The 105,337-nt window shown below is 33.9% G+C and overlaps 11 protein-coding genes and 1 long non-coding RNA gene across 16 annotated transcripts; 4 read left to right on the top strand and 8 right to left on the bottom strand.

Moving 5' to 3' along the window:
• The first annotated feature begins 21,839 nt into the window (after positions 1–21,839).
• On the top strand, positions 21,840–25,893 carry LOC108454060 (uncharacterized). 3 transcript variants are annotated; one of them, XM_017752367.2, is made up of 4 exons: positions 21,840–22,128; positions 22,960–23,399; positions 23,900–23,931; positions 24,060–25,893. In XM_017752367.2, the coding sequence occupies exons 2-4, from the start codon at positions 23,063–23,065 to the stop codon at positions 25,005–25,007; spliced, it is 1,317 nt and encodes a 438-aa protein (XP_017607856.1). In that variant the 5' UTR covers positions 21,840–22,128; positions 22,960–23,062; the 3' UTR covers positions 25,008–25,893. The 3 variants fall into 3 exon arrangements, with proteins under 3 accessions (XP_017607856.1, XP_052885009.1, XP_052885010.1); XM_053029049.1 differs by having other exon boundaries at positions 21,840–22,542; XM_053029050.1 differs by lacking the exon at positions 21,840–22,128 and adding an exon at positions 22,641–22,704.
• Positions 25,894–30,187: 4,294 nt separating this feature from the next.
• Positions 30,188–31,850, top strand: LOC108457184 (uncharacterized). Of its 2 annotated transcripts, none has more exons than XM_017756090.2 (5): positions 30,188–30,740; positions 30,847–30,987; positions 31,110–31,229; positions 31,348–31,443; positions 31,556–31,850. In XM_017756090.2, the coding sequence occupies exons 1-5, from the start codon at positions 30,516–30,518 to the stop codon at positions 31,565–31,567; spliced, it is 594 nt and encodes a 197-aa protein (XP_017611579.1). In that variant the 5' UTR covers positions 30,188–30,515; the 3' UTR covers positions 31,568–31,850. The 2 variants fall into 2 exon arrangements, with proteins under 2 accessions (XP_017611579.1, XP_017611578.1); XM_017756089.2 differs by having other exon boundaries at positions 30,203–30,740; positions 31,543–31,850.
• Positions 31,851–32,130: 280 nt separating this feature from the next.
• LOC108457183 (26S proteasome regulatory subunit S10B homolog B-like) lies at positions 32,131–35,476 on the bottom strand. Its single transcript, XM_017756088.2, has 10 exons — positions 35,199–35,476; positions 34,523–34,642; positions 34,209–34,345; positions 33,953–34,114; positions 33,725–33,811; positions 33,548–33,634; positions 33,325–33,462; positions 32,730–32,921; positions 32,550–32,648; positions 32,131–32,377 (listed from the first exon to the last, which is right to left on the bottom strand). The coding sequence occupies exons 1-10, from the start codon at positions 35,296–35,298 to the stop codon at positions 32,303–32,305; spliced, it is 1,197 nt and encodes a 398-aa protein (XP_017611577.1). The 5' UTR covers positions 35,299–35,476; the 3' UTR covers positions 32,131–32,302.
• A 649-nt stretch (positions 35,477–36,125) lies between these two features.
• Positions 36,126–39,394, bottom strand: LOC108454388 (uncharacterized). The gene is made up of 6 exons (XM_017752835.2): positions 38,680–39,394; positions 38,309–38,580; positions 37,814–37,968; positions 37,045–37,307; positions 36,808–36,870; positions 36,126–36,675 (listed from the first exon to the last, which is right to left on the bottom strand). The coding sequence occupies exons 1-6, from the start codon at positions 39,118–39,120 to the stop codon at positions 36,415–36,417; spliced, it is 1,455 nt and encodes a 484-aa protein (XP_017608324.1). The 5' UTR covers positions 39,121–39,394; the 3' UTR covers positions 36,126–36,414.
• Positions 39,395–39,921: 527 nt separating this feature from the next.
• On the bottom strand, positions 39,922–41,526 carry LOC108455729 (peroxidase 9). Its single transcript, XM_017754267.2, has 4 exons — positions 41,192–41,526; positions 40,874–41,065; positions 40,614–40,779; positions 39,922–40,510 (listed from the first exon to the last, which is right to left on the bottom strand). Exons 1-4 carry the CDS (start codon positions 41,468–41,470, stop codon positions 40,098–40,100), a joined length of 1,050 nt encoding a protein of 349 aa, XP_017609756.1. The 5' UTR covers positions 41,471–41,526; the 3' UTR covers positions 39,922–40,097.
• A 1,614-nt stretch (positions 41,527–43,140) lies between these two features.
• On the bottom strand, positions 43,141–47,400 carry LOC108454500 (uncharacterized). Its single transcript, XM_017752981.2, has 13 exons — positions 46,910–47,400; positions 46,682–46,824; positions 46,484–46,600; positions 46,194–46,308; positions 45,938–46,075; positions 45,712–45,807; positions 45,499–45,612; positions 44,999–45,067; positions 44,726–44,796; positions 44,558–44,651; positions 43,886–44,014; positions 43,684–43,773; positions 43,141–43,585 (listed from the first exon to the last, which is right to left on the bottom strand). The coding sequence occupies exons 1-13, from the start codon at positions 47,285–47,287 to the stop codon at positions 43,493–43,495; spliced, it is 1,647 nt and encodes a 548-aa protein (XP_017608470.1). The 5' UTR covers positions 47,288–47,400; the 3' UTR covers positions 43,141–43,492.
• A 1,685-nt stretch (positions 47,401–49,085) lies between these two features.
• On the bottom strand, positions 49,086–49,635 carry LOC128292914 (uncharacterized). Its single transcript, XR_008282905.1, has 2 exons — positions 49,535–49,635; positions 49,086–49,415 (listed from the first exon to the last, which is right to left on the bottom strand). It is a non-coding gene; the product is annotated as an uncharacterized LOC128292914 (long non-coding RNA).
• A 224-nt stretch (positions 49,636–49,859) lies between these two features.
• LOC108454772 (BEL1-like homeodomain protein 11) lies at positions 49,860–52,684 on the top strand. 2 transcript variants are annotated; one of them, XM_017753341.2, is made up of 5 exons: positions 49,860–49,985; positions 50,658–51,513; positions 51,615–51,997; positions 52,087–52,147; positions 52,244–52,684. In XM_017753341.2, exons 2-5 carry the CDS (start codon positions 50,737–50,739, stop codon positions 52,400–52,402), a joined length of 1,380 nt encoding a protein of 459 aa, XP_017608830.1. In that variant the 5' UTR covers positions 49,860–49,985; positions 50,658–50,736; the 3' UTR covers positions 52,403–52,684. The 2 variants fall into 2 exon arrangements, with proteins under 2 accessions (XP_017608830.1, XP_017608831.1); XM_017753342.2 differs by having other exon boundaries at positions 49,893–49,985; positions 50,692–51,513.
• Positions 52,685–54,572: 1,888 nt separating this feature from the next.
• Positions 54,573–57,713, top strand: LOC108454520 (probable ubiquitin-conjugating enzyme E2 18). The gene is made up of 6 exons (XM_017753006.2): positions 54,573–54,834; positions 54,985–55,088; positions 55,185–55,287; positions 55,454–55,517; positions 57,035–57,123; positions 57,227–57,713. The coding sequence occupies exons 1-6, from the start codon at positions 54,805–54,807 to the stop codon at positions 57,320–57,322; spliced, it is 486 nt and encodes a 161-aa protein (XP_017608495.1). The 5' UTR covers positions 54,573–54,804; the 3' UTR covers positions 57,323–57,713.
• Positions 57,714–60,719: 3,006 nt separating this feature from the next.
• LOC108457453 (cytokinin dehydrogenase 5-like) lies at positions 60,720–65,681 on the bottom strand. Its single transcript, XM_017756527.2, has 5 exons — positions 64,556–65,681; positions 64,037–64,164; positions 63,432–63,707; positions 62,598–62,860; positions 60,720–61,562 (listed from the first exon to the last, which is right to left on the bottom strand). The coding sequence occupies exons 1-5, from the start codon at positions 65,154–65,156 to the stop codon at positions 61,235–61,237; spliced, it is 1,596 nt and encodes a 531-aa protein (XP_017612016.1). The 5' UTR covers positions 65,157–65,681; the 3' UTR covers positions 60,720–61,234.
• Positions 65,682–72,771: 7,090 nt separating this feature from the next.
• On the bottom strand, positions 72,772–75,845 carry LOC108457079 (jacalin-related lectin 3-like). Its single transcript, XM_053028198.1, is given in 8 exon segments — positions 72,772–73,284; positions 73,374–73,592; positions 73,682–74,050; positions 74,131–74,322; positions 74,324–74,367; positions 74,466–74,910; positions 75,315–75,524; positions 75,614–75,845. Coding segments are annotated over 8 exon segments (1,779 nt in total). The 5' UTR covers positions 75,617–75,845; the 3' UTR covers positions 72,772–72,987.
• An 872-nt stretch (positions 75,846–76,717) lies between these two features.
• LOC108457078 (pentatricopeptide repeat-containing protein At1g19720) lies at positions 76,718–80,701 on the bottom strand. The gene is made up of 3 exons (XM_017755900.2): positions 77,632–80,701; positions 77,334–77,501; positions 76,718–77,196 (listed from the first exon to the last, which is right to left on the bottom strand). The coding sequence occupies exon 1, from the start codon at positions 80,415–80,417 to the stop codon at positions 77,745–77,747; it is 2,673 nt and encodes an 890-aa protein (XP_017611389.1). The 5' UTR covers positions 80,418–80,701; the 3' UTR covers positions 76,718–77,196; positions 77,334–77,501; positions 77,632–77,744.
• Between the last annotated feature and the right edge of the window lie 24,636 nt (positions 80,702–105,337).

The raw sequence follows: 105,337 nt of genomic DNA, 5'->3' as shown, positions 1-105,337 counted from the left end.
TACGAGGTATTAACAAATTATAGTATATACTATTAAATAAAACCCAACAAAAATATGGCGTGCAATTTGATCATGGATCATTATAACATATGCCATTAACAATACAAACCAATTTCAAAAGCTTCGTACAAAATGATTAGTTTGATACTATAAGTAGTAATTTAAACCTAGGAAATTATGACACGTAACAAAATGACTAAGTCTGCTATACATGCCATATTTCAAAATGTTGAGTTCAGATACCAAGAGTATTGATAGTGCGGGCGGATCTTCTACGATCTCTAACTCCTATGCTAGTTGGATGACACTATAAGACAAATGAGAGAAAAAAAAGTAAGCTTATAGCTTAGTAAGTAAGTATATAAATAACAAATAAGGAATCTAATATGTTTACAACATAACTCAATTATATCATATTTTAATTTTACTTTTTACTCCAATTTGATCAAGCTGTCCCTCCTACGTCATGATCACTAAATAAATCATAACTCGAGTTATGAAACTCAAAATTCAAATCCGTAAAATTTCCCTAAATCTAGACTCATAAAAATTATTACAAATTTTTTTCTAGAATTTTTTGGTTCAGCCAATTAGTACAGTTTATTAGTTAAAGTTTCCCCTGTTACACAGCTCAACTGATCTGACCTCTATTCACTACGAATTGAATTTCTCTCAGTAAAAAATTCGAATAATCATGAAACCTGTTTCATTTAAAACTAGACTCAATAAGGACTTTAGGAATATAAACTATATTTATTAATTTGTTTTGTAAAATTTTTAATGATTTTTCAAAGTTGGAATAGGGGATCACATAGTCATCCTGAGCAAGTCACACACAATTGTAAATATCTCAAAATATAGAATTCCTTTGCTTGCTCTATTTCTTTTATATGAAAATAGACTCATTAAGCTTTAATTTCACATCTCATTCAACCTCTAATTAAATTCCTTATATTTTTGGTAAATTTTCAAAATCACGTCACTACTACTGTCCAAAACAGTTTTAATGCTAATTTCACTCTTTCACACATTCTTTATACTAACCTCATTTTAACTTACATATGTATATACCACAAATCATTTTCACCACATTTCATACATCACAAGTGTAGGTTCATGACTACAATGTCACCACAAAACCATCTCGTTGAACAATTTGGATTAGTCCTCGATACTTGATGGTTTCAGCACACAGCCCCACCATCATATTTCATTTAGTTCAGCTCTCTTCTACACATGGTGAACACTTAGTACCACTCATGCGACCTAGCCGATTTGTCTTGTAGCTCTCTTGTCTACATGGTGTTCTTCACTTGGAATCACGCATGCGACCTAGCTACATTTATCTCTCACGTAGCTCTCTTGTCTACATGGGATACATCCTGTATCACACATGTGACCTAGCTACTACATAGTATCTTGTAGCTTTCTTGTACACATGATGTGCACTCGGCACCATACATGTGACCTAGCTACGCTCCCTCTATTTTATTCGATCTTTTAGAATGTTCAACCGGGATCTCTCTCTCTATTACTTATTTCCATTCTTCCAATAGTCGATTTATACTTCAACATCAATTAGTATATATATATAATAGGCTGAAATATAAGAATGTAAATGAAATTAATGTATTATTTACATACAAACTTACCTCGGTGCAAAATATGGGAATTTTGCAATTTAGTCAAAAACTTTCTCCTTCCCCCGTTCGAGGTCAATTCCACGTCTTTCTTGACCTATAACAACATATTTAGCTCATTTAACACTCGAACTATTTATTTTAATCCAAAAATCACATTATACAAAAATTACATTTTTGCCCCCTAACTTTTACAAAATTATGATTTTGCCCTAAGGCTCAGAAATTTAATTTCAGCCCTTATCCTTATGTTTAATGACCTACTGATCATTTTTATCTTCTATGGCAACATCAAATTCTCACTCTAACACATAGTTATGAACAATAGGTATTTTTATCGATTATGCCGTTTTGCTCGTTTTTGTTAAAAATCGCTTAGAAAAGATCGTTCACCTAACTTTAAACATTCATATTCTACCATCAAACAACAAAATACATGCCTATCATTCATGGGTAAATTTTTAAACATAAACCCTAACTCGAAATAATGGTAGAAATAAGTAAACCGAAAGCTACGAGGATTTCAAAATGTGAAGAACATTAAAAGCGGGCTTGAAATCACTTACTATGAAGCTTGAAAGTTGAAGAAACCCTAGCTATGGAGGAGAGCAATTTTCGGCAGCAACTAATGAAGATGATAACCAATTTTGTGTTATTTTTCCCATTTTATTTCATTTAATATACAAATGACCAAAATGCCCTTACTACTAAACTTTCAAAAAAATTCCCTCCATGTCCAACTTTTGTCCATAACTTAAGAATGGGTCAAATTGCTATTTAAGACCTCCTAGTTAATATCTCAAAGCAATTTCATAATAAAAACTTCTAAAACACGAGTTTTACAATTTATTCGATTTAGTCCCTAATCTCAACTTAAGCGCGCAATGCACAGAATTTCATCACGAAATTTTCACGAAATCATGAAATCATATCATAAACCCAAAAATAATTATAAAACAATTATTTCTATCTCAGATTTATGGTCACGAAATACTATTCTAATTAGGCCCTAATTCGGGTTGTCACACGAATGATGTTCTCATTTGTTTCTATTGAAAATAGACTCATTCAGAATTCTACACATATAAATTTAAGCCCCTAATTATTTTATCTAATTTATTATGATTTTACAAAGTCAGAACAGGGGAACTTGAAATCATTCTGACCCTATCTCACAAAATTCATCATATCTCATGATTTACAATTCCATTGCTTACATCATTTCTTCTATAAGAAACTATACTTAATAAGATTTAATTTCATATTTTATTCATCCCATAATTAGATTTCTACAATTTTTGATGATTTTTCAATGTTAGACTACCGCTGCTGTCCAAAACTATTTTAGTACAAGATATTAATTACCATGTTATAAAACCCTTATTTTCTTTTTCTAAACCATTTCTCATCACTTTCTCTTATTTTCTCTTCACTAACATATCAAGAACATAGGACCTTATGTAAGAAAACTCTACTATAACATTATTTCCATGCCTTGTCAATAATAACAAACTTAAAAATATATTGAAATCTTGATATACTTACCTTGTTCTATTGATACTAATCTTTAACTTGATTTTCTCTCTCCTCCAACTTCTATTTCTTGAATCCAACTTGATATTCTAACTCCCCATGGTCTCCGTAACATTTTTCTCTCTTAGTAGCTATGAAAATTCTTTTGATTTCTAGGTGAAAATGGTGATTTTTTTGTGGAAAGACCAAATTGTAAAGAAAAGAAAATTTCTTTCTTTTCCTTCTCTTCTAACGTTGGTTGCATGCATGGAAAGATAATGAAAATTCATCATCTTTCCTTCCTTTTATACTAAATAATTAATAATAAAATAATAATGAAATAATAATAAAATAATAAATATCTCATTAAAATAATATATATCTAATTAAATAATCATAAAATATCATCAACATCATCATTACTTTCTAGATTTCTCTCTCTTCCAGTTGACCATTTTTCCCTTTATTATCTTTTAAAATTCCATCCTTGAGTCATCATTTAATTTGGTAAAATTACAATTTAGTCCCTCATAGTTCTTCACCTATTCAATTTGGTCCTAATTCATCCATTCTCCTTAGTTTCTAGATCATTCCACTCTTAAAATATTTACACTATTGGTCCTTCAAATTTTTCATATTTACACTTTAACCCCTTAAATTTTGAGTATTTACTCTTGTGCAACAAAACTTTTCTCACTTTTACAATTTAGTCCTTTCTTGAATTAATATATCATAATATACTTCTCAATATTGACATAACTCAAAATTTCCCTTTTGTCACTTTATTTTCTTATTTTACTATATCAAGGATAATATCTTACTGTAAAAATTTTCAAGGTATTACATTTACATTCAAAATATAAAACATTTACAAGTGACAAACACCAAACCTAGTACATGCCACATTCCTAAAAGATAGATGCATCACCAAAATTGAACTGAGGTCGGGATTGACTCGAATGCTTGACTGAACTTCAACTCTACCTAACCTGCGTACGGGAAACAACCGTACGCTGAGTATTGGAAATACTTAGTGGTATTATCATAATTCAAATTATAACAACAACAAATTATCATAACATACATACATAATTAGCAAATCATACATACAAATCATATATATAAATTCATACCAAACCATCATATAAGTACAATTAATTAGCATAAGTACAATTAATTAAAAACACACATATTTTATATAAAATAATAACTTTTCATGCAACTTTTACCTAAATCCGAAATTTGTCCTAACCATTTTCATCTTTTTCCTTTTTACAATTCACATCATTTTCTTATTTAATTTCCATCAAAACTTCAATATAACCATCAAATTTTCATCATTTTACCATAATTTTAAACTTCTTTCAATTTAGCCCATAAACTCAAAACTTATAGCCTAGTTTAAAATTTAATCCTTTAATCAATTTAAATCAAAATTTCTATCAATTAAACCCCTAATTTCATCATTAGTTCAACATAAACCCTACTTAAAAGTCTATCATCTTTCAATATTTTCACACAAATTCAAAAGTATTCAACTCTAGAACTTTAAAAACATCAAAATCACTAAGAAATGGACTTAATTGACTTACCAATTTAACTTCCAAGCTTTCAAACTCTAATTTATCCTTTTTCTTTTCTTTTCTTTTCTTCTTTCTTTCTTTCTATTTCGTTTCTTCTCTGTAACTATTTCTCTTTTCTTTTGTTTCTTTATTTTATTTATTCTTTATTTACTTAATTAATAACTAATTATAAAATATTCCTAATTAATACAAATAAAAATACTACATGTGTATTCATACACACAGTACACATGTAATATTTCATCACCATACATTTGTCATTATCTCAATTAGTTGATAAAATAATAATAATAATAATAATAATAATAATAATAATAATAATAATAAGAAGTAAATATCTTTTACTTAATTTATAAGTAAATTTATATATTATATACATTTGTACTAATAATTTAAATAAAAACGTATTTATTTTCTAACTTACACATGTCACTAATTTAGTTTAATTACTAATTTAATCCTTTATCCTTTCTCTATTGTATTATTTAGCTTTTATGCTCTATTCAACTTAATCCTTTCATCTAATTACTTCTAATTAAACTAAATTCATCTAATCAAAATCTAATTCAACCCATAACTAACTTCGTAAATATTTTTAATAAATATTTACAGACTCGTTTTCCTAAGAAGGAGGCCCTAAATTCACTTTTCCGGTGCCCGTGAAATATGGGTCGTTACATTTATACTTAGATATTAACAAATTAATGAATAGTAGTATTCAATATACCTTCACTAGAATGTTTTAACTCCATAACTAGAGTTTAAATACTATCTTATGTTAACTCTTTACTCTCTTTTTTCTAACACTAATTTTTTTTACATCTTAAATAAGACGTACCATTTTTTTGAATATTTTGATTTAGCCACTCTTTAAAGCAAATAATCTAGAAACAAACACTAAATTAAAGCTTAAACTAAGATACGATATATAACAACTTGAAAGTAAGTAGAATCGAAAATGATGGTTTCAAATTTTTTTTTCCGATGATAGAGCCAGTGAATATTATTTATTACTATTTACGAGGGTATTACAGTATTATACTGTAACGCCCCCTACCCGAGACTGTCGCCGGATTCGAACACGAAGTGTTAACAGACTTAATTCATTACTTAAACAGTTCAAACAATTTATTTTTAAAATTTTCAGTCAAGCTAGCAATCTGCATCACAGTCGCTTAAAAATTCATATCTCGATTTCCAAAACTCGAAATCCAATTCCGTAAATTTTTCCTAAAACTAGACTCATATATCTATCTATTAATTTTTTTATAGAATTTTTTGTCAGGCCAATTAGTACAGTTTATTAGTTAAAGTCTCCCCTGTTTCAGGGTTCGACTACTCTGACCTCTGTGTATTACGAATCAGATATCTCCCTGTACAGAGCTTCAATGACTATGCCGTTTGTCTCTAATAAAACTAGACTCAATAATGAATCTGTAAATATAAAGTATGACTTCTAATTATCTTTTTAAAATTTATGGTGAATTTCCAAAGTAAGAACAGGGGATCCAGAAATCGCTCTGGCCCTGTTTCACAAAAATTTAAGAATCTAATAAAATATAGCTCATATACCTATTTTGCTTCTTCCATATAAAAATAGACTTATCAAGGTTCGATTCCATAACTTATTCATTATTTAATTCCATTTCTACTAATTTTAGTGATTTTTCAAATTCACGTCACTACTGCTGTCTGAATCTATTTTATGGTAAATTTTACCTATTTCATGGTTTCCATGGATTAGCTAGTAATTTGACATACATAACACCAAATATGATCATGATTAGCCATTCCAATGGCTAATCAATACCAAGCATTTCCATACCACTCAATGACCATATATACAAAATGATTATAATGCTATACATGCCATACTCAAAATATACAAGCCATTATGCCAAGATGGTATACGGATAGTGTGAGCGAGCCTCCGACCGTTCCCGATTTCCGAGCTGGCTTGTCAAAACTACAAGGAATGAAAAGAAGGGAGTAAACATAAATGCTTAATAAGTTCACATGAAAATAGCAAGTAACATAACCATATAAGCAAACATAAAACATCATTTGCATAATCATCACCAAGACATTCATATCACATTTTCATTTATCATCTTACCATATTGTTGTTATATCGATTTTTCAACCCGAGGGTTAAGTACATACCTGTTCAAAGTACCCATTTCACAACACTTACCAATACGTCCCTTTCATCTTGAGTATTCCTCCATTTCAGTAGAACTTTACCCGTTGAACACATCGGAATATAATTCGGATACATGGAAAGTTTGCACATAAGTGCCACATATGTAGCCAAGCTACCATGTAACCCGCCCATAAGCGAACTCGGACTCAACTCAACGAGCTTGGGCATTCGCATCCATAAGTGAACTCGGACTCAACTCAACGAGCTCGGATGCCTAGTTACATCTCACGAACTCGGACTCAACTCAACGAGTTCGGACGTCGCATCCATAAGTGAACTCGGACTCAACTCAACGAGTTCGGATGCCCAAATATCCCAGTGACATGTCACTTGTATCCTAATCCATTCCTAAGGTTCAACGGGACATTTTTCCCAATCATATGTCTCAACCATCTTCTATGGAATGTCGATATCGATACTCGGTAGTATTTCACATTTTCCAAGTATATCACATAATTTGACATATTATCAAACAATTGTCACAAGTATGATATTTCATAATAATTATCATATCATTTAAATAACATTAAAACATTTAAAACAATAACTATGTTACCAACATTTTACATATGAACTTACCTCTGTAATGTAAAATGGCTACTTTTACCATTTCGTCCACAACTTGGTGTTTTCCCATTTTAGCCCGAATTTCGTTTTCCTTGCTAATCGAGCTTGGAAGCTTGAAAACCCTATCCATGGTTTCTCCTTGCTATATTCGCCATGGGGTTGAAGATGAGCAAAATTGGCTTTTAATTTTGTATTTTAATTCATTTTACCCTTAAATGACCAAAATGCCCTTACTACTAAACTTTCCAAAATTCCATCCATGTCCAATTTTTGTCCATAGACTTAGAAATTGGTAAAATTCTATTTAAGACCTCCTAATTAATATTTCAAAACAATTTCATACTAGAAACTTCTAGAATGCAAGTTTTGCAAATTATTCGATTTAGTCCCTAATTTCAATTTAAGCACTTTATGCATAAAATTTCTTCACGAAATTTTCACACAATCATGAAATCATATCATAGACCTTAAAATAATCATAAAATAATTATTTTTATCTCGGATTTTGTGGTCACGAAACCACTATTCCGACTAGGCGCAAAATCAGGATATTACATATACTGAAGTTTGGTCTAATAATTTTAGTTATTTGGAAAGTTTGACAAGTACAAGTGTATCGGTTCTAAAGTTAGTGATTTTGAAAATTGAGGGATTGAGACCTCATTTTTGTAAATCAGACTCACAAATATTATTATTAAATATTTATGGAGTTATTTTAGAACTGAATTAAATTTCGGTCGAGTAATTTTATTGAATTAAAAGCTTAGTTAATGTACAAAAACTAAATCGCTTAAGTGATAAAAGTGTAAATTATTAAAATTTATAATTAGAACTTAGTATAAAAGACTTAAATGAAAAATAAACCTTAAACATAAGAATATATGGAGGGTTAACTTAGTATAGTACATGTTTTTATTATAAAACATTAGTCAATAATTAAAATAAAAAGCCATTAGAATAAAATACAGTTAATAGGCAAGAAACAAAACATTTTCAACCATTCTCTCATGTAAACACCGAATATTAAGGGGAAAAATAAGATCTGACGGCTAGCGCTTCAATTTTTCAAGTTTAATTTAGTTTTTTTTTTGTAATTTTTTTTGTTTTCAGAAACTTAGAAGCATAAGCTAGTCGACCCATATGGTAGTTTTCGGTACTGTTAAAGATTGAGAATGTTACCATTATTGAATAGTTGGAGATTTAAGGACTAATTTGATAAATTTTAAGGTTAGAATTGGAAAATGACTAAATTATAAAATCAATTGATTTTGTGCAATAGGGATTAAATTACACAAATTTTGAATTTTGTGGTGGGAAATGTAGGTATAAATTAGGCTTAGAGTGAAATCGGTATAAAAATTGGAGGTTACTTGTGAAAGTTATACTAGTATCAATTTTAGGGACTAAATTGAATAAAATGCTAAATTCACATAAATTAGAAATTGAATGTGAAAATGATTGTGTATTGATGATTTGGTGTATTTATGTTAATCTCTATCTAACGTCGACTCAGATTTCTCAAAATAGAAAGGAAAAGATAAAGTCATCGACAAATAGCTCGTAGTTACGGTTTGTATTTCTATAACCCAAACCTTTTCAATTGTTGAAATTTTGAATTGCATTGCATAGTAATACTATATGCTAAGCTGAAAATGATTGAACAAGCTTAATTGAATCGATTTTAATTAGTTGGCTGTGATAATGACTAAATTGAATAGATTTGAAAATATAATTTATCGTTATAATTGTACAATTGAATTCAATTGGTGCTGAATTATGCTATCGCATATGTGATTTGATGATTGGTTGATGAAATTATGTTGTGGAATTGAGAAATAAAGTATAATTGTAATTAAAATAAGGGTGGATAGTGGATATCAGTTTATAAGCTTGAAATTATGGATTTGACATTGTAAGATTTAATCAATTCGATTGAGATAGGGAAAAATGTATATATTGCAACTATGATAGCTTGATTTAATATATGTAAATAGGTTTAATATTTAGATGATGTATTAGGACTTGTAGATTGACATGTTAAAATGCATTATAACCTTTATAGTATATTTTAATGTTCGATTATAGAACTACCACTGAGTTATACTCAGCATATGGTTTTATTTTTCGTACGTAGGTTAGGTATCTAAAGATTCGATCGTCGAACCAGCATCTAGCAACAATACTAAAGTCAAGTGTGGTCATGTGTCCATTTTGATCTTAACATGTACCTAGGATATCTTATGGTTATAATTTTTGGTTTTGAACTCTTGTTGGTATTTTAAGGTTCATATTTATAAATGTAAATATTTGTATTGAGAATGGTCATGTCGATTTTATCTTGTTAAGGTAGTTATTACTATATTCATAATGGTGTAATGATTGAGAAAATAACATGATTGGAAATGTGTTTTGGTTGCTATAATAACTATGGGAATGATGGATGATGTGCTTATGTTATGATCGAAATGTTTGGTAGGTTTGATATGTATATCATAGGGTTAAATTTAGGCAAATATGAGATTGTTTGAATGATTATTTTGAAGCATAGCTAGTTGAAACTTGAGCTGCCAATGAAGGCTTATTTGAAATGGTACTTATATATGATATTTGGTTGGTTTTGAATTGTGAATTGAGGTGCCAATTGTGGCATATTGGTTAGGCACTTAGATTGGATGTTATTAATGATGATTTTGGTATGATTTTGGTGCTTTTGAATTGGTATGAATGTGGTATGAATGGTTGCTTGTTGCTTAAGTGAAGTTAGATTGAATGGCTTAACTTGAAAGGAAATTCCAAGTACACACGGCTTGAGACACGGCCTGGTGTACGACAGTACACCATACAAGTGCATATGGCAGGCCGTTGTAACAGCTTATTTTCTAGTGGTGTAAAAAATAGTAGATTCATGATCACAAATCCGACAAGCGAGTTTGTAAATATTATTATTTAATATTTACGAGTCAATGATAATATTATATTGGATTTTTAGTTTAATAATTTTTGCAAATTGAGCAAATAGTTAAGTTCAAGTGGTTGTCCCTAAAGTCAAGTGGTTTTGAAAAATGAGGTTTCAGAATCTAGTTTCCATAAACCAAGCCCATAAATATTAATATTAAATATTTTATGGAGTGATTATACAGGTTTATTGAAATTTGGTCCAAAAATTTTGATGTTTAGATAGTTAATTAAGTAAAAATGACTAAATCATAAAAATTGTAAAACTTAATCGCTATTAGTTTATATGTGCTTAATGGTTATGAAATCATGTTTAGATGGTTTTATGAGGCAACTTGACCATGTTGGAATATAATGGCCAGTTACTATACAAATTTGGTGTAATATTATGTTAATATAAAATTGCTTAATAATTTAAAAATGATTAAAACATAAAAACAAAATACAACCATTTTATTTTTCATTTTCTTCTACCTTCTTTCGCAAAACACCATTGATGGAAAACACAAGGTTCGACGAAGCCTATTTTGATTGCATTTAATGTTTTCTTTACCTATTTTTAGTGATCTTTATGTTTTTGAGATCGTTGTAGCTTAATCTAGCTAACCCTGACACTAATTTGTAAAAGTGTTAAATATTTTGAATTATTACATGGATGAATTTGTGATGTTTTTGAAGTTTGATGATGGATTATTAAGCTTAATAGTTAAATAGGACTATTTTATAAAGTGATTTTGGTTAGTTTTAAGTTTAAGGACTAAATTGATAAAATAATAAACTTGGCATGAAACTATTGTGATATTTTAATAATTATGGACTGTAATGGCATAAGGAAAATACAACTAGCATGAAATTGATGAAATTGTGGTAGATTTGAAAGTTTCGGGTTTATGGATTAAATTGAATAAAAGGTAAAAGTTTAGGGTAAAGGTAAAAATATTGATTAAATGGTCAATTATGTGAATTTTAGTATTTAAAAGTATTTTAATTAAATAATTGAATGAAATTATTATTATATATAGATCAATAAATGGATCAATCAATAGACAAATGCGGATAAAGAAAAATTATTGATTAGTCCTTGGAGTTGTGTTTGCTGCAGAATCAGTTTTGGTAAGTTCGTATAGCGTATAAATTGAGTTAATTGTTGTTTATGTAGTATAATATCATTTGTGTATGCATGTGATTGAATTAATGGTGTTATGATTTTAAAGCATTGAATGGTTCAAATTGAAATGAAATTATAATTGAGGTCATGGTTTAAATTAGAGGAAATATATAGTTGAACTCATTTGACAAAGAAATACTTAATCATTTATATGGCATGGATGTGAATCACAACCCGTATGAATCTTGTGAATGCTTAAGATACAAATGAGATGTCATTATAGTATTTATCGTTTAGAGTGCTGATCTTGGATGTCCTACCAATGGCTGAGATCTTGCATTTGTTGCGGATTATCCATAGCTCGTGTGAGCAGTATCGTGTAACCTAACATCCGGACCCATAGCTCGTGTGAGCAGGCCTATTTCATAGCTCGTGTGAGCATTTATCGTCATAGTTTGTGTGAGCATTGTTCTCGTGTACCCAATGTTATTTCATTATGGTTCATCGAGTGAAAAATGAGTAAACGGAAATGGTAATATGAAATGGTACAAAATGTTTATATGGAAATAGATATATGAAATGGCTATATGAAGTGTTTATACAAAATATTTATATGAATATAGATATGTGAAAAGGGACATTTAAAACAAGTTCTTGAAATAAAGATGTTAAGTTTTAAATGAATATGTGATGGTTGGTTTATGTACTAAATGTGTTTTTGGGTATGTGTTTGGTAACATGATAAAGTTACATGTTTTATATATGAACTCACTAACCTTGTGAGACTTGTGATGTGTATAGGTAATTAATGAATTCATGACCAGGATATTGAATTATCTTGTAAAATGTTTAAATTATATCATTTACGGTAAGTTAAAGTTAAAATTTACTACAAACTTACTAAGTTTTACACAAGCTTACCTCATTTTGGTTTTTCTTCCTTGTAGATAATAGATTCCAAGCTGTAGACTGGATTACTTTTGGAGATCACACTATTCGGCTACTTGTTCGGTAATTAATTGTTCACTTTGGTTTGGTTATAAGTGTCATGTAAATAAGTTTTGATATTTATATGATAAAAGTATTTGATTATGTTTTGAGCCTTTTGGTATATGAACCAATGTAAAAATGGTAAGTTTTAATGATTGTGTTGATAAATATAATGGTGTAAATCTATTTGGTGTTGTTCATGGTATATAAGTAAAGAATTGTGTATAAGTTTTGGTTATTTGGTGAACTTAGTTTATGAATATGAACAAGATATTATGACAATAAATTTGGTAGTTGAATTAGTAAGGAATGACTGTTTTGTATGCTTATCTTGTGCTTTAGTGATGAAAGGATCATTTTGCTTTAGGTAACTTACTGAACTTTGGATGATATTATGTTAACAATGTGGGCAATGGTGTTATGTGTTTAGTTGGGTATTAAATTCATGAAATGGAAGGTATGGTTAACTAATGGTTGATGTTTGAATGATCTATGATTAAACGTTTGAATTGTGGTGCCAATGAGGGCATATTGGTTAGGCACTTAGGTTGAATGTTTTTGGTATGTTTAAATGTGTTTTGAATAGGTAGAAATGGATGGAAATGGTTTGGCTTGATATCTAAGAAATGGTTGTTGAAATGACTTATTTTTGAAGTTATTTTAGGTGCACATGGCCTAGGACACTGTTTACCACACGGCGTATGCCGCACACAGTCACTTCACACGATCGTGTGTCTTATTGATTTTTGGTACAAGTTTGTCCACAAGATCTCAAAGAGTTACACAGCCTGACAACACAGCCGTATGACCCTAAGTTACACGGTTTGGCCACACGGCATGTCTTTGAGCCACACAATTTGGGCTCTATCACACGACCATGTGAACCTTATTTTCAGTTTTTTTCTATATTTTTCTGTTTTATTTCAAATTAGTCCATATTTGTTTCTAAACTGATTTTAGGGTTCCAAATACTCGATTTAAGTCTCGTTTCTAAATGTATGCTATGAATGATGATTGTTATTTAATTTACGATGTTTAAATTAATTTGAGTTGTGTTAGTGTATTATCGATCTTGTTAATTGTCGTAATATCCCGTAACCTTAATCCGGCAATGAAGACGAGTTAGAGGTGTTACAGTAGTGTGGTCTGTCAGTTTTTAAGCGATTTTGGTGCACACGTAATAGTTTGTTACACAACCCAATGATATAGTCGTGTGACCCATCTCACACAGTCAGGGGACACGATTGTGTGACCCCTGTTTTCAAATTTTTCTCAATTTTTTGTTTAAGTTTCAAATTGATCCCTGTAACACCCCTAACCTGTATCCATCACCGGAACAGAGTTTCGGAGCGTTACCGAAACATTCATAACATTTTAAAATTAATTCATGCAAGTCACTATTCATTAATCAAAATTATTCAAACGTCCCTTAATTGGACCCTCGAGGTCCAATACGAGCATTAGAGTCGAGTCGGGGCTTAATCGGAAACTCTAAGAATTTTTCACCAATTTTTAAAATTTTACCAAGGTGCAGGGCTCACATGCCTGTATGGTCCAAGGGACACGCCTGTGCCAGAGGCCGTGTTCAACCTTGTGTAACTCTCTGACTTGCGCACATAGCTGTGTACTAGGCCGTGTAGCACACACGGCTGAGACACACGCCCGTGTGCTTAATTCTGAGCATTTTGTTTCTCAAAATTAAGGTGTAGGGGGTCTAAACACACACCCATGTGGACAAAATAAAGCCATTCCTAGCTCCATTTCTCACCCCAATCTTTGCCATAATCCTACACTACATATTGCATTCATAACCCAACAAATCCAAGCATTTTATTCAAGTTAATTCTATCATTTAACATGATATATCATCACATACAATTACTAACCATTTCAAGCATTCTAATCAAGCATGATCCATCAATCATCATGGCATAACATTTTATGCATACATGTTTACAATCTTACCTTAGTTATGTTCTCATGTTAGATATAATTTTATCACTACTTAACATATATGTGGTTAACATAATATGACATTACAAGTATATCAAAACAATCATTACTAGCCATTCCAATGGCTAGTTTACAGGCATCATTTACATTTACATGCCAATATGGCCAATATATCCTATATATGCCATTACAACTGCAATTGAATTACCATACTATACCGACATGGGCCGATGGATAGTGTGAGTGATCTCCACCAAGCTTCCAACCCAACGAGCTTCCGATTACTCTAAAACAGGGGAAAATAAATAGAGTAAGCATAAAATACTTAGTAAGTTCGGGTAACACGGTACTTAACTTACCATTCATCCTATTTGAGGTAACTAAGTAATGTATAATCAACCACTTTGATCTCAAGCCCTACACATATCCTCATTGCCCTAGTTAGTCATATATTCCATAGTAATATCAAGACATGTATGGGCTCAACAATAATCAAGTTTCCAAGCACATATGTTTTCCACATCATGTATTCATTCAACATACATAATTCTTCTCATTATTTTGAGTATAATTTCATAATAGTTCATTTTAAGATCAAATCATTTCGCGTCAGAACTTTACACATATTACTCAGAATATCAAAGTCATGATTAGTACACTCTAGGTGTACAAGTCTATAATCAAGAATATACAAGTCTATAATCAAGAATGAACATTCTCATCAAATAGTTTCAATGTACAAATATCATTATGTCATATTTCATATATCACTTGTCATGTATCATTTTTTTCTTACATTTCATTTAATATTCTTTCATGTCATATTTCCATATCATATACACCACTCCATGTCAATTTGTCTTAAATTTATATTTTCCCCTATCAGAACCTTGCCCGTTGAATTTATTTGAATTATCGATGGATACATAAGAAGTACACTCGAGGCGTACGAATCAGGATCTGTCAATTCATATTCAATGGTACCCATAAGGTACTATTTCAGAGAGTACACTCTAGAGATACTACAGGATTACCAGTCCAGGCTAAATCCTTTTTATGACATATGCTCTAAAGAGCTTGATCTAGATTACCCGTCCGGGCTAAATCCAATCCATAATATATGCTTGAGAGGACTTATATCAGGATTACCTGTCCGGGCTAAATCCTATTAGAATTGAGGTCGAAGGATTACTCATCTAAGCTAAATCCTATCTGCAACAAATGCACGACCTCTTTTGTTTCGGGAAATCACATATCTATCGATTTTCCATTTATTCAACCGGGGTTTAAATATTTTTCAAGCATTATAGATAATTTGATTATTTCATACCTCCGTAACATTTATGTAATTCGAGTAAAACACATTCCACATTCATGTTAAGCATACAAGTAACATTTTATTCATTTACCATTTTATCGAGCATTTTCATTTATCAGGCTATATCGAGTAGGTGATCATTTCACATATTTATGACATTAATAAAATTCACAAACACAACATTTAAATCAAGCATAAAAATATATATAATTTAGTTACACGAACTTACCTCGACAAAGGTTTGTGCACGTGAACTCTACTAATCCGACATTTTCCTCATTCTTCATTCTAACTCCGAATTTGGTCTATCCAGATCTATACTAGTAAATTTAACATCAATTTATCACATTCTATATCCAAGTAGACTAAATTTTCATCCTAGGAAAAATTACCATTTTGCCCTTAACTTTTCCTTAAATTACCATTTTGTCCTTAGGCTCGGAAAATGAAATTTATGAAATACGACCCTCTGCCCAAGCCTAGCCGAATTAAACACACAACTTTTACAGCACATACATTTCACAATTTTCAGCATTTTCCATGGATTTTCACCATTTTTCATTTTAGTCCCTAAATCAAGTTTTCATGAAAAATTACTTTGTAAAAGTTGTTTATCTTTCATCAATATTTCATTTTCTACTATAAATTTCAAATTTCCAGCATATACATCCTTGACCCAATTTTTTTACCATGATAACTTTTCAAATTGATCCCCCAAATAGATAGTTTAGGCTATCTCGATTTAAAAAATATCAAAATTACTAAAAACGGGACAAGAAAACTTGCCCAATTTGGCCATGAAAGTCTCTTCTCTCTCTCTCCTAGGGTTTCCATGTTTATTTCGGGGAAGAAGCTGAGAAAATATGATTTTTTATTTTCTTTTCATCTTTTTAATTAATTAATATTTTCACTTTCTAATTTAGTCCCTAGCCTTTTTCTCATTTTCCATGGATGAATCATCCAAAAATATCTATATACTTTTTATTAATGGTCTAATTACCATACAAGAACCTTAAGTTTTGAATTTCATAGCTATTTGATCCTTCTAGCTACTAGAATCTAACTTTTGCATTTTATGCGATTTGGTTTTCTAGTAATTAAGCACGTAATCGGTAAAATTTTATTTTCAAAATTTTCGCACGAAATTTCTAATATAATATGAATCATATAATAAAATAAAAATAAATTTTATTTATTTTTTCTTTCGGCTCGAATTTGTAGTCCCGAGACCACTGTTCCGATTTCACCGAAATTGGGCTATTACAATCCCTGTATGTTACCAAGTTGATTTTAAATTTTCATAAGCTCAATATTAATCTGAAATCGATTGAAACATGTGTTAATTTGATTATTTATGAGTTGTATGATTAATTATTGAGGTTTTGAATTATAATATGCTTGTAAATGTTTCATAATTACCGGTAACACCTTATTGCTCGGGTCCGACAATCGAACCAGGTAAGGGGTGTTACATGGTGCACCATAACATCATTGGCATCAACCATCAAAACATGAGAAAGTTCATAAAGTGATTTATTATAAATTCACAAAAAGTTCCTAATAAAATCAAATTTGAGTAAGACGACAAGTGAGAATTGCTTCCTTTCATACCATGACATTCTCTCCATGATTAGCCTCCCTATATATATAATAAGCTTCAATGTCAATTGCTGGAAACAATATTGGAGAGTCATGCAACCATCAATTAAAGTTTGCAACAAATGCTTAACATGTCAAGAATTTTCAATGAAGCTAATAACAATAGATGCATCAATTTCTACTTAATTTTTAGCAAGTTTGTTGATATATGATATTATAACCGTAACGTAAAGCCTACAATTCCACTTCTACACTTGAAACTCTTAGAATGTGCCTAAACAATCCAAGCACAAGCATTCCATCGTGATCTCTAATAATTGATCCAACTTCACTATGCCCTAGACTTCCCAATGTTAAGCCATTGGTATTAATTTTAACAAATCCAAGTTTCAAATTTTTCCATCTCATAGGGACGCATAAGGGCTCACTGATTTTCTTTAATTTGACAAAAAATGCAAAGTATTTTGTTTCTTTTTCCATGAGCTTAGCGAACATGTGATAAGGTTTGGGATTCTTTTGAAAGAGAATGGCATTTTTTAATAGCAAAATTTTTTAGCCAGTGGATTTTGGGTTTGAGAAACCATTTATTTGCATTAATGTTTGAATCCAACTATACTACCACTAATTTCTAGAAAAATGGCTTTTACGGAGAATGCATTTTATTGTTTCGAGTTGGTTTTTATAAAAAAAAAGTGAAATCCCTTGTATCTTGTAGTTTGAAGCTATGATGAATAAAGAAATCTTTGGTTGGGAGTATCTTCTTGAAGCATTCCTAGATGAACATTTGGATTTTGTATGAGAATTTATTGTTATTCTAAATTATCTAGGGGTAGTGACTGAGTTAATTGGCTATCGACTAACTCATATACACTTGCTAGTGAAAATTTACCTGATTTAGTAAAATTCCAACAAAGTTCATCATGACCTCCATCTATAAGAAAAGTTTTAAAGTTTCTAGGATTATTTTTAAGGTTTCGAGTGATGTGAATTCTAATTCTTTTAACTCTTATTCCCTCTTTATATCTGTCACACTTGGATATCCCAAATACTCGAACTCGAGGAAGATTTAAGGATTTTATTAAATAGGAGTAGAAAATTCATGGACACTAATAAGGCACTTAGAAACTTAAGTGGCTGGTTAAGGAAGAGTTGACTCTCAAAACTAGTTTTGTTGGATTAGAACCGACTGGTTCCATAGTGGAAGACAAAATAATTAGGATTGAGTGGTAACGAAGGTATGTGGAGATCGTGCCAAAGAGGTACAAATTGGACTAGTTGGAAACATAATTATTTATAATTCTGTTCACCATCTTCTCCTCCTCTGAACCAAGTATCTTCGACCTTAGAAAGATGAGGTAGTTATGGAAGGATTTACATGTCGTTACCATCGTGAGGAGCCAAGTCTGACATTAGAGGAATAAGGAACTGTAGCCAGGATGAAGGAAAACTCTGGCAAAATGACAAGCTGAGCTACCAAGAATAAGAAAGTGAGGTGAGATTCTAATCTCCAATTTGGCTAGTTTGATTCATAATGGGATTGTATGACATGTATGCATGGTAGTATGAGTAATCGTCGTTGCATGTTAAAATGCATCAATTAGTCATGATATGATTTGAGGGTTCGTTGTATTCTATGTTATTATGTTCGATGACAATATGTGCATGTTCTACATGATAACTGTGGGGAAGAAACCTTAAGGGGTTAGATGAAAATGTTAAGTTGGCATGAAAAAGGTACCAAAAAGTAAGTTTTTGATATTTTTGACATAAAGGTATCGATACCCTAAAAAAGGGTATCGGTACATTGGTGATTTTCCTTAGATTTTCAAACATCAAACTTAAAACAGAGATAATGTATCAATACATTTGTTTTCATTTAAATTTTTCTAAAACATCGAAGGCTAAAATGGTATTAGTACCTTTATAGGGTATCAATATCTAATTTGAAAACTTTGAAAATATTACAATTTGGTTATTTTTTAAGATTGTGTTAGTAAATGAGCTTTTGTAAGCTCGAATAAGTCTCGAAAAAGATCGCATAATGTAATTATGAGACGACTTGAATATGAATGCATGTATTATAGAGTAAATTGATTATCAAATGTTCATAGTTGCTCCGACAACGACAGTAGCATCTTATAACTTGGACTTGACGATTGGATCGGGTGAAGGGTGTTATAAGGGAGATCAACAAGGGGCAATGATTTGATCTTGATCGAGGAAGTTGAGTCATAGATGCTTCATTGTAGAATAATTTCCATTGTTAAACCCATATATAATGAGATTTCATTCATTATATAATGAGATAAGTTTACTCATTTCCCTTAAATTGGACCATGTGATCTAGGTCATTTGAAACCCATATATAATGAGATTTCGTTCATTTAGGTAGTTATGAAATTATGTCATTCTTCTATGTGATGGTGGTTAAGCTCCCCATTTATCCTTCAAAGTTAGAATTTCATTAAAATCTCTAATGACTAACCAAGGCATGCTATGGTGTCTAGCTACATTTTAAAGATTTTCCTAAAGAAGTTTATGTTTTCCAATTCTAAGGCTTGCATATATGGCAAATAAAAACCAATAAAAGTTGGTAGGATGCACCTTGATGGTTGCATGTAACTCTTGTTTGATCGTGCAAAGTTCGACAATTATGAAGACAATCTAAGTGATACAATAACCATATTTGGTTTCAAAGTAGCCATCAAATTAAAGTCAATCCAAAATGTCAAGCACTTTTGAGGTTTGGACTCTAGTTTTGATAATGATTAAAATTTGTGGGTTGTGAATTTGAACCATTTCCTGCACTGTTCAAACAAAATCATAGTACTATGCACCTCTACAATGTCATGCAATGATCGTCATAAGTCCTTTGAAGGGTGGTGAAGTCAAATCCCTTGTGAACCTATTCAGTTCCCATTCCCTCATGTGTTCCTTGTTTGGATTCAATTCTATCTTGTGAAGCACTATGTACTTACCAGCAACAGGGAATTGAGACAAAATACGAAGCTTATAGATTGAATCCTTCACTTTTATTAAGGTGGCTATCAACTAAAGTTTTTGTAGTGCATTTCCATCAACCTGTACTTTAGGATATTCATCGGGGGTGATTCTCATTCTAGTTTGTCTAGTTATTTATTGATATGTATCCATTAGGTTAGAGGGTGATGAGTTTAGTAGAGGAATGATAATGCGTTTAGAATTATAAGGGTTAATAGATGAACAACCTGTGTAGCTAGGCAACTAGTCGCTTCCTCCTCTTCATGGGGTTTTTGTTCTTTATTTCCTTAGATGGAATTGAATCTACCGCCTGGGAAACAATTGTGGCTTCTGGCGACGATCTTGTTGAGGTACCATCATCATCATCAGAGTGGTTGAGGAAAGTGCATCTAGTGGATTTTATGGCCTGGGCAATTGGTCTCTCTCCCTCTTGCTTTATTGCTTATTTTTCGTTCTCTGGCTTGACTTTTTCGTTCTCTTCTCTACTCATCACAATCGTATGTCTTCCTTCTCTGATGGTTAGAGCGTTTGATTTGGGAGCAAAGCTAAAAGAAGGGATAACAATTCCACCACCTGTACGTGAGTTTTTCGAAGTAGTAGGGGATTTTTAAAAGATGGTAAAATTATACTTTTACTCTTTAATGAGAGGATTTCAAATTTTGATATATCCAATGCAAGGGTATGCTATCTTAAGGTTTTATTAGAGATTTTTGGTTTGCACATGAAACTATTCCCATGCAATTCCTTGAAAGTTGCATGCCTTTTTTTGTGTCAATATCCTTTTTGTCTGTGTTTAGCGAAATAAACTTGTAGAGTTTAAAAACTTTACTAATAGATGATAAAATAATTTGTATTACATAAATTTTGGAATATGAATTTATTTATGTTATTATACATCCTAAATTACTAAAAACACCCGTTACGCTTTGCGGAGAAATGATACTTCACCAGAAGGAAAGGGAAGAGGATTGAAAATGTGCAAGTGAAAGTGAGTCAAAGGTCGGTATCAACTTTCATTTACAAAAGCTCACAATGTCTCGGACCCACCAGAGGGGATGATAGGAAATAGTGGTCAGCAACTCTTGTTCAATTATTCATCTTCATGCTTCATTTCTTTTATTAATATATATTTCATATAAATCGTAAATAGTAGGAAAAGAAAGCATGTGGCTATATGAATAATTTGATACAAGAAAAACATGTGACTATAATTCTAGCTAAAAGCTATTTTTTAAAATTAACGACTATTAAAGAATAAGAAAATCCAAATTTGGTATTATCCAACATATATAAAAACCTTAAAATATAAAATATAATGGAAATATAATTATACAAAAAAAAGTAACCGTAAAATAAAAAAATGCTGCAGCATATTTATATTAATTCTTATTTGTCGTTTTATAGTGGGAAATAAAATTTAAGGAGAATTAATTAAGAAAAGGAAAACAAAAAGGAAAAGTAAACTAAAAAAAGAGAGGGGGAGCGGAAAAAGAAGCAGCACTACATTCAGACGAGACACAATTCCCCATACGTTCCCCCTTGACTCTCTCACTTTCTTTTTCACGCATCAATTTCTTTTCCCTCGTTCCCGTCGCGACCGTCGTCTTCCTCTCCAACCGCCGTTTTGAAATATTCGACGCCGTTCGAATCTCTTATTTTTCTTTTTTCTTCAGCTCCATGCTTCTCTAATTATTCAATTCGTGAGTTTTCTTCCCTTTTTTTCAAAAAAAGAAAAGAAAATTAATGTTATTATTTTTGTTTGTGTGGATGATATTGTTGGGACGTTGAAAGCTTGAAATCAGTTCTGAGAATGGAGTAGAAAATGATATCGTTTTCTCGCCCTTATTTGAGCTTCTTTTAATTTTTTTCCCTGGATTTTCAATAACTTGTGAGCGATTTTTTTTTTAGTACGACAGTAAATGTTCCGAACCAATGATTCTTTATTTTTACTGTTTTGAGTTTATGCCTTTTTCTTTGTGAAAAAAATAAAATAGAACTATGCGTTCGAGTTGTGAACTTTGAGAATTTAATTCTGCAAATATTCGTTACTTAAATGTTTTAGTTTACATTATTCTTATTCTTGTTTCGGGGAAAGCCAGTTAGTGCTTAATTAAGTAAGATGCTTTCCACTGTCTGGAAATTTTCGCTACTGTTTTACTTTACTCAACTCTGCTATCTGCTATTAATAATTAAAAAAAAAAATTATTTATTTTTGTTCTTGATCTCCAAAATCACTTCAAACTGAGAATATACAATAACCTGTATATTACTCCCAAGTAATGTACTCTTATAAACTGCTTATTTATTTTTCTTAAAACTGATGTTCATGGGATTCTTTTTATCAAATAATTTTTATCCTAGGTTTTGATCTTGGAGTTTAGAGAGAAATGAAATAAAGCAGAAAAAATGCTCTTAGAAAACGAAATTTAGTATCTTTTAAGTTTGTTAAGTTAGTTTAAGCTGTCTGTTGAATCGATCTTTGCAATTTTTAATTGTGAAGTTTAAACTTTGCGCTTTTTTTTTTTTAACAGGAAATATCCTCTTTTATCATCTATGCGGTATTTGCCTTGAGTTCGTAGCTTGAATCGGTGTTGCAAATTCGGAATAAATTCTCTTTTGGGTATTTGTGTGACCATGGGGTCCGCTTGTTGTGTTGCTGCAAGGGACAGAACCATTGCAAACAGAACAGGAGGTGAGACTTCGCATAGAAATTTGAGGTGTTCACCATCATGGAGCTTCTGCCGAGATAATCGAAGGCGTGTAGCTGGTGAAATTGATGAGCCTTCTTATCAGGTATCTAATGGAACTAGCCGAAATGTTAGCATGGAGATAAAAGGGACATTAGGCTCTGATAGAGGTAATTTTTCTGATCAAGGAAGTCCTCTTGAGATTGAGACCTATGGAACACCCACCTCTCAAAAATCACCAGTCCATGAAGAAATGGGTGGGAATATGATGACCCCTCCTTCAGGTAAATCACATGTTAATTGAAAGAGCCTAAAAGGATAGCTTTTTGTATCACCATCTTGACTATACATGGGGGGTTTAGGAAATTTTTCTAGAATTCTGTTCTATGTTATTATTATAGCTACTAGTCTGGAAATGCAAAAGGTTCTAATGGTCTTCTTATCTCATTTACTGCTAACAGCTAGGCGACTGATAATGCCTAACCTTTAACGTGCAGAGTAGCATGTTAGAATCTAAATAAAACAGCATGTTTTTATATATTCAAGTTGCAGGCATTACCTTATTGTCTACTTCTATCCTTTTTTTCCCAATATTGTTTTGAGTAATATAGCTACTAGTCTGTTCCCTCTATCTTGTAATTATGTTTGTGTTGTGTTTGACATTGTTTTATGTTGATCCTTTTTTTCCCAATACTGTTTTGAGTAATATAGCTACTAGTCTGTTCCCTCTATCTTGTAATTATGTTTGTGTTGTGTTTGACATTGTTTTATGTTGTTGGTGCAGACATATCAAGAGGAAGCAATTATTCGGTTGATGTAAGTTTGATTTAGTTGATACTGACTTTAGTTGAATAGCCTTCTCTGCTTGTTTATTTTCTGTATCTTTGGGTAATACACTAGCCTCTTCTACTGATGTTTAATATACCTTTCTGATTATATTTCAGATAAAGAATTTGGTAGAATTGCCCGATATCATTGATTCATCTACACCAAAGCTTTCATTTTGCATGCCTTCATCTTTCTCACCACCAGTAACAGACACGTTCTCTAGCCATGTTCATTTGCTTCCTCCAAACTCAACCTCATCACGACGGGCTCACCGTTCACCTGGGCAACGGCTATTGAGGCAGGTTTCTGATAGTCGAATCCTAGGATTGAAGTCGCCAAATAATTATTCAATGTCTGAAGCAAGGTCCTCTTTTGTCCTTTCCCGATGTAGCAATGACTTAACAGTTGGATCTCATGGTGGTTCTTCTGATGGTTGGTCCATGCGCACATTTTCAGAGCTTGTGGCCTCTTCTCAAAGAGAAAGGTGGTCTTTTGACAGCGAACATTTAGGTTCTGGTTATGGCAAGATAAGTGGATGTAGCAGCAGATTCTCATACTCTCCTTCCATAGATGCACGAACTTGTGGTGCTTGCTCGAAGCTTTTAGCTGAGAGATCCTCATGGAGTAGCAATGAGATTTCAGTGGTTTCTGTGCTTGTCTGTGGACATGTTTATCATGCTGAATGCTTGGAGTTGATGACACCGGAGGCTGACAGATTTGACCCAGCCTGCCCAATTTGTATGGTTGGAGAAAAGCAGGTCTCAAAGATGTGCAGAAAAGCTTTAAAAGCTGAAGCAGAGTTGAAAGCAAAACATCTTAAGTTGTTAAAGAATAGAGTTATAGATAATTCTGTTGATGGTAGTTGTAGTGATATTGAACACCTAGAAAACACCAAACGAGAAGGAAAAACTCCAAAGTTGGAACCCAGTTCAAGCCGGAGAAGCTCCTTGGCAAAGCCTTTCTTGAAACGCCACTTCTCAATTGGGTCTAGGTGGGGTAGATTGCTATCAGAGAACGACTCTGCTAGGAAGAAGGGGTTTTGGGTAAGATATCGAAAAGATTGAATTCCCTCTTCTACTGGCATCAGGTGAGGAGCCTGTCTGTTTCATCATGAAAGTTCATTACTGTCAGTAAATATGTGTTTGTTCCCCTTACTTCAAAGGGTTTGTACGAGTCAGGCTTCCAAGGTTTAATGCAACCTAGTCTCAGCTTATTAAGTCAGAGGTTTTCCCTTTCCAAGCTAATACCATCAACAAGATAGGCAGAAAATTTCCGATAACAACCCACCTTATAACTCTAGCCCTTTTACTTCTGTTTGCCCATTTGCTTTGGGGTGGGTAGGGCATGAGTGTGATGAACTTTGAGTTGGATCAAATTTAAACGCTTAGTTTTGGAATTCAGTAGGAACCAAGATATCCGATGGGGTGGGAGTTTGGGAGTTCATATTTCTCAAGAAATGAAAGTTATTTTTCTTGATTTCCGGATAGCAAGTATGGTTGTTCTTTGTAGGTTTTACATCCCATTACGAATGACTGATACTGAGGAACTTAGACCTTCAGGCATCTGTCCTCAATGAAGCATTGAATTGATTAGGAAAAGTGACTTACTAAGAACTTCACTGTGTTTTACCTTTTTAACTCTTCTTTGCTGTAATTTATGACACAGTAAATTGTGCTCATGTCGCGTGTTGTGTCTGTCGGGTGGAGTTTATGGAGGGTGCGGGACCTTAATGTCTTCAAAAGAGCACCGTTAGTTTCTCGATTTTCAGAACCTAAGGTTCGCATTGCTGCATTCAGCATTTGGTCAATTATGCTCTGTAATTTGGATTTATAACTAGGATAAAGAAGCTGCATTACTGCATTAGAAACTCGTTTCTCAGAATTAACAATTTAATCGATTTTATTTTTACGTTCTTAAATAAGATGAATGGTTAAAGAGTTGAGAACAAAACGAAGTTACTTGTTGCAGCATACTGGGATAAATGGTTACAATAAGGTGCAAACAACACATTTGTGCCCATAAATTATTCTTCTTGCGAATCGAAATGCTAGAATTCAACTTAAATCGTTGTTGTTGAGACGAGTTTCAGCTTTTGAGATTCGGCTATCATAATCCTTTGCTCGGTTTGTTACGAGCTTGATGAAGTGTTTTTATTGTAATTATTTTAATTAGTATTGAACAAATGTTTAAGCTCAAGTACAAATAATTGAGTATGAAATTATAGGACTTGATTTTTTTTTTTAATTTAGTAACCAAACCCAATTGAGCTTCCCTCAATGTTAGATTTTTATTACTTAATTTTGGACTCGAGATTACACTTTAATTAAGTCTAGAGTTTCAATTTGGACAACTCAAATTTTCTCCCTTTTGTAGAAAAAGGAAGGGTAGGTTACATTAAGGGTCATTCAACTGTTTGTCACCCGTCCGTTAACTGTTGTTAATCCATTAGCAAAATGATGATGTAATTTGTTATATATAGGGTTAACACTTAATTTGACCCCTAAACTATACTTAAATATCAATATGATATTGTTGTATTCTTTACAAGGAATCCAAAAGTTATAAAATATAATATTTGGTCCTTTATAATTCTAAAAATTTTAATTTTCAGATTTTTATAAAAAAGAGATATTTTTATATTTTTGGGTTCATTTTATATAATTATAAAAGAATCAAATTAACATTTTAGCTATAATTTAGCAGCTAAATTAATTATTAACTATATATAAAATATGTCATATCTCCAGTCAAGTGGTTAATGGCATTTAAAGGATGATTGATGAAAACTTTATGAATAGATAGATTTAATGATTATTTTATAATTTTCTATGATTTGATTATCAAAACAATAATTTTATTCATAGCTGAGTAGTAGATTGTAAAAAGAATAAGGTTAAAACAAGTTTACTGTGTTATATGTCATACCAAGAGAAGCGGTTAGGAGTTAGGAACAAAGCAAATTATGTGTGGAATTATCAAATTCTAAACGTTAAAATAATTTTAAAAAATCCTCAAACTGATTCGATAAATCTTATTAACATCAAATAGGTTATTGAGCTTTAATTTTATTAGAATCTAAAGCTAGTAATCTTTTGATTGAGCTTTAATTTTTATTAGCATCTAAACCTAGTAAACTTTTGTTTGAGCTTTAATTTTATTACCATCTAAAGCTAGTAATCTTTTGTTTGAAATAAAAACTTATTTAAAATAATTAAAAGGCTTAATATTTTAGCTGTTATAAAGTTGATGGCTAGCTCTATAAATAGGAACAATATAAGCCGTGTTTCTCAAGTCAGAAAATTTGGTTTTGTAATTTTATTTTCTCAAAAAAAAAAATGTAAAATCTGTTACAAAATACTTAAAATTACCAAAGCTCCTCCCTAATCTATATATATAGGAGTATAATGCGCTTCAACGTATTTAAACCCACATTTTCTGTATTGACAACAATACCAATGAAATAAATAAAATAGAAATAGATAAATAATATAAAAATAATATTAATATAATATTCTAATATATTATAAATAAAATATATAAATAAATTCTAATACTAATATATATTAGAATATATATAATAGATTAGATAAATATATAATAGAATTAATATTCTAACATCTAATAGAAATTATATATTATATATTATAAGCTCAATAATAAGAAATAAGAAATTTACCCTTGACAGTAATATATGTTATATATGTAAATCCTAGATGTGAAAATAAGCGTAATTCGAACCTAAAATGAAAAGAAAAAAAAAGAATATAGATGGAAAAAAAGGAGAGAGGTCGGATGTAAAGTAAAAAAAAAAAAATCGATATGCTAAAATAAAATACGAAATAAAATTGAAACAAGAGTAATGAGATAGAAATAAAGAATCATAAGTAGAGTTTGAGTTCGAATCTCATAGATAATATGGATGGTGTTGCCTATAATGATGGATAAATAAAAGTCTCTCCCACAATTTTTATTTATCCACTTCTTATTTTGAAAATAGGTTGGTTGAACTTAAAAATTTCTTCATTGAATAAAGAAATATCAATCAAACTAATACTCAATCAATTCATTTTTTCTTTATTTAATTCACTTTACATTGGCAAATAAATTATTTACAACCTGTAATGTTCAAACCTTATAACTAACATAATTGCCTGCTAAGTAATGTCTAAATTTTTTGTTAAATAAAAAAAAAGAGATAACAACAACTTGAATTCTCTCCCTAAGGACATGCTAAATTATCCAATATTCGTCGAATCAATACTAAATTTAATACCCCAAATAGTCATCTTGAATAACATTAACTGCCTTCAAACAATTTGTTTAAATTAAAGCTTTAACATACCCCTTATATTGTAATTACTTTCTTTTAAACCTCCTCTTTCAAATATCATTCTTTTTTATTATACACCCTCTAACTGATATATATTTGCAATTGCTGCCGAAATGGGGCAACTGCAAAATGAAATTCAAGAGCACCGTAGAGTGCTAAACTTCCTTTTGAGAAGTGTTAGAACAATGGATCCTGCAAGGAAAGAAGCGCGCATTCGCGCTACCAGAGAGCGCATAGAGGGTTTGGAGGAGAGGCAGCAAGCGCTGCGGGCGGAGCAGCAAGCGCTCATTGTTCATGGAGCACTCGGTCGCCTGGGAGACTAGAAGAAATTATTACACAATGTTACTGCACAGTAAGAAACCAACTTCTTCAACACTTATGATTTCAGTATTATACTTTCATTTGCTTATATGTTAATCTAATTTCTTAATTTTGTTTCAGGCATGACAGAAAGCATCCTCGGATTCATGATATTGAAGAAAAGAAATAATCTTCTTACTCGACAGTGAAAGAAATGAACCTCAATAAGTTTCCATGAATAATGAAGTTTCACTGGTTTCATCCTTGGAAAATCTCGCACTGTGACCACGGAAATGTACATAGAAACTTGGGATAGCTCATGTTTCAAAATGATAGAAAAAAGGAGAGTAAATTCCAAAGCTTATATTTATGAATACATATCTTCTGCAGCAGTCAAAGTTGCAAAATTTCTTAGACTTGGATTCAAAGTACAGTGTATAGCTTTGAATTTCTTAGCCACGGTCTAGTTTAGATTAAATTGAAGGCTTTCTACGGCGTTATAATTAAGTAAAGATTGATTCACTAAATACAAAGTGAGAAGAATATTTTGCAGAAAGGAAAAAGGGTTAAAAAGAAAAATATATGAGAAATATAAGTTAAGCTTCTCTCTTTCACTCCCTCTCTCTATATATATATTTAACATTTTCAATTTTTAATTATACAAAGCAATGAATGAATATTTATTTAAATTTTTTTATGAAGTACACAACGGAAAGAATTATTTATTATTTCTCTTACTTTTTAAATTTTTATCTTTTCGATTATCTTCTTGCGAAGCCTAAATTAGACTTTTTGTTTTATTTTTGAGACTAATTTGTAATTTAAACTTTTGTTTGGTGAAAGTAGGGAATAGCGAATACAGTTGGGGTATTTAATTATGTACAATTCATGAAAATGGCATGGAATGCTAGTTAAGATTTTACTTTAAATATACAAAACCCTTTAATTTAGCTTTACAAAATTGACCAAAATTTCTCACTCTTCTTAATTATTATATTTTTAAATTTATATTTGATTTATTAATGATATATAATTTGATAACATCAGTGTATCTATATCATAAAAAAATTAAAATTTATATATCGAATATTAACTAGTGTACAATAGATTATAATGATGTGATAAGAATTTAAATAATTTAAAATTTAAAATTAATATCAATTCATAAAATAAAAATCTAAAATTCAAAATTCAAATTTCGAAATCATTAACCTATGCCCTGTCTAAGAACACATTGCATCGTCTATCTTACAAAAAAGTTTCACTAGTATCCTATTTATCTTGACTTAGGTCTCATTTTCATTTATTTAGAGAGAGATGTTGTTGATTTAATAAGTTTGACCTTAATTCCGAAAAATAAAGGTGTTTATTTCTTATCTGCTGGTAATGTTATTACGAAGAGAGAAGAAATGAGTCATACACTTAATCCTACACAAATTATTGCCATTCAGCCACCGGTTAGTTGATCATTAATGTTGTTTTGATGATGACTTATACGGTCTTATGAAAACTATTTCTTAAGTTTTCTTTTTTCCTTTTTATAAGTCAAAAGATATTAAATGATTATCCCCTAAAATAAATATAAAAATCGGAATATTCGAACCAAATGATGTTCACTTTGAACCATATATATAAATTATTAAGCTATAAACCAAATAGAGTTTGGGATGTTCTGCCAACTAAAACCCAGAAGATGCCATGAGCTAGTCAATGTTCACTCGGAAAGTACTGGCATCATTTATGGCATTTAAATGGAGAGAAACGGTTGGTGACTGTTAACTTCCCTTCCGCTTTCAATATAAATTAGAACAGATCAGAGATTGGTCCAATTCATTTTGCATCTATTCTTGGGGCTTGGGTTCTTTATTGACTCAGGTTTTCAAAAAGCTTTCTTTGGCTTCATTATTCAGTTTTGTTGGGTTATTAGCTTTGAGATTTGAACATGGGGGAGGAATACGATATTGTGAATTTGATTGTGTTGGGAGTGATCTCATGGACGACAGTTTTTCTACTTGTCCGAAAAATCTTCTCCGACCGCTCCTTTGAACTTTGCAACCGCATTGTTTCTACAATCCATGGGATTTTGGCTGTGATTTTAGCCTCGCTCTCTGTTGAAGATTGGAGCTGCCCTGTTTGTCCTTTGGCTTCGGCTTCTACGCCTAAGCAGGTATGTACCAAGCAAAAGCAACTTGTTCATGTCTTTTCCTTTTGTTTATTTATAGCAGAGCTTAAACATAATGGTGGAAGGAATTAATATTGTGAATGGCTGACAGAGGCAAGTTTTGGCTGTTACCGTAGCTTATCTTATATATGACCTCATCTGCTGCCTCTTTGACGTCAAATTCACTCTTGACAACACAGTTCATCACTTGGTCAGCATCGTTGGTCTTGCAGCTGGCCTTGCCTTTCAATTGGTATTCACCTTTATGTTTGTTTTTTCCCCCTTGGGCGGATTTTCTTTGGGCATGGTTTTACAGGAGTAATCTGTGTTAGCCCATGCATCCTTTGTACATGATTAGATTTAGTTATGATGCAGTGTGGATCAGAACAAGTTGCTGCCATATTCATAACGGAGATCTCAAGCCCTTTCCTCCACGCCAGGGAACTGCTTAAAGAATTCGGTTACAGGGACACCGATCTCAATTTAGCAGCTGATGTTAGTTTCCAATTTCCTCGTGATGCCTGCAGCTATCATTTAATTATGTTCTGTGAGGTTTTCAAATTGTATTAAAATATATTTGTGTAGTCATGTACGTTATTGTTTACTTGAACAGGTCCTATTTGCTGTAATATTCTCAGTAGCAAGGATGGTGGGTGGACCTTATGTGACTTTCGTTACTCTGACAGCTAATAACCCGCTACTTATCAAGGTATTACTTGCGACTTACCCCCTTCTTCCCAACTCTATTATATAAATAGATAAATTAATATCAAGAAATGGACAACTCGTATCCGTGTTGTTACTCAAGGCAATGGCTGTAGGACTTCAGTTAGTGAGTACTTTCTGGTTCTACAAGATTGTAAAGATGGTGAAGTACAAGCTTACTAAAAGAAGGAAGCAGGTGGGCATGCCTGGAAAATTGGACTGAAGCTGTGTTACATACTAGTGAACTAGGCTGCATAAAATATTCAGTATCTAATTCACTTCAAGTATCCACACAGCTGATAGTTTATTAAGGGTTGAAAATTGAAATATACTGCGTAAACATGCAGGATTCTATGTAAGACTTAAAAAAAAAAAAAATCAAATCATGAATTATTCGGTTGTACTTGTAAATTTGATGGGCTGTTTTTACTTGTGAACAATATGCACATTTTGTTTGATTCATTCATCAATATGTACCATCAAGGAAAGTTTTCCTTAGTATACCAGAGAAGGAAAAACTACATAAATGCGGATTGAAGTTAAAAAAACTACATGCACCATAAGTTGGTTGTGGATAGCATAATCATAGAATAATCAATGCAACGACCTAACTTTATGCACGAAAAGAACCCACCATTTCATCCTGAAACCCGCAACTGTCAATAATAAAGAGACTGGTGGTGGTTGAAAATTTTGAGATTGAAATATAAATTCATTTAAGAGCCCAAACTAAATCACTCCAGAATGAAAATAAGTCAATTTCCTGAAACATGCAGAAACATGCAGAAGGGGTCCATGATACAAATATGACTAGAGGGCTGTAATTATGACAACATTATAATGCACTGTCCAACAGAAAACCTCTAGTCTTTCCCAAAATCGGTACTGTAATGTGCACTTGATTCCAGTTTCTTAGCTTCGTTCAATTTTCTTACTGCCTGCAATTTAACCAAATAGAAGAAAGCCCATCATTGACATAAGCAGTTGTCCAATTTTTCATAACGCCAGTATACTGGGAATTGGAAAATTCTCCATTCCACAGAGTTCTAGACTAGTGCACATAAGCCACAAATGAAAACGCATTCTTTCAAGTTTCATGGTTATATATACCTTCATGAAATCTTCATGGATGACATAATCACGCTCTGCACGGATTGCTGACATTCCAGCCTCCGTGCAAACATTTCGTAGATCAGCACCATTAAAGCCCTAAAGTAATAAGGACGAAAAACAATCTTAGTGATGAGTATTACAGCCATGAAACAGAAACAAGCCACACCTTTGACTAACCTCAGCAAGTTTAACAACAGCCTCATAATCGATTTCACCATGCTTGGCAATGCCAGCAGCATGAATCTTGAGGATCTCCATTCTTGATTGCTCATTTGGCAATGGAATCTCTATCTTTCGGTCTAGCCGCCCAGGACGAAGAAGTGCAGGATCTAAAACATCAGGTCTGTTTGTGGCCATGATCATTTTAACCTACACGAAACAATTTAAGTTCAATAATGATTTCGGGAACATAAAAACAAACCAATGTACCGGGGAGCAATTAGGGGTGCATTGAGAGAACTTTCAGCTCCAAACAATAAACGCAATAAAATAAAAATATATATAATTAAATCCACCATCCATGCACTTGTAGATGTTAATAAGTATATCTGTTTTTCAAGGACCATAAAGAAGAAGTTATGATCCTGCCGTACTAGAGTGGAATATGCAGGCACTTGGAAGTTTACAGAGACACGATACCAGAACACTCCCCCCCCCCCCCCTTTTAGCCACTTTGTGAGGAAAGCATTCAAAATATAAGTTTACAAACTATAGCATATAGAATATCTGTTCAAATCACAACTTGTACCATGCTCATGACCAAATTATGTACCTTCCCAAGCTGATCAAATCCGTCAAGCTGATTAAGTAACTCCATCAACGTTCTCTGTATTTCACGATCAGCACTCGTTCCCTCACTGAAACGGCGTCCACCAATGGCATCAATCTCATCCATAAAGATGATGCAAGGCTGAACACAAAGAAGCAAATATAAGAATGGCATTAATGGATACAAAGAAGCACAAAAGCAAACATTCATAACTCCAGGTTCTCACTTGGTGATCACGTGCATATCCAAACATTTCTCGTATCAATCTTGCACTTTCTCCAATGTATTTGTCAATTATTGCACTTGAAACGACCTGGTCTCAGATGAGAAAAAGTTAGATTCATTCATTCAAGGACGGGATGAGAAAACCACAAAGGTAAGACATAGATTCAAAAATACTAACCTTTAAGAAGTTAGCATCAATATTACTTGCTATTGCTCTAGCTAGCAATGTCTTGCCTGTACCAGGAGGTCCATAGAGGAGCACACCCTGCAAGGGAGACAAGAAATTTCAGGATTGTCAACCATATATCACTCCACTGTAGCATGCTTCAACCATCAACATATACAAAAGCACACCCATTGAAATTCAGGAATTGACAGAGAGAGGAAAACTGGAAGTAATAATCACCTTGGGAGGTTTGATCCCAACTCTAAGGAAAAGCTCAGGATTCATGAGAGGGAGCTCAATAGATTCCCTTAGCTCTCGAATTTGATCAGATAAACCACCGACAGCTGAGTAGCTAACATTACCAGGATCTTCATGCAGCATGTTGTAAACAACTGGATCAACCTGTCATCAAAAGATGTACTGGGCTTTGAAATATCTGCAGAGAAAACTTGCTTTTATATCATAAATAAAAATGAACTAGTTAGTATGGTAATACCTCACGTGGAAGAGCCCGCATTATTGTCAGTGTTGTCATATCAAGAACTACTCTAGTTCCTGAAGTTAGCTTCTCCTTATCAACTTTGCTGCGGCAACCAACCACATAGCGAGGGCCACTGCTTGCTTTAACAATCACTGAAATGTCATATAGACATCCAAATTTATAGTTACAATATATTCTAAAAAAAATGAACCAATAAACAGCCAAAACTTCAAATGCGACTATGCAGATGTCAGACTAAGCAATTTTACAAATAAGAACACAAAAACGAACTTTATATTAAAAAGAGGGAGGGGATAAATAGTAGTTACAGCGTTCATTATCAAGAGGCCTGAGAACTTCTCCAATGATCTGTCCAACACTCTGAAGAGACTTTAAATCATCTTCTGTTTTGTTAAACTCCTTCTTCGCAGCTCTCAAATTCTCCCTACCTTAACATTCAAGAGCGAAATAGCAAGTCAAAAACTATGTTAGGTATGCACTATATTAAGAAGAAAGATAAAGATTTGGTCTTCAAACAACTAATACAACAAGCTGTAGCCAAAGCTACAAACATCCTTTTCTTTTGTTTCTTCTTAACTACTTTATTTTACCAGAAAGCCAAAATTTCAACTTCATCAACAACATAAACAAGATCCAATCGTCAACCCAAGTCGAAGACATTGAAAAACAAAATTTCAGTTGAAAACAAAGACGTTATCTATCGCAGCAACCAAGGCTTAAGACTTTCTCGCCAAATTTTACCTACTCAAGCTGCCTCTACAATTAACAGGAAAAAAGGATCTAACTTCCGAAGCAGAAATATTTGTAAAACAACGAAGCAGCTGATATAACCGATAGTGGAAGCAAAACCCTAAATCCTAAATCGTAAATGGGCAAACCGCAAAAAAAAAAAAAACAACAATTTAAATGCAAAACGCGGAAAAGAGAAAAGTGACCCCAATTAGGGGTAAGAGGGTGAGGATTATGGGAAGAGGTGGGGAACACCTGCTCGAACTCTTGATTCATACTCTTTGTGTTGAAGCAGTTTCTTCCGGTACTCCGCAATAGCATTACGGCGTCGTACAGCGTCTTCTCCGTCGCTCATTGTCACAATCTATGATCGAAATGGTCCGACTTTGAAGAAAGCTTGGTGTCTGGGCTTTCCCAAGGTTCCTTGAGCAAGGGGTTGTGCAAGATTGGGGCTATTTGTATTTTGTAAACTCTGCCAGGTATGTATCTATATGTATTCTAAAAGCGGCCTGGGCTAAAATTTCCCTTTTAGATTTTATAAGGTTAAAATATGCCCTACAACTCTTTATAAATTTGGAATTTAGTTACATTTAGTCTATTTACTTTTTAAATTTTACAATTTAAGTTTAATTGTTAAGAATATTAATTTTTTATTAAATTGATTGGTATGACATTTTGAAATAAATAAATAATTCTTACTTGATAGCAAGCAATGTAACTAAAAAATGACGATGCAATAAACCTAAATTTAACAAAATAATTTTAGTTTCAATAATTTGACCTAAACTTTAAATTTTGAAAAGTAGAGAGAGATTAAATTCTTAAAAAGAATAAAGAGACTAAATCCCAAATTTACAAAGAATACAAGAACATATGGCATAATTTAACCGTATTAAAAATAAGTATATTTAAATTTATTTCTTTTGGGCGACAAGTATTTTATAATTTTAAATTGAATTTATAGTAAATAGATTTTACCTATTTGCTATTTGTAAAAACGAAGTTATACAAACAAGTAAAAAAGAAAACTTGTTGCAAAAAGGAAGAGGAAACTATACTTAATTAATCCACCATTACTCATTTTATTCATAAGTAGAGAAAAGGCTTAGGCGACATGGGATGATGCACTTAAACAAAATCTAAAAATCTCCAATCTTTAAACTTAAATCCTCAATTAAACCATTTCAAGGGGAAATATATCAACCATTGCACTGGGAATCTTGAATCCAACCAATTTAAGAATCACAATTTTTCTGTCTCTAGATTTACGTATAAAAGAATAAATTTAAACGTAAAAAAGAATGAAAAATGGGTATCATAACATGATTATCTACAGTTTTCCCCCCACTTGCTACATAATATACAAATAGATTTTACCCTCAAGTTTATTATTCATCAGATGCCTGACAAAAACAGCAGAGAGCAACTTTAGTACCGGATGATGAAGGCACTGAACAGTGAAGCAAAGTTTTCAAGACTCAGAGTGGCGCTTTGCCTTGTGCAGCAGTATTTCCTTCAGAACCTTGGCAATTCTTTCGGACATGTGATGCTCTAAAAATCTCTCTTTCACCCTTTCATATCCTTTCTTCCCCATCGTCAGCCTCTTCTCTACATTTGTAGCTAGTTTCACGATGTTATTTGAGAGGGGCATCACGCCTTCTTTGCCAGCAGGATGCAACAAGCCTGTTGTCCCGTTTACCACTATCTCCATGGTGCCACCGGCAGCTGTGCCCTGAATAATAAATGCAATCAACAATAGCACCCAAAAAAGAAAAAAGTGGTTACATTGCTTTGTTAAAATGAAAAGAGATAGAGAATAGGTAGATTGCGAAGAAGAATTTCTGTTAGATATTACAGGACATACCAGGACAGGAAGCTGAAAGGCCATAGCTTCTATTGTTATCCTTCCAAAACACTCTCCCCGGGCCTAAATGTGACAACAACTTGTAAGCTTTGCCAGCAAAGCAAAAGCAAATCATACTTGATAGATATTTCATGAAATGGAACACGAATGAAAGCTATAGTATATACTATGAGTTGATGGTACTGCAATTAGTACTACTTACAACACTAATAAACAACATAGTTATTCAGAGAATACCTGAGAATTTTGAACAAGAACATCAATAGAAGCCAGATAAGGAGCTACAGTTAGGGTTTTATTAACAAAGTGAACTCGACCCTGCATATTATTCTGTGATACAAAGTTACGCAGCTCTGTTTCAAACTTTGTCTGAGCATTCATGTCACTTCCCACTATCACCGCATGAATTGGTGGCACCTTTAGTTTGCTCTCCTGGATCAACTTCAAACTTTCATGAAATGAACGTAGAAATAGGTCCTGACCCTTCCCTCGGGAAACACCTGAAACAGCACAGGGATCGGTGCTCAAAAGATGATAAACCAGTACAGTAGGCTCGAATCATATAACATATTCCAACATTCTGCAATAATTTAGCCGTTCAGAGTTGTGAAAGAACACAAGGTGTTTGCAAGAACACAAACAAAAAACAAAAGGAGATATGCTACCAAGGAAAATGGAGGAAGAAATTGGCAATTGACCAAAGCTCTAAAATATAACCATAATCCGATCAAGAATAATTTTATTCATGCAACAATGCCTGTGGGGAACCTCATTGAGAATAAAAAATTTCCCAGGCCTGCAATGCAAACTGAATCATGGAATAATTAAGAGGCTGTTGACTCAAGGAACCAAAGCTGCTAGCAGGAGTATTACTAAAATCATCCATGCAATCAATTCTCAGAAAGGCAACAATAACTATGAACCACAAAATCAAACTAGGATTTCAACCACTAAGGATCCACTGTAAGCATGTGTTTTATTAATAATACATCCAAAGCATACATACTATTTATAAGAGCAAAGACTAGATCTTCATTTTTCACGCCAAGAGATTCACGAACATGCTCACGGAGAACCAGTTTGGCAACTCTATTTTCAGCCACTTCCATTAGTTCCTTGCTGTTTCCTAAGTGCACAACGTATGTTTCAGGCATTTTAATCCTGTAAAATAAACTGTAAAATTAAGACAAACAACCAAAAACAGCAAAAAAAAAAGAAGAAGGGTGAAACATATATTTAAATCATAGAGTCAATAGCTGTATCAATTAAGACAAATAACCAAAAACAGCAACAAAAAAAAAAGAAAAAAAAAAAAGAAGGGGTGAAACATATATTTAAATCATAGAGTCAATAGGTGTATCTGAATCCTATAATCCAAATATGACAATAACATCCACCAGCATCGTAACCGTACTCCAAAGCCTCTTCAATCTTCATATATATTAGCATTAGCAGACAATAAAATCCTAAAACTTATAGCAGATAGTACAAAAACCATTACCCTAATCGTTCCCGAGTCCGGTTTTTCCAGTAATTTGCTGTGGTGTGTGAATCAATCATGGCACCTCCAACTAAAGGGAGGTGCTTAACATATTCTAGCTTGAAGTAATGTCCTCGCATTTCATGAATCCACCAGAGAACCTTTGGAAGAACATCAGCAACATGTTCTTTAAGAACAGCATCCAGCCACTTCCCAGCAACCGCAGTGTTCAAAACTACCAAATCAGCCTTTAGAGCAGTATCTATAGCTTCTTGACCTTTGGCAGAGAAAACCTTGATAAAAGTTGGAAAAAACCCAATGTGTTAAAATTTAGAAACAACATTTGCATTGAAGACAGAAGAAAACAAAGAAACCAAGAAATTAAGAATTACCTGAACCCCTCGATTCAACATCTTATGTTCTAAACTGTAAATGATGTCATCAGATTCGGTTTGTTTCTGGTTAGTTACCAAGACAACGTCAGCGCCAACTTCTCTTAGCAGACATGCAAGTTCCATTAACAATAAAGGCCCACCGGAAAGGGAGAGTTCGTGAGAGACTAAGAGAACGAGTTTTGACTTCATGAAATCGAGAGGATTTGGAGTTGGTGCTTCGTCATTGTGGTTAACTTGATGGTGGGTACCCCCTTTTTCTTCTGCTTGTCCTTCTCGGATGAAATTGCCGACATTGTTACTAGAACCGTTGCTGCAAGAATCGAAGGTGGATCTGATGAGGAAGGCCATGAGTGTTGATAGAGAAAGGAGTAATAGAATCATCAGTGGCCATCTCTTTTTCTGCTGGGTTGTAATCCATGCGCTGGGTTGCTTACCCATTCTTTCAAATATTGCTTAGCTTCGCTAATTTACTACTGCTTTGCTCTCGATCTACAAATGAATATCAGCAGTGAATTACCTGAACTACTTGAGAATTCACGTTTCGATTCGAGGATCTACGATTTGCTTGTTTGCTTCACTGGTTGAAGAAGCAATTCGACCAAAAGCACGAGCCCAGCTCAGTCTCGTTGTCGCTGGACGTGAAATTTTGCGGGCTTTCATTTGGGATTTTACCCTTTGTAATATCCAGCTTTATTGGGCTATTAGATCAATATCCGACTGCTAGTGTGCTGGATGCTTTCAACCCAAATCTTGATCCATATAATAAACTAACTCCTCTTAACTCTAATGAAATTTTGAGGCCTAAACCTAGACAATTATTCGTTTAAATTTTTTTATTTAAATCAGTATTTAGTAATTATTTTCATATAGAGACTTGAGTTTTTTTTGTCAAATTAACTTTTAATATTTTTTGAGAAAAAGACAAAAATTCAGTCATAGTTAAAAACAATTGTTAAGTTTAAGAGTTAACTTGAAAAAAAAAAAGTTTAAGGTTCAATGTAAGAACAATTACTTACTTCAAGTCTTAATGTGAAAATAATTATTAAGTTTTGATTGGATCAGAAAAATTCTAACCCCATGTGAGATCAGATCTTAAAATGTATATTAACTCAATGTATGAATGAGCACTTATTAGAATTCCTAAATAAGATAAAAAAATACTTTAAAATGTTTAAATTAACGTCCTTCAGTATTGATAACAATAATATCTTAAGATTTAGTGGATATAACTCTACTTAATTTATGATAATAATAAACTTTGATTCATTCGTTAAACATTAAAAACCTTACATCCTCAACAACATTTTCCCCCTTATTTCTAAATGAAATTAAGGATGTTACTCAACAACGCTTACCATTGCAAAACAACATAATTTGCTGTCAGACATGACTCACCAGATACCATAATTCATATCCTAGTTAACTAAGCGACAATTCTTCCTTACTTCCCCATTAAAAGCAGTTAGAGGACTAATGTTGCCCATCTTAATCATGGACTTGGCAAATTGTTTAAAGAAGAGATTCTCATCCTTTGCGTAAGCTTTGACCAACTCCATTGTATTTCCAACATTCCCTGTCAAAAGCACTTCATCCGAATTGAGCAGTCCTTTTCCCCACAAAATAAGCTTGAAATAAAGGTTGTCGAATTTTACAGGGGACCCGAAATCCAAAGGTGAAATGTTGTTGTCACCGCCAGACTTGGGACACACAGATTTCAAGCCATAGTAGTAGGTTCTTTCTAGTGTTTGGTCTGGCAGGTTGTTTCCGTTTTGGTTGTAGAGTCTCTGCTTGAAGGTCGCACACCTGGCTACACCAATGGTATGTCCTCCTGAAACATTAGTACATGTTCAAAATGAGTAAGCCATTATAAGGTCAAAGACGGTTTTTAATTATGTTATGGTCTGACTGAAAACGTGGGACAATGGGTTGACCTGAGAGAGCAACGAGGTCTACTTCATCAAGACCTTGACGTTGGAAAAGTGTTATGAGGTTCTGAAGAGTGGAGTTTGGTGGTGGGATGTTGTTGTTTGAAGTGCTGAGGCTCGCTGTCTTTGAATCCCTTCTTCCAAGTGGAAGCTCCCAAGATGGTCCGCCGCTCTGTTATGGCATTAATTGTGGTTAGCAAAAAAAATGTAATGCTGAATTGGCCTTACGAGTACCGTGGAGCTTTTTTTGCATGCTTTATGCTTACCAAGACAGTGGAACCACGAGCAGCCATTGCGAGTATGTCAGCACAAGAAACAGTTTGGGGACATGCTTCTTCTAGTTTAGCTTTGATCTCATCAATCACTTCAAAGCCTCTAACGGAGTTCCTGTTTGGTAGTGAATTCTTTTCACTAACGATGGTCGCACTGTTGTCCAACAATATGGATGCATCACAGCCCTATCAGATGAAAAAGAGGGTGGAAACTTTATATACTTTTACGAGTTACAGTAACGAAATCGAACCAAGTTATTTAAGCAATTGTTTGCGTCTGCATTAAATGAAAAAGTGGAAGAAGCAAGTAACCTGCACGAAACAATCGTGGAAATGAAGCCTTAGCAAAGAGGCAGCCATCCTAGGCTCTTTTGCTATGGCCTTCTCTAGAACTGAAATGACGATGTCCTCAGCTTGAGGGCATGAAAACTGATAGAACTGTGGGAAAAGGCCATATGAAGGTGCACCAGATTGACCACCTGGCGCACCAACACCTCCCCAGCCGAAACCCAAACCAGGGTGAGCCAGAGAAACTGTGGCTGACAGGAAAGCTGTTACTAGGAAGCCAAAAGCTACTTTCAAATACGCCATTGATGATTTGAAATAAGTGTTAGCGATAAACGGTCATTGGTTGGCAATGGAATTTATAATGGTTGTAACAATTAAATCAACTGCTCCACTCGGCAAATCTTCCCGGAAAAAGCACCTAATACTGATAGCCAAGACTGCGTCAACTTGTCTCCACGCTTATTTTCGTGCAGTGCTTCTGGTTTACCTGCTCCTTACGCTTCATAGCATATTATAGTAAGGATTAATTTAGTCGCTCCTTCCCAAAACCCAAATCTCATCTCAATGTAAATGAAAATTGAACGCTACATTTAGCATTAGCCTAGAAAGAAACAACCCAAAGATGGATAGTTTACATGTTAGCTTTGACTTTGTATCTATAAATTTCTTTTATATATAAGAGCAAATAATTACGTCACCATAGGTAAGGGTTTACTAACAAAGTAATCCAATCTTATACCTCATGTCAATTAACGTGAAATTTTTATAAGTTTGTCATTAAATCAGCGGTGTGATTAATGTATTGTATAAATTTTAATGCATTTGAATATGTCTATTATGTTGAGATTATTATTTTAAGTTTTGAGATTTTTTTAATTATCTATATTTTTTACTAGAGCATACATGTCTGGGATAAAGTTAGAACTTTTAAGGAGATTGGATTGAATTATAAATTTTTGAGGGGTTAATGTGTAAATTTATTACGTATTAATTTATAATTTCATAATTTTTGAAAGATAAAATAGATTTTTTTTTAATTTGGGGAGTGCAATTTCATTATGAGTTAACTTATAGTTTCATTATTTCTAAAGAGACTAAATAAAAAAATTTCCATTTTGAGGCTGGCATCATCTTTAACATATGAACATGTTAAGTATTCATTAAGCCATATGATGTCATTTATTCTAGATATTAAATTAAATATTAAAGTCAAACTCATGCCAAATTGAAAAGAAAAAACCTCAAGCAACAAAATAAACATTAAAGTTAAATTCAAATCCAAATAGTATATTAATGCTAAGACTAAATTACACTCAAAATCACTAAACTATTAGTAAATTTACATTTTGGTCACTCAACTTTAAAAGATTACAAAATAGACATTGAGCTATTCGAAAATTTTCATTTAAATCACTAAACTATTCAAAAGTTTTTTCATTTAAGTTACTAGACCATTAACATTTTTTTTTTAAATTCAGCTCGTAAACTCCAAGCAACAATTTGATAATCGTTGTAGTGAATCAATATTCATCAACAAATACAAAAGCATACCTTAGATCCAAGTTAATATAACTATTTCATTAAAAAACTGAATTAAAAAAGAAAAGAGGAAAAAAATTTTCAATTAGTGCAAACAATAAAAAAAAACAAAGACTATACAATATTAATTTTAATAGCCCAATGACTTAATAATTATTTTCAAAATTTTAAAATTAAATGGTGAAATTATAAACTTACTAATAATTTAAAAATTTTAGTTTAATTTACCCTAATACTAATTATTTCTTTCCGCGTTATCTGCAAAAGTGGTTGAAAGACATTAGTAACTACATAAAAGGGACAAAGAATTTCAAAGAGGAAAGATGACGACAGAGTTGACCCTTTCACAAATTCGAGTGGTTAACCTGCTGCCGAGCTACTTTAGCTTTCAGATTCATCTACTTCATGGTAGCAAATCAAAGTTAGATGCTGGCTTTTCCTTCAACTAGCAGTTTCACGTCTCATTGCAAAACAAAGTACGATGTCAGTTTGAAGTATGAACCCCTGTTTTATTCAATATCTGACGATCTAGTCACGCTAGTGCCTTGGGGTCTTATAATCTAGCACATCAAATTTACACAGAAAACCGACATTCGTTGTTGTCAAGTTCAACGTCTATTACATATTTAATGACAACGGAGCTGGGTATTCTATATACACTGGTATTGGGGCAATGCTGTACTGAAAAATGTGCTGCTGCTGTCCTCCCAAATCGCCCTCTTGCTCTTGAAAACTCATCGAATTTAATACAAACTATTGAAAGGTTACATTCAAGAGAGTTGAAAGTTATGACTTACACAGTTGCCTCATTGGGGTAAGCAGCCTAGCAAAACGAAGAGGGACAAATGCCTTGACAAATGTCCCGTTTTCGGTATATTCCTGTAGAAGGGAAAAGACATATAAGAAAACAGCAGCGATATTAACTCTCTTTATAATGACTCGAAAATAGATTAGTTCAATATTTAGCTAATACTTACAGTTTTCTCCACCATTCCAACCTGATGTATGGTACTCAGAAGTTCCCCTTTGTCAAATGGGACTAAAGCTTCCACCGGAACCATGGAATCCTATTAAAAAAGAACATAACTCACTAGTAAAACACAGTCCAGATCCAGAATTTCACTGAATGAACCACTTTCATGTTTTAAAGATACTGAAATCTGAACATCAATTAAATACCTTTAGTTTTTCCTGCACAGCATTGCAGAATTCCAGCAAGCCCTCACCAGTCAAAGCAGATATACAAACAATATCTTCCCTTCTCTCTGCTTCTAACTTGATCTTTTCCGGATCAGTAACTTTATCGACCTGCCATACATAGTCCAGTTCATGTTGCAATAACAGAACTTTGGGAAAATGCACAGAATATGATACATACATGCATATATATATCACCAACATTATAGATAAGCTCCACTCCTATGACAATTAGGAATACAAGACTGTGTAACATAAGCAGTTTAATCCCTTTCTGATGCATGGTTCATAAACCAGGATACAGAATACTTAATACATGTTATAATCACTATGAATACTTTAGTGTGTGTCTAAAAGCAAAATCGGCCTGTAAAAGTAGATTATAAATTCTAAAAAAATTAAATTAAAAAGGAAGAATAAATCTATGCAAAAACAAATGGTATAAGCATGCTGAGGCAAGATAGACTGCAGGCACCATGTGCAATTAAGCAACAAAAAAAAAAAATGCAAGGTTTCATGCAGATGTATTGAATATTGAGCATATATAAAGTTAGAAAAATCACAAGTACAATAAGCTGTGAGGAAAAGGGTCAAATTGTTCGTTATGCATGTTTCAATTCTTAGTATCTTAGAGATAGAGAATATCTCCATTACCTTGTTCCAGACCATTAATTTTGGAATTTCTGACACATCTAGCTCTGCTAGAACTTTTTCCACAGCATCTATCTGCTGCTCTGCTAGGGGATGGCTGAAATTGACAGGAAACATAGTTGAAATTTTGAGAAGAGGGAGAAAAACTAAAAATAGTAGAAAGCATTATACCTGATGTCCACCACATGCACTAAAAGAGAAGACTCAGATATCTCCTCTAATGTAGCTCTGAATGCAGCAACCTACATGAAACAACCATTAGGTGGAGCTGACATGATTATTTGGGCACCCTCTTTGAACTAATTAGGTATTAAGATTCAATAGAAACATCTTTCAATTTAACTAATTGAGCATTAAGTATTTCAAAATCAGAAGGCACCCTGTTTGACACATAATATGAAGAAGCCCCTCCTAACATAAACATCAAACAGTGAGAAGCATTACCAGGGTTGTTGGCAACTTTTGGATGAAACCAACAGTGTCAGTAAGAAGAAATTCACTTCCATTTTTCATCTGGAAAGTACACAACAGAAATAAGTATCCCTTGTTACCGGCAGAGATAATAGATAAAGCAGTAAAAACTCTTTTCAACGCCAGATAACAATAAGCAACTTTAGTTCACGAAGAAAGTATCGGTACAAGTTTATAAAACCAACATTCAAAGATCTAAATCATGCTACATAACTTCTTCAATTCTCAATTCTTTTCTAGCAAAATGAAGTAGCTAGAAGCCCCTAGATTTGAGAACCAAAATGCACTCATAGTGAACAGAAGTGATTAGAATAGCACAACATAGAAATGATATGTTTATAGATAGAGAAAACTTATAGCTACAGCTGGACAACTTTGTTTTAGTTTATATCTTCTCTGACTACTCAATTGCATAAAGAACAGGTTTGCTTGAAAGCAAGGTGTAACAATAGGTTTCCAAACTTATAACTGACCTGAACCCTTCTTGTTGTTGGATCAAGGGTAGCAAACAGTCGGTCCTCTGAAAGAACATTAGCTCCAGTCAATTGATTTAAAAGTATACTCTTGCCAGCATTTGTGTACCCAACCTATAATGCTTTCAAATGTATTATATGTTGGAGACATAAAAGGAACACAATAAAACTGTCCTTGTATTATTTTTAAAAAAAATCAGGTTAAGTGCTTACCAAAGATACTACAGGAACGGGAACAGAAAACCGGTGGTTTCTATATTGCTTTCGATGTTTTCTGACAGATTCAAGCTCTTTTTTAAGAACTCCAATCTAACAAAAGACATAAGTTAGGTCATGGAGGCTCCAATAGCCATAAATCCTATTCTATGTACAAGTTTTGAGTTCCTATAGCAGCATATATCTATCTATAAAATATTGGGAAACAGAAATTGTTGCTCACTTGAGTACGTAAGATACGTTTGTCCACTTCAATTTGTTTCTCACCCATACCCTTCACCTTGCCTCCAGCTTGACGCTCAAGGTGAGTCCACATTTTAGTAAGACGTGGCAATTGGTATTCCATTTGAGCCAATGCAACCTAGAAAGGCCCCATAGCTTGAGTAACAAATGTATAAATTATTCTTCTTTTGATTATCTTCAGTACAGAAAGGTTTTACCAAGGAGTACTTTTATTTAACTAACAATCTTAAACTTGCCTGTAAAGCTGCTTCATGCGTTGCAGCTCGCTGATTGAAGATATCCAGGATTAGAGCAGTCCGATCACAAACTCTAACATCCCCACCGAATGCCTTCTCCAAATTGCGCAATTGCCTGAAATTTAATTATAGAGCCAGATGAGATGCAGTGTTAAATAATGAAGGTTGCATATCAATTTCATAAGGTAAAAACAATTGACATCACCAATTACACTTTCCCCACCATTGAAAACACTAAAAGCTAGATTCTTATATAAAAGTTGAAACTAAGAAAATATTACAAACCTTACCCCGGTGAGAGTTCATCATCAAATATTACAGTCTCAACCTCAAAAGCACGAATTGCGCTCTTAATTTCTGCGACCTTTCCTGATCCTATATATGTCCTCGGGTTGGGAGAAGCTAACCTTCAAGGCCAAAAAATACAGTCAGACAATTTCAGCTTATAATATGAAAATGCAATTCGATTTAATAGATAAAAATCTTACTTTTGATAAGTTGAACCAACCACCATAAGCCCAGCGGTGTCGGCCAGCTGAGCCAGCTCCTTCAGCGACTCCTCGATGGCAAAAGAATCCGACGTCTCGCCTTTTCGCTCTACGCCCAGTAAATAAGCTTTTTCTTCAAAAACCTTCAAAAAAATTTTAAATTTGCTTAGTAGCTAATTCCAAAAAATTCCCCAAAATTTGAACTGATAAAAATTAAAAAAAAATTACCTCCCTCCCATTTCGTAGCTTGAATCTATCCTCAAAGCTTTCATCATCACTACCATCACCGTCATCTCTCTTCTTTCTAACTCTTACCGGTCTCGGTGTATCCTCTTCCACCGGTTCAGCGATGACGGATCCATTAACGAGTTCATCAACCACTTCATTTTCTTCCTCTGCCTCGATAGTCGGACTCTGCAGTGAAATATTATCTACTTCGTATCCTCGTTGAGCAACCATGGCAACGAAACTCCTATCATTGCCGTGAGTAGAAAAAGTGAGAGGGCCAACGGAGCGGTAAAGATTCAAATTCCATGAAAAATTGGAGTCGTAAATTAAAGGTGAAGGACGAGGAGAAATCAGAGAACAAAAACATAAGCTCATCATAAAATCCTATTGCTGGAATTTCAGTAACTTCTTCTCTCGAAACTGTTACTCCGGATTTAAAAATATTTTCATTTTATTATGTGGTTTATCGCGGTTCGTTAACGCCCTCGATTTTAGATATGTTTTGTTTGGACTTAGTGAGCTGAATTCTAGCCCAACCTAACTGAACTCTCTTCAGCCCATTTTTTTGAAAATATCCATCACTGTTGAGTATACGAGAAAAGCAATGTGATGATGGGGGATATTTAATCCGTTGAAATTTAATTCGGTCGATTAATTATATAAAAATATTCAATTAAGAAAAAGATCATAGGAAAGTTTTGGTTGGATTAACGAAATTAAATGATATATTTGAATTAATAGAAATTTGATATTTAAATTTTTTTGGTTATCCTAATTTTATGGGGTTTTTCAATTTGTTTTAGACTTTTAATATATATTAATTTGATATGCAATAGTTCTTTAATGTCTATTAAAGTGAAAATTTATGATTTATGTCATGGATGCATTGTTGCTCTTCTTAATAATGTCGTCCTTAAGATTCAAATATTTCTTTTAAGAGTACAATGTATCTTATCATTACACTCAATTCTTATTGATATTATTTTATATAAAATATTTAAATAAAATAACTAAAAATATTTTAGTATAACTATGATTCAATTGCTAAATAAATTTTTATAAATATAATTTTAATATTGATTTTGATTTACATATGATAAAATCTACTTAAATGCATAGAATTAATCAAAATTATTTTGGTTAAGTTAATTTACTCAAAAATTTTAAAATTTTAGTTATTAATGGAATTGATGAATTGAAGACACATGTGTAACACCCATTTATAACATAGGTGTAGTAGGAATATACATATCATATGTAAACAGATAATAAGTGTCGAAAGTCTCATTGCTTGCCTCAAGTGATATAGATAAGTACGCATGTACATTTTGTCATATTGATACAGACTTGAAGGAACATAGTAAGCATGGTACCATTATCAAACGCCATTGAATGTGAAACGTTTCAGCTCATTTCTGCTTGTTCTATCTGTTAGTTCTTGAATGGTCACACTCACATATGCTAATCTAAGTTAATATAAACAGCTACCCGACGTTCAGGATTATATTAGCCTGACTGTTGATTGGTTCATATATATATATATATATGTGTTGTATTCGTGGACCATAGCTGTATATCTAGCTAATCAATTCGATACCCCCTTTTCGTATACCTGCAATCTGAATGGACTTGTGCTTCAAACATGTTCCTCATTTTCGCATCTTCCTTTGCATCCATACATATTGGCTAATATTATCACCCCATCCTTGATGTTTATACTCACCATAATTGATGTCTATCTACTTTTTGATTGGATGTTCATTTTTGGTTCAAGTGTGCACTTTGCAGTGGGTACCTCTGAATCATATGCAATGGTTTCTAAAACAATGATACACATTTTTTATGCTTTTTCCCCTGACAACTAATATGATTTCTCTCAGCTAAAATGCTCGATTTATGGTAATATTTTCCCCGTTCAAGTTTCAACGTATTTGGGTCAACTATCGAGGTACTTATAGCTAGGTACTTACAGCTATATGGAACCTAGCAAAGCTATAGTTTCCAGTTTCCATCTATTGTAACCTAAGGCAACATGTTGAGATTAAATTAGTGCCTTCTTGACGATGTCTGTTCCCAGCTACTTCCCAAGTTAAGATGAATGCGGTAATTTACTGGGTCAAGGCCATAAGCCATGCAACATCTTTGTTGTTGTTTTTTTTTTTTAACTCCTGCAATATTTATGAAAGTAGTAAGTGTGGGCATTTCAGGTCCCCCCAAAAAGAACTACAGGGTTACGGAAGCAGAGGGCGACAACTGAAGGAGGCCAAAGGAACAAAGTTACAATCATTACTGAAAACATACAACAAACAGACCAGCCCAAAAGATCAACCCCCACACACCCAGAATCAATCTTATCAGCTCACAAAACCAAATTGAATTACAAGCCCTTTTGGCGGTTTGGGCCCCCCTCCCCCCCCCCTCTGTCTATCTCTATGACAGCATCAGATACCTTTTTTTTCGTGCATGTCCTCGAAAGATTGTGGCTTTCATTGTCATTTCAACATCTCTATGCATGAATACAACAGCTAATATCAGGAAAAAAGTTAGATATTCCAATACGGTTTACACTTTACAGACTCACAAGCAAACAATCTTAAAACTGGGAGTGTGCAAAAGACAGCTCACCTTTTCTCCTCCTTTTGCAGATTACAGCAGCAACGCTACACACAGCAGAATTTAACATATTGGTAGAGCTCACCTTGTGTGAACGAGCGAGCGAGAGAGAGAGAGAGAGAGAGTTTACACAGTTTTTGAGCTCAAACTACTTTTGAGTCTCCCAAAGAAATGTAAATGCAGGCATTAAAGCTGAAGGATTGATGCTTTTGCTTGTTTTATAGTCAGGGAAGAAGTCGGGGACCATCTTTCCCTGACGTCTTATTCATTTCTTCTCAGCCAATTAGCTTTGCCTTTTTGAAGAACTAGCAGAGGCCTATGAATCTATAGGTCTAATAGCTTTTGGTGCTTAGTATATTAGTCTATTAGACCTATTCTTTTTCTTTTCCCCCAGAGAAGTAAGATAAAAAGTCATTGTTTTCCTCTAAAGCCTTATTAACATTTGTTGCTACTATGAACAAAGGTACATTTGCAGTTTTCCACATTCAGATGGATGCTTTGTTACTTACTTTCCCTTCCATTTTTTATGCTTATTAAAGACAGGTTACTTCCATTATCTTTTTGGTTTTATTGTTAGTTCCTTAAAGTTAATCTATCCCAATCAGGTCTTCAGTTACTTACAAATGGCTCCTTAGTTTTTTTTTTTTTTTTTATTTCTTTGTCTTGTTTTCAGTAATACCATTCCTTTACTTCATTCCATCCATGCTTTTAACACATCACTTGGCTACATTATTTTTTACTGCATTTCCCCTCCCTTTCTCCTGGTTCCCATCAGCTTAGTTTTGAAGGGTTTTCTTTTCAAGGTTAAGTCTTGCTTACGGCTAGTGATCTTATTTGATCGCATGATTTGTGGCTTTAGATCTCGGCTGCACTGGGCGCAAAAGTCAGCTCAGATTTTCCATTTCAATTTTGTCAGCCATTAATTCAGGTGGCCCTGTGTTTAATGCCCGGCAGCTTTCATATTTGTTTTTTGTCATCTGTTGATGAATACATCCACCTTGTTTCAAGCAGAGTCTTATCTAATTCCTAACTCGCTTTTAATGCTTTTCACGTGGAATGGTAATTTGCCTCTGCATTTACTTTCCGTATGTATGTGTATGGCTCAATAATTCTAGTTGACTCACTGTTCTTCCAGATTCTTGCTATATAATTTCTTCTCGCATTTGAAGGTCAATTAGCAACTTTCAAAACCTTTAGCTTCCATTTCTGTCACTATGGTTTCGCGAGATTCACCTCCAAATCCAACTTCCAGTATGCTGCACCATTTTATCGTCTCGGATCCTATTAATAGCCGAAACCAATTCGGAGGTCAACCTTTTGATGCCTATGGCTCTACTTTGAGAGGCAACCACAATACATTTCCCCAGTCCCTCGGTTTATTGCCTACCATTCATTCTCTCGGGGAAAGAATGTCCAGATCGATGGATCTCCTTCCATCTCCCATTGTCACTGATGAATCAGATATTAGCCAGACCAGACACTTGATGGACCTTCTTGGAGCAGCTAACGAGACCAACCACCAAACCCAAAGGTTGTCACTATCTCTCGGTTCTCACGTGCTTGATCCTTCCTTAAATTCTGGTATTGCAAGTCCTAGTTACTTGCTTTCCAGGGCTGAAGATAGAGAAGTTTGTAGTCCAGGCGTGGGAAACTTAAGGGATGACTACAATTTCACAGTTAACACATTTGCTTCACCTTCAACCTCACTGCACCGATCCCTATTGACTACGTATGGAGCAGCAGAATCATTTGCCACTGCTATAGTTAATTCGAGGTATCTAAAGCCAACTGAGTCCCTCCTACATGAACTTGTCAATATTGGTGGCAAAAACGTCGACGAAAATTTCTTTGGGAAGTTATATCTAGGAGACAGAGGAGGAAATGCAAGACTTTCCTCTGAACTAAAAGCAGAATTCTGCAGTAATGAGATGCTATTGCCCGAAAACGAGCTCCGAATTAGGCTTGCAAAGCTGATTGGATTACTGGAGGAGGTTAGCATGATCCTGTTGGATGTTCTGTTGTGTTTACTCGTGTTTTAACTAAAAAATTACTTGAATTTTGCTTCACGAATTCGTTACTATTTCATCCCCAGGTTGAGCTCAGATATGAGAAATACTACCAGCAAATGGAAGAAGTGGTTTCATCATTCGAGTCGCTAGCTGGTTTAGGAGCAGCAAAGTCGTACACTGCTTTGGCACTCCAAGCAATGTCCAGGCATTTTGGAAATCTAAGGGATGCCATAATATCGCATATTAATGTAATCAGAAGAAAGTTTTCGCACGATTTACCGAGAATCAACCGGGGATTGTCGCAGCTTAGCCTGTTCGATAGAGATTCTAGGCAGAACCGACAGTGCCTTCAACAACAACTTGGAATGATCCCAAGGCAAAGGCAAGCTTGGAGGCCTATTAGAGGATTGCCAGAAACCTCCGTAGCCATCCTTCGTACCTGGCTTTTCGAACACTTCCTTCACCCGTAAGTGCATATTTTGAATTCAACCACTTTCTGCATTTGAGTCGATGTAACACAAAATTCTTACCATTTTGTTGCATGGTTCTTAACAGCTATCCAACAGATTCGGAGAAGATAATGTTAGCATCACAGACAGGCCTGACCAAGAATCAAGTATGATCCCTTCTATCCATTTGCATCTGCTCGATTGATGATTTATTTCTTTTTAATCCCAATATTTTGGTGCTTGTTCTCATTGTCAAAATTCAGATATCAAACTGGTTTATAAATGCTCGAGTTCGATTGTGGAAGCCTATGATAGAAGAAATGTACAAAGAGGAGTTTGAAGACTCTCCTCAAGATTCTGATCCATCGTTTGCTAGCAGTTCCATGGGCAGGGAGGGGATCACTGATCAAGCTGAGGATTGAAGGGATAGCAAAAATCACTTTTAAATAGATTGATTCTGTAACCAAGATTCTTAGGCTAAATCAGATGGTTGACAAATGACCTTTCAGCATTTGATATGAAACTAATTAGACTCCAAATACATCTTTTGAAGCTTAATGGTGGAACTGTGGAGTTTACCTCTCTTATATATTTTTTCTCATGGCATGATATGGAATTCAAAGTTTTGGGGGCAGTTAAATTTCGTGCTTCTTGTAAAACAAAACTCAAGTTTTACTGCAAGAAGAAATGATAGAAATGAAAGACGGAAATGTATTTTATACTATTTAACGGTTTAACTTAATCATACCATGTGGTAACTTGTAGAACAGAAATCAATAATTCAATTTATGATAACTTTCATCTTAGGTTTAATGTCGATATTCTTAACAAAAATTAGCTTTAATGGATTAGAATAAATTAAAAATCTTTAAAATTATAATCATGAAAAATATCTTTATTACTTTTTAACTTCATTAATTCTGTATCGAAATATATTCAAATCATACATTAACTCTTTTTATCCAAATAAATCCATTCTACCAATACTTTTATCTTAAAACCTTATTTTTTTTTTATTTCACTCCACACCTTAGGGTTCATTACCATAATCTATCAAAATATATTATATAACTTAATTATTTTTTGAGAGCTATAACTTAATTATTTAAACTGATATGATTTATCCGAATTTAAAATATTTGTAACGCTCAACTCCATATCTAATCCTTAGGTTATAGCAAATTTACCCAATTAACGGAAAACAATATCATCCACAAGCGCTATTTGATAATGGAAATATTTGATTAAAAACATCATGATGACTTTTTCTTTTTGATGGTTATTAGCTGATAATAATTTAACACAATTTCATAAGCATAAGGAATTTAAAATTATGATTTTTTTTATTTAGATGTAAAAATAAAACGATAATTTAATTTAATTAAAATATAAAAATATTTTATTAATTAATTGATAATCGAATACACTAATTATATCATACATTTAAATAATAATACAGATTTATTTGATTGTTGTGATTGAGAAACAAATCTAAAAGATAAAAGACTGCTTGAACGTATGGTAAAATTGTATTTTATTCATTTCAAAACTAATAATTTAGTTTAAATAATCTTTTTATTTTAATTCTCTGAAAATTCATAATTTAAAATAAATCCTAACACAATTTCTAACTAGGTCTAAAAGTACCATTAAAAGATTAGTTTTCTTTTTTCAAAGCAAGAAATCCAACTCATTTTGGGCATCCATTTAAACAAACAGAATTAAATATGATTAATTAAACTGAATATATGATTGATTATAACTTTTTCTTTGTAAAATAAAAGAATTGTCGACCCAAAAAAGAAAACAAAAGTACAAATTGTAACGGAAGGAACCTTACCGAATCCTATACCCACTTTCCCCAGGTCCTCGTGATTGACACGAATTACCTCCAAATAGTAATGTTTAATCGGTTAATCAACTCGAAATAATATTAATTGAATTAATTAATTTTTTAAAATTTTTAACGTTAATCGAACCTAAATTTTTCAAAAAATTAACAGAACTGAAAATTATATGTTTTTAATTTTGGTTAAAATAAGTATAAAATTAAACGAATTAACCGAATTAATCGAATTAACCTAATTAATCGAATTAACCGAATTACTCAAATTATCTAGATTAATTAAATTAACCGAATTAATTGAATTAACCGAATTATTTGTATAAAATTATATGTTTTTATTTTTATTTTTAGTTTTAGTTTTTATTTTTATTTATTAAATTATTTGTAATTTTATGATTGGGTTGGGTTAGATACTTGGGTTAATATATATTAGATTGGATATTTTGGTTTATGTTGAATTAAGTTTCAGTAAATAATGGGTTATTTATATATTATAATTTTATTTATTAATTTTTTGACTAAACCAAAAAATTTAGCTAACTGACCGATTTCAAACCGAATTAACCGTTAATCGAAAACTGAAAAAATTATTAACCTATATCGACCGAATTAATTTAATTAACAGACTGATTAACCAAATTCATTTAATTAACCGAATTTTTTCAGTTTTACCTTAATTTTACACACCCTACCTCCAAACGCAAATTAATAATGCCACGCGGGAAGATCACAATGATTCGTATATAAGTGTGTCCAATAATCTAGAGCAATAAATTGTTCATCGTCTGAATCAGTAACATTTTTCTACCAAAATTTCCACCAATCATAATCCACATTTATTTCTCCTCCAAATATTAAAAAAAAAAATCAGTACCGTATTTTAGTACAGATTTTTGCCCTTCTCAAAGTATATAAAATTGAACAGACGGCACCGTCTTCGTCTCTCTTTTTTTTTCCTCGCTCTCTCACACGGAAGCCATGACTAGCTCCTCCGCTCATTCACGCAAGGTTTGTATGTCTCTTTGTTTTTCCGGTTTAATTTCGTTATTTATTTGTCCACAAATTTGGGTTGCGTCTGTCGGATTACTTCTCCTTATTTGTTTTTTTATATTTGTTGATTTTTGTGACTATATATTTTTGGAGATGCTTTTTGCGTAGGCTTTAAGCAAGATCGCATGTAATAGACTCCAGAAAGAGTTAGTGGAGTGGCAAGTTAATCCACCTGCCGGATTTAAGCACAAAGTAACTGATAATCTCCAAAGGTTTCGCTCACTCTTTCAATTAATCTCTTTTCTTTTTTTAATCGGGGATTAATTTAGGAATTTAGTCCCTAATTTGTTGTGTCTTTTTGTGGAAAGATGGATAATCGAAGTCAACGGAGCCCCTGGAACGATTTATGCGAATGAAACTTATCAGCTTCAAGTTGATTTTCCTGAGCATTACCCTATGGAGGCACCCCAGGTTTCATCCTTTCTCTTTGCTTTCCCTTTTTGTTTTGTCGCGTAAAGTGTGAAATTGGAAAGATAAAGTGACACTGACAATTGAATTTGAACGGCATCATTTATTTGACTTCACGATTGCTGTTGTGTTTTATGATGATTATGATATTCTTTTGTTGATTGATCAGGTGATTTTCATCCCTCCGGCTCCTCTACATCCTCACATTTATAGCAATGGACATATTTGTTTAGGTATGTTTATAAATCCATCACTAGACTCGTGATTTGTATAGTTATATTGTTGTATCCCTTATTGCTAACCGCACTTAAGTTTTAAACAGCTAGTCTTTCTAATCTTGCATTCTTGCTGCTTGAAATTGGTATGATGTTACCAGTTGACTGGTAATGATGTTTTTGGGAAATTTGCTAGTAATCATAAATGCAGTGCTTCTTGACATATTGCTTTGAGTTTCCTGTCACCGTCTGTCACCCTCTTAGGATCTCATCTTTATGAACCGACAATAGATTTTTGTTTTCTGGTAATAGATTTGAAGAACTGGCATATTGGATGATTGGAAGGTCCTCTAATGTGTCAATGAAATAGCATACGGCCATTGCTTTCATTGGATGTCAAAATAATTAAATGATGGATTTGTCTACCTTATCATTATTATTTGTTAATTGTAGTTCTTTAGCAAATTAGTTATACTTTGGATCTTTACACTCCTGCTGTGCTGTTGTCATTTTTATCGTTCATTTTTCTACTCAATATGTGATTCTATTAATATTTGATCAAGATCATTGCATAGATTTTTGGTGCTGAAGACTTTCTGAGTCAACATCACTAAATATTATAGCCCTGCAGAATGATGTGATAATCTCACTCATTTTTTTCATTCCGAGGTGACTAGCTAGAGAAATTATAATTTTTTCTGTTTGTCCTATACTTGGAGACATATAGTCTTAGTACATTACTGGTTAAGGGAGATGTGTCATATAGATTGTTTGTCCACATGATGGAAATATTAGTAGAAATTAAAATGTGTCTTAAGAGAGATTTGGCATAATATTCTTTCATAGCGTCAAATTATTGGTAAGATTCTTGTTTTGAGTAATTCACTTAGTCTTGGTGGAATGTTGACCGACTAATGTTGTATCACAAGCGAGTAAATTTTGGTTCATTTAAATGTTTGTCTTTATCGTCTGTGGGCTCTAGTTGTGATCTTCAAGGCATTGATGATTTTTGTAAGTCTCATGTCCATGTTTGACATTTTTGTCCTAACTCTTCTTTGTATAGATGTTTTGCTTAATTGTAAGCCTTCTTGGCGTTAAAGAATCTGTTATGGGTTCTGTTTCGTTCATGGATTAGTATTTTATTTTCAATTTTTTCCTTGGTGTTTGTGCTCCAGTGTGTGTGTGTTTTCATTTTAGTCAAGCTTCTGCTGCTCTCATGTTATTTTTTTTCGTGGTTAGCCTTAGAGAATAGCACGATCCACATAACACTATATGGGAAATGCATGTGATATAATGATAATGAAACGTTATTGTGCTATCTCATGTATGCATTTAGAACGAAATAGGCTGCAGGGGGAAAAAAGCATTGCAACTTGCAAGAGTTAATAAAGGAACAATTTGGTACACCGAGTTTAAAGATAATGTATAAAAACAGTAAAGGTTACCAGGCCGTTAACATCTGTTTTTGTAGCTTACTTTTTCCTACATATGTTGTAAATCGTGTAGCTGACCAACACTAAAATCATATGTTGTAGATATTCTGTATGATAGCTGGTCCCCGGCTATGACTGTCAGTTCCATTTGTATCAGCATCCTCTCCATGTTATCAAGCGCAACTGTGAAGGTTTGTTGAAACTCTTATTGTATTGGCCATTTGTTTTTGTTCTTCTAGATTTTGTCTTATAAAGTGAAAGCTGAACTACTGAATTCACTTTGTCATAATGCAGCAACGGCCAACTGATAATGATCGATACGTTAAGAACTGTCGGAATGGGAGATCTCCCAAGGAGACGAGATGGTGGTTCCATGATGATAAAGTGTAATATTTTAGAACTGTTATCTATCTCTTATAACTGCGAGGGTTTCATCAGGAGAGATGGGAAAAGGATGGCCCTCCCTAAATGCTGTGGTAACCTTCTAAATTTGCCTTTGTTGCTGTGTATGAAATTGTGAATCAAACATAGATTTAATTTGAATGTGGCTGCCTCCTTCAAGCAGCGGAGTAGGAAATCCAATATAAACCTGTTTCCTAATCATGTTAGGACACCCATTTGTCAAATCATGGTAGGGTGCATGGGAGGACCGTCAACGTAATAACGTTATTGCATGTTGATGATGAAGTAATTGAATGTACGGCTAACTCATGCTGTTGATAATATCTATGGAGAGTTAAAGCCTGCAGCATAACTGCATGAAACTCGATTTTGTGTTAAATCTATATGTCTGTCTCTACTATCTCTATACTATTATTAAGTCTAAATTATTAGTAATTTGATTAAGTTGGTGTCTTAACATGTTAAGTCATCAAAAGTCTATTTCTTTTTACAAAGCAAGAATGTTATTTTAGAGTATTTATATATATATTTTTCATATTTTGATAAATTTAGAAAAAATATGCACAAAATAATGCTATTTGAACTCAAAACATCATGATCTCAACTATTTTAATTTTATCATTTCAATCAAAATCACATTTTAATTTTTATTTAAGTGTTTTTATTAATTTAAGTTGAACTCTGATGGGGGCATATTTTGTGGCTATTTAAAATGTAATATGCCGCAATTAAATAGTAACTGATTGTGCTCCCGTATCCTTTAATCCGGTTTAAATATTACTTCGTATTGTATGCCTCCTTGGCTGAAAGCTGTCCCGTAAAAAATCTAGTGCCCAGTTTGTTCCTACTTGATACCTTGCGGTTAGGGGATGAATAATTTTTTAGCTCACATCGTGGTCCTAACTTTAATCTACAAAATGTAATGAAAGAAATAAGAATTTAACATCCATATCCAACTGACGGGAAGTGATCGGCTCCTATAATCTTTTCTTTAGGTAAAGAAAAATGAAATCATTAGAACCCAGTATTATCTATTCATTAAATTCGTTAATTTTTATTTTTAAATTTTTATATAACATTTTATATTTTTAATAATTTAAATATTCATATTTATAAAAATTAAAAACTAATTATAATTTATATAAAATAGATTTTAACTTCATCTAGATAATTATGATTATTCAACTTGCAAAATATAAAATATATTTAAATAATAATATAATTTAAATTAGATCAATTAATGGGTCGGGCTTGTATAAAGTGGGAAGGTTTGGATAAAAAAATAGGCTTGGGCAAAAAATGGCCTACTTAGAAAATGAGTTGGGGTTTGGATAAGTTTTTTTGTTCAAGCCCAGCTCGAATTTGTAAAAAAAAAGAAGATATTTTGTTGTTGTTTCCTCATTATTTTCCTGTCATTTACTATTATGTTACTACTATGTTGTTGTTATTGTTTGAATATTGTATAACTCTTATTTTATTGTTAATTTTGTTACTATTTTAGAGGCATTTACTTGTTAAGTTGCACTTTTCTTAATGTTATTTAAGTATAAAGTCTTTTTTTTTCAATTTGTTGGGAAATATTTATTTTAATATTTTTAATATTTTGCTTTGTTATATTTTTTATATAAAAAATAAAAAACTAATACGAGCCTGGGTTTAGCATCTATAATCCAAGCTGAGCAGGGCAGAATATCAGGCTGGGCCTAGGCTTAGATTTTGTTAAAGCCCAGCCCATGGACACGTGTAACCTAAATACAATAAAATTAAATAAAAATTAAACCGAGTGGTATGGTTGAAATCAGTTTCGAGACTTTGAATTTCCTTACTCAGCCATAGATAACGGGCCAGTGATGGACAAATTAATTACAAATTAGAAGGTCTCAGTTGGGCTTAGATCTTATTCTCTAAAGTTCAGGCCCTGTAGGACGCTGGAGTTGGGTTTGGACCTAGTTCTCAAAAGGTCAAGCCCTGCCCATCCGATCTTAGTCTTTATGTATTATTTGTACGGTTCCGATGAAAAACGTCGGAGTGATGCTGCCGCCTTCAACCGCCGTTTTCATCCTGCTTTATCTTCTCTAGTCTCTACTCGGTGTCGCCTTCAATCCTTTAACCCTAAACTTAGCCTCTCAAATTTAATCAGAATTCACCTAGTTGTTTGGCACAAATATTTTTCCCATGACTTTTGTTTGTGGAAGTAAACCAAAGATATATGAGTGGTATCCAGGTGTTTGGCATCGGTGATCTGTGTGCTTCATGGTCCCTGTTAGCATTGGGTCCGCTCAATATTTCTGTCAATTATTTGGATAGTAACTAGCTCTGTTTCGTTTTCTGGTATTTGTGAGTGTGCAACATTCTGAAAGAAAAGAAGGCAGATGGTTTTATGCTATTATTGACAGTGACACCAAATGGCTCTATGGCCGTGAAAAGACTAATTATTGACAAGCTCCGGTTTTGCAAAGCCTGTTTGATTTAACAACCAAAGCAGTCATTCTTTCATTGATTTTGTACCCTGTGTGTATCTTGGGTAGTTTGACCTACAAACTTGAACCCTATGTGTGGAGATTGTCCCAGTTGCTCGCCAATCACCGCCACATGGTGTAATATTACTTCTCCATTCCACCATTGTGCGACATTTGAAGGTCCGGTTCAGGCTATACAATTGAAGTACGTATGTATGATAGAGGATTGAATAAGCATATGCCAAACCATTTTTTAATCCAACATTTTTGGATGAAGTTTGTGCTAAATCTATTAACTCAACGTCTCCTTGATTCACTTTGTGGATATTTCTTTAAACAGTCCTTGCTTTAGTGATGAAGAAAACATGATGTGCATTGCAGGCAGTAACTACTTAAATTGGTGGCTGAACTAAAAGTAACTCAACGGAAAAAGAAAACGATATATTCACTCGCCTTAAGAAAATTTGCAAACAGAGTTGAGGCAGAGTATCCAAATTAGTGCCAATCATACTGAGAGCCATTACGGCTCATAACTTTCTTGATTGAACAGGTAAAAATTCCAGTGCTAGACCATTTAATATTCTTTTTCACACTTTTAAACCTATCTGCAGTCCACTTTATCCTATTTCTTTTGTGTTTTTGTCTCTGTGGAGGGTAAAAACCAAAGTGATAGTCATTTTAAAAGTCACATTATTCGCCTACTGATTATGATAGGGAAGGATTCATCGCACGTTTCTATTATGTCATGTCTTACGAATTTTACTACTTCATAAAAGCTTCTTTTTTTTTTTTAATTTCTGATTTGACGTTGCCAATCCTGTCTGTGCTTGCAAGTGTGCCCTGTGAACGCGACAAAAGCTTGGGTCGGAATCAAGTGAATCCTGCAAGTAGAGGAAAAAAATGGGAGAATCCAAAACAAAGATACATTGCAGATCATCCACTACTCTGTAGTGACTATGTCATCCATTTCAAACTTATGGAACTGCATATATAGAGCTAGTTCTATATTTACAGGTGTAAAAGAGATGGGTAAAAAAACAGCAAATCGCCAATCCATGCTGGATATGGAACTGGAACCAGCTATGTGAAGAAGCTGCAGACAAGATGCAGAAGGCTATCAGTTGGGGCGGTCGGGATCACGAGCACTGCTATATTACAATAACACCACATGTGCCCTGCAAATAGATACGGATCGATCCTCCTCTTTCCACTGTCTGCATCAAATTCCTCCCCGAGAAAGCAACTTCTCGACTGCACCAAATAGTCCCTCTCTCTTCCTTATCACCTTTTTCTAATTTGTTAACCTTAATATATCCATTAATTTTCCTCCTTGTCCCTGTGACGCCATTCTTTATCTACAGTACAACAAGAACCAGGATATTCCTAGGTCAGTAGTACGTTAATATGATCTGTTTCTAGCTTAGTTTTGTAAAAGCAGTGGTCATCGCCATGAAGCCATATTGGTGGGTGTGAAAATCTGTTGGCCTGAAGCCAAAATGTGCCTAGGGTCAAATTCCATTTTCAATCGATAGAACCGATCCCACTTATTTCCAAAGTGGTCCACCCACTCTTGATGTGTCGTGTAATGAGGTAAATACTGCTTCACTGTGATCCCAGCTTCATCACAGAATCTGAGAATCTGACGGTTCTGATTGGTTAGGTACTCCAGGCTATGGGTTTCCTCCCCATTATCCAAGGCTGATCTTAGTAACGCCACCAGGTAAAACACATCCTCATCCGGCGTAACCGCGGAGCTCCTATGGTCCCATCTGCACCATATTACAATAACATGCACGCATGAGCCCAATTGCAGCAAAAACCTTTCTTCTTCTTTTTTTTTTGCATGGTAAAAAAAGAAAAGAAAAGAAAATGTAATGTTTTGGTAGAGCTTTATGTGTGCGCATGAGGAAATGGTAGTTGAGATTTGATGGTTTTGAAGGAATCAAAGGGACCCAGGCATGGCGGGGTGATTGGTCGTTAACCTGTACTAACGGCCATGTTTCTGGAACTACCTTCTAACAAAGACATGGATAGTTCCCATCAGTGGGTCCCCGGGAGATGATCTTCTGACACGAGAATCTTCCCACTTGAATCATCATCTTCATTACCGTCGATTTGTTGGGGTCAACAAAAGAGCTAAAGTGTTCATTTTTCCTACCTGGCTCTGCCTTTCATCTGTTGGCGTTGGGACTTGGGAGCATCTGCATGTTCCCCCACGTGTTTTCCTTTCTCAATTCACCACTCCTAATGTGTCATCATCTTACGTCGGGACCACCATTATTGAATTACTCATGGTTCTACTTGATTTTTCTTTTATTTTTCTTTTTTCTTTTTTGTTTTTTACCACACCACCCACCCTCTTCTCTTTCATCATCTTCTATTCTACTTTCAACATGTGGAAGTGGAACCACGGATTTACCTAATGAAGTAGATGCCTCTCCTTTTCAGAAAATGTGAACTTGAGTGTTTGTGAATTATGGGTGATGGATGATGGTTCCCACAAATACTCTAAAGTGAAAAGTTCGAGGCCAGTGGAAATACTCATCCCCAATTTTTTGCACTATATAGGTGGTTCTAAATATCAAGGATAGCTAGAAACCCTTAAATTTGTATAGCTTCATTGTATGTGAAAGTTTATATAGCGCCATGTCTAAGCTATGGTGTGGTGGTGAGCATGGGGTCATAAGAATTAAGAACCGAAGATAATTATATATATGCATGTTTCATGCATGGAGTGGATGCGGGTGTATTAATGACATGAGGAAATGACATTTGATAAGGAGAGCATTGTCCAGAACTTTTACTTGTTTTTGTTTATCGGGTAGATGAGAATCGGTCCACTTGTTTTATTACCCAAAATACCCTTGAAGACTCCCTTGTCAAAGTCAGCAATCTTTGATTTGGGGACAAAGAGGTTTAGCCAAGGGTGGGGAACCTCCCATAAACCTTTGGATCGGAGCTTCAACTCCGCTTTATGGACCCGGTCCAAGAAATCCACATACGGCAGATCAGTTGTAAAGACGGATGCCGGTATGAAATTTAATTTCTTCAACAACGACTCTACTTCCTGCATTTCAGTCATCAACCAAAGCTTCGAGTTTAAAACATTAAAAGATATAACCAAAGTACCAAAAAACAAGAAAACCTTCCCCAAAGAGGAGTACAAAAAAGAAAAAGGCTGCTACCAAACCAAAACAGTTGCTTTTGTCAGGATAAGTTTAACTGCAATCAATTAATATTCAATTATCTCCGGAGAAAGAGATTAATTAGGTGGAGAATAATTTGTTGAGTCATAGACTGGAAGGCTCAGCTTTATTAATATCTAAAACTGTAATATTATACAATTATAAAGTAATGTTCATCAATCTTAGGATTAGATTACACAAGATCTTGCATATGTATTGCATTATTATTATTTGGTTACAGTATTATATTATTTTTTAAGTAGTCTTCATAAAATATTTACTGCCAGAGATAGATAGTGTGTATTTAATAATCTCCTCGATCACATAAATCTAGGACAAGGAGGTCAACACCTGAGTTGATTTACAAAATCCATTGACTTTGGATTCTATAAGAAAGTAATCCATATAAATTAATGAGAGCTGTGTCTGTGTGCAGTATGTACATATATGTACCTGGTCGACGGTAGAAGCAGTAGATTCATGGTAGTTCTTGGCGATCTCCAAGCAATACAAAACGCCTCCATTAGGATCAAGAGAAGAAATTTTGACAGGGTTGTGAGGGGAAAAGAAGGACGACCTCCAATTGTTGATGAGACCTTCATCTACAATAACGAAGCCTTCAACATAGTCGAATTTTTGGCTAGCTGGTTGTTCATGCAGTGAAATCAGATATTCTTGGTCGCTTGTAAAAATCGAGAAATTGGAATACAGTACCCTGATCCACCTCACCTGCAGTGGTTTAAAAGAAAAAGAAATGAAAGAGAGAAAACACCACGTTTAGAGGCGGAAAAAAACGACAAATCAACAACACTATAGTTTCCAGCTTTTAGACACAGACAGCCGTTTGAAATGGGATTGAAAGGCTGAAACTGGACCCCTTGGCCACTTAGTTAGGTCATGAATGATACTTTGCCTTTTAGGTTTTGACAATAACTGGTACTAGGAAAATTAGAGAAGTCTCGCATCGCAATCTAGAACCAACTAGAAACCATTTTATGCACAGTTATTAAAGTCTTTACATAAATAATGCTCAAAGACAAAGACGGCGAGATATATACCCTTTGTGGAGCTGGCTCAAGAGAAATTCTAGCTCTGGTGATTATTCCAAATTGTCCTAAACCGCCAAGAACAGCATGAAACATCTCTGAGTTTTGCTCTTCTGAGCATGTCAAAAGCTCACCTTTCCCTGTTCGCCAGATATATGTATAAAAGCTCAAATACAGTATAAAAACGTACCCCCAGAACCCTTCGACGTACAAATGCAATATCAACGTTTTTGTTTTTTAAAGTAAAAAATGCAAAAAAATAATGATGCATACTAAATATACCTAATATTTCTGTGCATGATGCTCAAGAGTCTATTGACAAGACTAAAAAGTATTTCATATGCAAAAACAAACAGAAAAATTTTAAAGTCAGACAAAATCCATGCCATCACCAGACTTTGAAAGACATTAAAAGAAAATATTTTGACCTGGAAAAACCTAAAATCTTTGGAGTTAATTGTTTTACAAAATGGAAAAGGAACTGTGACAAGAGAAAACGATCATGCAGAAAGTTAAAAGAAAGAAATTAACCTGTAACGACGTCGAGTTCGTGGACATTGCTAATTTGTGGACCGTGATTGAAAGCTTGGCCACTAATTCCAGCATTTGATAACGTTCCACCAACAGAAAGGTACAAGTAATCCGTCCATGATTTTGGTGCGAGTCCATGCTGTAGGGTACTCCTCAACACATCTATCCACAGCTCACCACCCCACACGTCCACGAACCTCTCTTGAGGCCACACTCGAGGATGAGGTGGTTTCCTCCCTGATGCCATCCCACTTCCTCCTTTCGACCCACTCATCTGAACCACCACCCCGTTTGCGGTCTGAGCCTGTCCGTTTATAGAATGGCCGTGTCCCCTAGCTGACACTGTGAAGCCGAAATTTGACCCGTAGGCTGCTTTTACAAATTGAGCTACGTCCTGAGAAGAAGCCGGATGCATGACAGCAAGCGGCGGCTGAGCTCCTATGAGCAAGCCGAAATCAAGAGAAGCGGCTTTAACGTCGGTGGGGTCGACGCTGAGTTGAGCGTCAACTCCCAGGAGGAGAAGCTCCGTGGGGTCCAAGGTCAATCCCACAGTAACAATCAATCTACAAATAGCGAATGTTAGAAGAAGCTTAGTTGCCATATCAAAGAAACAATTAATGTTGCTTCCGCTTGTTCTGGCTGCCGCAATAATTATGGTTTCTTTAGAACAATGAAATGAAGATATAGAGAAAGAAAAAGATACAAGGAGTTGAAGGGAGGAAAGTGAAGGGAAGCCGGCGGAGAGTGATGAGAAAAGGAACAAAATCTTTGGTGGCAGAGTTAACGTAAGCCCGGATAACACATGCACATGTACTTTCTGTTTGCCATTTTTTTTTCCTTTTCTACACGTTAAGTAGAGAGATAGAAATGGTGGGTTTCAAGGAAAATGGAGGGGAAGGAGGCGGGGTTGATGAAGAAGCGTCTGAGTTTGTGTAGAAGAAATTATAAATTATAAGCTATGGAGTCTGATTATAGGTTGCCCGTTGATGTGTCTAGGATATGAGATACATGGAGGTTCTAAATTTATAAGACAAAAGGGTGGCGTGAGGTCGGGGGCCAGAAGGGAGACACGTGGCCGTTCACGTGCGAAGAGTGGGAATACAGGTGGTGGTGAGAGGGAGAGGGTTATGGTGCGGGGTGCCCCCCTTCCCTTAGAAACCCCCTTGGAAGGGGAATAGTTGTGGGGCCCACTTAAGATACGGAGTATCTAGATGGGGTCACCAGCTGTGGATGCTTCACGTGGTTGCTGATCAGGTCAGCTCAGCTCAGCTCAGTTGGAGCCAATGCCTCCGCCATCGTAGTGTTACCAATCAGTTGTTGTTCACTTCCTTGTCATGCATCATCGACTCCCTCCCCTTCTCCACTCACCACCATCCCCGCCCTCTTAATTTCCAATTTTTCAAATACATACATACATACATGTACTAATACCCGTAAATATAAGATTCTCCTATTTCTAACTCGGAATTTAATGAAATACTTGTAATACTAGTCCAATCTGCTATTTTTTGTACTAACATATATTTATTTAACTGTTTGTAGTACTAGTCCTAATAACAATAATAATGTATGATATTCCTTTCCCCAATGGAGTGTAACAAGGATAAACAACAAGTGGGGGGTAGTTGTTTTTGAGAATTTAATTTTACAGTTTTTGTACCCCAAGTCTTGTATGAAATTTGCCAATTTTGAGATGGGATTTTCATTTTACTATCATGATGTAATTTCCATATTAATGTATTGTTGGAATTAATCTGGGTCATCACAAGCAAGTATCATACCTTTGTGGCAAATGAATTCGAAGTTGATTTGCATGGTCCTTGCTATATTTAATATTTAATCACGCACACTTTGCATGCCTTACATTTATTTTGTTTTGTTTTGAAAACTTTTACTATTAATTTATTTTTTTCTTTAAACACTTGCTACTGCAATACTCTATTGATATAAAATGTCTCTCACCCAAATAATAAGATGTTTACAATTCCAACTTATGACTTCAAATTTGGGTTAATTTTTATATTGAAAATCTTTCTAATTTTTTTTCTAAAATTCGTTTGATAAAGTTCATCTACTTTTCTTACTCAATTTTAAATTTTATTATAGCGAAAATAATTAATTTAAATTGTGAATTGAGAACTTAGTTTTAATTCCAAATAACCTTATCCTTATCCTAATTATTAAAAATCGATTCCAAAATCAATCAAACCCATCACTAAAAAATTTTAATTTGACCCAATATGATTCTACCACAATTAAACTACATTCAAGTATTTTTTTTAAATTTCTTATAATCAAACAATTATTAAACATTTTATACAACTCAAAAACAATCCAAAAACCCTTAAAACTTTATATTAGAAAATAATATACATTTCAATCTACAATCTCTATATTATTATGATAATTAAATTAATATTCAATTTTTTCTTTTACTTTGATTTCTCCATAGAAATGATAAATGAATATTTATAAACTCGAGCTGGTTGTTATTTTCTCGGACAAGTCGTTATGATCACTTGTTGGGATCCAAAATCAACACGTCTTCTTTTTGCTCATATCAATGTTCCAAATTACGGGAAAATATAATGTACCAAAAAATGTAAAAATATAATTTTTCTAAACGAATAATGATATTTTTAACACCTAGAATTTGATTATTTTGTTGTTTTAGCTTTTATTTTTTACTTTGATTCTTAAATATTAAAACTTAATCAAATACCTTTTTAACATAGAAAACTGTTAAAAATTTTAATAATATTAAAAGGATAGTTCATTATTGATGTAGATGGCTTTCTTTTTATTTTCTTGAAATTTGTATAACTTTTTTTATATAATTTTATAAAGTGAACCTCAAATGAAGAGTGCCGAATGGTCCAATCAAAATTTTCAACTTAAAAAATATTAATTTTTAAAATTAAAACCAAAGTACTAAAAATTAAGGCGAAAGTAAGGAATCCCAAAATTTGTCTCTAATTACATGTCCTTTCTTTTACACCATTTTCACCTTACAAACTGGCATAAAATATTCAACTTTCCAGCTCAAATATGACCAAGAACCATGAATGACATGACTTCCTTTTTTTTGTGTGTGTGTGGATTAAGTGAATGACCTTCAGACATTTAAAAAGAAAGTCAGATTTTATTGTCACGCCTTGTCTCTTATCCTCGCTTCAAACAAATGTAACTGTGTTCTTTTGTTACCTTTTTCATGGCATGAGCGACACATTTGAACAAAAGGAAAATCAAGTTGGTTATTTGAAGTTCATGATACGATTTGGTAACATATAATATGATTAAAATATATATATATATATATATCTACCTTAAGGATGGGAAGGAAAACAGCAATGCAAATACGTAGAAGAATTTGGCCTTATAGTTTATTGGTTTCATATAAACAACAAATTAACAAAGAAAATAATAAATATTAAATGGTAATCATTTTTACACAGATGCGCTCAGACAATCCAAAGCAATTTATTATATACATTTAATTCTGTCAGTTTCCTAAGTACAATCTGGTGGCAACGGTTCGAGAATGATTTGCCAATAATAATTATATAATATGTATATTTCAAACAAGTGGGAAATTTGGGTATAAATAAAAGCAAGTGGGAAATGTATTAGTTACGAATTTATAAAATTGTGTATCAATCTTGATGATGACCAATTTTGACTGTTCAATCAACATACCAAAAAATAGACAGACTCGAAAGATTTGCAGTGTACTTGTAAAATTTTGTTTTCTAATATAAGCCTTGAATCATTTGGAATTGCTGCAATTTTGGGTACATGAAGGCCCACTGATGAACTGGAATGAGAGTCTTTTGATGGATTTTCTTTTTCTTCCTACTGGCTTGCACCACCACGGTTTTACTGTATTTTGGTGCTAGCGGCCAGCACGTGCAGTTAAAATAGGCTATTTTTTATAAATGAAAAAAAAAAACTTTATATTTTATTTAAGGAGTTAGAAAATAAAACACCATTTTTGTAGGAAACAAAATCTATGGGTCCCTATTTTGGTGTCACAATCGATTCCGCTGCAACAAATAAAGAGCATGCAAGTGCGCACTTGGAATTGGTGTTGTCAAATGCTTAAACTTCAGGGCCATAGTTATTCTTTTCCAAGTAATAAACAACCGGAGTTTTACCTTCTGGTAGTGGGCAATTTCAAAGTCTTTGCCCTTTGCACTTCTATCATAATTTTCACATTAAAAAAGGTTAAATTTAAGGATGACTTGTATTTTATTTAAGATTTTTTAATGTTAAACTCTAAATTTAATTAACCCCAAAAGCGGCTTTTTTCATGTTTGGTATGTAGTTGAAATGCTTGGCTTTTAGAATGATATCTTCCATTAATTAACCCATGCACATGGACATTCCATTAGAATGACCAATTAAAACTATATAAACTCGCTTTCAAAGTGCATTGTGAGTGGGCGATCAATTAATGGACCTACAACAACTGTCACTTTGCACACAAAGCTGTGGAAATTAAGCAGCAAACAAATCCACTTTTCTTTTCTCCTGCACCTCGTTTTAATGCAAGGAGAGACGGAAGAATCACCCTCTTTTTTGGATATATACTAGTCACCAATTATTCCTTAGATTAGATTCCTTTATCCTTTCTCCCTCCAGTTTATAATTGAGGTAGGCTTTACCCACAAAGTCTCAACCCACGCATATATATCCAATTTACTATTATTTAAGGGATTCAGGATCCAGTTTGCCTTTAGAAAAAGACGATGGAGAAAAGGTGCATGGAATATCATGTGAAGTTATAAATCTTGCCTTTCTCCCTACTTACAGCTCCTCAAACCCTTTTTCTCAGCATCACTACTATATACAATTCGTAGTTTATATAGTATAAGTTCAAGTTACTAACAATAATAATGTTAATCAATTTAGGACTCGGTGAATATATTTCTTAAAAATAAGATATGATTGTATAAATATATGAAAATTAAAACTCAAAAAATTACCATACTTTTATTCAACACATCCTTAGATATTTACTTTCCAATATGAGTAAATTAGAATTACTCCCACCTAAAATAATTATAATAATAATGAGCTGGTTTTCTTCCCCACCAAAACTCTTTTTTTTTTTTTCGATGAAGAATGAACTGGAGGATTGAAGCCAGCTGATCAAATTTGTTTTGTTCTATCTTTTATTTTATTTTTTTTCAAATTTCCATATAAGAAGGTTAGTCTCATTTTTAGCAAATGTATCCGTACAATAACACTAGAGTACTGGGAATTTTTGTTAACAAATTAAGCTACATAATAAAATGAAGCCAAATCCAACCACACGATTTCGTTTGCTTCTCATAAAGTTGTTATCCTTGGCGATTAAGTAGTAAACAGAAAATGCAGTTAAATAAGATCATATCTCCATGGACAAAGCATATAGCAGCTCAACTCGATGCCAATATTTATAAGTAATATAGAGAGTTAGGCAGCAGAAGCAAACCCAAAATGTAATTTGTGAAAATTGATTCTGATATAAGATTAAATTTGTAACCTAGGACATGAAAATGGGAAAAGAACAAAGCACTTAGAGGGGGCCATAACTTAATCCCCCCTATATGTGCTTCCTTAGTCGTACAGCATGCGTGATAGCAACTTGCTAGAGGCGGCCCATATATAATTGTATGTTAGTAAACCATTTCAGCTGGATTCGATAAGGATGATGAATTCGTATGATCGATGTTCAAACTTGACATGATGGTTTGCTTTTAAATTCTCTCTTTTTTAATTTTTCACTAAAGTAGAAGCTGAACTGAATGAAGGTGTATAGCAGCTAGCAAGTTTCTTTATTGGGCAAAAATGTTTTGAGGTGACAAGGGCATTACGAATTTGTTTCCATTTTTTGAAAACCAACAAAGAGGTGATTGAGGAGGTTCATGTCCAAGTGTACCACCATATGGACTAGCTAGCTAGCAACTGCTGTGCTTAATTTGATGTATGCTGTGTAATAAGTAATTACTAATTAGTACAGTGAAACCCGAATGCGGTAGGGGCAAAGGAATAATATCTAACACAAAATCTGGTTTCCATTATTACCAGCGGACTGATGCTATGGTTGCTACATCACTATCTTAGAGAAGATATATATGGGCCCTGGCTCATTAATCCTTTTCATGGGGTTTCGAATTTGATGATCCCTAGTATTTCCCTAGAAACAAACACACCATGGAAAATTAATTAATATTGGAATCCGGTACACACCCACTCTAATTATTGACTTAGGTCTTATACTCTATACTTATAATAGCTATTAGGTTTGTAGCGAACTCCCACCTTTCCATCGTCCATTTCCTTGCTTGTTATTTCGAGCATTTAGCAATTATTACCCAAGACTTAGACACATCTATTGAAACAACACGACAAGTAGTGGATAGGGCATTACTTTCAAACCCTTTACATGCTCATGCTCATGCTCATGCTCATGCTCATGCTCATGCTTATGCTCATTTCATTCATTTTTGTTTAATAATAAGTACTTAAATGAAAACGATAGTTTAGGGAAGAGATCTGTTGGTGGTGCCCATATTATCTTTGCATGGGTTCCACCTTCGAAACCAGCTGGGCTTTTCTTTTATGCATTCTACTTTAGATTCATGCCTAAACCTCGATTACTCATTGAGTATTGATTTGAAAGGTAAAATTATAGTGTAAAGATGTCTGGGCTTTATATGAAATTTATATGGACAAATATCATAATATGCATATGATATACTCCCTGTACACAACACAATGACAAACTAAATTAATCTTCTCCGATAATTATCTAATCCATCTTTTCAATTTATTTAGGAAGAGATAATACAAAATTTTCTATGACGATGATGCAATTTCGATGTGACCATAACCAATTTTTAGTGATATGATAGGTGTGATTTTCCAAGTTTTTGTAAATCTGAAATGGTTTTGAAGTTATTAACTGCATGAACACAAAATATTTGCGGTATTTTTAAACTAATATTCTTGGCCCCTTAAATCCTTTTTGGGGTCCAACAAATACTCAATTATCAATTTAATATCATACATTTGTTATATTTAAATGCATTATTATCAAATTTACTTTTTAATCTATCAAATTATTAGTTAGATTTGGGATCAAACTCAAACTCTCATATCTATAACATAATGCTTTTGTCATTACGATAAAAGACTTTAATTGAGTTGATATCTTAATTGACATTAGGTCAAGGGTTGGAACCCGACAACTCAATTCCGATTCCCCTTATCAAATATCCATATATATATATATATATATATATAAGATTAGTATTTGATACATTCACATTAAAAAATTTTAATTGTACAATCAACGTTCAAATATTGTCACATGTTCCTTTTATTTTTTAACTACATTTTAAAGGGGTTTGTGTGACCCTTTAAACTCAGCTTCCAAAGTCTAAAACCTCATCAAACAATGTATCAAATAATTTATCTTTTTTTTAAATTTTAACCGTGTTTTTCATGAGTTAATTACATCAAACACTCCCAAACTATGATCCTTATTCTAAATTGGTCTCTAAAATTCAAAACATTATAATTACATCCCCAAACTAGATAATGTTATATCAATTGGGTCCTTTCGTTATTAAAACTGTTAATTTAACTGTCAAATGACACGTTAATCTTATGTAACTAAATTTAAAAAGAAAAATAAAATAAAATATTGTCGCATAACTTTTAAAAGTAAAAACAAAAATAAAGTAAAACAAAAAGAAGAAGAAAGAAACGATAAAACTTATGTAGAAGTTTTGAAAACCTCAAAACTAATATTTTAGAATATTTTCTTTACAATATTCATTTTTTAAAAATATTTTAAATTAAGTAACATAAAATATTACTCGTCATTTAACAATTGAATTAACAATTTTAGTAATAAAAGAATTTAATTAATATAAAATTGATAATTTAAAAATATAATTAAAATAATTTGAAGTTTAAAACTAATTTAAAATGAGTACGATAATTTAGGAAGGTTTGGTGAATTAACTTAGTGTTTAAATACACCTGAGTAATAACCGGATTACATGCTTCCAAAAGGCTTGTGTAAAGAAATCGGAATTGGGGCCAGTGGAGTCAGATATGTAGCCGAAGAGGCCCATAGTTTGATGTGCATCTTTTGTTTTATGCTCCTTGCTCTCATCTCCTTATGCAATCGTTTAATTAATTAAAAGAAAAAAAAGATGGTGTTATTTAACAAACATAGAGCATACACTTTCATTTATTTTATCAACTCAGAGATAGAGATTACAATAACAATCCTTCAAGTCAACAGGACCAGAGTGAACCTGGAATTGGATTGGGCTTCCTTTTTGTGTGTGTGTGAATCAAGATAGTAATAATTCATTATTTGGTACCAGTTTCATCTTAATTATACTAAACCAAAAGAGCAGAGCAATAGATATTCAACTGAAAATTTTGAAGAGAGACATCTTAGAGGCTTTCTGATTTCCCAGCCAGTGCTGCATATGAACTCCAATAGCATCCAAGTAAGAGCTGCATCTCCCATGGAACCCCACCACCTTCCCCTGTGTTGTAGTTGAAGTGAAATATGTGCCTACCTCCTCACCGAATGGACCGTACTTCCCTCTGCTGGTATAAAATGTTAACGACCTTATAACTTTGAATTTCTCTTCATCATTTATGGAGCCATAATAGCCTGATATGCAGATGAGTACCTCGTGCGGGTAATCCAGTTTTACCTGCAACATCAAAGATTATCGTCAGGCAAAAAAAGAGGGGAAACAAAAGCACATGTTGAAATTTGGTAATGAAGATATTTAAGTAGTACCCTATGTGTGGTGGTGCCTCCATGGCCTCCATGTCTTGGAGACCAAACAGATTGTCCATTTCGATCGTACTCGATTTGAATCGAGCAAATAGCTTCAGATTTGGTAATAAATATTTGCTTAATCCCAGAATACACTCCGTCATCCCATGCTCTCCCTCCATCCCCTCCCCAAGGACCAGGTCCGCATGGTGATGGTTCTTTTACAACACCACAAGCAACCTGAGAAAGTTTTCCGGAATTATGCATCACACATTTAGTTTTGAAGTATGTGTTTAGAATGAAACATATGTACATGTATGATGAGTTACCTCTTCAACTGGTCCTCTCCTTGCTAGAACTAGTTTGTTAGACCATGGAGAGTTATCGATCTCAGCTATAGGCCTTTCACTTTGGATGATTGCTTGGGAATAAGATGGTTTCGGAGGTGGTACTTTCCCTTCCATTACATGTACACCAACAGCATCCAGGAATAAACCCTCTCTGCCAAGGAATCCAACAATCTTGCCTTCATTCATTTTGTTAGTGAAAGAAGGTCCTTGTTCATCTCCATATGGTCCATGTTTTCCTTTGTTGGTGTAGAATGTAAGCGACCTTATCACATTAGGCCCCATATACATTAAAGGCGCAAACGTTCCTGTGATGTGTGTCAAAATTTCTGATGGATAATCGAACATTATCTGCAAATAATGCAACAGAAGGTCTATTAAAAGAACTGGCAATATTGATATTAAGTCTATAAGAGAAAAGCCAGACTCACTCTTTCAGTTTTGAATCCTCCGGTCCCTCCATGTTTGCTTCCCCATACTGCTTGTCCCTCACGATCATAGCAAACCTTCAATGATACAATTCCAACATTGCGTGATAAAACGATTTGCCTTATACCAGTATAGGTTCCATCATCAAACTTGGTTCCACCTTGGCCACCCCAGGGTCCATAAGTTAACACTCCTTCCGGTAACCTTGGAGGGACTTTCATAGGAGTCCGAAATGGAACCTTAAACATGCAAAAAGAACAAAGAAATTATATCATCGCGCATACGAAAGCAATAACTGATAGTTTATTTCTTACCCTGCTTTTGGCTTCTACATCACTCGAATCGTCAGAGCTACTAGAGCTAGAATTTTGCCTTATGAGTTCCCTTGGCTGGGGATTCACAAATCCATCCCTCTGCCTCACAGCTAGAACAATGTCGTAGCTTTCTCCAACACTTCCCTGGATCACTGAATAGCCACTTTTTTCAGGCCCAGTAGCAGCTAAACTTTGGGCATTAACAATAGGCTTTGAAGGGTTTAGTTTTAGTACTGGCTTTGAATACACTCCAATTGCATCCAAATACCAACCACTCCTGCCACGGAATCCAACGATCTTGCCTTTGTTCATTGAGAAACTAGTTCCTTGTTCAATACCAAAGGGTCCATATGCTTTCCTGTTGCTATGGAAAGTTAGCGAACGAACAATAATTGGTCCTCGTTGGTTCAGGCTCCCATAGTACCCATGGATTGAAGTAAGAAACTCGTCTGGAAAATCAAGTTTGACCTAAAGGAATTTATATTACGCAACGAATATCAGCCAACTGAATTTTGTTGTGAACAATATATATAGCAATCTATAAGAATTAAGAAAGATCTGCTACTTCATGCTGAACTTCAAAACTCAATACAGAATTCAATGAATGCTATGTAGTTTAAACATCTCCAGAAAATTCGAAGGAAAATCTAAAAGAACGATGCCTTTTTCGATCAACCTAAGCTTGAGATGACTAAAGAACACTTACTAAAGTTTGTTAAATTACCATTTAATGGAATATTTGATATTAAGTACAGTAGTCGGTAGTTGTTTTGAGGAATTTCAATGCATGGAAAACTGTAAACTTGCTTCATATGAAAAGCTTAAAAAGTGCTTAAGAACTTGTTAGCCAAATCAAGAGATGAAACACTAACCTTATCTGTCTTAGAGCCTCCATTTCCTCCATGCTTCCTTGACCAAAGAGAGTTCCCTTTAGTATCATACTCAATCTGGACCGAGTCAATGCCGGATCCATGAGCTATCACCAATTGCCTTATCGTGCAGTAAACTCCATCATCCCAAGAAGTGCCGCCTTGGCCTCCCCATGGTCCAACTGATACAGGCTTCTTATCATCCTCAGTACTCTGCCAACATCGTGGAGTAGAATTTAATTAACCAGAAAACCAATCAATCAATCGAAAAGAAATAGTAAAACTTAAATACTATTGGTTACCATTTCTGAAGGAGCAAAGATTTGGCAGATTAAGGTGACCAGTACAGGCGTAAGAAGTCGGTTTAGAACGGCACTGAGTAAGTGGCTGAGATATATGATATGTATTTATAAGCAGAAAAGAGGGGGGTATTTTTGAGTTGAATATTATGGACTAAATATATAGTTTTCAAAGCCTGCATACTGCTGAAGAAGCTTATTCTGTTTTCCACTTTGAAGGGAAACAATTCAAAGGAAAGGAATCAGATGCACCAAAAGCAGTGTCTTGATGAAAAGAGCTCTTATCTTCTGTCAAGAAATGTTCCACCCTTTTTGACGGTCAGGATATTGAGATGTGAAAATTCGGGAAACTGTGAATGGGCATGGGGGAGAATCATAAATCATGAATTCCCTGAATTTGAAGATGCGTTCTTCCCCCCACGTCAGCTATTAAAATCGATTTCAAATTAACTTTCTCCGTTGTCAGTCATGTCAAGAACCTTAACTGAAACGTTGATTATTGCTTATTATTAATGGTTAAGCAGCGGGTTTCTGCTTTGTCAAGCAACTGCATCCAATTCATGGAACACTTTTTCCGTTTCTTTTATTCTTTCCATTTCAGGAGATAGTATAACCAATATACCCGAATTGGCAGCGATTCTGACAGTGATTTGATGCAAAGAAAACTTTCTGCCAATGTAGTTTCTGGTACACTCGATGGTAACTGATAAGCTTGCTCTTTTATGTTATGTAAGCACCTTTTGAGAGTGATATTAGAAATGAGGCAAATCAGCTTTAACATTTTCGTGTCCTGGTCGTTGTTGATAAAGTTATTTTGCAGCAGCATCTTCTGCCAGATTGCATTGCCAGATAATGTGGAATTCAGCATCTTAGTATCCACTCAAACAGCCACTCTCGTCAAATTCCAAGTCTATCGGGGCTTTCTTTCTAATCTCTGTCGAAAATTTTTGTTTGACAGACGGGAGAAAATTTGTCATCATTAGATGAGCCAATGGAAACATTCCCAACTACCGCCTCTGTTCTTTTTGCATTGGATCGCAAATTAAGATTTTCGATGGAGCATATTTCATCAACAATTAGGAAGCCGTAAAAGATCAACTCAGGAAATTAGAATTGTAAATTCATCATTTATAATGGAAAAGAAAAACGTGAGGTTTCAAACAGGATAGGATAGGTGAAATTCAAAGCCAAATGCAGGCAGTACAACCTTGGAATATATGTTTCACTGGAATTTCCAGGTTTAAATTGAATCTCGACAAAGATATATTTCACATCATCTTGACAAGTACCCTTCATTCAGCGCAGTATATTATTCCTTGTTGATTTAAGCACGGATGGAAAATACGACGTGCTTTATGACCGTCATGATCTACAATTGGCAAGGCCTATCGCAAGGGACAATCGGAAGTTTCTTGTAACAAGACGCCATAAGCCCACTTCTGAATGCAATATGCCTGTAATTAGAGAGCCTTTTAAGATCTATTTAGTAGGTCTAGCCAAGAGTCATCGAAAGAAGACATGATCCACTGCAGTAATTAAACTGGACGAATTCAAGTTCCAAGTTCTTGCAGGACTTCCTGAAGCTTCTGCAAAAGTAACAACTAAGTTTTAAGCAAATGCAGTAGGCTTAAATGATTTTTAAGTGAGAAGGGCATGAAAAGGATTTCAACTTGCAAAAAGATCTATTTTAATAATGGGATAATACAAAAGATGCTATGCATACCGGAAAAAAAAGTAAAAATCCTTGCAAATGCTCGACATCTTTCTCTGTCAAAATCAGGACTTGGATGGGATAGAAGAATATCCCATTAGCCACTCATGAGTGTAAATAAATTTAATTCTTCAGTGACCAGCGTCCCATCAAATCATCAGCTTAAGCTTCTCACAAAAGCTGCACAAACAATTTATATAATATAAATAATGATTATACAAATTAATTGCCAGAAGAATAAACATGATACGCAAAGTTCTCAATATATGCGGTAAAGCAAAGTCAATAACCAAAAGTCATATGAGTGCACCTTTTTTACATATGTGCTCTAGCATAGAAGATTGCTGTAGCTTCCATGATAATTTCTTTGCATTTGGATATGACAAATCCATGCAAATAATTCTTACATCCAGCATAAGTACTCTACCAATAATCTCCACAAGAACAGCGCCCATTCTTAAAATGGTGGAAGAACTTTGTATCACTCAGATATATCTCACACCCAAATCTCAAGGAAACATACTTGGCAGTTAAATGGCAGTTCCTACACATTCTGGTGTTTTTAACAATCCTTATACTTTGAGGGGACGAAGGTGAGCTGATCAAGGCAAAAGCTATTGCAAGTTTTTCACTATGAATGCCGCCAATTTCCTCTTTCTCTTCTTCCTCGATGAACACCCCACCATGATGGTCATCTATGTTCACTTCTCTAGTGATGTTTTGAACCCATGAATGCAAAAGGTTTGAGGATGGCTTAGATTGATCACCAGTGACAAATGTATGCACCTTATTCCTGACTTCAATCCAGCTGTGCCCAAGAGATCTTCGTAATGTGCTCTCTTTTTCAAGCTTTCTCACTTTTGAAGAGTCATCCAATTTCCCACACAAGCTATATATCTGATACATTAATTGGTTAACAACAATATTTCCTGGTTCCAAATCAAGTGATCGTTCCCCTGCAAGGACAGCCAAAGCAATATCCTTATGAATCCTAGAGGCAGTTAGCAAGGAAGTCCAAACAGAGGAGTCGGGCTCTATAGGCATGTCTTCAATAAACTCCATTGCTTCTCCAAGCCGACCAGAGCGGCCATAGAGATCTATCATAGCTGAGTAATGTTCTATGGCTGGTATAATATCATAGTTGTCACTGATGCTAGAAAAAATCTGTTTTCCCTCATCCACCATTTTGGCAATACTATGTGCAAGGATAATACTTAAAAAGGTACCTCTATTAGGTTTAAGCCCCAACTTTCTCATCTGATAGAAGAGATCCAGGGCAGCATCAAAACAACCATGTAAAACATAACCGCCTATTATTGAGTTCCAGGAAATAATATCTCGAGTCGACATTCCATCAAATATGTTTCTAGAATATAATATATTACCTGACTTTGCATAAGTGTCTATTAGAGAATTTGAAATAGAGATTACAAACTCTAAATCCCTCCGCAAAATACAACTGTGGATCTCTTTCACCTTTTTTGTAGCAATTAAATTCGCACAACCAGGCAAGATACTCAATATAGTTACTGAATTTGGACTAATGGAGCATGATTGCATTTGTCTGAAAACTCCAAATGCCTTGTCTATAGCCCCGAGTTGCACATAACCAGCGATAAGAGCATTCCAAGATGCTGTATTTCTCCTAATCTTTCCATCCTGTTCTATTTGTTGAAAAAGATCCATGGCTCGATCTTCATCTCCATTTTGTATGTATCCTGAGATCATTGTATTCCATGTAATCACATTGGGCTTCACATCAGATTCTTGCATTTTGATAAAGAGCTCATAAGCCTTCCCACAGTACCCAGCTTGGCAATATCCAGCAATCATTGAATTCCAAGTATAAACATCTTTCTCTTCAATCATATCAAAGACTTGCCTCGCAGCTTCCAGTTCCCCGCACTTAGCATACATGTCAATAAGGGAGTTTCCAACAAGCACATTATCAGTTATTCCCATCCTAAGGGCAATTGAATGAATTTCAAGCCCCAGCTTTAATACTTTCAAGGATGCACAAGCGGAAACTGCACTTGTGATGGTAACACCATTAGGCTTGATCCCAGCCAAAAGCATCTCCTTAAACAAAAACAAGGCCTGCCACCTCCTACCATTTTGTGCAAGCCCCGAGATCATTGAGGTCCAAGTAAAGACGTCAGGACTTACCCTAGAACTCTCCATCTCCTTCATCAACCCCAAAGCCACATCACATCGCCCTAACTGATTATAACTATTAATCAATATATTCCATGAAACAATACACGGTTCTATTCCTTCACCCCACATCCCATTAAACAATTTATAAGCCTCATCATTCTCGCTCTTCTGACAATACGCCAATAACATTGAATTCCAAGTCACTCTATCCCTCTCGTTCATGTAATCGAAAAACCTCCTCGCAGACCTCAATTTCCCACACTTTGCATAAACAGCTAAAACCGAATTACTAACACGTGAATAACAAACCATCCCCAATCTAATTACTAAAGAATGCAGCAATCTCCCGGTCCTAACATCCCCACAATTAGCACAAGCTTGCAAAATTCTCGGAAACAAAAATTCATCAGGCAAAACACCATCTTCCATCATCAAAAAGAAAAGTTCCACAACTTCCTTCCACCTCGACAATCTGGAATACGCACCAATCATAGCAGACCAAGTGTACAAATTCTTTTGACTCATTTCATCGAACACCTTACGAGCATCAGCAAAGGACCCACATTTCGCATACATGCTGACAAGTTTGGTTTCAACGAACGGGTCACTTTCTTTAACTAAATGGATTCGGGCATGGAGTTTTCGACCCAAGTCGAGAGACCCGAAATCAATGCAAGCCTGAAGTAAACTAATGAAGGTATTGGGTCTTACCTGAGACCCACTGAGAGCAATTGAATCAAGAGCGGCTACAGCTTCAGCTAGGCGGCCGCTTCGTGCGAGGTACTTTACATGGTTGTCGGTGATTTTTGGGTTGTTGGTGTTTTTTGTGTAAGTAAAGGAGAGCTTGGTTGGGGGTTGAGAAAATTCAGATAAGTTGTCATGTTTTGTTGGGATTATTACAGGAGGTTTTGAAATACAAGTAATCATCAGATTCTCCATTTCTTAAAACTAATTTCTGAATAATCTCTGCCTCTCTATGTCCTTTTTTTCTCTGTTAATTTTTCATTTTTTGCAGTGTGTTTTTAGAGGTTAAAAGATAATGGGATGGATTGAAAGATAACAATTTGCAGAGGCGTGTGTGGAAGGGGAAGGCTATGCCTTGCTAGGCAGTGGGTGTAATCCTCCGCAACTGGCTTCTTTGTGATTAATGTGACCTCCAATTGAGTTGAGCCACGTAGAAGCAGACTCTGGATGTAAGTTGCCACGTCGGAATAGATATCGAATCCATGGACCCAATTCAAGCCTGCCTCAATCCAATGCATTTTAGGCCTTAAGCCATACAGCCCAAGCTAATTGAATATATTCCCTTTTCAAAATCTAACCTAAAAATCACAAAATGTTTCATAGTTAATTCGTTATTGCAACTCAGCAAAAACTAAGCTTTTTGCACAAAGAATAGAATTCCAGCTCTCCACTTGTTCAATAAAAATATAGAACGAATTTCCATGATGACTAGCAAATTTCTAGAATGATCGTTGGGTAAAAGATATTGGCTCTCTTTGAATGCATCATATAAGCAGAGTATTCGATGAAACTCTCCAGGTTTGTGACTTGGTCATAGCTGGTGGAACTTGGAATTGGCATCGACTTGAATTGCTTCTTCCTCGACACATCTTAGTTTGTATTGCAGCAATTTTACCGCCTACACAAGCCGCAGATCCTGATCAGCTTGTATGGAGGTCGATTCTCTTCTTCTAAAACTTACAAACTTGTTGAGAGAAGAGATCTACTACCATAAAGGGATAACTCGATGATTTAGAAAGTTAATACTCTCCAACGAGTAAGGGTCTTCTTATGTCTACTTACTGATGGTGATAAAGTGAGACGTGGAATGACTGATAATGCTCACTATGTGCAGTGTGGAGGACCTGTGAAAACAACAATTCATGTTGTGCGAGATTGCCAATTTGCTATCACGGTTTGACAGACTATTGTACCTAAAAATATTTGGACTTCTTTTTTTAATTATCCACTGAAAACTTGGTTGAAATGGAACATCATGAATGAGGGGAGGCATCACGAAAATTGATGGCGAATGGCCAACTTTCTTTTCAATCATGTATTGGCTACTTTTGGAAGGGTCGAAATGAATTTATTTTCCAGCAAACAAGTAGTAACAATAACTATCTGATTTTGAAATACATGGCTTGGACCAGAAATATCACTAATTATAAATGTATGGATTAACTTATGTGCAGCACAATCACTTGTGATAATTGGTATCCATCTGAGTAAAGATGAGTGAAGCTTAATACAGATGGCGCACTATTGTTACAGTACTCTAATGCTACTATTGGTGGTGTTCTTTGAGATTCAACATGAGGCTAGTTGTTTGGGTTTGCTATGAAGGTTTATGTATTTAACAATTTTCAGATTAAAGCAAGAGCTATATATGGAGGACTCACTCTAGCTTGGAAAAAAGGGTTTCGTAAAGTTATGATCAAAGCAACAATGCATTGCTGATTGATATAATTGGGGATGATTATGCGGCTGATAATAACCTTTTTGAACTTCATTGAATACATGATTTATACAAGCAAATCTGACAACTTAAGTTTCGGCATGTCCGACGAGAGCATAATAGACTAACAGTTTATATGGCCAAAGTTATTCCTAATGATCTTAACAGGTTATCGGCTTTTGAAGACCCACCTGATCATACTCGATCTTTATTTGAAGAAGATGGTCATCAAGCAATGATTAATATAGAGCCTTATTGTAGCTCGTTCCTTTAACTTGTTTCTTTTCTTAAAAAAAAATGCAATAATCCATATATTTGTGCAGTATTTAATTTACTTTTATGTTACAACGATGTTTAAAATACTATAGACTTATATCCATATATTATATAATTTTTAATATTTTTACATTTATATCTATGTATTATTTTATGTCATATTTCAATTGTTCCTCTCTATATTGTGTTAAATTGTTAAATTTAATTCTTCTTCTTTTTTTTAAATTAGATCGGTAATGAAATTGACTAAGCAATTGATTTGTTGACCAAGCAGTTGACCAATTTAATCCAATTTAAACCTCCTTTCTCTTACATAATTCATTAAATGAAGTAACACAATTTTTAAATTGCCTGTTTAGATGAAGCCCGAAATTTAAAAAAGGTGAGAGAAAAATATAAAATTTTAAAGGATTAAAATTTAAAAAAATTGTTAAAAAAAACTTAAATTGATTTCGTAATTTTTGGAGAGGTCAAACATGTATTTTTTTCCATTAATCAAAGAGTTAAAAAGACTTTAATTTTTGGGAGAATCTAAAATTACAATCATCTTATTTTACCAGAATCAAGACCTTTGCTTGCTGTTAGCTTCTAGGGTAATAAATCAACCGAGTTTGAAATGAGTGAATTTTTGTTTATATTTAGTTGGTTATTTTTAAGTTTGTTTATGTTGATTATGAATTTCATAATATTTGTTTATGTTTATTTGTTTAAAGCTATATGTGTTCATATTTATTCATTTAAATTAAGCGAATATGTACACGAACATATAATTGAATATGTTTATCAACAATATTCATAAATAACTAATAATTAACAAACAAATAATAAATAAAAATAAGCATGTATACATATTTATATTGTTTTTAGATTAAAAATATTTAAATATTAATATTAATAATTATAGTATAAATAAAAATTAAGCACACAAGCTATAAATAATTTTATTAATATATATTAATAAAATAATAAACAAGGTTTAAATGAATATAAACGAGTTTATTCATATTATATGAACAGAATTAAATTTTAATTATTATTTAATTTATAATTAATTTATTTTTATGGTGTAAACATAAGAATTTTATATTTGAAATAGAGAAAATAATAAAAACTACCTAAAAGTTTATAAAGTTATTCATTAATTTATATTTTCCATTTACTTGAAAAGAATAACGTTTTTAGAAATATTTATAAAACAAAGACATTGAACTTCACTCCAAAAGTAATAAAATAAAGCCATAAATGTCTAATGTAAGTTATTGAATATTGCTGCAGAAGAGAGTCTTTTAATATCATCCCAAATGTAGGGAAATTCAGCTAACACATTTATGTTTTGCTGATGATTTGCTTGTGTTTGCAAAGGGGTCAGCTGACTCTGTTTTTGCTATGAACAATATTCTGGATTTTTTCTATAGTATTTCTGGATTGCAGATGAATAAGGCCAAGAGTGAACTTTTCTGTTATGGGATCAACAATCATAAAGAATTATAGGGCTTTCTGGGGTCAGACTAGGCAATCTGCCTGTAAGGTACTTGGGAGTGCCCTTGTTTGCAAAAGGGTTGAAGAATATGGATTGTAAAAATTTAAAATTTGGTGAATAAGATAACAAGGAGTATTAAATGTTGAGCAGCTAAACACCTTTCTTTTGCAGGAAGACTGCAGCTTTTGCAGTAGATTGTTTTTAGCATTCAGAACTGCTGATGCAGGGTACTGCTCATTCCTTCTGTTAAAAGTTGAGAAGGATGAACGCGAAAACGGATTATAAAATTTGTTAAAGTCTTGGATTTAACTTAAGGCTCTAGACGTTCGGAAAGAAACTTGAATTTTTGACACAACATGAAACGAAATTAAATCCAAGTTAGATAAAATAATTAAAACAAATAATAAATCAAATATTAAGGAAGTGAATAAAGAAGATAAATGGAAAGATAGAACGTGGCGTGTAGAAGTCCTAAGAAGCCTTGGAAACATGAAGAATCCACAATCCCCTCCAAGCGGCTCTAATTTCCCCTCTAAGATAAAAATCTTGACAAGAAAAAGTTTGAAGATAATCCCCACAATCTAAAAAGATTGTTAAAACTCTTCTAAAAAAAACTCAAGAGAAATTCTTAGAAAAGAAAAATTCAGAGATAATTTATTAACTCAAAAGAGAAATAAAATAATAATGAATTGTCTTGAAACTTCAACTCTTCTTCTCGAATTTTTTTTGTGATAAAGTCTTGAACCACTAAGTTGAGTTTTAATTTATCTGTTTGGATTTGGATCTCGTAATTGGGCCTTGAGGAAAACTAAACTCATATCTATTATGACATTTGAATTGGGCTGAGTTACTCGTATCACCCCCACTCAATTATGCAATGCTTATCTCTGAAGAGGTTATGAAGGGCAAGCTAAAGGTGTAAAAGTAATTTGGGAGAAGATGTGTCATCCCAAAGTAGGAGGACTAGGGGTGAGGGATTTACATCTTTGGAACAAAGTGTGTATGCTGCAAAATCTGTAGGCAGTTTGGATGAAGGCAGGGACTCTTTGGGTTGCCTGGATTGAAGCATATGTTCTTAAAAGGAGAAAATGTTTTTCAAGTTCAGGCCAAGCAATATCATAGTTGGTCGTGGGGGAATTTACTAAAATTGAGGTTAGTGCCACTGTTGGGAGGCTTTCTGACCACTTACAAGGCTAAGGAGAGCTGGGATACTCTGAGACAAAAGCAGAATAAAGTTTCCTAGCATAAATTAGTATGGGGAACCTTTTCAATTCCACGACATTCTTTTATCGCATGGTTAGCGATACATGATAGGCTGGCTACAAAGAGCAGGATGTTGGCAGGGGGTCTACAAGTTGATTCAGTTTGTGTTCTCTGTCATGATAGTTTAGAGACAAGGAACACCTTTTTGTGCGTTGTTCCTATTTAAAAGAATTATGGGGCTTGATAATGCTGTCTTTTGAATTGCAAGCTTGTATGTTTGCTTCTTGGGAGGATGAACTGGAATGGATTCAAAAAGCTGTTTAAGGGTAAAAGCTTGTTTGCAGATATACTAAAGATTGCTTGGAATGCAAAGATCTACCTGGTTTGGCAAGAGAGAAATAGGATATCTCATGGTTATACAGGGAAAACTGTAGAGTTGCTGTTTGTTCAGTTGAAGAATCTAGTTAGGGAGAGGCTTACTAAAACTCGTATTGCTGTAAATAACTTAAATATGACAGGCAAAAAATCGGGATTGGTCATGCAATTGGCTGATGTTTTTATAGCAAAATATTGCTCTTTTTGGATGAATAAAAAATTTACTTATCTAAACAAAAACTCATTATATCAAAATAAAGTTTGAAAATTCAAAATTAATGTTAAAAAACCAAAAACAATTATCATGAACCATTAAAACTTTTAAATTGAATTTAATCTTATCCTAATATGAAGGATATTATGCATTTAGTACCTTTAAACTCATGTTTTTAAAATGAAAATTAAAACTTAATCGGCTAAATGTACAATGAAAATTAATAATCAAATATTTAACATATGACCATAGTTAGTCCATATATAAACCATATAACGTTAGCTCAATTTTTTTAAATCAGATCAATAGTTGAATCAATCAGGTCATTGATTCATCGATCTAATTAAAAAATTATTACAAATTAAAACATTTTAAAATTTTCGGTTCAACCATCAATTCAACTGGTTCTCGATCTAATTAGTTTAAAGTTATTTTTCGGACCAATCCTCTAATCTATTCCCATTTTAATCTGTTTAATCCGCTAATTTAATTTGGTTGAGTATACATTATTACTTTAACTTAGTGGGGTAAACTAAAAAGTATAGAGTTTGACTAAACTAACGCAAAAATAACTACACTAAAAAAATAAAGGGTTGAGTTAATTTGAATTAATGTTGTTATGAAAGGTTTTCGCCAACTGTAAGTGGGACTATTAAAGCCATTCATTTCTAAGTGCATGATGATGGTGGGGAGGACCGAGATAGAAACGAGTGTTCATTAGTTATTAAACTTCATGTGATGTGATCCAAAGATCACGTTAAGCTGTAAACAATAGTTTAAGAGGTTGTTAGATTTGTTATTATCAGAAGTGGACAAATATTTTAAATCATACCAAAATAGAAAAGGCATGTTTCTTTGAATATGTTGCTTCCACCGACGTAAACGGAACGGAGGTCTAGCGGGACACAACTTCTTGCTTTAAAAACACAACTTGAAAAATGGAAAGAAACAAACGGCTAACTAACGGTGCCCCCTAAATTACTCATTACATCCACACAAGTACATAAAGGTCCCAAATTCCTTATCAACTTTATTGCCTAATTCATTCGCCATACTCGTCATCGAATTGATAGTATCTTTAATCTCCACTTTATATTATCTTTAATTCGTCGTCATATAATATAAAATTATCTCATTCTATAAAGGTTAACAAAGACAATTAAATTATTATTAGTTTGATTTTCTCACTATTTTTTTCACACTTTAAAATATATATACGTAATACGTATTGAATCTGTTGAAGTTAAAATATAACATCAAGTGAAAATGTTAATTTGGGTTTGAAAAAAAAAATTAAATGTAGTGATTTTGAAGAAAGAAAAGCTTAGAAATGAGCATCGGGGTTGTAGATCTTCATATGCATGCTTTACTGCTGAGTTGTATATAATTGTTCGTTAACTGCTGCTTTAATTAATCATGCAACAACCATACACAAGATTACAATATTAGGTAACTGTCAGGATCCACATGAGGAGGCGAATATGTCCATCTCTTAAACACTACTATTAACTAATAACCCGAAAACTCCCTACTTAATTTTTTTTTATTAAATTTAATTAGTTGTCGATGACATTTTGATTGAAACCTAAAATTGAGGCTTTAAAGTAATTTTTTAACCTGATTTTTTTATTAAATAGTAAAAGATGAAAACATTGTTGTATTAATATTTATTATTTTATTAAAAATAAATTTTTAAGTAATTTTTTAATTGAGTTTATGTCAAATTGTAACTCCAATTTAATTTTTTTGATTAAATAAACAAAGAGAATTACAAAGAGAAAGTCAGAAACAAGTTAACAAAAGAATTATCATTCTTCAGAATCTTTTTAATCTCCAATGGGGGATCCTCAATAATGTTCAAAGATTCAGCACTCGACGGAGCCCTTTTTGCCAAAGCATCAACTACTTGATTAGTAACTCTAAGAGCATAATTCAAAGACCACTTCTCTTCAAATGCTAGAATTTGTTGAATTCTCCTTATCAAAGAGTTTTGTGAATCACCCATTTTACTGTCATTGATAGAGATCACGTTCTCAAGGTTGTCTGATTGTATAATGACCTCATCATAGCCTTGTTTTTGGAGAATAGGTAGTCCATTTAGTACGCCCCACAATTCAGCTGTCGTAATTGAGCATTCCCCCAAGATCCACTCCCCTTTGCTATTACGTATCACGCCACCTGCAGCAGAAAGACCAGACACAGGGTGAACAGCACCATCAATATTAAGGAAAACGCACGTGCATGAGTTATGATGGGCTGAAAACTACTTCAGCTGAGAAGTCGTCTCATCATTATGGACGAAGAGAAAGTGCTTTGCCCAGCTATAAGAGACACTGACAATGTCCTTTGGGTGCATAGCATGTCCTTGAAAGATGGACAAATTTCGATTTTTCCAGATGCGTTATAGAATGATCCCACAAAGACAAGCCCAAGAAGAGTCACCCAGCTTGTTTGTAGAGAAAAGTTACAGGTTCGAGAAAAGCCACTCTAAAATATTACCAGAGTAGAAACTCCCAAGCTGATTAGCAGGGATAATGTTATGCCAAATCTCCCTTGCAAAAGAGCAATCTCTAAGAACATGAAGAGTATATTCCTTAATATAACTACATAGATGGCACGTCGCATCTTGCGCAATACCCCTCATAACTCTTTCAGAGTTAGTTAGAAGCCTCTGCTTGAGAATTAACCAGATGAAATGTTTCACACGTTGAGGTCCTGGAATTTTCCAAAGCATGCTCCAAGTCGCCTCCTTCGGATTCCAAAACTCATCTTTTAGCAAAAAGTACGCACTTTTCACAGAAAAAACCCCTGATGTCGTTCTAGACCAAGAAAGAAAATCCGGTCCGGCCTGATCTAGAGGAAGGGGAATGCTGATGATACGCCTAACCACTTCTTCTAGAAGCCACAATCTAAAAAGATCAAGATTCCAATCACCATTGACTAAAACCATCTTATTGATTTTGGTCTCAGGTGCAATGTTGTCATAACTTAGAATATACTGATTAAGTGGTCCCAAATTAGGAATCCAATTATCTTTCCATCATCGTATAGTCTTCCCATTACCAATAGACCAATAGAAATTTGATTCGTAGTGCACAAGGGTCGAGTAGCGAACCACGAAGCAGGGAGACTTCTTCTAATAAACTGTACTAATTGGCCTGACCAAAATTCTAGAAAAAATTAGTAAGTAGATATATGAGTCTAGTTTCAGGGAAAATTTACGGAATTGGATTTGAGTTTCAGTAACTAGAGATATGATTTTTTTAGCGACCGTGACGCAGATGGATAGTTTACTACGAAAACTGTTTAAGTGCTATGATAAGTTTTGTAATGTCTCCGCTTGACTCCGCAACGGTCTCGGGTAAGGGGACGTTACAATATTGATTGGTATCGAGCTATTTAGGTTTAGTCGGTTCTAGGACTAAATCTAATGTCAATGTGAATCTAGAGGTACATGCCATTCTTGAGTCAAATTTGAGTTGGGATTGGATGTCGATATGTTTGTTGAATATTTTTGTTTTATAGCATTAAGAATGTCGATAAAAGCATTGAGGATACTTGATCAAGAGATGTATAGTGAAGATGATGAACCGTATAATGTGAACGAATCAGAGTCTGCAACTCCAAGTTTGAATCCAGTAGGAAATCAACCGAATGTTGGAAGTGATAATACTGAAGTCTTTAGAATAATCGCCGATGCCCTTCAAAAAGCGGTAGGAACTATGCTTGCTACATCCTCTATCCCTACTACCCGAAGAGCTCCAATTAAAGAATTGAGAAAATATGGAGCTCTGAAATTTTTGGGTGCAAAGGGAATTGATTCGACTATCTCTGAAAATTGGTTAAAGACTACAAAGAGAGTTCAAGCAACTTGAATGTACACCATAAGAAAGCTTAGTGTGTGTTGTCTCATTGCTGCAAGAGGAAGCTTTAGTATGGTGGGAATCGGTGATTCGAATGTACTTGAGGAACAGATAAGTTGGGACTTCTTTCAAAAGAGTTTCGAACAAGTATTTGGGAGAAATGTACATAAAGGACAAAAAACAAGAGTTCTTAACACTGAAACAAGGTGAGATGCTTATAGTGGATTATGAACGAGAATTTCTGAGATTGAGCAGATATGCCACTGAGTTTGTACCAACTGAAGCCGACCGATGTAAAAGATTTTTAAGAGGATTACGTGATGAATTTAGACTACAGTTGATGCCTCTTAGAATCACTGAGTTTGTGGATTTAATGGAAAGAGCTAAGATGATTGAACAAATTCTCGGAAGGGATAAAAAGTCTGAAGTTGCTCATTCGACTGAAAAACGTCCCGGAATGGTTAGTTCAAGTCCCCAGCCTAAGCGGTCAAAGGAATCACGAGGTAATTGGAGATTTAGTTCTCGATCGGAAAGGAGTGATCGAGGTCGGAAAAGATAGACTACTATGTCTACTGGCAGTATCCGAAGTTCATTTCAGAATACTGAAATTCCAATATGTGAGCATTGTGGAAACCGACACAAAGAGGAGTGTAGAAAGTTGACTGGAGGTTGTTTCCGTTGTGGAGCTACTGATCACTTTATTAAAGATTGCCCAAAGATATCTGGAACAACACCGACAGTAGTGCAAAGATCTGAATTTGCTTCCAGAGGCCGAGAATCAGGCCGAAGTAGTTCGTTTGCTAGAGGTGGTACTAGAAGAACTAGTGAGAGTGCTACACAACAATCTGAAGCTAGAGCTCCAGCTCGAGCGTATGTTGTGAGGACTCGAGAAGAGAAAGATGCTCACGATGTGGTAACAGGTATATTCTTATTGAATTCAACACCCGTTTATGCTTTAATAGACCCTGGGTCATCACATTCATATGTTAATACAAAAGTAGTTGAGACAAAAAAATTAGAGTTTGAATTGTCTAAAGTTATAATAGAAGTGTCTAGTCCACTGGGACAAACTACTTTAGTGAATCATATATGTCGAAGATGTTCGTTAATGATTCAAGATAGAATATTCCCTGTTGATCTGTTGATTATGCCATTTGGCGACTTTGATGTTATTTTGGGAATGGGTGGTTATCGAACATGGAGTGATTTTAGACCGTTATAAGAAGAAGTTTATTGTTCGAATGAAAGTGAAGATAGAATTGAAGTAAATGGTATTCGGACTAGTGGATCAATTCGTATTGTTTGACCATTAAAGCTAGCAAGCTTCTTCATCGAGGTTGTAATGCTTTCTTAGCATATGTGATTAATTCGGATTCAGTTGAAAGTCAGTGTAGTAAAATTCAGACTGTATGTGAATTTTCTGATGTATTCCCTGAGGAATTACCTGGATTACCCCCTGATCGAGAGTTAGAATTTGTGATTGAAGTCTACCCAGGTACAGATCCGGTATCGATACCTCTGTACCGTATGGCACCTACTGAGCTAAAGGAATTAAAAGTACAGTTGCAAGACTTATTGGACAGAGGTTTTATACGACCTAGTACATCACCATTGGGAGCTCCAATGTTATTTGTTAAGAAGAAAGATGGGTCGATGCAGTTGTACATTGATTATCGACAACTCAACAAAGTGACTGTCAAGAACAAGTATCCACTTCCCCGAATAGATGATTTGTTTGATCAACTGAAAGGAGCTTCTGTATTTTCAAAGATTGATCTGAGGTCGGGATACTATCAGTTGAAAGTAAAAGAGTGCGACATATTGAAGACGGCATTCCATACGAGGTATGGGCATTATGAATTTTTAGTGATGCCATTTGGACTAACAAATGTGTAACGGCCTAATTTTCAGTGGTGTCGGAAATGGTGATTTGAGATCACTAAATTCGAAAAATAAGATTGAACAAGATAGTAATTTAATATTTATGAGTCAAGTAAGAATTTAGAAGAATTTGTGAAATGGTGAAATTAGTGAATTAAAAGAATTTATTAGGTCAAACGGGTCAAAAATGAGGTATCGAGACCTCAAAGTTGAAAATCGAGCTATAAATATTTTTATAAATATTTATGGAGTGTCATTGAGTTAGTATTAAAGTTTCGTTAGAAAATTTTAACGTTTGGATGGCTAATTAATTAAAAAGAACTAAATTGAAAATAGCGCAAAATTTGTTAAATTGTGAGTAAATAGCTTAAGTATTTAAAAAGATGGATTTAAAGAGCAATTAGACCCAAAGGTTAATGGCTGGACGGTTTGGGTATGAAATAAACAAGAAAACAATGTGGACAAGGGGCAAAATTGGAAATAGCATAAAAGTTAATAGTTAAATAATGATGTAATTGAAAAATCTAGACATTTCTTCATATTTTCTCAGCTAAAACGCCATAGAAGGTCTGGAGAAAGCTGGTTTTTCATATTTTACATCATGTGAGTTTAATTCTTACTTTTCTTGATAATTTTTATGTTTTTATGACTTTTACAATTAGGTCCACTTGTAGAATTCATTAGTTTTTGATTTTATGGGTGAAATTGGAAGTTACCCTGGATGGATAAGGAATTTTATGATGAATTATTATGAAATTTAAGTTCTAATTTTATATTAAGGTGGTTTTATTAAGTGATTTTGATAGGAAATGATATTTAGGACCTAATTGTGAAAAAGTTGTGAATTGAAGGTTTCTGTTGAATTTAAGAATATAAAAGGTTTTGAAATAGTTTATAATGATAAAATAAAGTGTTAATTGAGAAAAATTAGTTCAATTGATGGGTGAATTGAGAAGGGACTAAATTGTGAAAATTATAAATTTTGGGGTAAAAGTGCAATTTCGAAATTTGAACAGCATAAATTGTGAAGTGAAATAGAATTGAAATGGATGCTAATGAAGGAATGATTTTATAATTATAGATCAAGAAAACGAACTGAATCGTGGAAAGGAGAAAATTTAAGAATAGTCCCGAATTTCTACGACTTTTACAAATTAGTCCGAGTAAGTTCATATGGCAAAGTTCAATGTTTTGATATGAAAATATTATGATTGTTAAAGTATTTTATTGTTGATGAATACTATCAATTTGCATTAACTAATGAATAATGTGTAACTAAAAGTACAAATTAGTAGGAACAATGGATTTGAGTGCTTCTATTTCGTGACCACGATGAGTTGATGAAACATATGTGACAAGTGTGCCGCTTAAGACCATAGCTGGGCTATGGCATCGGTGCAATGTGATAATGTGATCAGATAAGACCATAGTGGGCTATGGCATCGGTATAATGTGATAATGTGATTAGTATAAGACCATGTGCAGGATATGGCTTCGGTATGATATGTGAACCGTGTAAGACCATGGCAAGGCTATGGCTTCGTGTGTGATGCGTATCAATGTGAAAGTCCATGGTTTACTATGGCAATGTGATAATGAAGCACTCAATTCCCTTATTGTTCCCTAATTTGACAATGAAGTAAATGAGAAATGGGCCTAAGGGAGTTAAATTGTGAGTTGCCATATGGAAATTATTCCAATGAGTTATTAATGAAATTGTGATTTGGAGGATGAAATAGTTAAACTAATAGATATATGATTGTGTACGATATTTGATATGATTTGTGTTTATATGCCTATGAGCTTACTAAGCTTCAATAAGCTTACTTGTGTGTGTTTAATATTTTATGTAGATTGACTTGAAGTGAAGTGGGTAGATCGGATCAACACAAACAGGCACACTATTCAGATCAATTCGATAGTTTTTGTTTTATGTTTAAAGATTTATATGGCATGTATAGAGTTTGAATGAATTGAAGTAAGGATGTTATAAACTAGTTAACAATATTTGTACTAAAATAGTTTTCGGTAAGTAGCAGTAGTTTGATTTTGAAAACTCACTAAAAATAGTAGAAATGGAATTAAATAATGAATAAATTATGGAATCGAATCTTGATGAGTCTATTTTCATATGGAAGAAGCAAAACAGGTATATGAGCTATATTTTATGAGATGTTTAAATTTTTGTGAAATAGGGCCAGAGCGATTTCTGGATCCCCTGTTCTGACTTTGGAAATTCACCATAAATTTTACAAAGATAATTAGAAGTCATACTTTATATGTACAGATTCCTTATTTAGTCTAGTTTTATTAGAGACAAACGGCATAGTCATTGAAGCTCTGTAAAGAGAGATATCTGATTCGTAATACACAAAGGTTAGAGTAGTCAAACCCTGAAACAGGGGAGACTTTAAATAATAAACTATACTAATTTGCTTGACCAAAAATTCTAGAAAAAACTTGGTAAGTAGATATATGAGTATAAATTCAGATAAAATTTACGGATTTGGATTTCGAGTTTTATAACTCGAGATATGAATTATTTAGCAACTATGACACAGTTGGACAGCTTGTCTGAAAAGTATTATATAAATTATCTAAATTTGGTTAAGTGCTCAAATAAGTTTAGTAGTGCCTTGTGCTCGACTCCGGCAACGGTCTCGGGTAAGGGGCGTTACATTTATTGGTATCAGAGCTTCGGTTTAGCCGATTCTCGGAATATGTATGATGTGAAAAGTGTCTAGAATTACATGCCATATAAATCGTGATAGTGTCTTGTGTATGATCCGATCTAATCCTTGTTTTTATTATAGATTATCTTCGATTTGAAAAGATGTCGATAGACCGAACAAACGGAGCAAGAAGAAGTTAATAGCAGAGTACAAATCTCGAACAAGGAACAAGTAGTGAAGCTCGATTTCATTGATGCGAGAACAAGAACTCAAAAATATGATTTATGGATTCATGAATCGGTGGTATAATGAGAATGTGCGAGAAAGAAATCAGACTCATAACCTCCTCCCCTATCTCAACATCTGTAGTACCCGGTTGCTCCTCCACCTCCTCCGACAACCGAATCGCAAACGTTCTCCATTTGAAAAGCTCGAGAAAACATGGAAATTTGAAGAATTTGGGGAAGAACAGACGATGACCCGTTAAAGTGAATATTGGTTACAAAGTATAATGAGGGTTTTAAGCAAATGGCGTGCTCACCGGATGATTACTTAATATGTGCCGTGTCATTATTGAAAGAAGAAGCTTATAACGGTGGGAAACAATAGAAGTTGTTATATAAATTTGAGAAGATCACTTGGGAATTTTTCAAAATGAATTTAAGAAGAAATATGTCGGTAGAAGATATCCGGATAAGAAGAAAAGAGAATTTCTCGACTTGACGAGGAAACAAGTCGGTGGTTGAATATGAAAGAGAATTTATTTATCCGAGCAAGTATGCTCGAGATATAGTACCCATCGAAGAAGAAATGTGTATCGATTTGAAGAAGGGCTTAATGATGAGATTAAAATGATGATAGGGGCATTGAGATACGAGAATTTGTTGTTCTATCGATCGTGCTCGAAGCTTGAAGAAGTATATAATAAAAAGATGCAACGAGATAGAAGAAGTAAAGAATCTTTCAAAAGAAGTGCATCTAAGTCATTTTCGCTTTACCGGTGAAGAAATCTAAAGAGGAATTCAATCGAGCCACTTTAGTACCGAAAGATCGAGGAAAAAGTAGGCCAAGACAACTGATTACAAAGCATCCGACAGACCTGCTTTGTTAGTGTGGGTAGTGTACAAAATACCCAAAGGCCCAAGTGTCAACATTGTGGAAGAAGTCACCCGGTGAATGTAGAAGTAAATTAGGGCTTGTTATAAATGTGGGGCCACCGATCACTTTATTCGTGATCGTCCCCAATTACAAGTAGAAGAAGTGGAGCAGAGGAGAAACCAAAATTCTTCCTCAAAAGGAAGACGCCTGGTCGGGAAAGCAAAGGCTCTGAGGGCTACTCGTTCGGGTATGAAAGATACCGCTAGTCGATCGAAGTTAGGGCTTCGCTCGTACTTATGCCATTCGAAGCGAGAGAAGAAGCAACAACCCGGATGTAATTGCTGGTACTTTTTATCTTTATGATGTTCCTGTATGCTTTAATAGACCACAGGTCTACTCATTCATATATTTGCACTATGTTAGCATCTGAAAAGAACTTATTTGTTGAGCCTCTTGATTATGATGTACAAGTTACAAATCCGTTAGGTCAAAGTGTGGTAGTTAATTTAATATGTCATAACCGTCCCTTTGAAAGTTAAGGTGTGATTTCCCGCCGATTTGATCTTGCTACCTTTCGGAATTTGATGTTATCTTGGGCATGGATGGTTAATGAAACATGACGCAATAGTGAATTGTCGAGAAAACGAATTAGTTTGAAATGTCAAACAGGAGACATTATTTTGGTTGAGTCTGGAAATTTGGATGACATGGTTAGAATGATTTCCTTTATGTCCGCTTTCGAAATTGTTGCATAAAGGAAATGAGGCTTATTTAGCCTATATTCTTGATACTCGAAGTTCTGAATCAAAGTTAGAGCAACTATCTATTGTAAACGAATTCATGGATGTATTTCCTAAAGAATTACCGGGTTACCACCGAGAGAAGTTGAGTTCGTGATAGATGTGCTTAGGAACAGCCCCATATCGGTGACACCGTATAGAATGGCTCCAGCAGAATTAAGAGAGTTAAAACGCAGATTGCAAGAGTCATTAGACAAAGGGTTTATCGACCGAGTATGTCGCCGTGGGGTGCACTGTCTTATTTGTGAAAAAGAAGGATGGTTCATTGAGGTCGTGCATAGATTACTGAGCGGTGAATAAGGTAACAATTAAAATAAATATCCTTTGCCTCGTATTGATGATTTATTCGATCACTTAAGGATGCTACTGGTGTTTTCAAAAATAGATCTCGATTTGGGTATTATCAATTAAAGGTAAAAGAATGTGATGTACCGAAAATGACTTTTAGAACTCGGTATGGTCATTATGAGTTCTTAGTTATGCCATTCGGTTTGACAAATGCTCCTGCTTTGCTTTTATGGATTTAATGAATCGAATTTTCCGATCTTACCTAGATAGATTTGTGGTTGTGTTTATTGACGATATCTTGATCTATTCAAAGACGAATCCAAGCATGCTCAAGACTTGAGAATTATACTACGAGATATTAAGGAAAAACAGTTATATGCAAAATTTAGTAAATGAGAATTTTGGCTTCATGAAGTGGGATTCTTGGGTCACATTGTGTCAGTTGATGGTATACGGGTAGATCCGAGTAAGGTGTCGTGGTGATTAATTGGAAAACTCCAAAGAATGTTACGAAGTGCGAAGTTTCCTTGGATTAGCTGGTTACTATCGTCAATTTGTGAAAGATTTTTCTTGATTGCTTCACCGATAACTAAATTATTACGAAGAATGTTGAGTTTGTATGGTCGATGAGTGCCAACAAAGTTTTGATCAATTAAAGAAAATGTTGATGAGGCTACGGTGTTAACTCAGCCTGAATCAGGTGTGCCATATGTAGTATATAGTGATGCGTCTCTGAATGGTTTAGGTTGTGTATTGATGCAGTCAGGAAAAGTTGTAGCATATGCTTCTCGACAGTTGAAACCACATGAGAGGAACTACCTACACATGATCTTGAGTTAGGCGCCATAGTATTTGCTTTAAAAATTTGGAGACACTACCTATATGGAGAGAAATGTTATGTGTATCTGAGACCATAAAAGTTTGAAATATTTAATGTCGCAGAAAGAGCTGAATTTGAGACAGAGGCGATGGTTAGAGTGTTGAAAGATTACGAACTTATCATTGATTATCATCCGGTAAGGCAAATGTAGTGGCAGTGCACTTAGTCGAAATCATCATTATTTGCTCTTGAGCGTTAAATGCTCATTTGTTTGTTAATGAAAATGGTTCTATATTAGTTGAATTAAAGACAAAACCAGATTCTTTCAACGAATTCGGAATTGCAAGATGAAGATCCAAGTTGGTGTTGAAACGACAAATGGTTCGGGATAATTTGAACTTAGATTACTCTATTGATAATAGTGGTATGTTATACCATCGTAATAGAATTTGTGTCCCGAATAATCTAGAATTGAAGAAGGATATCTTATCAGAGACTCATAGTAGTATGTACTCGATTCATCCGGGTAGTACGAAGATGTATTGTGATTTGAAAAAAATGTATTGGTGGCCTGGTATGAAACGGGAAATTTGTGAATTTGTGGCAAAATGTTTAATCTTTCAACAGGTAAAAGCTGAACATCAAGTGCCTACAGGTTTGTTACAACCCGTAATGATTCCAGAATGGAAGTGAGAACATGTGACGATAGATTTTGTATCTGGATTGCCAGTGACTCCGAAGAAAAAAGATTCGATTTGGGTGATAGTAGACAGATTAACTAAATCGGCGCATTTTATTCCGGTCAGAACAGATTTTTCACTTGATAAGTTAGCGGAATTATATGTGTCAGAAATTGTGAGATTACATGGGGTGCCGACATCAATTATTTCTGATCGAGATCCGAGGTTTACTTCGAGATTTTGAAATAAACTACAGGAAGCTTTAGGTACTAAGTTAAAATTTAGTACAGCTTGTCACCCTCAGACAGATGGACAATCGAGCGAGTGATTGATTTTGGAAGATATGTTAAGGTGTTGTATACTCGAGTTCGATGGCGGTGGGAAAGGTACTTACCTTTATTTGAATTTGCTTATAATAACAGTTATCAAGCTAGTATCAAAATGGCACCGTTTGAAGCTCAGTATGGAAGGAAGTGCAGAACCCGTTGTATTGGTCGAATTAAGTGAATCGAAATTAGTCGAGTGGATTTAATTCGGAAACTAAAGAGAAAGTTCAGATTATTCGGGAAAGTTTGAAAGTCGCTTCCGATCGTCAAAAGTCGTATCTGATTTGAAAAGAAGAGATATAGAGTTCAATGTGGGTGATCGTGTGTTCTTGAAAGTTTCTCCGTGGAAGAAAGTTTTACGGTTTGGTAGAAAAGGAAAGCTTAGTCCACGATTTATCGGACCATCTGAAATCATTGAGAGGATCGGTCGGTAGCTTATAGATTGGCCTTGCCTCCGAACTTGAGAAGATCCATAATGTATTTCATGTATCTATGTTGAGACGATATAGATCAGACCCTTCACATGTGATTCCTCATACTGAGATAGAGCTACAATCAGATATGACTTATTCGGAGGAACCAGTGAAAGTATTAGCTCGGGAAGTTAAAGAACTACGGAATAAACGAAATGCAGTTAGTAAAAGTGTTATGGCATCGACATGGATTGGAGGAGGCAACCTGGGAAACAGAGGAGTCAATGAGATCACAATATCCAAATCTGTTTTCAGGTAACAAATTTCGAGGACGAAATTTTTAAAGGGGGGAGAGTTGTAACGGCCTAATTTTCAGTGGTGTCGGAAATGGTGATTTGAGATCACTAAATTCGACAAATAAGATTGAACAAGATAGTAATTTAATATTTATGAGTCAAGTAAGAATTTAGAAGAATTTGTGAAATGGTGAAATTAGTGAATTAAAAGAATTTATTAGGTCAAACGGGTCAAAAATGAGGTATCGAGACCTCAAAGTTGAAAATCGAGCTATAAATATTTTTATAAATATTTATGGAGTGTCATTGAGTTAGTATTAAAGTTTCAGTTAGAAAATTTTAACGTTTGGATGGCTAATTAATTAAAAGGACTAAATTGAAAATAGCGCAAAATTTGTTAAATTGTGAGTAAATAGCTTAAGTATTTAAAAGATGGATTTAAAGAGCAATTAGACCCAAAGGTTAATGGCTGGACGGTTTGGGTATGAAATAAGCAAGAAAACAATGTGAACAAGGGCAAAATTGGAAATAGCATAAAAGTTAATAGTTAAATAATGATGTAATTGAAAAATCTAGACATTTCTTCATATTTTCTCAGCTAAAACGCCATAGAAGGTCTGGAGAAAGCTGGTTTTCATATTTTACATCATGTGAGTTTAATTCTTACTTTTCTTGATAATTTTTATGTTTTATGACTTTTACAATTAGGTCCACTTGTAGAATTCATTAGTTTTTGATTTTATGGGTGAAATTGGAAGTTGCCCTGGATGGATAAGGGAATTTTGTGATTAATTATTATGAAATTTAAGTTCTAATTTTATATTAAGGTGGTTTTATTAAGTGATTTTGATAGGAAATGATATTTAGAACCTAATTGTGAAAAAGTTGTGAATTGAAGGTTTCTGTTGAAATTAAGAATATAAAAGGTTTTGAAATAGTTTATAATGATAAAATAAAGTGTTAATTGAGAAAATTAGTTCAATTGATGGGTGAATTGAGAAGGGACTAAATTGTGAAAATTGTAAATTTTGGGGTAAAAGTGCAATTTCGAAATTTGAACAGCATAAATTGTGAAGTGAAATAGAATTGAAATGGATGCTAATGAAGGAATGATTTTATAATTATAGATCAAGAAAACGAATCAATCGTGGAAAGGAGAAAATTTAAGAATAGTCCCGAATTTCTACGACTTTTACAAATTAGTCCGTAAGTTCATATGGCAAAGTTCAATGTTTTGATATGAAAATATTATGATTGTTAAAGTATTTTATTGTTGATGAATACTATCAATTTGCATTAACTAATGAATAATGTGTAACTAAAAGTACAAATTAGTAGGAATAATGGATTTGAGTGCTTCTATTTCGTGACCACGATGAGTTGATTGAAACATATGTGACAAGTGTGCCCGTTTAAGACCATAGCTGGGCTATGGCATCGGTGCAATGTGATAATGTGACTCAGATAAGACCATAGTGGGCTATGGCATCAGTATAATGTGATAATGTGATTAGTATAAGACCATGTCAGGATATGGCTTCGGTATGATATGTGAACCGTGTAAGACCATGGCAAGGCTATGGCTTCGTGTGTGATGCATATCAATGTGAAAGTCCATGGTTTACTATGGCAATGTGATAATGAAGCACTCAATTCCTTATTGTTCCCTAATTTGACAATGAAGTAAATGAGAAATGGGCCTAAGGGAGTTAAATTGTGAGTTGCCATATGGAAATTATTCCAATGAGTTATTAATGAAATTGTGATTTGGAGGATGAAATAGTTAAACTAATAGATATATGATTGTGTACGATATTTGATATGATTTGTGTTTATATGCCTATGAGCTTACTAAGCTTCAATAAGCTTACTTGTGTGTGTTTAATATTTTTATGTAGATTGACTTGAAGTGAAGTGGGTAGATCGGATCAACACAACAGGGCACACTATTCAGATCAATTTCGGTAGTTTTTGTTTTATGTTTAAAGATTTATATGGCATGTATAGAGTTTGAATGAATTGAAGTAAGGATGTTATAAACTAGTTAACAATATTTGTACTAAAATAGTTTTCGGTAAGTAGCAGTAGTTTGATTTTGAAAAATCACTAAAAATAGTAGAAATGGAATTAAATAATGAATAAATTATGGAATCGAATCTTGACGAGTCTATTTTCATATGGAAGAAGCAAAACAGGTATATGAGCTATATTTTATGAGATGTTTAAATTTTTGTGAAACAGGGCCAGAGCGATTTCTGGATCCCCTGTTCTGACTTTGGAAATTCACCATAAATTTTACAAAGATAATTAGAAGTCATAATTTATATGTACAGATTCCTTATTGAGTCTAGTTTTATTAGAGACAAACGGCATAGTCATTGAAGCTCTGTATAGAGAGATATCTGATTCGTAATATACAAAGGTCAGAGTAGTCAAACCCTGAAACAGGGGAGATTTTAAATAATAAACTGTACTAATTGGCTTGACCAAAAATTCTAGAAAAAAATTGTAAGTAGATATATGAGTATAAATTCAGAGAAAATTTACGGATTTGGATTTCGAGTTTTATAACTCGAGATATGAATTATTTAGCAACTATGACACAGTTGGACAGCTTGTCTGAAAAGTATTATATAAATTATCTAAATTTGGTTAAGTGCTCAAATAAGTTTAGTAGTGCCTTGTGCTCGACTCCGGCAACGGTCTCGGGTAAGGGGCGTTACAAAATGCCCCTGCTGCTTTTATGGATCTTATGAATCAGATTTTTCAGCCATACTTGGATCAGTTCGTAGTAGTTTTTATCGATGATATTTTGGTGTATTCCAAGTCAGAAAAAGATCATGAGCAACATCTCCAGATTGTTTTGCAAATACTACGATAAAAGAAATTGTACGGAAAATTGAGCAAGTGTGAATTCTGGTTATCAGAAGTTGTGTTTCTTGGTCATGTCGTATCAGCGGATGGAATTAGAGTGGATCCAAAGAAGATTGAAGCAGTTATTCAGTGGAAAGTTCCTAAGAATGTATCAGAGGTACGAAGTTTTCTCGGATTGGCTGGTTACTATCGAAGATTCGTCAACGGATTTTCAAATATAGCCTTACCGATGACTAAGCTACTACAGAAGAATATTCCATTTGTTTAGAATGAGCAATGTCAAAAAAGTTTTGAAGCATTAAAACGAATGTTAACAGAGGCACCGGTGTTGACTTTACCGTAATCGAAAGAGATTTTGTAGTGTACGGTGATGCTTCATTGAGTGGACTGGGATGTGTCTTGATGCGAAGCGGAAAGTCATTGCTTATGCTTCACGGCAACTGAAACCGCATGAACGCAACTATCCAACTCATGATTTAGAATTAGCAGCTGTAATTTTTGCCTTGAAAATTTGGAGGCACTATCTTTATGGTGAAAAGTGCTATGTTTATACGGATCATAAAAGTTTGAAGTATCTGCTTTCACAAAAAGAATTGAATCTGAGACAAAGGCGTTGGATAGAGCTTCGAAAGACTATGATTGTGTCATAGACTATCATCCAGGAAGGCTAATGTAGTAGCCGACGACCGAGTAGAAAAAGTGCGATTGAATTACGAGCAATGTTTGCACAACTTAGTATCATCGAAGATGGAAGCCTTTTGGTGAATTAAGAATAAAGCCGTAATGTTTGATCGAATCGATCAGACAGTTAGAAGATGATAAGTTGTTAAAGAAAGAGAGATGATTCGAATGATACAACAAAAATTTTAGCATTAATGGAAATGGTCGTCTAAGATTTCAGAATCGACTTTGCATTCCGAATAATTCTAAATTGAAAGAGTTAATTCTTCAAGAAGCTCATAATAGTCCATTTGCATTTCATCCTGGAGGTATGAAAATGTATCGTGATTTGCGTGAATTGTATTGGTGGTCGGGAATGAAGAAGGATATAACTGAATATGTGGCAAAGTGTTTGACTTGTCAACGAGTGAAGGCAGAACATCAAGTTCCATCGGGATTACTTCAACCTATCAATATTCCTGAATGGAAATAGGACCGAATAACGATGGACTTTGTGACGGGATTACCGACGTCTACAAGTAAAAAGAATGCTATTTGGGTAATAGTTGATCGACTTACTAAGTCACTCATTTCTTAGTGTGAGAACCGATTGGTCGTTAAAGAAACTTTTGAGGTTTATGTTCGGAAATCATTAGATTACATGGTATTCCAAAATCAATAATTTCGACAGAGATCCAAGGTTTACGTCAAGGTTTTGGAAGCAATTACATGAATCTTCGATTTTCGACTTCATTTTAGTACAGCTTTTCATCCACAGACTGATGGTCAATCTGAACGGGTAATACAAATTTTAGAAGATATGCTTCGAGCCTGTATGATTGATTTTGAGCCTAACTGGGAATATTATTTGTCATTAGCCGAATTTGTGTATAATAATAGTTTCCAGTCAAGTATACAGATGGCACCGTATGAGGCTTTGTATGGGCGAAGATGCCGATCACCCGTATGTTGGACAGAACTGAATGAGAAGAAGATGATTGGACCTGAATTGGTTCAAGAAACAGAAAGTACAGTTAAGAAAATTCGGGAAAGATTGAAAACTGCTTTTGATAGATGTAAATCGATGCTGATTTGAAACGACGGGATATTGAATACTCAGTCGGGGATAAAGTATTTTTAAAGGTTTCACCTTGGAAGAAAATTCTAAGATTTGGTCAAAAAGGAAAATTAAGTCCTCGTTTTATTGGGCCTTACGAAGTTATTGAGAGAATTGGACCGATGGCGTATCGATTGGCCTTACCTCTGAACTACGAAAATGCACGATGTCTTCCATGTTTCTATGCTAAGAAGATATCGATCGATCCTTCACATGTTATTACTACCGAGAATGTAGAGATTCGACGACTTATCGTATGAAGAAGAACCGGTTGAGATTCTAGCACGAGAGGTAAAAGAATTACGTAATAAACGTATTCCTTTAGTAAAAATGCTATAGCGAAGTCACAGTGTTGAAGAAGCTACGTGGGAACCGGAAGAAACGATGAGATCTCAATACCCCCATCTCTTTTCAGGTAAATTTCGAGGACGAAATTTATTAAGGGGAGAGAATTGTAATGAACCAAAGTTACGGCATCGTAAATTGAGTCTTGAGTTCGTGAAATTTATTCATGAATATTTATTAGAAATATTTATGAATTATAGTTGAATGGTTATTTAATGTTTGATTAAGTTAAGTAGCTTGAATTTAGAATAATGACTAAATTGCATACGGTATAAAAGTTTAATTATAGATTAAAGATTAGTAAAAGGGACTAATCTAGCAATTAGACCCTAAGTGCCATGTGTGTGAATGTATGATATAACATGTGTAATAGTTGGTATATATGTGTAATAGCTATAAGATATTTTATGTTATAGCTATTACACATGTTAATTTATATTTTTATAGGTTAATAATAATGAGTAAAGAAACATAGAAAGAGTTACAGAGAGCAAACGTGAGAAAGAAAGAAGGAAAGAAAGAAAGAAAAGAAAAGGAAATTTGAGGATTAAGGCCCTAAAGATTAATTGGTAAGTTGTTTTAGCTCATTTTCTTATGATTTTTATGTTTATGGATGCCTAATTTAAAGTTCTACATGTATGAGGTTAAAATGAAGAAAAATAGAAAATTTTAGATATTGATTTAGTTGAATAAATTGAGGTTTTATGGGTTAAATTGATAGGAATTGAAGTTAGAAGTGAAAATTGAGTGATTTATTAAAAGAATTCTAAGTTAGGTTTAAATAGGGATTAAGTTGAATAGAGCTCAAAATTTATGTTTTATAATGAATTTTATGAGTTAGAAATTGTTAATGAGTTGATTAAAAGAGAATATGAAGCTTAAGTTAAAGAAAAAAGATTAGTAATGGAAAAAGGACGAAATTGGAATTTTTGTAAAAGTTTGATAGAAAGTGAAAATGTGTTTTATGAATTAGTATATTGATGATTTTTAATTGTATGATTGTTAGTAGCAAACGTAGCATCGGATACGTCATCAAAGAAGGGAAAAGAGAAAGTGAACGAAGATATCGATTAAATTCGATAAATAGTGGTTTGTATTTCTATAAACCGAGCTTAATCGTTATTGCTATATTTGATATTTATATTGTATGAAAATGTGAATGAGGTAAGTATTTTACCATATTGAAATGAATGTGACTTTGAATACCCTATTAACGATGTCGGGCTAGTCGGATATAGTTGACATGTCATAGGAATTGGAAGTATTGGGATATTCCGACATTGAGTCGATGAGACACTATGTGTCGACTCATCGTTAAAGTTCGGATTTGTTCCGATGAAGTACTTTGTGTACTATAATGTTAAAGTTCGGATTTGTTCGATGAAGCACTATGTGCTTATCCCGAGTGTGGGTTGGATCCGTGTATCCGTTAGTGTCCGAGTTATGTTAATAAGGGTAAATAAAGTAAAGGTTATTAAAGTCTTGATTGATATTGAATAATAGCAATAATGTGTTTGAATTACCATGTTTTAAAGTTGATTAAGCTATTGTTTATAGAAATACCACTGAGAGTATTCTCAGCGACGGTTTGTTTCGCATGCAGCTAGGTACTGAAAGTATAAGGACTCAAAGATACAAGCCGATCCCCAAACTCAAATTGGTGAAGTTTCTATCTTTTAGAAAATGGCATTGTACCTAGGATGTCTTTTGGTTATTT

Source organism: Gossypium arboreum, chromosome 5 (assembly GCF_025698485.1).
Source record: "Gossypium arboreum isolate Shixiya-1 chromosome 5, ASM2569848v2, whole genome shotgun sequence".
Classification (NCBI taxonomy): Eukaryota; Viridiplantae; Streptophyta; class Magnoliopsida; order Malvales; family Malvaceae; genus Gossypium; species Gossypium arboreum.
The sequence above is the reverse complement of the archived record's forward strand: the minus strand, read 5'-3'. Positions and strand labels throughout refer to the sequence as shown.

Bases quoted from the DNA above. Each gene is read 5' to 3' on its own strand.
- LOC108454060 (XM_017752367.2), top strand. From the start codon at position 23,063: ATGGGGTCCGCTTGTTGTGTTGCTGCAAGGGACAGAACCATTGCAAAC. The intron at 23,400-23,899 runs GTAAATCACATG...TTGTTGGTGCAG, and splicing joins TATGATGACCCCTCCTTCAG to ACATATCAAGAGGAAGCAAT. The intron at 23,932-24,059 runs GTAAGTTTGATT...ATTATATTTCAG, and splicing joins GAAGCAATTATTCGGTTGAT to ATAAAGAATTTGGTAGAATT.
- LOC108457184 (XM_017756089.2), top strand. From the start codon at position 30,516: ATGGGGGAGGAATACGATATTGTGAATTTGATTGTGTTGGGAGTGATC. The intron at 30,741-30,846 runs GTATGTACCAAG...AATGGCTGACAG, and splicing joins CGGCTTCTACGCCTAAGCAG to AGGCAAGTTTTGGCTGTTAC. The intron at 30,988-31,109 runs GTATTCACCTTT...GTTATGATGCAG, and splicing joins CTGGCCTTGCCTTTCAATTG to TGTGGATCAGAACAAGTTGC.
- LOC108457183 (XM_017756088.2), bottom strand. From the start codon at position 35,298: ATGAGCGACGGAGAAGACGCTGTACGACGCCGTAATGCTATTGCGGAG. The intron at 33,812-33,952 runs GTGATTATTACT...TCTCCCTTGCAG, and splicing joins TTGGGATCAAACCTCCCAAG to GGTGTGCTCCTCTATGGACC. The intron at 32,378-32,549 runs GTATATATAACC...GTTAAATTGCAG, and splicing joins TCCATGAAGATTTCATGAAG to GCAGTAAGAAAATTGAACGA.
- LOC108454388 (XM_017752835.2), bottom strand. From the start codon at position 39,120: ATGGGTAAGCAACCCAGCGCATGGATTACAACCCAGCAGAAAAAGAGA. The intron at 38,581-38,679 runs GTAATTCTTAAT...ACTTTTATCAAG, and splicing joins TGTTGAATCGAGGGGTTCAG to GTTTTCTCTGCCAAAGGTCA. The intron at 36,676-36,807 runs GTATGTCCTGTA...TTTATTATTCAG, and splicing joins CCTTTCAGCTTCCTGTCCTG to GGCACAGCTGCCGGTGGCAC.
- LOC108455729 (XM_017754267.2), bottom strand. From the start codon at position 41,470: ATGGCGTATTTGAAAGTAGCTTTTGGCTTCCTAGTAACAGCTTTCCTG. The intron at 41,066-41,191 runs GTTACTTGCTTC...TTCATCTGATAG, and splicing joins TCCACGATTGTTTCGTGCAG to GGCTGTGATGCATCCATATT. The intron at 40,780-40,873 runs GTAAGCATAAAG...ATGCCATAACAG, and splicing joins CTCGTGGTTCCACTGTCTTG to AGCGGCGGACCATCTTGGGA.
- LOC108454500 (XM_017752981.2), bottom strand. From the start codon at position 47,287: ATGATGAGCTTATGTTTTTGTTCTCTGATTTCTCCTCGTCCTTCACCT. The intron at 46,076-46,193 runs GCAAGTTTAAGA...GGGCCTTTCTAG, and splicing joins CGCATGAAGCAGCTTTACAG to GTTGCATTGGCTCAAATGGA. The intron at 45,068-45,498 runs GTCAGTTATAAG...TGTACTTTCCAG, and splicing joins CAACAACAAGAAGGGTTCAG to ATGAAAAATGGAAGTGAATT.
- LOC108454772 (XM_017753341.2), top strand. From the start codon at position 50,737: ATGGTTTCGCGAGATTCACCTCCAAATCCAACTTCCAGTATGCTGCAC. The intron at 51,998-52,086 runs GTAAGTGCATAT...GGTTCTTAACAG, and splicing joins TTCGAACACTTCCTTCACCC to CTATCCAACAGATTCGGAGA. The intron at 52,148-52,243 runs GTATGATCCCTT...GTCAAAATTCAG, and splicing joins CAGGCCTGACCAAGAATCAA to ATATCAAACTGGTTTATAAA.
- LOC108454520 (XM_017753006.2), top strand. From the start codon at position 54,805: ATGACTAGCTCCTCCGCTCATTCACGCAAG. The intron at 55,089-55,184 runs GTTTCGCTCACT...TTTTGTGGAAAG, and splicing joins GTAACTGATAATCTCCAAAG to ATGGATAATCGAAGTCAACG. The intron at 57,124-57,226 runs GTTTGTTGAAAC...GTCATAATGCAG, and splicing joins TATCAAGCGCAACTGTGAAG to CAACGGCCAACTGATAATGA.
- LOC108457453 (XM_017756527.2), bottom strand. From the start codon at position 65,156: ATGGCAACTAAGCTTCTTCTAACATTCGCTATTTGTAGATTGATTGTT. The intron at 64,165-64,555 runs GTTAATTTCTTT...TCTGGCGAACAG, and splicing joins CGAACTCGACGTCGTTACAG to GGAAAGGTGAGCTTTTGACA. The intron at 62,861-63,431 runs GTACATATATGT...ACTGAAATGCAG, and splicing joins CTGCTTCTACCGTCGACCAG to GAAGTAGAGTCGTTGTTGAA.
- LOC108457078 (XM_017755900.2), bottom strand. From the start codon at position 80,417: ATGGAGAATCTGATGATTACTTGTATTTCAAAACCTCCTGTAATAATC.